General features: G+C 36.1%; 2 protein-coding genes across 2 annotated transcripts; one reads left to right on the forward strand and one right to left on the reverse strand.

Moving 5' to 3' along the window:
• Nucleotides 1–46150: 46150 nt before the first annotated feature.
• LOC110448461 (uncharacterized protein PF11_0213-like) lies at nucleotides 46151–73956 on the reverse strand. Its single transcript, XM_021494725.1, has 2 exons — nucleotides 72713–73956; nucleotides 46151–46181 (listed from the first exon to the last, which is right to left on the reverse strand). Exons 1-2 carry the CDS (start codon nucleotides 73954–73956, stop codon nucleotides 46151–46153), a joined length of 1275 nt encoding a protein of 424 aa, XP_021350400.1.
• LOC110448422 (buccalin-like) lies at nucleotides 61419–120349 on the forward strand. Its single transcript, XM_021494648.1, has 3 exons — nucleotides 61419–61669; nucleotides 112780–113933; nucleotides 118698–120349. Exons 2-3 carry the CDS (start codon nucleotides 112796–112798, stop codon nucleotides 118727–118729), a joined length of 1170 nt encoding a protein of 389 aa, XP_021350323.1. The 5' UTR covers nucleotides 61419–61669; nucleotides 112780–112795; the 3' UTR covers nucleotides 118730–120349.
• Nucleotides 120350–130541: the final 10192 nt, after the last annotated feature.

Genomic DNA, 130541 nt, shown 5'->3' on the forward strand with positions numbered 1-130541 from the left:
TATTTTAAGCTATGAAGTTTTAGTTTGCGTTTCCTGAAAACGCAGCTTTGTCGTCATTAATCTATTGAATCAATTATAAATGTTTAAGAAAGGATGTACCGCACGAACATAATTATCCAATTGACAAAAATGATAGGCCAAATCTTACATGTACAAAGAAATTGGTCCATTTTCATATGTAGTTGTGTTTGTTGATAAAGTTGCTTTGAACTTCTCCCGGCGTCTTTAAATAAATCGTTATGTTGTGTTTACCGTTTCTGTTGGAATATTCTAATATAAATCGTTACCGTTGGAATTCAGGATTTACATCGGCATATCGCCAATGAAAAATATCACCGCGTTCACAGGGTTGAAGTCATAAAACCAACTATACCTGCAGATTCGGTGAAAAATAAACCTGCTGTATCACCCGGCATGCCTAAGAGCCAACTTAGGTGGGCACATCTGACATTGAAGAAACAAAAAATAATCTGATGCACCCATGGTTGACGGGTTTTTCGCCTACATGATTCCACCCATGCTGGTTCCATCTCACCGACGGAAGTCGGTGTTCTATCTGATGCACCCATGGTTGGTTGGTTTGTTGATGGGTTTTTCGCCTATGTGATTCCACCCATGCGGGTTCCATCTTACTGACGGAAGTCGGTGTTCTGTCTGATGCACCCATGGCACATGTAACACTTTATAGTCACATATTTTATGATTGGATACACCGATATAATGTACCGTCTGTGAAAGTTAATGTGATACAGTTTCTGTACAACCCATATATAAGTACACACAGTTGGTCTTTATGATAAGATAGAATATAGTGTACACAATCAATCTGTTTCCTATTGATGTGTTTTACCCCTTTTATTCTGTTTTTTTCGTTAATGACTATTTTACAGTGTTGTTAGCCCTAATACATGTATCTTCTATCGTTGACGGGCTATCAAAAAATACAAAATCAAAGGCAATTGACCATTTTGATTTGCAGTTATGTTGGTCGACAAAAAAAAAAAAACTTCTGAAAACATTAAATCATGTTGTAATTTCGATATTATAATGTTTCTGTTATCGTTTGTGTACAGATTATACGAGTTCTCTCCCATTATACATTGAATTTATTGGTTGGCTTGCTAATGTTCTTCTTCACTACAGCTTGGGTGTTATCACAAGAAAGTCTTGAAAGATAAACCTAAGACACATGGGATTATACAATAGTTGTTACTATTCCCGTCCAAATGTTGTTTTCTGACAGCGAAGTAATTCAAAGCCCTGAGGCAGATGGGTGATTCAAAAATTAAACACCATTTTAGTATTTCTAAAAATCTAAAAAGTGTAATTTTGTGAATAAATATAAACTTTTCATTTCATTCATTAGCAGTAAGTCAATACATGGAGAAAATGTTAAAAAAACGCACCGTTTCCATTACAGTCACAACCTGGCCGTCATTCCCGTAATACTATCAAAACGTTGATTAAAACAATATTCTACAATACATTTGATTGTTTTCTTTCACTATCCGATGAATCAAGATACGATCTACAAACTAATATTTTGTAGATGAAAAAATTGGTGATCATGTGTTCTTCATTTGGAAAAAGTATAGGTCCATCGGCAATTATAAAAAGAGCACTGTATTGTTTCTGGCTATTAAGCTACAAAACCATCAAACTATTATTTTTCTTTAACTTATATCACAGGTTGTATTGATTTGGTGTCATTTTATTATATATTTCATTATTGTTTCGTTTGTGACATCTGTATTGTGACAGGAAAAGGACGTTACGGTAATGACATTGATGTTACGGTAATTACGAAATGTTACGGAAATGACACAAATATCTGCTATTGCTTTTTGACAACCGCTTTAAATGCACCAATTTTAATCAAAAGCACTATTCATTTGACAACAATGTACATGTATATGTCTGAAATAAATTCATCAACACAATTGTATCCACCAATATTCTTAGTAACATGGTCTTAAACCATTCATCAAACAAGAGCACCGCAAAAGGATGCATAATACGCCCGCCTGACCCTATCCAATGATTTTTGTTTGTTTGTTTGATATTTAAAGTACCTGGTACCCAGTGTCATGTCTATGTGATAAAAATACTTGCACCGATGCTTTCGTTACCAAGAGTGATTGTACTCACTGTAATGTTCACATTTATGTAATTGGTTCTTTGCTAATGTACTGTCTATGCATGCCTCTTAATCAGGGCATGCAGTAGACCCTTGAGAGTATGTTTTTGACTCCCCTTAATTTGATTTGACTTGTGGGTTTATAGGGACATGTCTAACAAAATTGGCTACGTATATACAATTTACAAATATAGGAATTATTTTCCCAAATTAAATTCATGTTGTCCTTGTTAAACCCCACGTGAACATCGATGCCAACAATTAGGACAATAACACATGGTTTGACTGAACTGTACATCACTGAAGAAATTTGCATCAAAACTTAAACAGAGAAATTGCGCGAGAAAAATTAAGTCCAAAACAGGTGCAAAAATTTCGAAAAAGAGAATTTCTTTTCCCAAATTAAATCCATATTGTCCTTGTTAGACCCCACATGAACATCCATGCCAAAACTAAGGACAATAACACATGATCTGACAGAACTGTAGACCACCTAAGAAACTTGCACCAAAACTTTAACCGTGTATCGGTATAATAAAACGGTTAAAGTATTGGGTTGAGGGATATAGAAAGTTTCTGGTTTCCCTTGACCACGCCTATTTCCCTCGGCTTTGTCTCGGGACACCAGAAACTTGCTATATCCCTCACGGGACCGTATTTCAAACAGTCTGATACTGTGCAACAGGAATGTACGCCGTCTTTCGTGTAGGCTACACCAGTATGTAAAGAAATTTGCCTCTGAGACGCACCAAAGTGCATGCTCTGTATTTCTGCGGCATATTTACAATTGTAGTTTTCGGAGAAGTCAACTTGCATCATAATCTCATCGTGGGTAAGGTGCTCCCGAAGATACCGAATGGTTTCGTATTGATGACGAATGTTAAAAAACTTGTCTGGTTGATTTCCTGACATCTGTGTTGAATTCCTCAGAGATAATTTTAAGTGTACCAAATTGCCTTTTCTTGACCGTTACGCTTATCATTCACAAGACTACTGCCCATTCATTACTTTCTGTTTTTCAATTCGTCTAGTTTTCCATTCATGCCACCAGGTCTGTTTCCCACTGTTGACGTCCACACATATTGTTATAATTTTGTCTTTGCATCCATCACACTCTCTATACATGCAACACTTGTCATCTATGTTGCACGTGACACTTCCTATAACTTTCTCTATGCCATTTTTTTCGATTACGTTTTCTTGGTAGCACCGATTCATCTTAAAGTGAAGGTTTTGGTGCGTTTTGCATAAGAAGGTTTCCCTGTCCTTTAATTATGTTGAACGGCTTAAAACAACAGAACAAGCTGTATGAAACTTTAGGCTCAGTTTCATCGAGAAACTTGGCATGAAGAGATTTTAAGTCATCACAAAGGAGACGGATTTGCCGCTTTTCGCCTTTCTTGGTGAAGGTCGATTTTTTGCAAGCCTTCACTCTTGAGTTGTCATCTCGTTCCAAGAAGTCGATGACAAATCGCTTCGTTCTTGGCGTCTTGATCTTTCTCATTTTTTTCTTCTTTCATATGGGTGCGCGTGAATCCGAATAACCCGCTTGCATATTTGCCAAGTCGGTACTGTTTTTACACTTTCGACAATGAGATAAGACTTGCTATCTTGTTTTTCATGTCGCTACTTTTTCTAGCATTGTAGCAGTCTTTCATCCGCTCCAGTATTGACTCAAATACTAGGAGAGCTTTCCTGGTTTCATGCTTTTTATGGTGGCATCAACCTTTTTTTTTGAGATTTGTTTTCCATTTCTGTTGCAAGCGATGGCATTTAACTTTGTATTTATTCACTAATTTGTTCTGCCTAAACAGAGCGACCTGTAGTTTACCAATGGTTCTGTATGGTTTGGACCTGTCCCGTCTAAGGCGCTTACGTCATACTTTTCTCATTGCTGCTGTACGGCGTCCCTGTCCCGGGCTCTGGTCTGGCGACATGGTTGACGTTATGTCTTTTATTGGTTTTTCAATTCTGTCTCTGTCCCTTTTGTTTTTTTCGATAGTCCGCCAACTCCTTCTGGCTCCTCTGTGTTCTATTTTTGACAGATCCGCCACGAGTTTTATTTGTCCCCTTACCTTTCTTTTATATTGTTCATGTTTATTAGGATCATCCTTCTGTCTTTGTTTGTCGCTACAACGCAGCTCTCTGTACACCCGACAGAACCATTGTATTTCCTGTTTCCTCCTCAGCAACAATATTTAAAACATTGTTATATTTAATGTTAAGGAAAGAAGATATAATACGAAACTATACAACTTGTATAAAGTTTTACGTGTGGACGGTTCCTTTGAAACTCTTTATGACGAATTTGAATAATATTACGGCTTCGATAACCGTTTCTATTGGCATGTTCTAAAAACTATGACCTCACGATATACGAGTTTTGTCCCTTTCTCCATTGCAATTCTTGCTTTGCTTTTCACTATTAAAGTCATTGTTTATACATGTACACACGTTTTTATTTGTTCTCTTAAGAGTGGAAGACAATGAGTTTTGTCATACCAATGTCTATAGTAGTAATTTCAATGTTTCTTTCCATGATAAACGTTGTTTTCTGGAAGCAAATTTCAAAGCCCTTAGGAACATGACCAACTATCAGAATTTCTTCAATACATTTAAATATTAACATTTTTTTTAGTTTGTAAACCATACCGTATGGTTCCCGTCTTATCTTGATAAATCGTCTTTTTTATTCTTATTATTTTGAAAGATTTCAGGAACAGTTCTTTTAGACGGGGCCAATCAAAATTCAGATTATAACAAAGGAACTACATATTTCAGAATGGCAATAGTACAATACTAGGGCCAAAATGAGGTATCCCATGCAGGCGCTAGGAAACAAAACGGTTGATAGGAAGTAATAGTTGATAAGTAACGGCCAATCAAGCAAAAAGTACTCCAACAAAAGGTAGATGAAACACACAAAAGGAAATGACACAAATAAACAAAAAAAAACTTAAAAAACCCTGCTATGGTTAGACATATATTTTTGAACAAACCAACATGTTTAGTTAAGTTAGAAATGTTATAAAATTACTGTTTGGAAGAGAGATTTGTTATATTGCTTTTTTTCTCGTGTTGGCTTAAGATCAAGGCATATCTAACAACAAGTGTTTTACTGTACATTGTTCATTTTGCACACACGCAAGCACGCTTACACTACACATATGGAGGCACGTTCTTAAATTACCTTAGCTGTTAATAGGACTTTAAACAAAGTTAAACCAAACCAAACAAATGTTAATTTTAAGTTTTGTCCTCGCATTTCAATAAATACGAATGCGTAATGTATGAATGACCCTTCTGGAGAAAGGGATAGACAACCTCGTCTCTGCATTGATTCTTTATTTTAACATAAGAATATAAAATGGTATTGCAAGAAAATGTTGTGGGTGTTTTAACACACCGTCTCTACATGGAGTAGGGACCTGCTCTTTGTCCATGATGAACTGAAAACATGCGCCACTCATTTAAGTCCGCGGAAAAATTGTCCTTTTTAATTTTTAGCTCACCTGGCCCGAATGACCTATGGTGTTTATTTGACCAGAAGAAAACTGGGATGGGATAAATGACCGTCACCCATATTCAAGGTCACAGGGGTCAAATTTGTTAAAAAATTCAAACAACTTCTTCTGAATTACTAAAATACCCAGGGTGATGATATTTGGCCGGTGGCACGCTACCAAGTATGTTCAAATGAATGACCATCACTCATATTCAAGGTCACAGGGGCCAATTGTCTAAAAAATAAATTTAAACAACATCTTCTAAATGACAAAAATGACCAGGATGATGATATTTGGTCAGTAGCATGCTGAGATAAAGGGCTACCAAGTTTGTTCAAATAAATGACCTTCACCCATATTCAATGTCACAGGGGTCAATTATATTAAAAACTTCATCTGAATTACCAAAAGGTGCAGGATAATGATATGTAGCCCACAACATGCTGGGATAAAGGGCTACCAAGTTTAATCAAATGAATGACCTTGACTTTTATTCAAGGTCACAGGGATCAAATATGCTCATCATCTTTAAACGACTTCTTCTGAATAACCAAAAGACCTAGAATTTTGATATTTGGCAATAGCAAGTTTGTTAAAAGGAATGACCTTGAAGTATGTTTAAGGTCACGGGGATGAATTATTTCTTTAAATATTCAAACGACTTCTTCGTCTAGATTGTTGATATTTGTCCAGTGGAATGATTGGATGAAGGGCTATCAAGCTTTTTCATTTGAATGGGTCACATTTAGTCAAATATGTATAAACCTTTAAACGACCTAGCAAGTTGCATGCTGAGATGAAGGGCTATAAAGTTTGTTCAACGTAATGACCTTGCTTGACTTTCAAGGTCACAGGGGTCAACTTTTAGTCATAAATACTGATAGTTTGCCTGTAGCGTTATTTGAAATCAATTTTAAGTATACAAGTGTAAGATTAATACTAGGTGAGCGATGCAGGCCCAATAGGCCTACTGTTTTCTTTAAGATCTCAATTTTTTCCGAGGACACCCCCCTGCAGGGCGGGGATCGAGAAAAGAATACACCTGCTGTTAACCACTGCATGTATCGTAAGAGAGACTAATGTGGGATACCTGCATAATTTGGGATTCGCTTCTGCTGCACCAATTGCAATAGCTGTGATCTATATATTCTCTCTACTTCTAACTATCGTTTATTCCCTAACGCCTTGCTTGGCAACACCTCACTTTTGGCTTTAATGTTGAACGTTCGCCCAGGTGAGTGAGGCAATGGGTTCTGTCCCACGCCCGGGACATACTAAAGAACTTTAAAATGCTTAACGATAACTGCTTCACCCGTTGTCAGTTTAATGTGACCGGGCGAAATATTGTGTTGGGTGGCGTCGGCATCAGACCCGCGCTATCACAAGAAGGCAGGAACACCAACATACCCCGTCTCCAGCACATATACACGCATGCATGCTTACACAACACTCATGAAGGCACATCCTGAAATGACTTTTGCTGTTAATAGAACGTTAAACATTTAAAAACAAAACCAATTTACGAGATAATTAAACCCCGCACAAACAAAGAGTTTCTGCTGATTTTTATATCCTCTGATAGATTTAAGGCTATGAATGTAAGTTATGGATTTATTTTTTAACAAAGGTTTGAGGTTTAAAAACACGATTGGAATATTTGAAGCAATCTTGGCATGATGTACAGAAACAAATTAATAGACTGATTTATTTATTAGGGTGAAGTGAACACGCAACTCCCGGAAAATGTTTCATACTCCATACGGTCATATTACTATATCAATAAAACTAACAAGGAATATATATTCTAACATAGCAACCAAACTGACAAATCCGCAAACATAGACAAAACAACATCCTGGACACGACAGGTAACGTAAAAGTCGTTTGTACTCGGGTCACGCTAAATACATCAGAGCGGAGAGCCTGTCCCATTACCCACAATTACCAATTAACTTCCGCCTCTCCTGGAATCGTGGAATCTTGGACGTGGACGGACGTTCATAAGTGAGATCTTAATACGATTTACAGTGTGGCAATAAGGAATGAACTCCAACAACTGCATTATACTCTTGTTCCTCGTTTGCCTATAACAAAGTCACATCGGTCTCGGATGGAAGGTTTACGGATTTACGCAAACCTCACTTGACATGTGGTGGTCTCAAATCGAATGCAAGTGAAAAGACGCTTTGCTTTTAGTACACAATAACCTGTACATAATCGTCATGGGAAAATCATTTTGGTCTTGCTGCTATGGTAGTGACGGACGTTTCGCACGATTTCATGAGTAGACTATATATAATAAAAAGCATAATTAGATAAATGCAAGGTGCTATTTAAATTGTCACGTAACTGAAATACGTTTAGACGTGTCTTTTAACTCAGTACTACCGTTTCATTATTTGATCAATGATATATTCTTTCCATAACCAAAAAAAATGTGCCATGAACACGCAAATCGGCAATTCAATGTTTATTTCGTGATTGTTCCTTTTTCCTCCAATATGTAGCAGTGCATTGTCATTAATTGTTGATATTTGACCAGAAACATACTTTGATAGATAATATGAAATTTAAGAATCTCCAGTTTTAAATTCAAATACACATTTAGACAATCCGAGGATAACATCTCCATATATTGACAAGTAATAACGTTTACGAGTATATTCCAACTAAACACAAAAACAGCGTATTACAGTGTCTGTTGTCTGAAAAGTCCTGCTTGCATGTATGTAGTTGGTTAAATATGCTCTCAAAACGCTTTGCTTGACTGTTATGACCTTGTAAGTATACTATCTCGTTAATCCCAGCGTCAAAATCTGCTTTCAACCTTAATTTCTAACCGCCTACAGGAAACTGGCATGAAAAAAGGAAACATAAGATATCGATATTAAAATGTGTGATGTATGGTGCACATGTATATATATCGTGCTTTGTATACTGATTTTAGCACAGACATGACATGATCCAGACGTTATTTCCTCGGGTAAAGGTCGTTTTAGCCAAACAAATAATTAAGGGGATTGATTCAAAATTATATATTGAAAGTCACTTTACTTGTGTCACTGCAAATAGGGTGTAATTGATCGTAAGAGGCGACTAAATTTGGGATATTAACTTTTCTCTTTATAAACAACTACTTTTTAATGTCTCCCTTGACAATGCCTCATTTTTGGCCTTTAGTTGAGCGTTCGCCCCTGTGACGAAGGGTTCTGTCCCCTGGCCGAGACATGGTGGGGTGTCCAGCTGGGTGTCTTCGGCGGTATGTTTCAGTGAGGTGGCACTATAAAGTTATGGCATCAGTTCCGCGCTATCACAAACAGAAACATATCGCAGCCTCCCAAAACTCACACGCATACACTACACACATGCATCTTGCACACAGGGGAGGCCGTCCTTAAATGACCATAGCTATTGATAGGACGTTAAACAATACTGAACCAAACCAAACCAATCAGAACTTGTGATTTAAAAATAAAAATATTAAATATATAAAAATTACTGATTGGACTTAGATTTGATAACCACGTAAAGTTTTTTTTTTTTTTTTACCTTGTTGATATTTTTCAATTTGTCATTTGTTGCGTTCGACTAGTTTTACTGATTTTGACGTCCGATTACCGCCAGTGTTGACACTTCGGTAGTCACTATTTTTTTTTATTTTTTTTTTTTATCTCTGAGCGAGTATCGCTGCTGGTAGATAGTGTTGTCCCCTAGGACAGTCTTCACCAGTAGCTTTGCCATTGTGCCTGGATAGAGGAAACCCTGAATTGATATAGTCTGACACGTCTCTGAATATGAAAGAACTTCTTTAGTAGACTCTACAGATATAAGATGCATTTCTGAAATGCTGAGTACCCTCGAAAAGACATGCAGCAGTTCCCTTGTTAAAAACAATTCTACGGCTGTTTGCCCCTGAATTGCAAAACTTTCGATATAGTATGTTCACTATGGCTTGATATATGACGGCAAAACAAAAGAATAATTACGACAAGAAAATGAATTGGCATCTTTCCGCAGTAAATAAAGGGGACAATCAATGTTTATGACAACACTCAACCTTCCAGACCATTCTATGTAGTTTTTGTCTGCCTTTTTTCTGAGAGAAACTTTCTTCCAACAAATAACCCTATAGTTAGCACTCCGAACCGCAGACAATAAGAGGAATATTGCTTAATGTCAATGTGAATTGTGTACCGAATTAAAATAAAGATAAATAACAAAACCGTGCCGAAGTGTTTACAAAATCAGAATTTCAAAATATAATCAATAAAAATATCGCAAAATTTTAACAAAATTTAGATCTATATGGACACCTTTGAAAAGTAAAAGAAGTATCAGAACAAGTGTTTCAGCTGGTTTTAGAGTTTGCTACGGACATCATGACATCCGTTATAAATATTGACTCCTGACGGACAAACAAAAACTTCAGGGTTTAGAGGAATGATTTACATGTTGGCTGCTGTCGGTGGAGCAGGAACCCATTGTCCTTGTGGTTCAAGGGTCTCAATCAAAGTATTCTCTTTGTTCATATTTTTCCTAGTTTAAATGATTATCAGATAGGATTACGGTTTTGTTGACAATCCGGTACATTGTAATGTCTCATTGTTTTTCAATGAAGATAATCAGTCATTCTTTAATTTATGAATGACTGAATTAAATATATGTAATGTTGACATTATTGAATGGAAAATATATTTGGAGAAAAGACACTGCAGTATAGAAAACTGCTACTAACGAGAGCGATGCATTTGTAAAACCCATTAGCTTCATGAACTAAAAACGTGAGCTCCAATATACCAGTTTCATATGTATATAATTATAGTAAGCAAAAATTCAAATCAAATATGTATATACATATTAAACGAAATCGCACATTTTGAAATCAGCATTCCTGTTTTAGATAGATAAAGACTCTAAATGAAGCCATTTATAACTTAACGCTGAAGTACAGCCACAGAATCGCATATATAATTGCCTAGCCATCCTTTTGTTTTTCGTAGTATGAAAAATGCGAAACTGATATGCTAGATGCACGTGTTTAGCCCTTGTGTACTTAATGGTGAGATGGAAAGTGATGACCCGCCTAGTGAGAGCAGCATCGGTAGGAAATCACTACAGACAGACGGATGCATTTTACACGGTTCCCTTCACGTTTTGAGAGCTACTTAATGATTCTCCGTTGATAAATATAGGCTGTTGACTATCTTGGGAATAACAGTGCAATATCCTATGTATAAATCTCTATCATCCGATTCATACCATCTCAGACAGCTTAGCAGAGACTTGGGATTGTACTATAGACACCAGACATGTTTGTTTTGGGAAAGTGCTACAGAATAAATAAACTATATCAAATGAAAAGGCGTACTGACATGGTTTGGTTTGGTTTCACTAAATTTTGTTTAACATCCTATGAAGAGCTAAGGTCGTTTAAGGACTTGCCTCAGTGTGTGTATTGTAAGCGTGCTTGCGTGTGTGTATGCAAGAGACTGGGTATGCTGGTGTGCTTTCCTCCTAGTGATAGCGCGGATCTTTAGTGCTATCTCACTGAAGTATTGACCTGACTGTAGGCACAAACATATTATATCAAATAGTATCTACCATTTACGATGTATTGATCATGATGGCTAGAAATTCAAAGATAACATATGTTCTTGCTATTCTTTTATATAGTGAAAACGTTTTCGTTTCCTAGTGCCTTGCTTGGCAATACTTCACTATTGGCTTTAGTGTGGCAGGCAATTGATGCAAAAAGTCCCTTGCATGCTTAAAATGCTAAACGTTCAGCATTAAGGGTTATCGCAACAATTGGTTTACCTGTGGCCAGTATAATGTGACCTGGTTGAATACTGTGTGCTTGGTGCGTTCAAATGATATCAGGGGGTCTGCAGTATGCATCAGATCCACACTATCGCAACGAGGCTAATACAACAACACACATGTATTTAACAAATGAAGGCACATTCTTAAATAATGTCATTTCTTGTTTTGTTCAATTTTACATAAAGGGAACATATATTGTCTAATGCATATTAGATGTGACGAATCCAATGGTTTTATATATTTTAATTGAGAGCACATACTACAGTTCCATTTATGATTTAGTTTTGTACTTTTATGTGGTAAGAATATATTTCAAAAATCGTATAACAACGGTGGTTGTAATCCAATTAATTGAGTAGCGATTCCATTCAATGTTATAGTTGAGTGTTTTTTTGTTTTGTTTTTTTCAAATCGATATGTATTACCCATTTATGTTTCGTTTGTCCCTGAACACCAAAACTTATCGTTTTTACATTCGTATTTTATCTTATGAATTTTGCATGTGACATCGCCTTCTATTTTATGTCGTTATATTATTTCTTTTAGTTATCGCGTTTTCTCGGGCCTGACCCATTTTCCCTTTAAATGGAAGTGTCCTTTTATGTATATGCTGATTTACGGACTCTTAAACCTTATTGATGCAACTTTCCTGACGCCGAATTAATTTCCGCTGCACCAGCGCAGATAGACTCTTTATATGTATTGTCACTCTAAAATTGTCGATTAACCATCATGGAAGTTTTGTCTACCTGACACGACTGAAGCTGAAGTATTGAATAATTATATTAGCTTATATACTCTAACTCTAAATAACGTTTTAGTTAATTTCTTAAATTATTGTACTAACAAAAGAGACATAATATACATATTAAGAAGAAGGAACTTCTGTTTTCCACTTCATATTGTATATATGTTGACGTCATATGTCTTAGCTGTTAATTTCCGTTGGGATATAGCACAGCATATATTCTTGCCTGTGCTCAAAATGCAATAGGAAGTTAACCTTCTCATAATCGAACGTGTCAAAGTTAATAAAGACTACGATCGCTTATGTCTGTATAGATACATTTATGTAATACCATTTTGGAGTCATATATTCTATATGTAATCTTATTTCGAAACTACATTATTATATAAAACTTAGTTAGATAGTTGAAATAGTCAATTCTTATACAAAATGTTATTCATCAAACAGGAAAAATAATTTAAGTATTCAAAATTTTAACTAAGTCTTTATGATTTAAGTCTTATACACGGATGTGTTGAAGATTTAGAAAAGTAATACGTTAAGTAAAAGACATTAACATCAAGGTGCAAGTATATTTATATCATGGATACATTTCTATTTAAGGCCTATTTCACCATCACGTCACTGTCTACAGTATCAAAATCGAAACAGTCCACGCCTACATTAAACATACGTATAAACATGACCTTAGGTTTTAATAGGAAGCTCAACTCAGTATACAAATTTTGACACCTGGGTACCAAACCATCAAGCAGTTTAATTTGAATGTTTGTTTAGTGTCCCATCAACATATATGTGCCCCACGTGTTGTAATGTACAGGCGCATGTGTCGGAGGCAGGGTATGTTGGGGTAATAACGTCCTCGTGATATTCTTAGTAATATCTCACTAGATTATGGTGTTTAAGGTCAACTATTCAACATTAAAACAAAAAGTGAGGTTTGGCAAAAAAGGCCGCTAGGACAGAAAAAGAATGTTGGGAGTAGAAAATACAAGCATCCCATAATTATGTTGCATGAAGTCAGATTCCAAATTCTGCAAGGAAAGTTTAAAATTTCACCGTAGTTGACTTAGAACAGCAGGTTTGTATATCATTCCCCGTCTGGTCGAGGGTGTTAGACACAGAAACATGGAAATGGAATATCAACGTTTTTATCCAGAAAAAAATGTTTGTAATTTTAAAGAAAGAGCGCAATAGAGTTGACCGTCTTGATACCGTAACACATACTGACAACACCAACAAGACTATTATTGTTTCTATGAAGTGTGAGAACGTCATCAATCTTCATATTTTACAAAAAGTGATATTAGTTTACCAAAGAAATATTTTCGAGATAATATTTCTAAAGTTTGAACGTTTGCATCATTTGAAGATATAATGTTGTATGGGGGAGGATCTCCCGATCATGTTAACTGTAACTGCTATGATATAATATTGTACGGGGGAGGTTCCTCCGATCGTTTTGACTGTAACTGCTATGACATAATGTTGTAAGGGGGCGGTTCCTCCGATCGTGTTAACTGTAACTGCTATGATATAATGTTGTACGGGGGAGCTTCCTCCAGTCATGTTAACTGTAACTGTATGATATAATGTTGAACGGGGGAGGTTCCTTCGATCGTTTAAACGGAAACTGTATGATATAATGTTGAACGGGGGAGGTTCCTCCAATCATGTTAACTGTAACTGCTATGATATAATGTTGTACGGGGTGGTTCCTTCTTTCATATTAACTGTAACTGCTATGATATAATGTTTTACGGGGGAGGTTCCTTCTTTCATATTAACTGTAACTGCTATGATATAATGTTGTAAGGGGGAGGTTCCTCCGACCATGTTTACTTTAACTGCTATGATATAATGGTGTACGGGGGAGGTTCCTCCGATAACGCTAAATGTAACTGCTATGATATAATGTTGTAAGGGGGAGGTTCCTCCGACCATGTTTACTTTAACTGCTATGATATAATGGTGTACGGGGGAGGTTCCTCCGATAACGCTAAATGTAACTGATATGATATAATGTTGTACGGGGGAGGTTCCTCCGATAACGCTAAATGTAACTGCTATGATATAATGTTGTACGAGGAAGGTTCCTTCATTCATATTAACTGTAACTGCTACATTTGTATGATATAATGTTGTACAGGGGAGGTCCTTCATTCATGTTAACTGTAACTGCTATGATATAATGTTTTACGGGGGAGGTTCCTTCATTCATATTAACTGTAACTGATATGATATAATGTTGTACGGGGGAGGTCCTTCATTCAAATTAACTGTAACTGCTATGATATAATGTTGTACGGGGTGGTTCCTTCTTTCATATTAACTGTAACTGCTATGATATAATGTTGTACGGGGGAGGTTCTTCATTCATGTTAACTGTAACTGCTATGATATAATGTTGTACGGGGAAGGTCCTTCATTCATGTTTACTGTAACTGCTATGATATAATGTTGTACGGGGGAGGTACTTCATTCATGTTAACTGTAACTGCTGTGATATAATGTTGTAAGGGGGAGGTTCCTCCGACCATGTTTACTTTAACTGCTATGATATAATGTTGTACGGGGGAGGTTCCTCCGATAACGCTAAATGTAACTGCTATGATATAATGTTGTACGAGGGAGGTTCCTTCATTCATATTAACTGTAACTGCTACATTTGTATGATATAATGTTGTACGGGGGAGGTCCTTCATTCATGTTAACTGTAACTGCTATGATACAATGTTGTACGGGGGAGGTTCCTTCATTCATATTAACTGTAACTGATATGATATAATGTTGTACGTGGGAGGTCCTTCATTAATATTAACTGTAACTGCTATGATATAATGTTGTACGGGGTGGTTCCTTCATTCATATTAACTGTAACTTCTATGATATAATGTTATACGGGGGAGGTCCTTCAATCATGTTAACTTTAACTGCTATGATATAATTTTGTACGGGGAAGGTCCTTCATTCATGTTAACTGTAACTGTTATGATATAATGTTGTACGGGGTAGGTCCTTCATTCATATTAACTGTAACTACTGTGATATAATGTTGTACGGGGTAGGTCCTTCATTCATATAAACTGTAACTGCTATGATATAATGTTGTACGTGGGAGGTTCCTCCGCTCATTTCAACTGTAACTGCTATGATATAATGTTGTACGGGGGAGGTCCTTCATTCATGTTAACTGTAACTGCTATGATATAATGATGTACGGGGGAGGTTCCTTCGATCGTGTTAACTGTAACTGCTATGATATATGTTGTACGGGGGATGTTCCTCCGATCATGTTAACTGTAACTGCTATGATATAATGTTGTACGGGGGAGGTCCTCCGTTCATGTTAACTGTAAATGCTATGATATAATGTTGTACGGGTGAGGTTCCTTCGATGGTGGTAACTGTAATTGTATGATATAATGTTGTACGGGGGAGCTTCCTTCGATCATGGTACCTGTAACTGCTATGATATAATGTTGTACGGGGGAGGTTCCTCCGATCATGTTAACTGTAACTGCTATGATATAATGTTGTACGGGGGAGGTCCTCCGTTCATGTTAACTGTAAATGCTATGATATAATGTTGTACGGGTGAGGTTCCTTCGATGGTGGTTACTGTAATTGTATGATATAATGTTGTACGGGGGAGCTTCCTTCGATCATGGTACCTGTAACTGCTATGATATAATGTTGTCCGGGGGAGGTTCCTCCGATCATGTTAACTGTAACTGCTATGATGTAATGTTGTACGGGGGAGGTTCCTCCGATCATGTTAACTGTAACTGCTATGATGTAATGTTGTACGGGGGAGCTTCCTCCAATCATGTTAACTGTAACTGCTATGATATAATGTTGTACGGGGGAGGTTCCTCCGATCATGTTAATTGTAACTGCTATGATATAATGTTGTACGTGGGAGGTTCCTCCGCTCATGTCAACTGTAACTGCTATGATATAATGTTGTACGGGGGAGGTCCTTCATTCATGTTAACTGTAACTGTATGATATAATGTTGAACGGGGGAGGTTCCTCCGATCATGTTAACTGTAACTGTATGATGTAATGTTGAACGGGGGAGGTTCCTTGGATCGTGTTAACTGTAAATGCTATGATATAATGTTGAACGGGGGAGGTTCCTTCGATCGTGTTAACTGTAGCTGCTATGATATAATGTTGTACGTTTGAGGTCCTCCGATCATGTTAACTGTAACTGCTATGATATATTGTTGTCCGGGGGAGGTTCCTCCGATTATGTTAACTGTAACTGGTATGATATAATGTTAAACGGGGAGGTTCCTTCGATCGTGTTAACTGTAAATGCTATGATATAATGTTGAACGGGGGAGGTTCCTTCGATCGTGTTAACTGTAACTGGTATGATATAATGTTGTACGTTTGAGGTCCTCCGATCATGTTAACTGTAACTGCTATGATATAATGTTGTACGGGGGATGTCCTTCATTCATATTAACTTCAACTGCTATGATATAATGTTGTACAGGGTGGTTCCTTCATTCTTATTAACTGTATCTTCTATGATATAATGTTGTACGGGGGAGGTCCTTCATTCATGTTAACTGTAACTGCTATGATATAATGATGTACGGGGGAGGTTCCTTCGATCGTGTTAACTGTAACTGCTATGATATAATGTTGTACGGGGTAGGTCCTTCATTCATATTAACTGTAACTACTATGATATATACTATTGTACGGGGTAGGTCCTTCATTCATATCATCTGTAACTGCTATGATATAATGTTGTACGTGGGAGGTTCCTCCGCTCATGTTAACTGTAACTGGTATGATATAATGTTGTCCGGGGGAGGTTCCTCCAATCATGATAACTGGTATGATATAAAGTTTGTCGGGGGAGCTTCCTTCGATCTTGGTACCTGTAACTGCTATTATATAATGTTGTATGGGCTATGATATAATGTTGGAAGGGGGAGGTTCCCCCGATCATGTTAACTCTAACTGCTATGATATAAGGTTGTATGGGGGAGGTTCTCCCGATCATGGTAACTGTAACTGTATGATATAATGTTGAACGGGGGAGGTTCCTGTTATGATATAATGTTGTACGGGGAAGCTTCCTTCGATCATGGTACCTGTAACTGCTATGATATAATGTTGTATGGGGGAGGTTCTCCCGATCATGTTAACTGTAACTGCTATGATATAATGTTGTACTGGGGAGCTTCCTTCGATCATGGTACCTGTAACTGCTATGATATAATGGTGTATGGGGGAGGTTCTCCCGATCATGTTAAATGTAACTGCTATGATATAATGTTGTACGGGGGAGCTCCCTCCAATCATGTTAACTGTAACTGCTATGATATAACTGCTATGATATAATGTTGTACGGGGGAGGTCCTTCATTCATGTTAACTGGAACTGCTATGATATAATGATGTACGGGGGAGCTTCCTCCAATCATGTTAACTGTAACCGCTATGATATAATGTTGTACGTTTGAGGTCATTCGTTCATGTTAATTGTAAATGCTATGATATAATGTTGTACGGGGTAGGTCCTTCATTCATATAAACTGTAACTGCTATGATATAATGTTGTACGGGGTAGGTCCTTCATTCATATAAACTGTAACTGCTATGATATAATGTTGTACGGGGTAGGTTCCTCCGATCATGTTAATTGTAACTCCTATGATATAATGTTGTACGTGGGAGGTTCCTCCGCTCATGTCAACTGTAACTGCTATGATATATTGTTGTACGGGGGAGGTCCTTCATTCATGTTAACTGTAACTGTATGATATAATGCTGGGAACTGCTATGATATAATGTTGTACGGGGGAGGTCCTCCGTTCATGTTAACTGTAAATGCTATGATATAATGTTGAACGGGGGAGGTATGTTGAACGGGGGAGGTTCCTTCGATCGTGTTAACTGTAACCGCTATGATATAATGTTGTACGTTTGAGGTCATTCGTTCATGTTAATTGTAAATGCTATGATATAATGTTGTACGGGGGAGGTCCTCCGTTCATGTTAACTGTAAATGCTATGATATAATGTTGTACGGGGTAGGTCCTTCATTCATATAAACTGTAACTGCTATGATATAATGTTGTACAGGGGAGCTTACTCCAATCATGTTAACTGTAACTGTATGACATAATGTTGAACGGGGGAGGTTCCTTCGACCGTGTTAACTGTAACTGCTATGATATAATGTTGAACGGGGGAGGTTCCTCCGATCATGTTAACTGTAACCTCCAATCATGTTAACTGTAACTGCTATGATATATTGTTGTCCCTATGATATAATGTTGTACGGGGGAGGTTCGTTCGATGGTGTTAACTGTAACTGCTATGATATAATGTTGGACGGGGGAGGTTCCTCCGATCATGTTAATTGTAACTCCTATGATATAATGTTGTACGTGGGAGGTTCCCCCGCTCATGTCAACTGTAACTGCTATGATATATTGTTGTACGGGGGAGGTCCTTCATTCATGTTAACTGTAACTGTATGATATAATGTTTAACGGGGGAGGTTCCTTCGATCATGTTAACTGTAACTGCTATGATACAATGTTGTACGGGGGAGGTCCTCCGTTCATGTTAACTGTAAATGCTATGATATAATGTTGTACGGGTGAGGTTCCTTCGATGGTGGTTACTGTAATTGTATGATATAATGTTGTACGGGGGAGCTTCCTCCAATCATGTTAACTGTAACTGCTATGATATAATGTTGTACAGGGGAGCTTTCTCCAATCATGTTAACTGTAACTGTATGATATAATGTTGAACGGGGGAGGTTCCTTCGACCGTGTTAACTGTAACTGCTATGATATAATTTTGTACGTTTGAGGTCCTCCGATCATGTTAACTGTAACTGCTATGATATAATGTTGTCCGGGGGAGGTTCCTCCAATCATGTTAACTGTAACTGTATGATATAATGCTGTACGTTTGAGGTCCTCCGATCATGTTAACTGTAACTGCTATGATATAATGTTGTACGTTTGAGGTCATTCGTTCATGTTAATTGTAAATGCTATGATATAATGTTGTACGGGGGAGGTTCGTTCGATGGTGTTAACTGTAACTGCTATGATATAATGTTGTACGGGGAAAGTTCCTCCGGTCGTGTTAACAGTAACTGCTATGATATAATGTTGTACGGGGGAGGTTCCTCCGATCATGTTAACTGTAACTGCTATGATATAATGTTGTACGTCAGAGGTCCTCCATTTATGTTAATTGTAATTGCTATGATAGCACCACACGTAATGATATCGGTGTGGTACAGAAGACGTTTAAATTTTAATATTGCATTTAGCGTAGACTGAATTCGTAACTCGAACAGTTCTACTCGTTAAGAGGACAATACCATATAAAATTCCATTTTTAATATGCCTGAAACTTTAAACAGAAAAAATAATAATAATGAAAAAAAACACAACACTTTTAAAGATTCTCCTCTCGGGGCAGTTTTGTTTAATCATAGTAATATGCTGATTTGTATGGCCTCAAATTCGACTACCGTTTGCAGATGATTTAATTGTGTCGTGTGTCGAAGTAGTTAAGAGTTTTCAATCATGATTTTTTATGGGTTCAGATTGTAACCGCATGGTTTCAAATACTTTTAGCGACAAAAACGCCGGTGTAATGTTTTATCGTTTTCCGCGGTTTTTCTTCTTTGTTGCTTTAGTTTTTGTTCGAATTTATTTTTTATTGTGCTAGTTGTTAATACAAAATGATGTTATGTATCAAAGATAAACACACCCACGTACGAACATGCATGGATGCGTGTAATTTTGTTATAATTTGTTTTGTGTTTGTGGTAAATAATGCTTTTTAAAGCAAATTGAGGCATTTTTATCCACTAACTCACGTTTGACGCTTCGAATTGCAGTGAGGTAGCACTCCAAAGTCGGCATTAGATCTGCGCTACCGCATGGAAGCCAATACATCAGTATACCCCGACTCAAACACGCATACATTACACACATAGGGGCACGTCCTTAATTGATGTTAGCTGTTAATATGACGTTAAATAAAACAAAAACTAACCCAAACTCACTCACGAATTCCCATGCACAGAGGGTATCGTCAACGAAGCAGGAGACTCTTACCCTTCCGGAATACCTTGTCATATTATCCTTCTCGTTTTTCAATGGTTTCAATGTAAATCCTTCCTTATTTTTTGTTTTACTTTTATTTATTTTGATTTAGAATTAAGGTTTTGATGACACTTCGGTATTCTCGTATTGTTTTTCGGCCAATGCGTGTGGTTTGACACTGAACTGCTGTGTCAATTTAAATAAACTACTCTTTTATTTGGGGTCTTTCGATTATCAATAAGAAAAACACCCATTTCACTCACAATACCACGTTATTGTTTTGATTGTCTGTTTCACTGGATATTTGATCGGGCATCCTAGCGATTTGAATTTACGGTTCCACTATTTTGTCTTATCTGGAAAATATAGTATGAACACGTAAGTAAAATGCAATCAGGCAAAATCACTCATTACATAACGGTTTCATATGGAACACCACACTCGTTGTCAGATACGACCTCGAGTGAGTTTTTAGTGAACTTGCATAATATCATTAGAAACTAGACATCTGTCACTGTAGTCTCTAACGGCTCCAAATCAACGACACACCATCCACTGTAATGAATCTTATAAAGTCCCAGTTGGGATTGATTACCGAGAAATACGAAAGTTGTTTTTGCCTGTTGACAGTTGCTGTCGCCTACAGGATCGAGCACAGTGAGAACTCCAGACCGAATGGCGTGACAATTGGCTATAGGCCGGCTTCGCTTAGTCGTCACAACTGTCAATTAACGGCTAAATTAATATGATATTTGCTTAAAAATGACTGATTTGCATTGAATGAAGATAGATTGTCGTAAACTTTTAATAAATTAATGTTATTTGGAATGAATTCAGAAACCCATATACATTTTAACAGATTACAAGCTGATATGGTTATACACTCCAGATGCAGCTAACACAATGCAAATGATTTTCAACAAATACAGCGTCTTTGCAATCCTATGAAAACGTAATACTGATAACGGAACTACTCATTATAGTACATGTAACTTTAATCTAATATATATGTTGCAATAAATTATTACAAGCATGCAATTGAATGAGCATGTTTTCATTTTAGTGTGAAGTTTGGTATTGACGAATTAGAGTCGGTATTTTTTTTATATTATTGACAAATTTTCATGTTGCTAGTAAACACGGCCCAAAGGGCTTAGTGAGGATATGACGGTGCACGGCGCCCGCCGTTAGTCCGCCCGGAGTCAATATTATTTCTTTAATCAATTTCTTTTCAATAAGGTGAATATAATGTGCCAGTAGCAAGCTAACTGGGCGAAGGGATACTAACGCTGTTCAAATGAATGGTATTTACTAATTTTAAGGTCAGTGGGATCAGATATGTTCAAAGATTTAATCTACAAAGTTTGTTCAAGTTAATAACATTGACTCATATTCAAGGTCAGAGGGTCAAATGCAAAATATCTTTGGACAACTTCTTGTCAATTATCAATCAGGCCCGGGGTGATGATACATGCCCAACAGAATATTGGGATATATGAACTTGACAAACTGTCCAGGTCACACATGCCGAATATGTTAAAAGTCTTAAAACAAGTTCTGATTAACAAAAAGGCCAACAAAGAAAAGATTTGGCCAGTAGTATGCTAAGATAAAGGGCTACAAAGTGTGTTCGAATAAATAACCTTAATCAACTTTCAAGGTCACAGGAATTAAATGTTTAGACAAAAACAATTTCTTCTTAATAACCAAAAGGCCAATGAAGGAGATTTTTGATATGTTGCTAAATTTAGTCCATTTTGATATGTCTAGCCCCTTGGGGAATTTGTCACATTTTGAAAGCGAAATATCGTATATCAGATATTTGACAAAAACTTTATCCTATTTAACGTTCAGCATTTAGGGAAATGCCAACAACTGGTTCACCCGTTGTCAGTAAAATGTGACAGAAGTGAATGCTGTGCTGGGGCGGTGCCTTCGGCATGGTATTTCAGTGACATACCACTATAAAGTCGGCATCAGATCCACACTACCCCAAGAAGGCAAAAAAACATACCCTGCCTCCGTAACACATGCACGCATACACAACACACATGTTGCTACGTCCTTAAATTACCTTAGCCGTTAATAGGACGTTAAACAATATCAAAACAAACCAAACCACATTATATTATTACAAATTTGTATTTTTTCACATATGATGACATAAAATCCTGTTTTGACTAATTAGAACGATAATGATATTCACTCCATTAAAAACCAAAGATTTGCCAGCAAGTGAGTGGGGCAATGGGTTCTGTGCTCAGGCCGGGATATCCGAAAATCTTTAAGAATGGTATTAGTTACTTCCTGCTTTATGTCCAGCATTTAGAGCAATTAAAACAACTGGTTAACTATACTTACGTAAATACTTAAATCAATATAACTGGAAATATTCATCAAGATGCATGGCAAGTTCGAGGTTTTTACTCATTATCACTAATGCTAACAATGTAAGGCACTGATATTTTTACAGAATTGAAATATCTAAATTATGACGTATTTTTTTTATGTACGGCCATTCGACAATTTTGGCCGTTGTTGTTCGAAAAAACCCATTTACATCGTACGATATACATCGATTGATCGCAAATATTAACAAAACAGAGATCGTCACAAAAAAATCTTTCATAGTTTGTACATAATGGAATACTGACTGTAAAAGGTAATATCATTAGTAAAATGCAATACTGTGCAATGTAGTTACAGCTAATGTTCAAAACTTACTCTCGGCGGTCTGCTCTACTAGTTGCACAGGCACGTAAAACAGGTGAAATATCAAATACCAACTTATTTTTTGTTTCTTCATACCAAGTATTATGCTGCTTTTTTTTAAAATTTACCATGGAAGGTTTAATTATGGTTTGGTTTTTGGTTTACATCCTGTTGACAGCTATGGTCATTTAAAGATGAGCCAGATATTGGTGGAAGAGAACCGCAGTACCCGGAGAAAAACCAAAAACTACTGACTTACGGCCAGTACGTGGCACCTAGGCACCTGTGTTGGAGGCTAGTGCTACACTGTAATAACCGGTTAGACGCCATAACAATGATACATCCATGTTTTAAACCAGGAAATAGCCGTTCACTTTCGTCCATAGCTTAAGTGACCTTTATCTCATCTTTACTTCCTCAAAAATAATCTTCGATCCAAATTAAGTTGGAGTGACGGGACATTAAAATGCTTCTGATAAAAGGGACAATGTTCTGTATAAGAATTTGTTTTAAAGTTAAGATTTTGAGTGCCTTGAAGCAGTGACTACGATTCCAGGCAAATTATTGCTCTTTTCATGTGGTTTTAATTTTACCCAAAGTTACATTAATTTTGCAATCACTTCTTCTGTTAAATTAGTCTCATATTTGGTAAACTGCAAAAGGATATTTTTCTTGTTAGCCACACATGTTGCTGCTACTTCTGGACCCTAAAGCTGTTAGTTTGTGAACGAAAATGTCAGATGTACTCTGAAAAGATCTTCATAAACTTTTAGAGTATTGTATGACACTAAATTTCCATCAGACTGCCTACTTGCCCCTAGTGGAATTTTAAAAGTCATTGCCTTTGTTGATGGCTACATCCCCTGTAGTTTTGTTTTGGCATTTTAAAAGATGCAGTGTACAGTTGATATGGAATACTGAGAGAAAGAAGTTTTATTATATATTAATTGTAATAAGAAAAAAAGATGCAGATGTATTTTCGATCAGCAATCACTCGTTGCTTCCAGAAAACAAAATAGGTGTCCCATGCAAATAAGGTTAGCTAGGTGCTGTTAACCTTGCTTAAACTGTACTATATATTCTAACAGATATGCCAACAACCATACACAAGTTATACTAGTATTTTATAAATGATGGTTTAGTAACGAAATCTTTAACCTTTTTGATACATATGATTTGGTCTTATATCATTCTAGAAACAGTTTATTTTTCAATTGAATATATTTTCTTATGATGATATACCGGGCTACTCATCGCAATATCTTCCTTGTGTATTGCAATATATCGTGTGATATACTGCAGGCGTATTGTGACACCCCTAACTGTATAAGCAAGGTTTGGAAGTTTGTTTAAAAAATGCAGCAATCATAAAAATAACGCAATGACATCAATATATGCCGAAGGCATAAGCGTTAAAAAGTCAATGTGCCATTTGCTCGCTATAGTATTGATAGGGTGATAATTATAGACCAATATTTCATAAACCATCGATTTACATTACGCGTGTAGTCTGTGCACTATATAGTTTCACATTCGTATTAATAAATAACTGTGCCGTACTAACATGAATGTTATATATTGGATATTTATATCGAAATAACACAATCCCATTGTATATTACGTTTACATTATTGATGAATTAAGAAGATATCAACTGTATTGCTATATGTCGATACGCCCTACACCCACATAACCTAAAACATGTTTGAATAGCGGAGAAGTAGTTTATTTTTATAGTAATTGGTCTACATTATAAACACAAACCGTATGTAATTAAAAACAATGCCCTATAAACCTGAATAACTGATCGTTATGACAAAAATATCGACTGCCTGTGTTGGACCTCATACAGAATATTTAGTTTTATAAATGTTACCCAGCCTTTGTCAACTGAGATGACGTTGTTTTATTCTGTAATGTGTTTTATTTCAACCCCTTTGTAACGTTCTGATGTGATACACACATTCCTTATGTATCTCCGCTTTGTTATAATAGTCGGGTAACAAGTACAGTATCGTATCACATAAGGACATGCGTAATATGCCATTACAATTCATGTTTGTTAAGTTGTGTCAGGTTAATAATAAACATCATTTAGACTCTTCACTTGTCATGCCACCTCACCCCATTTGCTGGTACCTACCCGCTATGTTTTAACTATACCGCAATTGATGCTTATTGTTGTTTTGTGAAGCGCCCTGCATTAAATATCATAAACACATTTAAGGCGGTTTCGCCATAGTCGTAAGCCTGACGTTATGACACGACATCTTCTGCTGAAAACGTCAATTGGAGTATTATGTTACTACTTTCTAAATGTTGGAACGTCATCACAATGACATTATCTTCGTGTAGCTGCTGGGAAAGAATGGATTTGTGGTATCCGACTGAATGACATAAGAAGTTATCGAAAGATATTACAATAACTTTAAACCCATAACAACCAGCAAACCATTATTGAGTTTATTGGTACGGGGACATACAGATATACATGTAGCTATAATTACATTATCATTAACATTCGTCTTGTCTTACTCTTACTTCGAAATAAACTTATAAACAGAAACATTTTACACGTATAACATTATGTTTCTTCCATTTTTTGTCTCGTTGTTTAACTGTTATTTTGTGAATGGGTTAAGTGTCATGCTTACGCATGTCCAGGTTATATAATTTAATTGAAATGTCATTTTAATGTTGCTCCTTATGTTCTCCCGTATTTCGTGGACATTGTCTTTAAATATTGCGAAGACGTAAAACCTAAAATTGTTATTGATTTAATTGTCAATGGCAAACGTTTCAGGTTTCAGGTATTTTAAGGTTATATTTAGCATTAAAGTTATATATGCTCTCAACCTTAAGAAAATATGAAAGGAGGACGTGTTCGCTGTAGGCGACCTGAAAATAAGGCGAATTACATTATATCGAGATCTTTTCAACTACAATTCAATATATATCGTGAACAAACCGCTGGAATTAATACATAAATTTGACCAAATAAGCATGGTTACTATACGATTAAATGATATTTACAGGCGGATTGGTCGAGTGGTTAATACTCCGGCCTTCCACACAGGCGGCCGGGGTTCGATCCCCAAAGGTGTCGTACGCATGGAATATGCAAAGAAAGTGTTTTTCTCCTGCCCACACAACTCCAACAATCAAGGTGGAGTATAAAATGGTCCGGGGAGGATGTTGCTGTATCTGTGTTGTTGCATTCAAGTGAGGTGGCACTATAAATGATACCGTTGGAAGCACGGTCCCAGTACAAACAGAACACAATACATATCCAGTACACACGCAGGCAAACAAACATAGGGAGATATTAGCCAGGTGGTATAGGACTAGTAGTTAGCCCCTTATAAGGCAGCTCCTGCGAATTCCTCTAATTGTAAAAATTAAAATTGTATATCTATGTACTTTAAAGCGCCATAGAGTGGCATAGGTTAGCTAGATAGGGCGCTATATCAAATACTGTATACTATTATTATAAACCTCAGTCAATATTCAAAATGAAATGTTCTATCATAATTTGTCACAATGAAAAGAATAATATCGATCCTGCTACTAAGAACCCAGCTTTTTTGTCGAAACTCTGATGTTTTTTGTGATTGTGATTAGGACATAATTGAATCTACCATGCCAGCAATTTATAATCTATTTTACAAATGTATCTTAATCATGTTACACATTAACTAGTTTCAGAAATTTGCCATAAATATTCAAGTTCTTTTCTCGCTCGTATTCAGTGCATGAATGTTTTCATAGTAGTCCCTCGTAAATGATGATTTTTTTTCTTCTCAGGAATCCTCTGTCCAACGCAGCACGATTTCATTGTAACCATAGGTTACACTAGAGGACAGCAGGTTTTCGATCTAGGTTTTAGACCTGTCAACATGTTTTCGGCATTATCATAGTAAAAACAAACACTGAAACACAAGAGTACCTAGCCGCCGGTGTTTTGCAAGATTTCCACTAGTGTAAACCCTTGTTTTTATGGTAAAAATAAAATCGATCTTTTGCTTTTGTTTATTCCACTGTAACCGGACTAAAAGATCCACTTTATGAAATTTAATATATATATTCAACGCATTTTTTCTATATTGCCTATTCGGTCACATGTTTATTCTTGCCTATGTAGTTATGCAAAGGTCTTGTCTCTAATATTATTCTATCGGCAACACCAACATACCGCCTCAAGCACAAGCGCATATATTTCACACATGGAGGCGCATACTTAATTAAAATAAGCATTATCTGTTAATATGACTATCAAACAAATCGGTACATATTTTAACAAGAACCGCAATAACTTTTCTAGAGAGCAATTAATTATTTAGTCGGTATCTAATTAACTGACGCCAGACGTACTTTTGTGAATCCAATATCCCCTTTTTATAGCATTTTGTTATTAAGTCATTGAACAGATACTAATTTCGAGGTTGAAGTCCGCTTACTTATTTACTCCAACCACTAAAAATATATGCATGTGTTTACCCAGTTCATGTCGGAACCCCCTACAGAACTTAAGGAACCTCTCTGAGGACACAAAAACTATCTGTTGCACATTTTACAATTGTTTTGAATTCTTGTATTTTTAGTGATATCTGTGCATGATCAGGGAAAAACTCTTGCCGTTTTCACCTGTCAATGTCATAAGAGGCCATAAATGTGTCCCCCACTCCCTACACAGAATAAAGATTCTTCTGTCCAAGCCCGGTCATTTCGAAGTCCTTGGTAGTTGTTGCATGTCTCCCCTACTTAATGCTCCGCATATAAGGTGCATGATGGCAGCAATTTTACCTGTTGTGAGATGTGACTGGGTGGAATACAGTGCTGGGTGCCTTCAGCATAATATTTCAGCACGATAGCATTCTAAAAGTCGGTTAGCTAGTGTATTAATCGGTTAAGTCATTTTTGGACTGACAACAATAATAAGGGATAGGGAGTGAAGTTTGTCTTTCCGAAGTCCTTGGTAGTTGTTACATGTCTCTCCTACTTCCTGGCGATCGCAGTAACTGGTTAGCCTGCTGCCAGTATAAACTGACCGGGTGAAACACTGTGTTTGGTGCCTTCGACATGATATATTAGTGAGGTCAGTTAGTTAGTGTATTAATACACAAAATCCCTGAATAGTAAAATGTTGAAAACTGTACATAATCACATAAATGTACAAATAGGAAGTTGCTATGTATAGGAAACCCCCCCACCCCATTGCATCAGATCCGTGCTATCGCAAAGGCATCTATACCGTGTCCAGCACACCTGCATGTATTAAAGTTTAGGAGGTACGTCCTTAATCGACCTTAACTATTTAAAGGATACTTCACCCATAAACACCCATTAAAATCGGTTCGCGATAGAATTGTATCCGTACCGAGATATAATTTGAGAACGAACTTTTATCCACAGACCCATACTGATATTGTATATACAGAAGAACGCATACTGATTATACTATTGTTAAAAGGCAGAAACGTTTGCATCGATTGTAGATTTTTAGTTTTACTACATACAGGGATATTTTTATCACAAAATATATGCATAATTTCCATTACGAACGGTAATATTGCTTCTGTTTGATTGTTAAAAGCAGTCATGTCTGACTTTTCGTTTACTTATTAACGGAAGTCATTAATTGAGTCTTGAACACGGAAACTTATAAACGTGTGTATTTAATGTTTGTCTGCTTTTGATGTTATAAAACAGTCATCGTTTATGTACAACATATTTCTCTGGTGTATTAACCCCGCGTCATGTCGACACGCCTCCAGTTTGGGATCACGTTATGTATGTATTGCCAGTGCCCACGTGATCTGTCACATGACTGCTGGTGGTACCAAGTAAGTTAATGCTATAACCATTTTGCTATAACGGTTACAACTTATCGAATCGGGGGAAACTATATTAGATGATACTATGTAGCGATTCTCAATTGGTCTACGCGAGATAGAATGGGATTGTTTATATCACTATGACAAACCCTGTCCGGGGCCATCGGGTGTGGTCTCAAGGATTCGCTTACATCAACCAAGCCCCTCAACGTCACCTGGTAGTAGTAGGAGTACCCTCTGTGATCGCCTAGCATGACATGTGAGTCTATGATAGACCGTTACTGCTCGTAGGATGGGCGCTTTAACTCAACTCTTTCGGGAACAACGCTGCCCCAAGGACTTCCAGGAATGAGACTGGCACTAATAAGCTGTACAGCGGATATCGCAACGCTAACGACGTAGCTAGTTAGAGGATACCAAACGATTCTCAGGATGCTAGTCTAACGACGAAAATCAAATGAACGGAGTATTCCCCAGAAGTATTCCTGATCATTAATGTAAACAATATAGTTTATCAGATTGTACTAGTTTTTTTCTGTACATTGTCTCGTTAACATGACATATTCAAACAGATATAGTTTTCCCTAAGGTTCAACTAAAACATGTAGCACATAAACATGATTTAAGGAGAACCTTCTTATCCATTGTCAGCATGATATGGATTTTGTGTATAAAAGTCAAGATGGAAGGTTTCTGATAGCACACACCATTGCATCTGTCATTACGTCCGACCAATCCTGTCAGTGAATTAACAGCAACCAAATCTTACAATCGAAAATCAGCACAAAACACAATTTTCTATTTCAATCCCAAATACAGAAAGAATGATATGAAATTCTGGTTATATAATATCATCATCCAATTTTTCCAGTACGAGTAACATAATTTTAACATTCGCAGTTTCTTTAAATGGGAAGGCATATCCCCAGGTCATACAAAATCTCATGTAACACCCCCTTTTTCTTGATGTTGAATCTAACATAATACTGTTTTGCTTCAGCTTAATTACATCAGGTTCGCAATAAATCAGTAAACCCACGTTACAAATTCCATTAAGAAATAACATTATGTATTAACAGAGTTTTTGAAATAAGAATTGGCATATCTGCAAAACTCATTGATTCTAATTGCTTTTATCAAATGCTCATACAGTCGCCGTTATTATCTACACTTTTGATGATTATTCTATTTACCTCTATTTTGTTATACTTTACCCACCCATAACAAATTCCATATTTTTTGAAGAAAAGCGGTGTAACATGAGTAATACATAATGGGGTATATTGATGTTTATACTTTTAATACTCAATTTATGCCATCATTGTTTATTACATATCTATGTGCATTTGAATATATATATAGTATTATTACATATTTAATTGTTCTCCAACACCGAAGAGATGGTTAGGGCAAGAAAATGGTAAATTAATCATTTTAAATGAATTGACAAAATTGTAAGCCTGGTTATGACTAATAACATGTGGGAAAAACAACAGTGTTTAGGTTGTCTAGAATGTTTTCATTTGAGTTTAAAGGTTAAGATGTAAATATGAAATATTAATGAATATTATCAAATTACACGAAACATTCAGCAACTTTGCTATTGATGTGAAGTTACATACATTTTCAAATGTTGTATAAACTAAAGTGCATTGTACCGAATGAGAAGTGTTGGCTGAATACGGAACGACGCGGGCTTATACAGTGTATTCCGATAACGGAATCATGACGTGGGATCGGTGACAATGTGCGAGTGCTGATATGGTTATGCCCAACACAAGCGTACGTCTACAGTTTGCCACAGGTCAAACTTTTCACATTGTGGCGTGACCCTGCCCAGAGAACTCTTTACAATGGTTGGTCACGACCTATCTTGGCGTAACACAGCGATGCTATCCTGTTGCAATCATTCGGTTGAATGACGTTCACGCAATGTCTCTTCCCACACAATATCTGACACCTTTGTTTACAAGCACTGTGTATATTGTACGAATATGCCATCACGGTACACATTGTCAAAGCTGGTCTATGCGTATTAGACCAATCTATCGAACGAAGCTGAAATGCACAAATACGTATTGTCAAGTGGAAGATGTTTTGACGAATGTCAAATAGACCAAAATATTCCATATTGGCCTGGTTGCCGCCTTGAACATCTGTTAACATATATCTGCAATTGTTCAGTTATATTCCGAGCCATATATTAAGGAGTGTTTTGGTTTTGTAAAAAATAAGAAAACTTTTGGACATTTGTGTTAAGGTAATAGGATTGTGTCACCATTTCTCAGTAGAATTTCTTAAAATTTTATAGTTATATTGCCTTAAAGTAAAGAAAATTTTCTGCCACAAAAAAATATAGGTGGTCAGAATTTTAAGGATTCGAAATGGAAATTTATGTAAAAAGGAGTGAATTTTTAAAAAAATAATGTCAATAAAATTTATACTGACATATATTAGTATTGCATTAATGTATATCAATTTAATAAATGCTGAAATTGACTAAAATTAATTCTCTATACACGATTTAAAAATTGACATTTTATAATAAAACCATATACACATAGTAATTGCAGGTAAGAGTTATCGTTCTTGAGAAACTTCACAGTAGCGAAATAGGTAGCAGGTTTCCTGAAGTACAGAAAAATGGACACATGTGACTCATTGATGAAAACCCCTGATTTAATGCCTGGATTATTTGAAATACTTTAATATTGAGAGAACACACTGTTCTGTCAATAATAAACATACACTATTCATCAGTTTAATATTAAACATTATAATTTGCGGAAATTGTGATACTGTCTCCCTACATTGGATTTTCAACTAGGGATGTACTTCCTGTTTCCGTTTATCAATACACTCCAATGACCTTAACTGTGTTAAGTGGCATGACGATATATCAAAAAGTTGCAAGGAATGACACTGCTGGGTCGTCAAAAACGACACAAATGTGTATATTGTTTAATCCAAAAGGTTATCAATTTGCTGTATCAATTGCAATATTTGGTATTTTGATATGTATTTCTACTTCGAGCTACAGTTTGTATCCTAGCGCCTCTTTTTTGACTTTACTATTGGATGTAAGGTCAAAGTGGCAAACAAATCAATGCGTAGACAATAAATTACACTGTGTCAACTGAAAATCGGTGAACGGTATCCAAGCTAAAGAGAAAACCGCCGAGACGACGTTGTCCTGGCCCGTCTGCGGATTTGTCATTCCTACATAACCCATTTTTATTTATTGGAAAGCGAAGACTAGCCTCAATACATAGCCTGTCACGAACCATTTACAGTGAAACACTTGTTATTACATTACATTGACCTTCAGCTAACAAGAGAGGGTTTTATGATAATATAACATATCTCAAATCACTTTTCGAAAAAGTCAGTATCTCTACACTTCTTAACTATCTAAAAATTATCGTTAAGTTAAAAAAGATACAAATAAACCATAGTCACTTTTACAATATTTTCAAGTTGACGTTTGTCTTTTACCTTTTCGTTCGTTTGATGTTTTTCCTTTAAAATGTTTTGTCTACTTTTATTGGCACTAATGACATCTTATGTGTTCATGGGCCGTTCAGAATATGATAATAGTAATACTAATTAATATTGAACGTTCGCCCGGGTTAGGAAGTCAATGGACTCTGTATGCAGGCTGGGACATACCAAAAGTCAAGCACACCAACAAACCCTGTCTCCGGCACACATACACGCATGGATGCTTACACAACACACATCGAGTCACGTCATTAGATGACCTTTGCTGTTAATAGGGCTTTAAATAAAATATAAACAAACCAAACCAAACACAGCTTCAAGTAGGACATTTCATCAGCATACACTGCTTTTGGCATTCATACACACGCATACACATAACACACCGAGGCACGACTTTAATGACATTAGCTGTTGATAGAACGTTAAACCCTGTACAACCAACCAATACATAATGTTATATACAGTTGAATGCATCATACCTAGTGTTACTCTCAAATAACGAAGTGTAACTGTAAACGATACCGGCCACAACTATTGTAACACTCAGCTCTATCAAACAAACAAGAGTGCTATCCCCTCTTCTCCCTCCCTCCATTCTCTGCAGGTTGGCGTATAGACCAGTAGACCAACTGTGTCTCAGTGTACTAACATAAGAGGCGAACAAAACCAATCCTAACAATATTTGAAATACAATAATTAAGCTAAGTAAAATAACACTGTCGTTATTAAGACGTTCTGATTCATTAATGTATTATCAACTTCCGACACACAAAAATGGACATTTTGTACAATGAATACACTCACTATATATATCAGCTCCTCTTTCATTCTGGCAGTTTGTTTTATCTTTTTAATCAAGTCGGTAATCTATTTCTTCATTCTGACAACGCCTTGTCGTTTGTCATTCAATCATCGATAACCTCTGCCCGTACCCAAACACTTTCCTTTATTTGTTGTTTTCTACATCATTCCCTGATGAATTGTACTGCTGTGGTATATGCAAGTCTTCAATCACACGCGTAGCATCGAAAACTGATGCAGGAATATGCTGATAATGCCACCAACCACTATCTGTTCTCATTCACGCTTGTTTTATCTATTGACAAAGAACGCAGACCCTGGCCCACACAATCAACAGCAAAAAAGGAGACCAATATGTTTGCATGACGTCATATATGTGACAACCCTTTTCTAGTTCCATATATACTGTAATCACAATTTATTGAAAACATAATTTTTATTGTAAAGATAAATCTGTTGCTGCCAACAGAAATAACTTACGTGGTCACATCAAGTACGACTCATTTCCTTTTGCGGTTGGTTTAGTTTTCCTTTCCTTAGTAGTTTCTGAACATGTATTGTACAATTTTAATAACTCGAGGTCATAAAGAAAAAACTGAATTAGCGGATTATTGTGTATGTTACATGCAATAAGGTACAAAGATGACATGCATATATTCCTCCTACTTTATTGGCAATACTGCCTGAACCCTAATTATTGATTCTACTTTCTTTCAGACCAGATTATCGGTTTTACTTCAATTTTCAATATTAATGTTTGCACTCATCTATTTAGCTTACAACACAGTGATACATGTAACATTTACAATCTTTGGTAACAGATTTATTATAAATAAGAATTCATGTAATCTTTCCCAATTTAACGACCCTGCTTGTTACGGATCGAAATTTCATTATAGTAAATAGACGTAGTTGCGTCGTATTTATCAATCAATAGCTATCCATCGTTTTTGATACTAACAGATATAATCTATACTGCACAAGATAGGAAAACCATTATAATATGATTTAAATGAGTAAATATCTCGTTAAAAAGGGTTCGCCCAGGTGTGGAAGGTTATGGGTTCTGTCTCCATGCCGGGATATACCGAAGTCTTAAAAAAATGGTAGTTCTTACTCCCTGCTTAACGTTTAGTATTTAGGGTCATGGCAATAACTGGTTCTCCCGATGTAAGTTTAATGTGACCGGGCCGAATGCTTTGCCGGACACTTATCATTTTTTCTAGAAAATATTTATAAATCCATTACGATTACACGTCCACCATTCATAACAATACTGTAAACATGATAATATAATAGAAATAATCCTTTAACATCACAATCACATATGGATAAGTTTGATACCTTGAATAGAGTTCCTTTAAAAACTCCAAAGCTTTTTGTTTCATTTGTGATTACCATTTAGGCATCCCTGAAGGTTTGGTGACGTTATTTGATAGAAAGACTTGACTACTATGTAACCACTGCAAATTCAAGATATTTCTGTGCACTCCTCCTTGATTGAATCAAACACATGTTTTCCGCCGCCCCCTTACCCACTGGTAATGGCGTCATCAGAATAGTGTGACCGGCTTGAGTGTCTTGCTATCGTGTCCATGTTTTAACATTTCAGCGAGGTTGCAAAATGACCCTTTAGTGGCCCCAGTTGTACGTGGACACTGCTCTTATGAACCTATCTGTTTCATTGAAAGAAAGCCTCAATAAATAAACTGCCCTCAGATGAGTACTTCAAAGTACATTGGATAATATATATTTTACCGCGTGTGTGATGTAACTACCCTTTTATTTGTTTAATAACCATGTTTTATTGTACGATAGATTGAAGGCAGAGAGGCGGGGCCCAATAGGTGAAATAAAGGTAAAACCGTTAAAATCCTTCTTCTACCATAGGGATTAAGGGATTTTATCCTTATTTTGTCTGGAGCATCCTTTGGCCAAGGGGACTCAATTTTGTATAGGGGCATAGGGGTGGGGCTTTGTTTGAAATTATTTTCTCGCTATATCCGCTATATCTCAAGTACTGGATGGACCTTTCTGAAATTTCACATGTACTTACAGTACCTACCATGGAGTGCTATATCTTAACTTCATACCATTTATAAACAACACATTTACACACAAAACAACAAGCATACATTACATTGTTTACAATTCCCTTCACAACGGACACCTCTTTACAAGAGACCAATTATATACTGTATACACATACAGGGGTGGGGGGATTGCAAACCTTTCCTTATATTATAATGATAATTGTTCACGTTATTTTATAAGAGAAGCCATTTTTCCACTTTATTATGTAAGTCTATAGTATTTTTAAGATCTTATGAGATTTAAGTTCAAAAAGTATGTGATTCTTTAAACTCGTTATATTAAGTTCCATTTCTAGACATTTCATTTTAAAAATGTATTGTTTAATCAATAATAGGATAAGATTATCCACTATCAATTCAGCATCCTTAAAACTGAATTGTCCATTATAATTCCTGTTTGTCAAAACTCAAATCAATGTTACTGATTGCAAGCAATTGTTTCAGTTTTCTCAAAATTTCACATACTTTACCACAATCCCAAAATAGATGTTCAATTGTTTCTGGATTTTTTTAACAAAAAAGTACACGTTGAATTTTGTTTTATACCCATTTTATGTAGTAGTGTGTTTGTAGTTATGATTCTATGGTTAACTCGGTATCGAAGCCATCTTAATTTAGTACTATCAGTAATTTTAAAAGGACATGCATAATTCTTTTCCATAATTTGTCCTAAATGTTAAAAACAGTAGACCATTTCCTTTGTGACGTAGGTTTTGTATCATTTTGGCCTAAAACAGCATAAATATCCTATGCCCCTTAACCTCCTTAATATAATATTAAGATTTAAAGGTATATTAAGTAAACAAATACTCTTTTCTAAAGCAAAGAATTCTTGTTTACTATTTATAAACTGTTTTATAGCACTAATTATACTGTGATAAGTTAAAAAAAATGGACCTAATATCATATCTATGTTGAAATTCTACAAAGTTATAAAAAGAACCATGTTCTTTAATAACCTCATAAATGAAAAAGCACTCTTATTCTATACCACTCTTTACAGAAAACAGGCTCATTGTTTATTTGGATATTGTGATTATACCACAAAGGATTTTCACATATTTTTTCACTATATATACTTGACTTAATTTTATCAGTCTTTCCGCACCACAAAAATGTGTATAATATGTTATTTATTGTTTAATAATATTATACCACATTCGCTTTTTCACTAATCAGTATGTTTGTGGTGTATTAAATACGTTTTGTACATGTAATTGTCCCTTATTGTTGTAAAGCATAGTTAATTTTGCATGGCGTTTCGTTTCTTTCGGTGTGTCTCTGATTTTTTTCTGTATTGACTTTGCTTGGCTTTGTTAGGTTTAATGTCCTATAAACAGAGTTCAAAATGCTTAACATTTCATGACCACGTGTAGTGATCTGAATTAGCCTCGTGATTTATTTTAAATGTACAAAATGTTTAGGAACTTTCTGACCGTATAAACCATTAAGTTTATACGGAAACACTTCTTTATAATGAAATAAAATCGAATGTACAGTTAACGATACGTGTACAATTTTTATATTAAAATTTGCTGATTTCAGCGTTTTAGCTACTTTGGAATAGTGTAATTAGTCCTTCAATGACTTAAACATTTAAATGTATCTGCGTAACAACTCGTATCAGTAATAGGTTTGCACCTTTTAAGAGCACGCGTACTCGGTGTTGTGAAAGTTTCTTTGGTCTTTGTTCATCCAACCTTTAAGAAGTAAACGGTATCAATATCATAGAAACAAAAGTAACTAGAACTTAAAGCCAAAGGCTAGCTAATACCCTCGCCCCTATAAAAATAGAACTGTAGGCCAAAGACTAACTATATGTAAGGTAAAGTCTTGCAAAGCAATCCCTATTCTCCAACCAGTAATGATTTCGCTATTGACTGAGCTAAACAGATACGTACTTACTGTACCAGCGTCCCACATCTGATTAGATCAGGAGAACTAGCATAAAATATAAAACCAAAACAAACCATCACATACACAGATATCCAGATTATATTCTGACTATAGGAATTTGCATATGCCTCTTCTGTCAGTTCTATAACATAAATAAAAATTAACTAACAACGTTGACAACCTTAGATATCCCCCAAAAACTTAACTCGAAAATAATAATTAAATGGTATCATTCTCAGACAATAAGTTCCTTAAGGGAGATGGAACAAATAAAATTATAAATAGGAAGTAACAGTGAGTAGTTATCATATCTGTAAACTTTCGCTGAAATCGGCTTAATAGTTTTAGAAGAGTTATCCGGAGAAGGATTTTGCAACAAAAGGGTATAACTCCACAAACAACAGTAGGAATACTAAAATACTACTCATATGCAGATGCACAACGAAAGGGGATAGTTGCAATGACTTTTGTTGAAATCGGTCCAGCAGTTTAGGAGATGTTCGGACAAGGATTTCCCTTTTCTTTTCTTTACTTTCTTTTTGTTTAAGGCGATGTCTCCCTAGCCACCCGACCTCACATGAACCTGGCTGTTGTGTCTCCCTAGCCACCCTACCTCGCATGAACCTGGCTGTTGTGTCTCCCTAGCTACCCTACCTCACATAACCCTGGGTGTTGTGTCTCCCTAGCCACCCTATCTCACATGACCCTGGGTGTTGTGTCTCCCTAGCCCCCCTACCTCACATAACCCTAGGTGTTGTATCTCCCTAGCTACCCTACCTCACATGACCCTAGGTGTTGTGTCTCCCTAGCTACCCTACCTCACATTAACCTGGGTGCTGTGACTCCCTAGCTACCATACCTCACATGACCCTGGGTGTTGTGTCTCCCTAGCCACCCTACCTCACATGACCCTGGGTATTGTGTCTCCCTAGCCATCCTTCCTCACACGACCCTAGGTGTTGTGTCTCCCTAGCCACCCTAGCTCACATGACCCTGGGTGTTGTGTCTCCCTAGCCATCCTACCTCACATGACACTGGGTGTTGTGATTCCCTAGCCATCCTTCCTCACACGACCCTAGGTGTTGTGTCTCCCTAGCTACCCTACCTCACATGACTCTGGGTGTTGTGTCTCCCTAGCCATCCTACCTCACACGGCCCTAGGTGTTGTGTCTCCCTAGCCACCCTACCTCACATGACCCTGGGTGTTGCGTCTCCCTAGCCACCCTACCTCACACAACCCTAGGTTTTGTGTCTCCCTAGCCATCCTATCTCACATGACCCTGGGTGTTGTGTCTCCCTAGCCACCCTACCTCACATGACCCTGGGTGTTGTGTCTCCCTAGCCAACCAACCTCACATGACCCTGGGTGTTGTGTCTCCCTAGCCACCCTAGCTCACATGACCCTGGGTGTTGTGTCTCCCTAGCTACCCTACCTCACATGACCCTGGTCGCTGTGTCTCCCTAGTCACCCTACCTCACATGTCCCTTGGTGTTGCAAGGACGTTAAACGATTTACATTACTGACGCATTAAATACCTTACACAGTGTCGTTTCAACTAAGGATTTCACTAATACGTAACTAAACATCAGTCTTGATAGCAGTAGTTAAATAAAGTGAAATATATGGCTTTCCATCATGGGAATATCTCGCCCAATCGGTGGGAGATAATGCATTGTTTATGACATTCTACAAATGTAGGGGGGGGGGGGGGGCTGAAGTTTTTCAATCACTTAGTGTTTTAATTACTGCCTTTTCTGTAATTGAGTATTTTGCACATCAAGCTTTGTTTAACATTTTGTTTAACATTGACATCATTAAACAACAAGATTGGTTGTGCTTTGTATATCTCTCCTGTACTTTCTATATACGAGTTGGTCTTAACATTTTAGAGTGCTCTATGTCTACAATCGATAAAAAAGAACAATCTGCAGTCGTTAATTTTCCCTGTTCCACTATATTTGAATTCAACCTTTCGTTTTATTACGTCGACGCATTGATTTTTACTTCCTCGATTTTAACGGATTAAATTGTTGCTCTTCGTTTCTAGATATTGCTTTTACGCAGTCATCAATAAATTAACCTGGACAAGGCGACCACTCCATCTGACATGTATGGGTTTCAGTGTATCTACCGTACACGATTGTTTTCCAATTCACTCCTTGTTTAGTTGCGCCATCACATTCCATAGGGCTCGAACATCATTTGTTCAGTACCTCTGGCACATTTGCATTTTTGTGACATCGTGAAGTCTAGCCTCTGAGTGTATAAACAACCTACACTGTCTGAAGTCCACGAAGGTTCGAGTGCGAAATTCATATCGTCTTTCCAATGGATTTAAATAAACCAAACGTGTATTATGATACAATAAAAGCCCTAGCAACATGCTGCTTCTCACAATTTCTAAAGTAAATGTTGTCTTTAAGGCGCAGCACATGTATTGCCTAAGGCATAATGACTCACGAATCGACTACTTATCAATATATATTAATACAAATATTATGTAAGAAGATTGACGTCAGTCCTTAAACATATTGACTTTAATACGTATACGTAGTGTATTTATTAAGAACCTGCTAAGTCTGAATAATGCTATGTAGTTGCTTCGTCAAAATGAATTTCAGGTGTCTTTTTATAAAAAGAAATTAAGCTAAATCAAACCACTAAAACAAAATGTATCATTTAATTTTAAGCCCCTCTTTTTTCTTTACTTCCTACTTTTACTCAATATCTTTATTTCGCATCATTTGACATACGTGGTTTTTAGGACGCAAAACGAACATGCCGCAGGGAAAGCTTAGATCTACGTTAACGGTGCAGCGTTCACATTTTCAATTCCGAGCTAAAAACGAAATGTTTCTCGTGCAAAGGAAATCAGTGCCCTGTACATTTTACGCTAAATTATCAAAATTCTTAACGGAAAAGACATCGATACGCTCCTCATGTCATGCAAACTGGGAGATTATGTAAAAGTCTGACCATTATGATAAAAGTATGACGCATAAAACTGTTGACAACGAGGCACATTTTTCGCCGCGTCACCAATCAGATCAAGTAAGCACTAGCATGGACGGGTCACTTTGCTGTCATGTCACGACAACAAAATAAAAATTGTAATTTCCCAAGATTTACTACAATTATATAATTGGCTGTAGCAAAATGATATTTTGTTTTCTAGTTTGAACGTAGAATTTATTTAAGTGTGCAAGTCTCGTAGTTAAATCCTTGTACCATAATATAATCGCAAGTATAAGCACTAAAACATATTCCCTTAATAAACCAGGGTAGTCGGATGACGCAGTGGATAGCGCATTGGCCTTTCATCAAGTTGGCCGGGGTTAAATTCTTCGATCGGACGAAAAAAAGGAATTTGGTCAAACGCATAACCACGCTTTCTTCATTAATACGGATTCCTCCCACTTTCGAATGATTTATAGAAGTTAAACAAAATTGTGTCTTGTTGTAAAGTAAGTAAGGTTAATACAAATTAATTTTTGACTAAAAAAATAATATGAAATAGGCAATGCCTATAAGCGAGCGCACATTGGCTAGTTCAGTAACCTTTGTGATGATAATGTAGATCCCGGGCGCCACAAGCTAAGAACTTTAGGCCGAGACATGTAAAGTAGTATATAAGTCTCTGGCTTAAAGGGAACAAAACGAACAGAATCCCTCCTTAGTACATACGTGGGCTGAATATTCTTCCATGAATATGAAATTTTGATTAAGAAAGCTGTCAGTAATTCCATGTGGGCCTTTTTGTTGTTACTGATTTACTATTATTTTAACACCCTTGTCAAAATGTCAATATACTGCCTGATCCCATTAGGGCAAAAATTTCTGAAGATAAAATGAAAGAAATAGGATCTACTGTGCATAGAAAATATGTATTAACAAGACAAAGTACTGCAAGGCATTCCATACACCCCCATGTCGACCGGTAAGAATGTCTATACACAAACAGTACACTTATGTCAGGAAGCATATAGGTCACAGGTACACATATGTAGATCATAGTGATCTACTTCACTCTGCCATCCTAAGGATCACCAAATCAGGTTACTCCAGGTGAAATAGCATAGAAGATGTGCCCCATACAAACATTTTCAAAAGTAAAGGCTAAAGGTCAAGTCATACGAATGCAGTACTACTTAAAGAACAAATTAAGAAGGATACATATGAAATACAAAATGTACCAAGTAATGAGAAATGTATGGAGGAGTTATATATAATTAGTTGTTTACATAATTTTAAGTTGTGCTATTATTTCCACCAGGATTTGAACCAAGTGTGATGACACTACACTATAGAAATATATTTAGCACAGCTGACCCTTTCTTTCAAGTTTTATTCTCATTTTTGTCTTTATTTTTATTTTTTACATGTTTTCGCCTTTGCACTTATATTTACATTCTTCTCTGCTTTTCTTATCAAATTGGAAATTGTTATATCATTGTAGCGACACTGGGCTGGGTAAATTGTCTGCGAACAGATAGCTCAATTGGTAGACTTCCGGTTTTGGTTCCATATTGAATAGACGTATTCCCATCCAGGAAATGAAATCGACGGTAATCACTAGTAATTAGGGCATCAGCCTTCTTTGCTAGTTTTACACATAATATTGATATATTTTGTGACATATTGTAAACTTTTAAAATGTGATATTAATTCTCATTCTGCCATATTTTGTTGGGTCATTCCGGGCCGACAGAATGGGGACCCGGGGCGACCAAAATGGCCGTTCACGGAGCTACAGAAAAGATTGTTCCTATTTGGTGAATGTTGGTGACAATAAGGTGATACAGCTAGAGATGCAATTACTGCAATTGAAGATATTTGTGGTGTTGGAACTTTATATGCTTGCGTTCCGAAAGAAAATGACTGTTTTGAAGTCACACGATAAGGCCTCGGGTCTACTGATATCGGACGGACTCGCAATAGGCGTCCGTGCATGTCCGGTATCAGAGATAGTCAAATCCTTTTTGATGGTGTCCTTTTAACATATACCGGCATATATTGACGATGAAGAGATTCTTGCGAAACTCGGACTGCTGGGTGTTACGGTATTGTCGCCCGTGAAGCGTAGATTTTATCCGAACACGACTGTGGCGGACGGGACACGTTTTGTAAGAGTGCGCCTACCCCCGGAATTACCATCTATTCCCTACACGGTAAAGCTGGACAATTCATATTATCGTGTTGCACATGACAATCAAAAAAAGATGTGCAATCTGTGTCACTCTTTAGATCATGTATTTAAAGACTGCCCTGATTTTTAATGCTTTAAGTGTAAGGGGCAGGGTCACTATGCCAGGAATTGCACAACACCACCGTGTAAGCGATGCGGTTCTTTTCGATCGAACTGTCGGTGTGAGGAGGTACTATCCCTATGTGAGAGGTGTGGTGAGTGTAACCCCCGCTGTACATCTACAGATGAGAGTGAGAAGGAAGGAGATAGGGAGTGTTACACCTGTGACACATGTGAACAATTTATTTGTATGTGTACAAATCAAACTCACAATGCGAGTGGTGAAGGTGACGGTGATGACGATATCGAGATTGATGGTGATGATGGTGATGACGATGGTCTTCATGACGATGACGATGAGGAGGAGGAAGATGATATTGGTGATGACCTTGACCTCGATGGACCGGTGAATGGCACCAGTATGACGGGAGACGGGGTGAATTTAACAGATGGTGTGTCCATGGGGGAGGGGACCTCACTTCCGGTTATTTCTCCCATTGAGCGAGGTACACAGGACCCTGATAATGAAATAATAAACAGTAATGTGAGTCATGATGTATGTAAGAATGGGGAGGAGGGATCTCAATGTACAGATATTCCCTCTCCCCCAAGTGATATAGATATGAGTGCTGAGGAGAATGTGGCTGATAGCTGCCCAGACCGAAACGGAAATGTAAATCGGCGCCTTCTCCAAGCGTTTATAAAAAAGGGAAAAGGGATAAGGGAAAGGATTTTTTAGAAGAAAAAAATGAAAAATAATGATGTCTTGTATTATGTACATTTGCCTATTTTTGCTAATGTTCAGGTTATTTTCATTCAACTGTAATAATGGTCTGAAGGATGTAGATAAAGATAACTTTTTAGCGCAGACTAAGAGTAAATGGAATGGTAAGATCCTTTTTTGCAATGATGATAATGGTCGGCAGGGTGTGTCTGTTTTGCTAAGAAATGATATTAAAGACTGTTTTGTTGATAGCAATTCAATTATAGATGGTAGGTTGCTAAGGGTAACAATGAAAGTTGATGGGAAAACTATTAATATATTTAATACATATGCCCCGAATACTAATCGGGAAAGAATCACATATCTTGATACGTTAGCAAAAGAGTTGCAAAAAGGTTATGATAACGTTATTACAGCTGGTGATTTAAATACAACCTTAAGTCAACTTGACAGGTGTCTGCTAACAAGGCATTGTGAGGATAACTGTGTATTGAAACTCAAAAGTGTTATGAATGATTTTAATTTATGCGATATATGGAGGAACAGAAATCGTGATTGTTCTGTGTTTTCCAGAAAACAAGTTAGAAATGAAAGTGTGTCACAGAGTAGAATTTACTATTTTCTGATAGAGAGACATTTATCGGCTACGGAACGTCATGACTATTACAATGATACGTCGTGTAGTAATCATGGCATAGTAACTATGAAAGTTGATTTAAGTCAGGTAGAGAGAGGTCCGGGTATATGGATTTTTAATAATCATTTTTATATGAAACTGAATATATTGATAAGATTAAAGATATTATTTTAAATGCCAAACATGGACAATTGTATATAAATGAACCACTAGTTTGGTGGGATAATTTAAAGTATAGAATTAAAAAAACATCTCAGACATTTGAGAAAAGGCGACAAAAAGAAAAGAACGAACAGTATTTTAAACTTCAGAACAAGTTGCGTGATTTATCTGCTCAAATAGCAGGATCCAGTGATAAATGTCTCTCTCGGAAATTTCAAGAGCTTAAATCTGAGATTGAACGTTTTGAGAAAGAAACATGTAAAGGTGCGTTCTTGCGTTCTAAAGCCAGATGGGCTATTGAGAGTGACCGTAATACTGCACATTTTTTAACACAGACAAAATTTAAAAGTAATCAAAGAATTGCAAAATGACAATGGAGATGTTATAAGTGATACTGTTTCAAAAATTGATGAAATATACATGTTTTATAGAAAGTTGAATTCGTGTGTTAAGGTTAATGATGAGGAAATTGATGATTTTTTAAAATGTATTGATGAAAAGTTATCTCAAAAAGACAAACTGATTTTAGATTAACCTATTACAGAGGAAGAGGTTCAAACTGCTTTAAAGGGAATGGCTCATAATAAAAGTCCCAGACAAGATGGTTTGACGGTGGAATTTTACTGTAAAATTTATGTTTTGAATGATGTTTTTCTTCGTCTTATTTCTGATATTGAGAAGAACGGCGAGTTGTCGAAAACGATGAAACTTGGTGTCTTAAGTCTTGTCTATAAAAACAAAGGTGACAAAAATAAACTTAAGAATTGGAGGCCTATAAGTCTCCTCAATGTTGATTATATAATTTTGGTCAGGATGATGTCAAACAGACTGAAAAATGTTTTACCCAGTATTATCTCCCTTTACCAAAGTTGTGGGATTATGGGGCGGGATATAGCTGATAATATTTCATGTATTCGTGATGTCATTGATCTCGCAGAATTTGATAAACTAGAAGAATATTTACTTAAAATATATCAAGAAAAAGCTTTTGATCGGGTTAGTCATGACTATCTGGTAAAGGTTCTTCAGAAGTTTGGTTTCGGAGATTATTTTATTAATTGGATTAAAACGTTTTATAATGATATTCATAGCAGTGTTAAATGTAACGGGTTTTTAACTCGATGTTTTCAGTAAGACAGGGATGCCCTATATCCGCGATGTTGTATGTTTTAACAGCGGAACTCTTGGTCAATCAATTTAAAAAAAAAAATATTTATGGAATTCAGGTGCCTCTGTCAAATACAGAGGCTAAGGTATTTCAGCATGCCGATGACACAACACTGACTTTATCTAATAAGAATAGCATAAATGTTTTTTTTTTCTGTTTTAGAAAAATACGGAATATCGTCTGGAGCAAAAGTTATTGTTCAGAAATCAGAAGTGTTGTGTATTGGTACAGGTAAACTGACAGAAACAGAAGCACATGCGTTTCATATTAAAATTTTAAAAGAAATAATACTTGTACTTGGTGTATATTTAGGATCAGACATTAGAATGTGCGAGAATCTCAATTGGGAAGGTAAAATTATTTCTCTATGTAAAATTTTCACCGTGTGGTCTCAAAGATATTTGACTATCCAGGGTCGTGCTACTGTTATTTCATCTTTATTACTGTCAAAGTGTTGGCATGTGCTGTCTGTTGCTTCGATATCGGAGAAACACGAAACTCAAATTAAGAATCATTGTTTGAAGTTTCTCTGGAATAATGGTGCACACCTGGTATCTTATAAAAACGATAATAGGTTCAAAAATTAAAGAAGGTTTAAAGTTTCCCGATATTGATACGAAAATGAAATCCTTCAGAATTAAGTTCGCTTTTAGATTACTCAGAAATGATAATATATTATGGAAGGACACAGGAAAATACTTTTTATCTACGATAGCGAATATGAAACTTGGGTTGTCATGTTTGTGTTGTAATTTTAAATGTTCACAATTACAAGGCATTCCCTGTTTTTATCGAGAAATGTTGTTAGCATGGGCGGAAATATTTAAGTTTTTGATATTTGGTGAAAATAGTGATAACGTATATTGTCAGCCTGTATATTTCAATTCTCTTTTTCAAAGCAATGCTAAACTATTATGTAATAATATGTTCATTCAAGCAGGTCTTGTGTATGTGAAAGAGTGTACTTACGAGGTGATCCCAAGTTTACTTCCGGTACACTCTGTCATTGAATTGTCCACGAGTATAATCCAGACATACCAAGAAAAGAAATATAATCACAGTACATCCAAGTTGTAAAGAGCTTCCCTGAAAAGGTAATGGACACTGTATTAAATACAGTTATGATCAAACATGTGTGGTAGATCCCGTTGTAACACTACAAAGAGCAGACGGCGTGCGCGTGTCACCACGTTCTACACGTGATATTTACAACGTATTGGTGGATGTTACTTTTGTCGCGCCGGTAGCGGTAAAGTTTTGGGAAAATAAGTTTCCAGGTGAACGGGTTGAACAAATGTTTAGCATTGTAAATGCACCTAATTATCCTGTTGAAGTCATTGAAGTACATTTTAAAATTGTGCATAATGCTATTTTTACGCGTCAGAAATTATTCAAGATTGGTATATCTAATACGGATACTTGTCCTGTTTGTAAAGTTACAACGGAGGATCCGTGGCACATGTTTTTAGTTTGTCCTGAATTACAAAATTTCAATTGTTTTTTTAGAAATTTACTTAATAAGTTATTTGCTAGTGCGGACACTGGTAATGTAAATAGTATCAATATTGACCGCCTAGTTTTATTGGGATTTTATGAAAAGTGGAAGAGAGTAAACAGTTATACGATTAATTTTACATTGAGTGTTGCGAGGTATTGTGTATATAAGCGGAGAAATCTTGTAATGTGTGAAGAAGGAAATGTTGATATTGAAAAGTTTTTTGAATTCATCTTCAAACGTTTTGTGAAATATATTTTTACATATCATAACAAAGAGTAAAAAAAGGCCAATATTTGCCAAATATTTCACTAAGAACAATGACGTTATTTTGTTGAGAGATGGTGAAGTTCAAATTGTGTTTTAAATTTTGGAGTAAAGGTATGCTTGTATGTTCTTTATAATTGATTTTATGTAGTGTTAATTGTTCTGATATTACTTAAAACAACTAAGTCAAGTGATAAATCTATATTTTAAAAGCATGTACTATCTGTGATAATTTTTTATTGATTGAAAATACAGTTATATGCATTGTGAGGAACCTCGGGGGTCCCAAACCCCGGGGACCTATGACTGGACCAATAAATGCTTGATACATTCTCAAGAAAGAAAAAAAAAGAGTGTCCAACTAAAGTTCGGAAGGACCCGGGTTCGAACCTCGGTCTTGCCGGGGATTTTCCTCTCCCTTTACACCGGTATTAACCAAGTTTATGCTAGGCTCAGAACTATATATGTATACAAATTGCAATGTGCAAAAATGATCCGTTTTTTTTTTATTCTAAAATATATACCAGTAAAATAAGAAGATCCTTAGTTTTCCATTACTATTAATTATGATTCTGCAGTATAATTGTCAAAAATCAATACTTGCATTATAAGATTGCATACATAGACTGGTACATAAAATGCAATTCAAATCTGTACATAAGGTTATTCTTGACAAGTACTCAAGATTCTCCCCAGTTGAATCTCTACATTTACTTGTAGTTGACAGGGGAAAACCCCTTAATTCCCATGATAAGAACCCTCATACAATATGTTTAAATTTTATCTCATATGCCAGTATTTAGTCATCAAATGAGACCACATTGGCATAGGTGCAAGAAATAAGTTATGTAATCAAAAATTTAGCCAGGTGTTTATAGGGGTCTGTTACAGGGATCCATTACACCCAATTTCAGTCTTTATTTTCCCAATTGGATTTAAAAGCATGTTCATACAAGTTTCCAGTCGTTATATCATATGAACACTGTTCATTCAAAACATAAAAAAATAACAAGAATTTGAAATTGAATCAACAAAAACACTGAAAATTGATGTGTTTATTTATTGCTATACATTTTACTGTAAGGAATAAAGATGGTAGGTGGATGCTTTTTTTTTTGCAAATCACATTGTGGGCTTTATTCTATCGAAACTAAAATGTTCCCTTAACGTGGGGACGCTGATGAAATTTCCCAATTTTTGCCAAATGCCGATGATATTTTCCAAATTCCTGCTCAGGGACTCTTTACCCTCCCGTGTTCGAAGTAGTAGAGACTACCGGCGAAGTTGATCTGCTCCGGTCTTTTCAACCAATTAGAATGTGTCAAATTTTGAAACCCGCGACTTTCAAACCGCACCTTTTTTTATTGCTTAACCTGATTTGTCAAAAACGTCGAAAACTTAAATTTTTAAACCCGTTTTAATGAAGAAATGATTCAAGTCATAACGAATACGTTTGCAAAGTTCACGCAAATAAGTTACGATGTGAAACATAATTTCTATTTCCACAGAGATGTCTAAAACGGTGATTTTTAGCCTCTGATCTATTCATAACCAATCAGAGCGTCGCAAATTGTAAAGTCCGTTCTGCACGATGTAAAGAAAAAAGATCGCATAGTATTGTAGTTTCGTTTTGTGTTACTATTTATAGATTTTTGCTTGAACTATATATAATGTATATCACGCATACGATACAAAAAGAGCTTGCTGCGCTCGCTAATAGAATGAAACAAGATCATCAGTTGTGATCAAAACTGGTTGAAGTGTAGAGGGAATGCTGTTAAAAGTACAAGTAAGTCGTTAGTTTATCATTCCCTCAAGGGTTACATGTATACACAAACGTCACACAACAATATACCTGTCTTTTGTCTATTCAAGATTTATTTTACCTTGAATTTAACTATGAATTAAATCAATTATCTATCTACAAATATATCGGTAAATTTGGATCAAACGTGCATTGAGACGTTCCTAACTTAGATCAATTTGGTTTTATTGGGTAAAGCGCCCTATTAACAACATAGGTCATTAAAGGACAAGTTTTCTGTAGCGCGTGTGTGTAAGGAATAGTGGAGGCGGTTTATTTGTGTATTGTGCCTTCTTACAAAAGCGTAGGTCTGATGTTGATTCGATATTGCTACCTCACTAAAATATCATAGCAAACGGCAACCAGCACAGTGGTTTATTCGGTCACGTGATTTTGTAAGACAGGTGCTTTGATAACGATTAAAGCTGAACGGTTTAACAGGGAATGACCACTACTTTTTTAAGGTCTTTTAAGGTATGCCACCGCCTGTGGACAGAACACGTTGCATTCCCTACCGGGACAACTTTTATCACAGCAGTAATAATCTTTTCTCGATTCACAACCCGTAGAATGTGACTTACATATACATTGTACATGTATGTAGAGAAATATACCGGACCCTGGAGGGCTTTTGGAACTCTCTTTTCCCCAGTTGTATGATACCCATCTCAAGACTTTTCAGTTGTTTACTGATGCTCGCTGTGATTCTTCTAGAATGTATATGTGAATGACATTTCATTTTCTTAACTGTACGCATGGAAGATTACACCTATTTCATACCTAAGGGTGTAAGATAGGGAAATGTTAGCAAAGGGATTTGCCAAGGGGTTTGCACCAGTTTGGATAGCCCGATGATGTAATTACCTATTCTTATCCCTTTCAGATGTAACAAGGCATTTGATTGGTCAATCAAAATAATTTGCGACAGTTTCAACACGACATGCAGTCCGCAAATTTTAATTTGCACATGAAGCTAGGATTGCGATTGTTAATGAACTCATTGTCTCCGACTGACCCTGACACGTAATGAAATTGACTATCCATGACGTCACGAACAATAGCATGACCTCGAAAGGTATATGTAATTTCGCCTCACTTTGAATATTCCTGACGTCACCAATCCACGGCAGAGCGACCACGAATTTGAAGAAAAACACTCATATCGTTTCTTTTTGTGGTTTTGGCTTATAGGAAAAATGAGAAAACGGTGCTTTATTATGACATCACATTCAAAAGTCGGTTAAATCGCTATTTGACTGGCTGCGAGTCTTGCTGTCGGCAAGTGACATCAATTCAGGAACGAAAGAATAATCGTACACACCTGTCGTTAAGCTCTTTTCATGGGTCTTCCACGAACATTTTGCACTTAGGTGCAGAATGTGGTTCACGAACTTTGGTAAATCATCAATTTTGACTAAAATTTTACACCTTCGAATAGAATATTCATATCCAAAACACCCACACATAAACACTCTGTTACTCTTTTCTCTCCATGGACAAATTGTGTGTTCACCACATACCAGACAGATGAAATAATTGATTTGCAGCCTTTTCTCCGATTACAAAAGTGCCAGGACAGAAAAACAAATCAACGTGACATCACATTTCCTTTACATTTCATGAACATCGTATCTGGCTTTGTTTGATTTTTGAGTGTTAAGTTTACGTGTTTCTATTAGTTGATAGGACCACTAAGACCTCAATTCCCCATTCAACTGTATGCTGTTGTCTGCATATTGTTTGCTGCTTGTCACTTACTGTAATGATGACTGTTGTGCAATTGTGACGTGTCACGTTGCAAGTTTCTGTTATGGAGCAATAATCAAACAACAGAACCAGACAGCAGAAAGATCACTGATTATCATCATGTACATGCAAGTTACACTATTAAGCTGCTACTGTTGAATTGAATAATACATGGCCATTTTAACAGGATTTTAATGTTCTGTCACCCGATCTTAATTTGAATTGCCGGTCATGTCGGAATAAGTGGAAACGCAACACTTGGCCCACGCTTTACAACGGGAGAATATTGAATTCTCTTTTTTGTTTCAAAGCTTCCTAGCAAATTTAATTAAAACCAATTGAGAGCAAAAATGGTGTGCAGAAGTAAATAATACATTGTTTTCAATTCAAGCTAACGTGGTTAAATGTGCTACAAGAATTTTTGCGCATGTGAAACTGTACGTACCTCACCCGCGCCCAATTCTTTGGGTGAGAGGAATTACATTTCGAAATTTGTGCTAGGCTTTTGAATGATTTTATAAACAAATTTAACGATGTACAGATTATGAACAGTTTGCTAAGTTTCTGTGTCAGTAAGATGTAATTATTTACATTTTGTGCGCATTGTGTTCTTTTTGTTTATCATTATTTAATATTATATCATAGGAGTTTAAGCTTCACGCATTTCTTTTCCGAGTGCTGTTTTGTCCTAAATGACTTAAATTTTCAATGGGCATGTAAGCAAAACGAGCCTTCCCATCGCAAATTTAATCAAAATGAATCAGCCGCATGAATGTTGTTTTCAATTCCACCTAGCGTGCTGTTTTGTGCAACAGTAAAAACAATCTCGTAAATACGAAGGACATAGAAGTTTTTGAGAATGTCGATTTTTAATGCTATGTAGTATTGACAATAAGTCGGAGCAGATAATAGCATTTCAATATGGCTCCTCGCACTAATAGTGACAGTATTTGACACGTCTTGTCAGATAACATTGCAAAATAACCACAAGAAAGAAGATTATTGCCTCAAGTACCCGCAACGATTAAAAATAATAAAAGTAAGCATCCAACCTTTGTTTACGTGATAGGAAAGGTTCTCCCTTTGCAAAACACGAGGCTTAAGAATCATTACACGAGGGATGGGCTATGCCATCTCTCTAAAGGAGTGAAGAATTATTTTGATCATACTCTTTTATCCCTTTTATATTTATGTAATACAATTTTGGCGTTACGCTGTCAATGTAATACTGACATGAAGTTAATGCATTATTGACGTAAGGTCAGTGTATTTTGACTTTACGTCATTCCATTTTCATGACTGGGAATCCTGTCATCTCAACCTTAGTGTTAGACAATGGAGTATTTTACTGGGATACACCTGTCCGTGGGAACAGATAAGTAATCTTGTCATGTGGATGACGGAAATTGTATCCTGAATTTGACAAGAAATACAGTTCTGGCCAAGCATCACCCAGCGGTGCTAATAAATTCGTATAACCTAGAAGTACAATTATTACTCTACTCGTCATGTCGGCTTTTCGTTTATAGCTTTGAAATGATATATGTTGTTACCCCTCATTATCTGTCTGACCTAAACTTCCTTAATTTTTCTTTTTCTTTTTGCTTTCTTCTGGGCAAACTCATTTATTGCTGACCTCAGCGTGTAGGAAGTACTTTAATATCACCATATATGTGTTATGTAATTGTAGAGCCATTTAAACATCACTAATGATACTGTCATACATTGAGTAAATAAGAAATAGGAATCAATTTAATAAGTAAGTTTTTTTCTTGGAAATTGCGAAACAAAAGGAAAAAAACAAAAAACACAATCAGATATAGCTTCGAGTTGCTAATCTGCGGGAACCGTTCAGAGAAACGAGCGGTTTCAGACTCTATACAACCGCTCTCCTTTAGACGTCCCCTGGACACATTAAGGTCATTTTTAGCCTTAAAGGTAAAAACACTAAAAACAAAAGACGTCAAATTTTCATTTTTTCTATCAGTTATGTATGAGAGGTGTAAACGTTATATACTATTATGAAGGCCTATTTATTGTATTACCGTAATGAGAGTTGTCACGGTGACTTATTCGCAAAGTTCTTTTATGTTTCGAAAAACGATGGATGGTATCCAAGCTATAGAGAAAACCGCCGAGACGAGGTTGTCCTTGCCTGTCTCCGGATTGGTAATTCCTACATAACCAATTCTTATTTATTGAAACGCGAAAACCAGCCTCAATGCATAGCACGAACGATTTACAATGAAACACTTTTTTATGATAATATAGCAGACCTCAAATCACTTTTCGAAAAAGTTAGTATCTCTACAATCTCAACGATCTAAAAACTGTCGGTCTGTTCTAAAAGATATAACTACAGCATAGCCACTTTTACAATTAATTCCAGTTGACGTTTGTTTTTTACTTTTGACCTTTTGTTTGATGTTTTATTCTTTAACGTGTTTTATCGGTCCTTATGTTGTGTTGATTGGCTTGTTAATAATGATAATGATTGTACATTGAAATGAATATCACGAACTGTTTCAGATCAGTAAACATGACCATGAAATGTTCAACAATGATGAAGTATTATAAGCGAAACGATAGGGTGGGCCATCCCCTTTTAGCAAGTGTGCATAAGTAATGAATGCATGTGGTGTTCTGTTAGATGATTTTGTGAATATATCACATCTTAATCGATTATTTTTTGATGGCGTCTGACAAAATGTACTGGACGATCTTTTACATTGTAAATGTAAATGTTGTTTTGGACAACAAACTACAAGTATAGTCATTTGAAGCCTGCTACAGATACAAGTTAGAATATAGCTTCTTTCTACTGCATGTGGTAAAAGTCCACTAAAAGAAAGGCAATCTGAACGCCGTGTATTCCCCGCCTAATTCATTCTCTGATAAACGAGGCAAACGAGTTCAGTTTTTGTGACAGAGACAGGATGAAGGGGGGAGGGGGTGTTAATGATACAATTGGTCAACAGTTACTTTCCTTTCTCTTTGCGTCATAGCTTGTTTTTTCTCCGACTCAATATGAAGGGTGGTAACTGCAACTTTCAATAATTAATCGGCGGCTGGTAACGGCAAGTTGTAGTTAATAACTGGATGTCCTGTGCTATTTGTTCTTTTGTCATGTATGAAATAATTTTATCTCCGAAGGTGGTGACATTCGGTTCAATCGGGAAGGTCCTTTCTCTCTGTTCAACTTTACAATCCTTGAAACGTTGGTACTAGTTGTTGGCGATATACGCCATATTATGGACCCCCATGTGGACTCCATGTATATCAGTATCATAATTACATTCACACACACTTCTATATATATCGAGACCAACCTAATTACTTCAAATTGTACCAACTTATATCTGCTTGATAATCTTATTTAAATACGTAGCGGTAAGGCTAGTCCATAGTCAACTTAATGTGTTCGGATGGAAAGTCATGTACTCTCGTGTCCTGGTTATAGCATCGCAGAAAGATGGCGTAATGAAGTGGACCTAGAGTGACCATATTTTCCGTTAACACCACCTTCATATGGCATCAGATGTTTCGAGGACGTTCAACCTGGAACAAACCACGTTACTTTAGTATCTACTAGATTCTAAAATCCGTTATGACCACTAACATAGTGAAAGTGATATTCATGGTAAAAAAAAGCTTATGAAAAGCGTTATATAAACTATTAATTCTTGTGATATTATGTTGTACAATCGATGCGTTTTGCTATTGATACGTTTTGCATTTTTTGAACATTTGTATCTTTTAGATTAAGTTCGATGTATCCCGTTATGTTAACTTCTATTCAAGTGTTGCTTAGCCCTGAATGACTATGGGCCGTAAAACAACACAAAAACAAAGCAAAATAAAGGAAATCTTTAGAAACGTTCATTTTAATACTGAATCCATAAACCGTTTTGTTTCAAACGCAGATATCTGAATAGGCTTACAACTTAGTTTCCATGTGGATCTCGCGTCTAGGTTGGCTACGACATCACAGACAACCAATGGACACGATTCATTATCCTTCCCAAAGATAGCAGAACATTTTTCGTGATATGAATACATTTCATTGCTGAGTTGATACGGATGTACGTCCCCTGACAGTAGTAAACTTCACTTCCACTTTCCTTTATTCATTACGATTCAATAACATTTCTTTACATTTAAAACATTAACGAGATGTAAAACCCATGCGTAAATAGACCTTAAAGCTGGTTGTGTATAGCTGAAGAAATGAATACCGTACTATTAAATCAGAGCACGTGTTGTGTTGACGTGTGTATGCAAGGAGTGGTACATTGCAGTGTCACGCGAAAGCGATTTATGGATATCCAAAGGGTCAATTCAGGTATTAACATATAGTTGATTGCGTAAGAGTATATCTGAATGATTGGTATATTCGTTATTTGTGTATTGAAAAATTTGTGCTGGTGTGTGTGGGATTTTCTCCCGACTCATTACACTGGTAATTTAAAACTTAATGGTCTAATTTTTTTCTGTTTTTCCTTTTAAATCATTTATGTGATTGAGATAGCTTAGGTAAAAAAAGGTCAGTGTCAGTAATAATTGAGTTTCTCGTGTGTTTTTTCGATAGATGTGCCAACACGAAAGCTACGCCGGGACGCGGTAGTGCGTGAAGTCCCACAAAGTGATGATAACCTGGCTTACCAGTCATACCCCAACTCAACTCAGTAACCGATTTCATTTAAACATTAGACTAAGACATATATAGAGACAAGCCAAGCCCATGTTTGTATAAGTCTGACATTATAGTAAGAACAAGGATTAAATTGTCTGGTGTAAGCTTGGAATGGCCACTATTAAAAACGTTTGGAACTGAAGCACCATGCGATGAACAACGAGGAATATTAATTTGTCTGAGGGTTACAATGTAAAAACGAGACAGTTCTCTATGGATCTGTTTATTACAGCTTGGCAAGAGCTTTCACCGACATCCCGTGATTTATTCACAGTGCATACCCTTGCTAATTTGTTTTAAGAAAAATAAATCAAAGCTTAATGTTAATATTAAACACTTTAAAAGATGCAAAAAGAGCCAAGGGCAGGAGTTATTGTTTTTGTTATTGTATCTTTAAACGGCCTATCGACAATTTTAGTCTTTTATGGCCAAACAACAATGTAAAAAATAGACATCCACAAAAAGTGAATACATGAAAACCAGAAACAAAAGGTTAAAATGTGTAAAAAATGTCAAAATATAACAAAAGCATACGAACTGTTTATGAAATATCTCATTTCTTATAAACGCGATAAATTGAATGTGAATAATCATAGGTTTATTACAGAGAAACTGTATCAAATAAACTTTTCATAGAGGGTACATTGTAAAATCTGTCACGTATTTGTTTGAAATCAGCGCATTCAATCATAAAGCATTTGACTGTAAACGGTTGATCACATACATGACAAAAAGGTCGGTCTTCCTTGTGTAAAATGTAACTATATGTTATGTAGGTTTAGCCTATGCGTAGTTGCGAGAGGACAACTTCCTCTCTGCGGCCTGCTCTACCTTTTGCACATGAACCTACGTTAGGTTGAACTGAAAATAATTTATTGCTTGTTTCTTCAGACCATCTTTTTGCCAATTCGTTAGCAAGAGTTAAATGTAAAATGGGATAGGACGCCGTGTTGGAATAGGTGGATATGAGAAAGTACAACCTACAATCGACAAATAAATGGTCCGAAGAAGTAAACAGTAAGTTATTTAAAATTTGTTCCTAAGAAATAAACAATGAGTTATTCAAAAGTAGAGCAGACCGCAGAGAGGAAGTTGTCCTTTGGCTACTGTGCATAGGTAAAACCTACATCGCACATTGCTATATTCTAAGGTCTCATAATGTAATGTTTATAAACAGTTTATTATACCCCCGCAACGAAACCTGAATCACTCTGTCTGTCTGTAGACAAAAAACTGTACCTGCTACTCCTAGGTTTATGCATGGATTTTAATGAAACTGTACACACGTGTTATACTTAAAATGAATTTGCGTCTCCCAGAATGCAATTTTGTTCCCATTATGTTCGTTGAATATTTACCGTGTTATGGCCCTCTGTAGACAGTTCATTACGTTACTGAAATGGCTTAATATCTCGAAAACGATAGGTATTTTGGTTTTTTCATGGCCCTTGCTTATTTAGCCCCTACAGTGGCAACAAGCAGCTGGAATGCGGGCGTATTAGTTAGTCCATATACGACAGTTCTAGTTTGATACAGTTTCTGTGCAAATAACATGATACATTGTTCTCAATTGGTGTTTCCAATACATTATGATATGTTTTATAACTAATTCATTTTTTAGGTCTTTTTACATCTTTAAACCTTTTAGTTTCAGTTTAGTGTATTTTTGTAGACGTCCATGTTGACTGTGTTATTTGGCTCTAAATGACACGCAACGTTGCTGAACCACTAAGCATTACGAAAAAAACTAGAACAGGTCTGCAAGACATCAATGCCCGCGCCGCCATGTGGAATTAGTTTTATTGTTTGATAATGTTCTATAAATATTACAACGACTTTGTTTCTTCGGATAGTAACATGCAGTGACCTTTGAAATCTGAACTCAACAAAGGTATTCTGATATCTAAAATTTGTATAAAATTTGATCAAAATATGTTAAGAAATGAAGTAAGTTGAGTGATGACATTGACTTTCTTTAAACAACACCTTTGACCCTAGCCTTGACCTTTGAACCCTACACAAAGAGATATCAGAAGTATATTCATGCTTGACGTTTGATCAAAGTCCGGAAAAAAAACGAAGTTGCAAGAGAGTTTTGCATTGAATCACGACGAGAAGCCAAAACTACGGTAATCTCTGCACAACTGGGACAAACGCATGAAACTATCATATTAATGTCGTTCAATGAAAACATCCTAATTTTCCTGCTTTCACAAAGTGCTAAAATTTGTTTTTGTTTGACGGTGAGTCAACAGTATACGCCTTTTAATATAAAACAACACTGTACAAATACGCCTTAAGTGGAGGAAATACATGTTTGACGGGACGGGACAGCCATGGCCAACACTATATGCTGCCCCCCCCCCTTTTTTTATGGCAAGGGCATATAAATTAAAAAGTGGAAAAACCATTGGAGGATTGCTTGCTTGTTTGTTCGTATATAAAACGTCTTTGCAACAGCCAGGGTCATATGAGGATCAAGGTATTAGGGAGACACCACAGGAAGATAGAAAACCAAATGTTTGCAGTGGGGACAGCAGATCCATTTTGGTCTCTTCCTAGTCATCTAAGTAGAAGTAGATGACACTGAAGAAATCATCTATCACTTCTTACAATACACAGGCGTTAGCAAACACCAGGTCTATTCTTGGTTTCTTAGACTAAACAGAAGACATGTCCCCTCCCTCGATCAAGCAGGTTGATATACCAAGCTTATTCTTTCCCCAACCCTGCAGGCGTTACCAAATGATAACGCATCCGTTGTATTGTATATTGTGAAGTAGGGTCATTATTGTTTGTCGAAAATGACCTGTAATAAGTATAACAAGGAGACAGCTTTCCCACAGTCGTTTATGAAGGCGCCAACATTACATGGCAACGTGTCGTAAAAGCTATATATGACACCCTTTCAGTAAATAATGAGAATAGAGACAGTAAATTAAGTATGGAAATAGTGTAAGCTATAATACATTTACACGTATTTATTAATGAAGGTTCGTCCTTGGTACAATTCGGTTACCCTGCTTTAACTTGAAATTCAAGATACCAAAGACTCCACTCCTGCAGCTTCATATTGAACCATTGATCTAAAGTATGACAATGATGGACGCTTAACCATTAAACCCAATGACGATTGTGAAAACTCTGATTTACGATTATTACCTTTCATCAAGTAACCTCTGTTTTTTTTACGTATTTTACACTAAGGAATTTAATCCATATTCCAGAACCCTTTTTTGGTATCAGGATTTCTTGATAAATATAAGAAGGACACCGAACTCAATAAACCAAACCATCTCCTGATAAATGTGTCATGTTGACCAACATGCCACTTAGCTATTGCTCTCACATGTGGAAAAGGAACCTCTTATCTTAACAGAACGCATTGTGTTGCTTCCATTTTATAGATAATGTTGCAAGAAAAAACCTGCAGGTTCGGTGATTAAACCTGCTGGGTTTTTTTTTGCATGAACGTAAAAGGCAACTACTAAAAGCCCGCTGAAATTCTGATTAAGGGACATTTAAGAGATCTAAATTGATCTGCTGTACCTGATTCAACACCTTATATATCAGTCTTTTCTCCTCTCCGCTTCCTTCTCATACATGTGTTTTATGGTCACTTCCAAAGTTCTCAGTTTAAGGACATAACATTACTTGGATTTTACCTACATTTACATAACAGGTGTAATCGATTACCTTTCCGGACACCTGATCTTATATTTTTGACTTCACCGAAGTCAGAAGCAACTTTGCAAGTAAGAATATAAGTGTAAAAATCTGTTTTCGCTGCTTTTTAAGAAAATAGAAATGCTTTTGTTCTATGTGGAATTATTGTTTGAACTTAAGTCATTTGGTTCGTATATCATAGAAAATACCTTAAGGATATCCTAATGTGTTTTATTTGTTTGGGTTATTTTTTTTCCAAAATATATTTGTCGATCTCTCATACATATTTTCATAGTAACGAGGATAGCAATCGGAAACTAAGCGTGTATCTATGAATCTGTACTATAAAGTCGGCATCATATCTGCGCTATCACAAGGAGGCAGATACACCAACATACCGTCTCCAGCACACATACATACATGAACGCTAACACAACACACATGTAGGTACGTTATTAAATTACCTTACCTGTTAATAGAACGATCAACAACAACAATATGAACTTGTAGTCGTTTAGCTGTCAGAATATCGATGAAAGAATACAACGCGTGTCAAAATATTAGATAAGTCAGAATATGGACTTTTGCTTGTTTTTATGCGGTTTATTCGACCTCGTTACAGCTTTTGTCGTAACAACAGCTAAGGTCATTTGAAGTCGGTTGCCCAAAGAAACACCGCTGAAAGGACAGAAGAGTGGGAAAGAGAGAAAACAAAATAGTTTGATATCCCAAATGATATGTCTGTCATATTTCTGTTTTATTTTCTTAATTTGGCAGCGCTTCGTAGTACACTTATGAGGCCGGAATAGCCTTTTTGTGCTTTGGAGTGAATTTTAGCGTTGTTTGGTTTGGTTTGTTTAACGTCCTATTAATACCTTAGGTCATTTAAGGACGTGCCTTCATGTATTTTTTGTATGCCTGCTTGCTCGTGTGTGTGCCAGAGACAGGGTATGTTGTTGTGCTTGCCTCCTTGTAATAGCGCGGATCTGATGCCGACTTTATAGTGCTACCTCACTGAAACACCATCCCGAAGTCACCCAGCAAAGCATTCCGCCCAGTCACGTTATACTGACAACGGATGAGCTAGTTGTTGTCATTCACGTAAACGCTGAACTTTAAGCAGGGATTAACAACTACCATTTTTTTAGGACTTTAGAATGTCCCGTCCTGGGGACATTGTATAGAAAGTGTGATGCCCAGCAAGATCAAAGTCACATCGGGCCTTTCCACAATAATAAGGGGAAAAAACGTAATACATTAAAAGGTTACTGAATGGTAAAATATTAAAAAAGTGTTTAAAAATTCAAATTTTGTGGTATAGACACATTTCAAGTAGATGTAGAACACGCACATTTCATGCATGGTTCTATTTAATAGCATATGAGTACGACTAAAATATCAGGAAGTGACAATTGCTGTGTTTTTAGGGGGTTTACGTCATGGCAACAGCCAAAGTTAGATGAAGACTATTTCAGCTGATGATGAGCCTACTTATATTCACTTTAAAGTTCCGTCTCGCAAAAATGCCATTACCTGGGCGCAGTTGCACTACACTCCTCCTGGTTACAATATGCTGACAACGAGTTAATCTGTCCTTACCGCTATACATTCATTGTCAAGCAGAGAGCTGTGACAACCGTTTTAAAGGCCAATATAATGCCTGCATACTTTCGGTTTTTACATATGTTTCAGCTGAATCGAATCGAGTTGACTGAAATGAACTTAAATGAGTATGTGGGTCTCACAGTGCATTATTATAAAGTCTATACATAGACATTGTTTTGATCATGACATGTGTATTCGCTTATGTATGGGGTATATATGAATGTAAATGACCATATTGAAATGTGCTCTTACATAATGCACGTGAAATGTTTATTTTATGAATATTTTATTTTCCTATTATAACATGAGAATTTTATCACCCACATCCTATTCGATCTATTCGAACTTTTTAAAACATCCCTTTATTTTGTGTGACAGCGACACACGAACTATATGTATAAATTAAAAACTAAACGCGTAATAGAGTCATTTCATGTTTTTGCAAGCACAACCTATACATTTTGAAAATAAATTCGGAATATTATATAGTTTGATGCATAGCATATGTGTCGTTACACGCTCGATTTCGGTTCTGTGTATGCTGTAGAATATTGGACAAATTGTTTATCGCGTTAATTCATATATTGTGACATAACAGATATTGTTATGGTCTTACGCTGTATTTAAAGATGTACGTAAGGGTCGTTTTTATTACTGTCTGCTTGCTCAGTAAGTGTGAACCATTAGTGTATTAGCGAAAGTGCTGTTTTGCCATCATAGTTTTGCCTTTAATGTGGCAATGATTTAAAGAGCCAAGTCTATACGGAAACGCCGTTGTACCTTCTACCTATCAAGACATATCCCGGGATAGCAATTACTCTCGTCCTCGGCCTGTCAGTCCGCCTCTCAGGGTACTCATTTATAACGTCCACAGAACAGCCCAAGCGTATCTAATTGGATTCGTCTCAACAATATGACATTAAGATGCTGTGACCCTAGCATGACGATTGGTTCGCCAACACCGCTGATAGGAGCAATCCAGAACCGTCAGATATAGTTGTTAGGATATCGATTTATGACGGACGCCTTCCCACCATCCCACCGACTCCGTTACGGTGTATCTATATATAAGGAGCGCGAGTTGTCGTACAGTGGCTTGCAGAGAGATCAATGAAGTAACTTTACTCATATAGTTATCGAATCAAGGCAATAGTACTCGACAAATTCGTGAACACATTCACGGGTACTTAGTCTCTCACGAACACCGTCTGTTATCCACAAACTGGGAAAACAATTCTGTTGAACAACCAAAGAAAAGGAACTGCGGGACAGGAAAGTTTGTTAATCTGACTTTAAAGGTAGGTCTTGCTTGTAATTTATGTTCTCTCTCCACAAAGGAAGTAACGAGTAGTTATTCTTACATTTCTCTTACTAGAATGACGCAAGCTGCAACTCACTCAATCAACGAATTGCTATAAAACGTTTCTTTCTATTCCGTTTTAAAAGTACACTAAAGAATCACAATTTAATTATTTTCTAAATTTGTAGTAACCAAAACGTGTACTAATACCTTAAGTGCAAATTTTAACAAAAATCGCCTTAGACACTGACTTATCAACGCACAAGTGAAAACATGATGGTTCATCCCATTTAACCACCTACATTTACGCAAGAAAATATGACGCTTTTTTGTACGTTTGTTTTTTAGGTTGTGTTAAAAAAATAATAATGTATCGAATTTTGAAGACACAGATAAGGAAAACAATAGAAACATGCTTTTTGTATGTTCGTTTTAAAACTGTCCAGAAAGCCACCAACAAATGCACGACAATAAGATTAACCTAAAAGTGTTCATGTATGATTGCTAATTAGAGTTAAGAAAGTTGTAATGCATCAACTGTTTCGAAAAAATATAAGAGGAAACTATATAGACTTGGTTAACATGCCCCATCCCGTAGTTTCAATTCAATCAACCATATGCAAATAAAAAAAACTTGTCGAAAGCAGTCAGAACTTTACGCATGTTGCAGCATTTCCGAAATAGAAGATAGTTCTCGGTCATAATGGATTTATTTGTTGTGTTTTCTAATAAAAGCATTGAATATGACCGTTATCATTAGAAAAAACACTTTGTCGTATTTTCAAGTTCATTTTAAGTTTCCTTTTTCAAAAGACATATTTATAAAAACGTATCCTTGTGAGCTTCATAAATTCGTGAAACTCTACCGTAAATGTAACCGGTTGATGCTATAAAACATAGCGGTGATGGCAAATATTGTTCTTTATCTTACAATAGTCGTGTCGGAGGTGTAAATTGCGTCTTCACTGTTGATGAACTAAACACCGTTGCTTTACAATGCTGAAATAGCATTAGTTATATCTAAACATTATGTTAAAACATTCACTTAAAAACAAAATATATCGAATGTCCTGTCGTTAATATACACTTCTTGGAAAATAACTCTTTATGACAACGAATACTTGCTTACATCACAACTTCTAGGGTTTAAACCACCAAAAGTATATGAAATATGTAACATATGTTAACTGAATATTCTAATAACATGTTATCGCGTTGTTTTAGTATAAATGATCTATTGCGTTATCGGTTAAAAATGGTTTCTGTGTTCTTGCTTATTATCAATTAAATATCCTTATGCAATAATGGTGGTGTCTTTAGTAGATAAGGGGAGCTCATGAGTCTTAATTCTAAACCTGAACAAAACAAAATTCTATCTTAGTCTGACAGCATATGTATGACAAATGATTCCCGCTAACGGGAGACAAAGGGTTCAACGTTGTAGCCAAAGAGTGTCATTAAAAGCATTGAAATTGATACTAGAGCAGAATATTGTTAGTAATAGCATAAAATAATAAAAAACCCTATGAAAGTTATAAACCCATATCTATCACTCTTGCATCTTGCTAGCCCGATGCTCGCTCGAATGTAGGTGTCTTAATAATGGAATAACACATGAATACTCTATAGCCAAAGTTTTCCACCCTTCCACCCACAATTCGAGTTGAAATCATAGCGTGCAATGTAACTAAATGATAACGATATGGATTGCGGTGGAGCTTGTCGCAGAACGCATTCAATAAATATAAATATGTAATCGACATAAAAAGCTTAATGGCGCACAAAAAGTATATTCAAACGTGTTTAAACAAAAGATAAATCTCTCGCGGATAAGAGTAATTATGATCAACAAAGAATGATGGTTACCATAAGGAGATTTGCTAATTCCCTTTAGCATTGTATAATATATAATTTATAGTCGCAATTACAGGTGTTTGGTGTATATCTTATTGGACTCTACGGCATACTGCATGCGTGTGGGACGTCTCTATTTACTCATATTGGAAATTAGTTCAGACTGTTTATTATACCTATTTCACATGGGAAATAATTTGTAAGCTTGTTTGCTTAATTAGAACCTATACACCTACCTACGTAGAACATTTATGACAAAGGAATAACATTTCATACATTTTACATGGGCATTCGATTTCTGCGATACAATAAAACATTGTAAATCACTTTTCGACAGTCTTCATAGCACTACACGCATCAGGATAAATGAGAGACGCCCACGTTGAATTTCTATATATTTAATGTATGACATCGTGGATGTTATCGTTCCCTTCTTCTGTATTTGTTGCGTTGTTTTTTCGGTAAAAATGTTTAGTAATTGTTTTGATATTTGAATTAAAAACAATCATTGTTTTAAAACGAATATTATTTAGTGTCACGTGCCAGAATGCTTTCACAATCGCCATTGTTTTATTTGTCTTCCGTGGTCGTGATATTATAAGGCGTTCTCAAACGTCTTGATTAATGTTTGGATACTTGATTATATCAATCACAGCACCGAAGTATTAAACTGCATTTCTACCATTGCCGCTATAGTTTTTCTCTCTTCTGGAACACTAAATAAACAGAGAAGAGTACGTTTCGTGAACATGTTTTCATTAGTCAATGCTTTAATTAATTACGTCACGTAATATTGCTTGTGCGGCCTCTTCAATAGTGACATCATGATTTACAGCAATTGATCCCAGTCGGGGAACTCGAAAAAAAAAACATGTTCTGAGAGAAACATGTTGATATCAAGATATATAAAGTCGTAGTGGAATTTGTGAAAGATGGTTACGAAATTTATCCTGGCCATTCTCATGCCATTTCATATTAAAAGGTTAACTTGATAAACATGGTAACTAACTACCACTCGTTGGGGAACCTCTTTGTGGTTATGGAAAGTATTGCAAACGCATCGAATAATGTGCAGAAACCTTGTACTGTTTCTTGTCATTCTTTCCTGGAGTGCCTATACTACCACTATAATGCAATTTAACGTTTGGAAATCAGCCTATGCTTAAAACGTACATGTATAGGTTTTATAGAGCTTAATATCTATCCTATTAACAGATAATGTCACTTTTTGTTTGTTTAAGTATATTGTACTGCTTCTAAATTCAAGTAAGAGGATTATGCCAATTATAAAAGCTCTCTCCTCAATATAATGTCACTTCAGGTCATATCTCCATGTGCGTAATATATATGTGGATGTGTATGTATGCTAGAGGCAGGGTATTTTGGTATACTGGCATCCTTGCATTAGAGTTGTTCTAATGCCGATTTTATAGTGTTGCCCCACTGAAATACCATACTAAATCACCCAAAACAACATTCCGCCAGGTCACATTATACTGGCAACGGGTCAACCACTTATTGTAATTACCCTTATCGTAAACGTTAAGCTTAGAATAGCAATTACCATTTTTAAGAACATGGTATGATCAACTTGCAGGCAGAACCCATTGCTTTTCTCAGCAATTAGGTATAAATAATCATGTTGACTCGGGATATTTCTGGTATAAATCAAATCTTTATTTGTCTGTCAATTTAAAATTACAATCGCATTTAAACATATTACTTCCATTAGCTCTATTGTGAAATATTTTAAGTAGCTACAGATGAAATCCATATAAAATATTTATGTATATTAACAGTGTTACATTTCATACAAGGTCCAGGGGGTCGATATGAAAGTTGATTACCTGTCAATGGATGTGGTAAAGTGAAATACATATATTTCTTTTTATGTAAGAAAGAATATTTAACTCGAATAAATAGTTCTGCATCGTAATTACTTGTCGTAAAAGTTTCTGAAACGTTAAAAATATCTCTGTTGTTTATAATTACAATATTATTGTTGAAATTGACAAAAGGTTAAACCCGTACCGATACAGGAAACAAATAGCCTTGTTATAGCTCACTGCATGATCGTAAGAGGCGACTGATGCTCCCCTCTTCAGAATCGGGGTTGGTTTCTTCCTTTTCGCCTGTTAAGGTGACATCGAAGAAACCAAGAATAGATATGCCGCTTATTTCCTACCGAAAGCGAAATGAAGTAGATATGGTAAAGTTTGACTTTGAATAAGCAATGTCGTTTTTCGTTTAAGGACGAATGCAAAAGATATTTGCCAAAATAAGTCTGAATTTGCGTTTGTGTTTTTGTTTGTGACTCAAAGGGACAAAAGTAAATCTGCACCCATGGCAATATTGGGTATCTTATATTTCTCTCTACTTTCTATGCTTTCTTTCAATACTTTACTTGAGGTTTTCATCGAACGTTCAGCAAGGTGAGGAAGGCAATAGGTTTCATGCCCGGACATACCAAACAGCTTAAAACATTCTTATTGTTTTTCGCTTCTAAACATTGTGTTTTAGGCTAATGACATACATTCGTTCACCTTTCTGTAGAGTGTTTCAGCGAGATAGCACTTTAAAGTCGGTATCAGATCTGCGCTATCTCAAGCTTAAGGAGGTCGCAATTACACCAACATATCATGCATCCAACACACATGCGTGCATACATATGACACACATGAGGCAGATCCGTAAATGACCATATACTATAAACAGTATAAAACACAATCAAAACCTTTTTGTAGTAACATACCTGACATACCTTAACTCGGTGGAAACCAATATAAAGGTAAGTATAAACTGCGCAGTTTATTTTCTCAAACGATGTAAGTATACACTTCCGTTTCTATGTAAAGGGTGTTTGCTTGTTTACCTCATATTGTGTTTATTAGATTTGTGTTGTGTATATTTCAAATAACAAAGCAACATATTGCGAGTAATGCATAACCCCCGCTCGCTTCCCCAACACAATTGTTTTCCATTATTAACGAACGACCTTGACATTGTATCAATTGGGGCGCGGGAGACGATTTACTCTGTCATTCGAGGAGGTACTCGCATTAACTATCTGTCGGGCAATTGTAAGCGACAAGAATACGTAATACGCCCCTGACAAAAAGCCGCAAAAGTGAACAGATTTATGTTTAAAGTAGGGTATTAGGTTGCAACACCTCTTCATGCCAAATAGTGGTCACTTATAGAACATGGCAACTGTAGATGGACGAGCATATGAGATCAACGCTTGACAAATTACGAATTGTGTACGAGATCAAGTTTCTCGGTACGTGGTCATCCCAAGAGGTAGTCGCATTCAAATAATGACAGAGTATATGCGACTCTCCCTGTGTAACATGAAGCAATGGCTAACTAACGGACATAAAGACAAATATCAAACTATATTCCCTTTGAAAGCACTGGTTATGACTTTTATAATTGTAGCTTAAACTAACTTGACCAATAGAATGTTAGAAATATTAACCGATTTTTTTTATATAAAATACTCGTTTAAACAGTGTTAAAGTATCTTTGCGCTACCTTGGCCGTAGTGAAACCCTCATATTTCACCGGCATAATTGTATAAACTTTAGGTATATGTGTCAAACAGATAGCTTATCTAAAACACTTTTTATTAGATGACATAGGCTTTCAGCCAACATGAGATAACTTCTATCATTATAAACATGGCTTTAATATGATTTTGAACCAGTGAATTTATCTCGACAATTCTACAACACCTTAACAATGTTGGTCTGTTCCGGAAGGGTTAACAAACTATAGCCGTTTTGAGTTATCAAATTGACATCTGCATTTTAGTTTTTCCTTTGGTTGATGTCATTTCTTTGGTTTTATAGACCATTTTTGCCCTCTAGATCCCGCGTGTGTTGATGGGCCGTTCAGAACGAACGTACAGGAATAACATTATTATTAATAAAATGCGGCGGATTTTTAATTTTTTTTTCGCTTTGGGAGCAAATAAAATGGCTTTCCCTTGTGTAATTTACTGTAAAAATGACAATTTCTGTATGAACATTTTTGCATTGTAAACCTATAAATTGATCGCAATGTGGCAATTTTCACAAAAGCAACATTTTTTTTTCTTCTATTTATCCGTTATTTATTTAATGTGTAAATATATCTTCCCGTTTGGATATTTTCGCGCGAAGTTACTCAACGAAAGATAACTCCGAAAAAACCCATAACACAAAAACATACATTTTTACAGTAGTTATTCAAGGTTTTATGCTCTCGTTTAAGGTTAAACAACATTGATTTGTGGACTTGACTGCCTGACACTTCACCATGTTCTCATATTTAAACAGCAAATCATAAACAGATACATATCTGATGAATCGCAATAGGAGCAGCAATTCCTCTAGGAAGAAGATATGTTCAGACGAAAAACCCAAAGTCTGCAGATGAGTCCACATTCGTTGCCTAAAATGATCAAGCGATGTAGTACATTCTGATATGGTGAATGGATGTTGCACCAAACGTAGCTATTTCGCCTTGCGTTGTGCAGAGTTATCTTCTCTTGAGAACAGGTATTGAGTGTTACGTCATTTGTTTGCGAGAGTAGCATCATCAATTTTTGAGAAAATGACGTAATTTTCTCACACAAACCAATGACGTAACAATCAATACCTGCTCTCAAGAGAAGATAACTCTGCAATACGCAAAGACGGAACATGTTTCTGAAAACAATGTTGTAGCCTAATGTTTTATTCATTGTCAGTAAAATGTGAGCGGGAGAATATTGTGCTTATGCCATTTTGTTTCAGTGAGCTAGCACTCTAAAGTCGGCGTCAGTTCCCTTTTTTCAAAGAGTCACATACATGAATGCACATCCCTTAATAACACTTAATGGACGCTACACCCGAATAAAACCCGATGTTATTATGGGAGGCGTTGTATCTTATGTTGTCACTGTTAATAATGTTGAACCGTTGACAGTGAAGTGTTGTTTACGGCAAACACGTATCCCGACGATGTAACGCTGTACACGGTGACATTGCCGTTAATATGTTTCTCGTTTACAGTTTAATTCACACCAATTGCACGCCTATATCTGTCTGCAAGATATTGGCATAAATAAACTGACATCAAATGATTCTAATTTACGCTATAAAAACCAAATATTTTGGATACTTTGCCGTTCATTACGATGTAACCTTTGCAAAAAATAGTAATGACCGCTATTTGAGGAGGTGTTTATTTGCTTTATGATGAAGTTATACGACGCTGAAGGCATTTTTGGATTCCAACTCGAAGCTAATGTACCGTTTGAGCTACATTACGCCTGTCATTTGAATCCTGATACTTGCCATTATGATGGTATCTTATTAGTAACACGTAAAAGGAGGTGGGACTTCCTTTTGTACCATCACAGGTAACTATGTATTCTCGTTTAAGTTGGTTAAATCTTTACGTCCCTTATAAAGAGTACGTCATTTTAGGCAAACTCGAGATAGTCAATGTAATTGTGCATTCAAATGATAAAAAATTATCAAAATTTTTCTCTGAGGACACGACATGTACTGTTTCTATTGTTAGGAGTAACCGATTTTCTATACGATTCAAAGAGTCCAGGACCCGTATTCATACATGGAGTTTGTGCTCAAACATGCTTTCGTGTAACTCACTTAAATCATGTAAAATAATCAAAAAGTCAAAAGTAAACAACGAAAGCATCTTTATTTCATTTTCAAAGTTATTAAAAAAACAAGATATCTTTTTGTTCAATTATAACTGAAACTAGAAATTAATCTTGAACACAAAATCAATCTTTGTGCATATTTAATCAGTAAACAATGTCCATTTTGTTTAGAGTTTCCTCGCAACAACCAAGGCTATTGGAACAATCTTTCCTTGTATCTATAAACTATTGAGCCATTTCTAAAGTGCTTCCTTATTGAAAAGTCATAACCTGGACACGTGAGCGTCGCATTCCACCTGTTCGCATATTTCTGACACAAGCCTTTCCAGTCCTTACCGACAACCATTTATACGTTTAAATGAACGTCAAAAACAGCAGCAATGCATCAAACGCCAAACACGCTAAGATAATTACACAATTGATGGTTCTTCTTATTGTTCCCCTAGCCATGCTTTAGAAAACAGTTGCTGTGGCGAAGATATTGTTTTATTCTGTCAAACACATGATATTTCTTTTGTTCTGTTGGCCTACGACTGACAGTGCAATACGAATACCGGCATTGACGTAACGTCTGATAGTACGGACAAAGTCGACGTTACTTTCCTCGTGGCTAGAGGTGAGAGTACAACTGATACCATTTACTATATGACAGACGATGCAGATACAGCCATCCCATCAAATCACTAATTTTGCGACTTAATTAGCGGATACCATTCACGACTTCTCTCCATTTATACGCATACTTTGCGGGTAAAGTCAACCTTATTGAACTAATAACTGAATAAAGGTACAACCGATGTTACTGACACAACAGATGACCGTTTTAATAATTCGACCTTGCCTTTCATTAAGTCGCTCAGGTAACGAATCCCCGAGCGGACGTGAAAAGGTAAGGGGTCATCTGCCCGACCACGTTGGTTTTTTACGGGTACTCCGATTACCTCCCACATTTAGACCCCTGCGTTCTAACATCCGCGCCAACAATAGTGATTAAGATAAGTTCTAAAAACTTTTTTATAATTGTTGTAAATAAAGTTGATATTTCAAACAACACATTCTACGCCAATACATGTACGATTGATAGTGGATATATCTGACGTTACTGACGTAACAGCTGATGTTTTGGGTACATCCGACGCCCTCTGCTGTACGACAGACAAAGTGAATAAAGTCAACGCGACTTTCTTAATTTACCACAGAAAAAAAGTGGATACAGCCGACGTCACGGACCTCACTGTTAAAAGCACGGGCGGAAACAATTAACGACTGACATCTCACTGTAGCCAACGCCACAGATTTACGACCAATAACGTGGTGCACTGCGTACTTTTGAGGTAGAATATAAAATTAGCTCATAGGTTTTAAATTGTAAAGAATGTATTTTTTGTATAAATTATGATTTTGTTTTGTACAAAAAATATTACTGAACTATTTCACAAGGGGAATATTTATGCAAAACTTTGTAAGTAGATTATTTGAACTTGATTCTTGAAGTCAATGAAATGTGTGTAGACATTGTTATAATCAATAAGCTGTATCGCTTATAATATCGAAGAATTGGAATTAGTGGCTGTATATTGGTCCACTGGTCAAATATTACCTACTAGATTATATAAGAATGTGTTTATCTATTGGTTAACTGTGTGGACTACGTGAACTATATATAGTTGTCCTTTGGCTGAGTAACAACGGTGTGAAAATCTTTAAGGTGTGAGTGGGAGTCATTAAATTCTTCATCTGAGAGAATCAAACCGCAGGCATATTGCGTATATTGTGATGAATACGTGCATATTTTGGTGCAAATGTTTTTTATCGACAAAGTGCGTGCAGGTATGTGCATTTCCGGAAGGGAAAACGATTAATAGGTGTTCCTTCCTTCAGATAGAAGCTAAGGAATCTCCTATCTTAATCTGTGTGTACTGGAAAAAACTTAGAGGCGATTTAGAGTTCAGTATAATTGACACTTCATCGACAATATTAATTTTCACCTATCTTCTAAAATAAAATTAATCAGATAAAAAAAAACATAGAATACGTTTGGTGAGCAAATATGTGTTTTTTAAGTCGCACATAATGGGAGTTCGTCGTTAATGTACTTCAATGTTTCGATTTCTAGGCTCTCGTGTAAAACATGATTTTGTTTAAAGAAGCTTGAGGTTCCATGGCGATGAAGATATGACCGAGTCACCCAGTTAACAAGGTGCGGTTTATATAATGTTAGCGCTTCTGGTTGTTTTCTCTTACATTTGAAACTCTCAAAGGACTGTGTACTGATGACTAACCTCTCCTGTGGCCCGACAGAGGCTGGGGGAGTGTCACACGCAAAATTCCGCTTCAATACTCGGAACAACTGACATGTATGTTAACGAAGTTGCACGATCGCCACAAAAACAGCTAAAGTTAATTCTGCTTAGATGTCAATTGGTATAGAGAGGAAGCAAAGTCTTGTGGAATTAAATCTCATGTATCATGTACTGGAATAAAGGTCAATCGCTTTACACAGAATATATACAATTTTCTCCGCAACATGAAAGCTTGAAAATGGAAGTAATCAATTTCAGTATTACTGGTCTGTCTACAAGAAGAATCATTATTACGAATGATAACAAAAAAATTAAATAATCATTGATATAACCTCGTGTTTAAGAGAAAGATGAAAGTAGTTTCGTGCTATATACACTTTGGCTGCATGATCCGTTGTCGGGCTTACTGACTTTAATTAAGTGACGTTTGTTCGCTTTAAGTAGATTCGAGTCATCCATTGAAAATTCTTTCATTTTACTTAGTAATGATAACGTTTACTTGGATTTTTGTTTGCATAATCTTCTATGTACGATAAGTGCATGCTGTTTTTGAAACGTCCACAACGTAGATTTTAGTATGGTCATAGAAAACTGATATTTCAGATTTGGAACAACTCTTGTTTACGCGCCGCTTTCTACAGTGCATATGCTTACTCTTTGTTATGTTTGGTGATGGACAAATTATTTCGTTGAACAGATTTTGTCGTTGTTGAGATATTTGTTGATGTACAGAACAGTGTTGGTGTTCAGCTATTTGGCGTTGTACATGTGTTTGTTTGTGTACATGTTTGTTTTTGTAAAGATACTTGGTGGTGATCAGCTGTTTGTTGATTTTTATATGTGTGTTGGTGTACAGATGTTTGTGTTTGTGAGTTTAATTGGTGGCGTTCATATGTTTGTCGTTGTACAGATGTTTGTTGATGTACACATGTTTAATGGTGTACGATGTTTAATGTTGTACAGATGTTTATCCTTTGACATATATTTGTTGGAGAACAGATGCTTGTCGTTGTAGAGATGTTTGTTGGTGTACAGGTGTTTAATGTTGTATATATGTTTGTTGGTGTACATGTGTTTAATGTTGTATATATGTTTGTTGGTGTACAGGCGTTTAATGTAGTACATATGTTTGTTGGTGTACAGGTGTGTAATGATGTACAGATGTTTGTTGGTGTACAGGTGTTTAATGGTGTACAGGTGTTTGATGTTGTATATATGTTTGTTGGTGTACCTGTGTTTCATGTTGTAAAGGTTCTCAATGTTGTTCATATGTTTGTTGGTGTACAGGTGTTTAATGTTGTAGAGGTTCTCAATGTTGTACATATGTTTGTTGGTGTACAGGCGTTTAATGGTGTACATGTGTTTGATGTTGTATATATATTTGTTGGTGTACAGGTGTTTAATGTTGCAGAGGTTCTCAATGTTGTTCATATATTTGTTGGTGTACAGGCGTTTAATGTTGTAGAGGTTCTCTATGTTGTACATATATTTGTTGGTGTTCAGGTGTTCAATGTTGTACATATGTTTGTTGGTGAACAAGCGTTTAATGGTGTACATGTGTCTGATGTTGTATATATGTTTGTTGGTGTGCCTGTGTTTAATGCTGTAGAGGTTCTCAATGTTGTTCATACGTTTGTTGGTGTACAGGTGTTTAATGTTGCAGAGGTTCTCAATGTTGTTCATATATTTGTTGGTGTACAGGCGTTTAATGTTGTAGAGGTTCTCTATGTTGTACATATATTTGTTGGTGTTCAGGTGTTCAATGTTGTACATATGTTTGTTGGTGGACAAGCGTTTAATGGTGTACATGTGTCTGATGTTGTATATATGTTTGTTGGTGTGCCTGTGTTTAATGCTGTAGAGGTTCTCAATGTTGTTCATATATTTGTTGGTGTACAGGCGTTTAATGTTGTAGAGGTTCTCTATGTTGTACATATATTTGTTGGTGTACCTGTGTTTAATGTTGTAGAGGTGCTCAATGTTGTACATATATTTGTTGGTATACAGGTGTTTAATGGTGTACATATGTTTGTTGTTGTACAGGTGTCTCATGTTGTACAGATGTTTGTTGGTGTACAGGTGTTTATTGGTGTACAGGTGTTTGATGTTGTATATATGTTTGTTGGTGTACAGGTGTTCAATGTTGTACATATGTTTGTTGGTGTACAGGCGTTTAATGTTGTAGAGGTTCTCAATGTTGTACAGATGTTTGTTGGTGTACAGGTGTTTATTGGTGTACAGGTGTTTGATGTTGTATATATGTTTGTTGGTGTACCTGTGTTTAATGCTGTAGAGGTTCTCAATGTTGTTCATATGTTTGTTGGTGTACAGGTGTTTAATGTTGTAGAGGTTCTCAATGTTGTACATATGTTTGTTGGTGAACAAGCGTTTAATGGTGTACATGTGTTTGATGTTGTATATATGTTTGTTGGTGTACAGGTGTTTAATGTTGCAGAGGTTCTCAATGTTGTTCATATGTTTGTTGGTGTACCTGTGTTTAATGTTGCAGAGGTTTTCAATGTTGTACATATGTTTGTTGGTGTACAGGTGTTCAATGTTGTACATATGTTTGTTGGTGTACCTGTGTTTAATGTTGTATATATGTTTGTTGGTGTACAGGTGTTTAATGTTGTACATATGTTTGTTAGTGTACAGGTGTTTAATGTTGTACATATGTTTGTTGGTGTACAGGTGTTTAATGGTGTACATATGTTTGTTGTTGTACAGGTGTCTCATGTTGTACAGATGTTTGTTGGTGTACAGGTGTTTAATCGTGTATAGATGTTTATCGTTTTACAGATATTTGTTGGTGAACAGATGATTGTCGTTGTACACATTTTTGTTGGTATACATATGCTTTTTGGAGCACAATTATTTATCTCTGTACACATATTTGTTCGTGTACATATGTCAGATGTTGTACAGTTTTGTTTGTCGTACACATGTTTTGTTAGACCAATGCTTGTTTTAATTGTAAGTTGAAGCATGCGTGAATTTTTTCACGTGATGGTTAGATGCTTTTTTTTACAGATGTTTGTTGTATAAATATTGTAAACTGTCAAATACTAATTTGATGCAATGTAAAACGTTAAATCGCAGCTTATGTTTTGACGTCGATGCTTAGAGCCTGACGTCAGTATCTGGTTCAAAGAGGCAACCATATTTTATTTAATTGATTTTTGTTTTTGTTTAATTTGCGTTTGCAACTGTCATTGCATTACACATACACGTGTTTGTCTTTATATTCAAATGTTTTGATGGGTTGGATTTGCAATGCAAATCCTTAAGGTCATATGATTGTTCGATTAACTTGGTTTAGCGTCCTTTTATCACATAACACCATTCAAGGACGTGCCTATAAAATGTGCATGTGCTTGCATTTGTGGCGATATGTTGCAATGTTTGCCAGCAAACAGTTACTTTTACAACAGGGACCAATAGTATAGCGTCTGTCACCGCTAAAATTACGTGCAAGTGTCACCTAAGGCGATGTATATAATTAAGTTCAGGTTTCCACATACACTGGTATTCATTGCTCAAATCAAGATTACCTTATCAAGACTTTCTTTGGTCTTTCTTTCAAATTCTTGATCGATAACAACAAATGACGGCTTGGGTGTTTGCCAATTACACACCGTTGGGAATGGCCCACACTGTTTTATTAGCATTATACAGCGCAAACCCGCGTTCTAGTGTACACTGAACTTAAGAAAAGAACAAATGAACATGCTGTATAAACATATCCCTTTTCAAGAAAAGTCGTTCAACAATAAAAACGATCGATATTGTTTCAGGGACCCTGAGGATCAGTTTCTTGCGAAATAAAATTGAAAATCAGAAATATCATGTTGTTAACTTTGTTGTAGCCGGGTTATTAAAAGTTTGCATACTTCCCCGATATATCGGCGTTTGACAATCGGATTTAAACGGAATCCGTAATTCCTGTACTAGTCTTAACGTTTACGGAAAGCATTGTAAAATATTTTGAAATATGGTTTTAATTTGCTAAGATGTTTTAAGTTGACTATTCAATTTACACTTGTAGATAGAAACTTGTTGTTCCGCGTCTTGTCCGAGTAGGAAGTGCCTGTTTTGGCGAGTCAAGTGTTAGAAAATAATCCTATGTATACCCTCTTCAATAATGGATTTATGTTAGTTGATGTGCATTGGGAAAGTGCTAATCACAAATAATTCGGAGGAAAGAAGAACAATTGGCGCGCTTGTTATTTAGGATAAGTAATACCATTATCGAGTTATACACGAATATAGGTTAAAGTCAGACTAAAGTGGATATTTTCACCACCATCCTTTTTGGTAAATCAGTGAAATAAAGTGCTAAACCGAATAGTTTGAAAAGTCAAAAAAGAAGATATCAATTTGAACAGTAATCCATGCAGTTCCTATCTCAGAACATAGCGGGCTAAGTGCTTATCAAGGAGGACTCTTTTCAACTGTCCGGTAAGCAGTGAACATTCTATATCATCACGGGACTGACCGTTATCAATGCACATCCTATCTCCATCAATACACTCCTTATCTCAAAACCGACCTTTTATTTCGGCTAGTTTGGTTTGTTAGTCTTTTACATCATATTAGCATTATGATCATTTAAGGACGTTTCCGGTTAAGGTGGTGGAGAAAAACCAACGACCAGCGGCCAGTTCCTCACGACCGTCACACGTAGGCCGCGACCCCATGGTGGAGGGCTAGTGATCACAGAAGATCAGACACCTCATCCATTTGGGCACCGCGGCCCCCTGATCCATTGTTTCCCTCATTCCTAGTTCTAAGATTGTCCCCGTCGCCGTCAGTCATACCGGGCCATTGCGGTATTTTAAGGTGCACACTATTCTGTTGCTTCTTCAGGCATAGCAAGTTATTTTTTGTACCTCCTTGGATTTGATGTTATCCGCAATCATGATTAAGCAACGCTTAATACGACGCATTTAATTTATCACATTTCTTCAAAATAATAAACGATATTTTGAATTTACAGATGTGCTAGGTGACAACGGTAACACCAGTAACGGCGAAAATGACATTGAAATGACAGTGAAATATGAAATAGAAAAGTATGGCCAAGCCAATATCTCTAAAAGCCATAACTATACACCAAATATAAAAATAAACACTTATTGTCTATGCAAGAAAAAGTTTTTTTAAACATGCACATTTAGGATCCAAACCAAAAAGGTAATTGTGTCTTTACCCTTACCTCCGCATCGCCCAACAGTTTGGCTATCATCGCACCTGTTTCACTTGTAACTAATTAATTTGAACGTAGTGTTTCTAATCAAACTGAATGTTTTGGTTACATTTTGACACTGAACACAAGACGAAATCTCTTAATAAGAAATTATGAATGCCTTTTTTAATTTGACTTCGTCTACCTTAAAATTGCCAGTGATTATAAGATAAAGACAAAAACATTGTATTGCGACTTTAAAAGCGGGTATTTAATTCAGAATGCCAAAAATGCACCACTAACAGCTGTTTCGTCCTTTAAAGATTCGTTGGTGATGAAAAGTCTCGCCTGTAATCAAAATAATATAGGTCAATACAACAGGTCATTGTGGTCTGATTTATAATCGCAAATAATTATATTATACTAAATTTCGGTAGAGAACATACATTTGTCATATTGTTAGGATAGAGGTAAGGTAAAACTTATAATCCTGGTTGCTTTCCTCTGCATTTTATAGTAAGAGACGCTTTATATGAATTTGTTTCAGCGCTACACTTTCAAACATTTCTTTTGGCGGTGTGTCCATGTATACCCGTCTTAGTATGATCTTATCAGTTGCGAGGACTAATTAACTCCAAATCAACAATCTCAATTTTATATCCCTGAATGTCAAGACGAACATTCGAACAAATAAAATCATTTTTAGATGTCTTTCACGATAAACAGTGTTTTTAGTAGAACACTGCACATTTGTGTTCAGAAACGATGACATTTCAAGAACACTAAGGAAATAGGTAATTTTTCCTCCAAATTTCCGCATCGAAGCATTCCTATAAACCAACGCACTGAAGGACATTTTCACTGAGCAGGATTTCAAAGAAACAAAGGACAAAATTAATTGTCTGTTTGTGTACGATTTTGTATGTATATTGCGCCGAACCATTATTGACTGGTGTTCTTTGATTATTATTTGTTATACTTATCATCGCATATACTTACAAATGTAGCACAAATGTACTGATGCACCCAAAGACAGCTGATCTATAAGAAAACCTGCAGGTTCAATGAAAGAATAGTCCAGCTGTATCCGTTATGTAGTAAAAGGCGACTTATTTTGGCTCTCCTGCGTAATCGGGGGCTTTCTCCGTGACTTTATCTTAGAAGTGTAATTAAAGAAACCAAAACTGATCTGCTGCCCTTATTGTAACATTTTGGGATCTTTACGTTTTCTCTTGTATTGTATTTCAGTTAGTTAGCCCTATACAGGCGGCATCAGTATTGCGCTATCACTAGGAGGCAAATACATCCACTCTGGTTTGGTTATGTTTTTTTTTTTTTTTTTTTTTTTTTCACAAGCCTGTTAAAAGCGAAGGTCATTTAAGAACTTGCTTCCATGTGAGTATTATATGCGTGCCTGCGTGTGTGTATGCGGGAGACATGGTATGTTGGCGTGCTTGCCTCCTTGTGCGGATCTGATGCCGACTTTATAGTACTATCTAAATGAAATACCATGCCGAAGGCACCCCGCTCAGCATTCCGGCCGGTCACATTTTACTGACAACAGGTGAAGGAGTTGTTGCCATTCCTCTCAATGCTGAAGGTTCAGCAGGGAATAACAACTACCATTTTAAGGTCTTTGGTATGTACCAACCTGGGGATAGAACCAATTGCCTTCCTCACCAACATTCCAGCCAAAAGTGAGGTGTTGCAAAGCAAGGCGTTAGGAAGTAGAAGGTAATTAGAAGTAGAAATAAAGATAGTGATCCAAAATATTGCAATAGGTGAAGCAGATCTATTTTGGTCGCTCTTGTGTCCCCAAATATAGGACACCAAAGCAAATCCCCAATTCTGCAGGGGTTCCCACATTAATCGCCTCCTACATGTACAATAAATGCATTTGGTAACATCAGGTGCATTCTTTTCCCGATGCCACACCTGCAGGGATGCGTGCCTATGTGTGTGTGTGTGTGTGTGTGTGTGTGTGTGTGTGTGTTGGAGACATCGACTCTGTCTCCGGTACACACACCCACGCATACACAGCACACATTGAGGACGTTAAACCCTTGACAATCACGAACTAAGGGAAACATATGTTTTATTGTTAGGGTGTGAGTTTGTTAACAGTAGAAATATATTACAGCGTCAACAAAACATAAACTAAATCATAGACTCACTAAATCATAGAATCAACATCTAGCAACAAAGTTTCATAGCATTAAGACAAGAACATATTTTAACACAGCGTTTTCACACATAGAAAAAAGCTATTCCCACATCTCAATCGAAACTTAAGGAAACAAATCAATCAATACAATCGAGACAGCAGACATAGATGGGTCGTCAAACCAAAAAGAATAACAATATGCACCACAACAATACCAGGAAACGAAAGCAAGAGGTCCGATATTGCAAGCATTTCCTCCATTAAATGTGGCATCTGTCATGATGTTTCCTTCAAATTCAGAACAAGATTGATGTCGCTAACGACTTAAGTTTTGATAGACAGGGTGGGACATCTGGTTCATTCGTTGTCACTATCATATGACCGGATGGACTACCGTTTTTAATGACAGCATCTAGTGTTGTAACATTTCATGTTTATGGGTAGTATATTGTTTCCTTGCATGGTAAGATGAAGTGTATTGTATGGCAGGTGTTATGTGACGTAACATGAGTGTTTTCTCATGTGAATGTGCTGTAATTCAATACTTTAATGTAAGATTTTCTGTAATGTAACATTAAGATTTAATTTTTTGACATGGTGTTTTATTGAGGTAGCACTCAAAAGTCGGCATCAGATCCGCGATATCGCAATGCGGCAAATACGCCAACATACCGCTTCAAACAAATAGTGTTTACACATGCATGCAAATATCCTTGAATGACTTTTTTGGTAATAGGACGTTAAACCAAATAATCCAAACTAATAATGTGTTATCATTGTGTTTACAGTATTCAATGCAACTAGATTTTGAGTTGAGAAGCATAAAACTATTTTATATTGCTAGGTTTAACATTCAAGAGAACTTAAAGTTAAATACATACAAGTTGCTAATTACTATTAGGTTTTATGAAATACATGATTATATCTATTAGTCGCGGTTTGATAAGTTTTTAAGTGCTATTTTTGAACACATTTCAATTTTCACTTTCTTGCAATTGAAAACAAAATACCAATTTTTCTTAAAACAATTGAACCGCGAAATATCGACCAATACATTTTCAGTCCATATTGTTAATTGTAAACGGATAACGGATTTGATAAGTTTTTTCCTGTTTGCGGTGTAAATGTGAACAAATCTAATAAGCTTTTCGAAAAAATAAATAAATAAATGTCACAATGGAAATGAAATAGGTACTGTCCGGTGCGAAGAAAAGTGTCAGTTTTTGGAATTGTAACCCGTTTTAATGTAATCAACTGCGTGTGGTTCTAGCGAATGTATCTATCTGTGACGAAGGTTTGGTCTATAACACAATTATTGTAATACCAAACTTTGGTTTGTCACTTCTCCGGCGATAATCGGATCAGTACTGATACTGAAGTATGGCTGTCCCTTTAAGGGTGTGCAAATGTGATACCACGATGGTACTGCAATGAACAATTGAGAATACTGTAAAAAGGTCAAATGACATGAAATAACACATAATCGGATTTTACGACACGTTCCCAAATGGAAAAAAAATTAGTTGCGCAATACGCACAAAATCAAAATTCAAAGCAATGCTGTTAATGGCTAACAAAAGCGTCCATCGGGAATACGTCATCACATCCTATAATTCAGTACCCTTTTGGTTTCAACCAGAAGACGTCGCATATGTCAATGATCATGTGTTCATCTGATGATGACGTCATTCCGGCTCCACCTCTGTTTGTTGCCATCTTAGAAATTCTACAAAATATCAATCATATTTTTACATTGCAACATAAAATCGTAATTCAAATATCATGGTGCTTCATATACAACCATTTTATTAGATAGAATGTCGTTTTATTTGTTTTAAGCTCCATCGACGTTTTAAATCATTATGGTCAAACAGCATTAAATCGGACTTTAACAATAGGGAATTATCAAATTAAACTCAAAGGTTAAAATATTTAAAAGATGCAAAAAATAAAACATCAATATAAAACGAGTTTTGTTGTACTACATGATATCATATCTATGAGTTTATAGAATATGAATAGTCATATATTGATAGCACAAATACTGTTTGAACTACAGTTGTCATTGTTCTTACAATAAAGAATTTCTCGTGCATTGGTTTTATGGATAAAAAATAATTAACACATTAAAAATGAAATAAAAGAATACGTGCCCACAAATTAAAAAAAAAAGATACCAAGATTGAAGAAACCGCTTCGAGAACATCCACTAAAACCTGCTTGAAAAAAGCGGAAGTTTATCAATAGCTTAACTATGAAGGCATTGTCTGTCTAAGAGTTTACTTTTGGAAACCCAGCAGTAGTGTATCAACAGAGTAAGAGTTTACTTTCGGAAACCCAGCAGTAGTGTATTAACATAGTAAGGGTTTACTTTTGGAAACCCAGCAGTAGTTTATTAACATAGTAAGAGTTTACTTTTGGAACCCCAGCAGTAGTGTATTAACATAGTAAGAATTTACTTTTGGAAACCCAGCAGTAGTTTATTAACATAGTAAGAGTTTACTTTTGGAACCCCAGCAGTAGTGTATTATCAGAGTAAGAATTTACTTATGGAAACCCAGCAGTAGTGTCTCAACAGAGTAAGAGTTTACTTTTGGAAACCCAGCATTACTTTATTAACATAGTAAGAATTTACTTTTGGAAACCCAGCAGTAGGTATTAACATAGTAAGAATTTACTTTTGGACACCCAGCAGTAGTGTATTATCAGAGTTAGAATTTACTTTTGGAAACCCAGCAGTAGTGGATTAACATAGTAAGAATTTACTTTTGGACACCCAGCAGTAGTGTATTATCAGAGTAAGAATTTACTTATGGAAACCCAGCAGTAGTGTATTATCAGAGTTAGAATTTACTTTTGGAAACCCAGCAGTAGGTATTAACATAGTAAGAATTTACTTGTGTAAACCCAGCAGTAGTGTATTATCAGAGTTAGAATTTACTTATGGAAACCCAGCAGTAGTGTATCAACAGAATAAGAGTTTACTTTTGGAAACCCAGAAGTAGTGTATTAACATAGTAAGAGTGTACTTATGGAAACCCAGCAGTAGTGTATCAACAGAATAAGAGTTTACTTTTGGAAACCCAGCAGTAGGTATTAACATAGTAAGAATTTACTTGTGTAAACCCAGCAGTAGTGTATTATCAGAGTAAGAATTTACTTATGGAAACCCAGCAGTAGTGTATTATTAGAGTAAGAATCTCTTTTGAAATGAAAAACCACACGTATTTTAGCGTGGGTTGATTGCAATTCTACTATAAAACATTCGAAACGATTTTGAAGTGAAGAAGACATATATTTCTTATTTCAACGACGCTTTCCTCGAAATTTGATATTGATGCAATGACGAAATCGAATTCAAACGTGTCTTTTCAGAAGGCTTAAATGTTCCTTGTTTTGTTTTTTTGGCAAATGCTCTGTAGCGCTTTTGGGTCGTATAACACTGTATTTACGTATTTGTTTCAATTCTTGTCAGCCTTTTTTCATGTAATGTCAGCCAAGACTCAGTATACTTTTTCGTAACATGGACCCTACAATGTACAACCTCGATAAGACTTCACATTAATGTAGCCATTCTCAATCGACGAGCTTACACCTGAAGACTATGCATTACGAATAACGACAGCGGAAACAAAATGATAAAACGAATAAAAACATTTAAACATAAAACCTAAAAACTAATCCAATCTACGTAAGAGAATAGACGTATTCGACAATTGATGATCTTGTGTTGCTTCATTCGATACTATGATAGCTCCTGACGTTGATGTAGTTTAACGATAATACACTCAGGCTTCACCAGTGTCAATTGGCTGAAAGTCGCTGTGGACATTAATTCATCAGAGATATTTAATTCAGTTGGAATGATGAAGGACATCTTTACTTCTGCATTCCAGTGATATTCTATACTGATTTAAGGCATTCGACACAATCAAAGCTGCCGTTCAAGTTTTCTGAAGATCACATAACGCCAAAAGAAAGCTATAGGTTTTTGCAACTCGAAAAAGTATATCCCATTTTTTAGGCATTTAATAGGCAAATTGGCCAAAAGCATTTTTATTGTACAAATGTTAAGCGGCAGTTATTAGACTATGCTATTCTGTATGTTAAATTATAACAAAAGTTTCTCAACGAGTGATAGTAAATTTTCATGTTTATCTAACTCTACCTAGTTAATTGTCAAATTGAATAAAGACACGAGGTTTACCAAGTGGTTTTTTTTACAACTTCGACAAAAAAATAATAAGAAGGGAACATGCTAATCAATTATCATAGTTTAGGAACCTTTTCTCAGACAACGTTCAAATATTATATCTTGCAAAGCATATTTTCTTGGGATACTTTATTTTTGTTCCTGATCAGAGAAGCAATTGTCATGAACTATGTCATCACAATGGAAGATGCATTGTTACTTTACGGCATTATTAGAAGATTGACCAATGAAATCACGTCCAGCGGGTAGCAAAAAAAGGCTTCCAACTCCTAGCATATTTATCCTTTGGTGAGAAAATCTATAGTGTTTGCTGGAGAAATAATATTATAAGTATGTTTATGTTGCATAATGAATTGATGATAACGATAGCGTCAATAAACAATGACCGATTGTGCAGAGAGTTTGCACCAATATCAATTCACATTTTGGGAGTGTCAAAGGCGCAACGGCTGTTAACACTGATGTCTCTCTGACATGTGACGTTGATAGTGTTGATCCGTCGTACTTTCAAGTATTAGTGAATAAAACCTTTGCCAAATATGTATCTTAAAGCTGATTGCCCTCTATTAGCTCATTTCAGTAATAGAAAATGTCTTTTAACTTCTGTCTATGAAAGACTCCTAATGAAACGACCGGAACAGGAAGTCGTTTATGTTTTTATTTGTACGCTCGAAAAGAGATTTCAACATCAAAAAACCGTGTAATAAAACAATCTCTAGAACTGTTTATACAACACAATCCCTTTAACAACCCTGTAGTCATGCTACACTGAACGTTTTCTTTCAGTTTTACTATTAACCTAGCATGTTTTTTCATGACACGCGATGGTAATCGTTCTACAGATGTGAAATTGTCTTCGATCTCAAATGAGGACGATGCTTGGGCGGATTTGTCATCCTACATGTTTCCTCTTCGTGGTATTTCATCGTAAACGGAAGTCCATTAAACAATAAGTCATGCATACAATATGATAACAGCCCCTAACAATTAGTATCAATTTTCAAACGCATCTGTAACCTAATATCTCTTTACCATCCTTAGATTTACTACTAAGTCACCAGGTTGTCGATAGAATTAGACGTATTAAGCGCTTTATAAATTATAAATGCATAATTTTCTCAATGAAGAAAGCGACATTTTTATCGTCAACAGACATGTTTAAACGCCATTTACTTTGAAATAAATGCACGTGTGTTATATCGCCTCCAGTATAACCCTTTCACATACGGGGACATGTTCTTATACATGTCTGACTCTGGTTGTCTCACCAAAGCAAGGTTTTATGCGATATTTTATTGTTGTATTTAAATATAAAAAGTATACAAAATCTGCATTAATATTGACATTTAAGACATGGTCTCCTTTTGTTAGTCTCAGGTGTTTGCGGTTACGCTATTGGCCAAAACCATCACTTTTGAGTAGTGGCCCGGTTCATAATATACACACTTGAACAATTATTAATTTGAAATTAATCAGTACTGATCTAACTTTTGAAATTCATTTAATGTTATGAAGGTTTTCTGGACCTCCTCTTCTGTTTCAACAGTCGTTTAGACCAATTTATATTTTCACCTTTGGCCCCTTGTATTACCGACTTGTCCTAGAAGGAACGAAACATCAGTGTAGTTCAATATTGACATGCTGTATCTATTTTCAAGCTTTTGAGGTGCACTCGCATGCATTTGCCATACATTCATCATATATGTGTGACACAGGACCAGCTTTATATGAACGGTTTTATGTTTATAAGTTCTGGAAGCTCGTGTTTATGTAAAATATATGACATTGATATCATATTCCTGTTTGATTGACGTAAATGACACATAATAGCGTAATGGTTGTCACCACTTTTTCATTAACTCGTATAAGATTACTTTAACCATTCCCAACCAACTGGTGTTCATTTGAAGTTCAATGCATGATTTTATGGTTATTATTCCATAAAAGACCCATCCCCGATTTTATAGTACTTTAAGCATACCTGTTATTTGCATATAAACGCTAAACTGCCATTACTATTATTATAGCCAGATTAATATACCTAGATGGATAGTTCGAACAAGCGTGTTAAAATGAATATTATGATCCAGGTTAAAATATACACGGCTTGTCGACAAGGTAATTAGCTCACATGTAATGCATACTAATACAGTTTTACACTTATTACCGTTACCTTTGTGTTAATGGAATAACACATGACATTTGAGGAATTGCAGTGCTCTAAATGAACTACGGTTTCAAAGGAGTTTCCTCGACAGATTAAATCTGAGTAAACAGTTTAACTCGTTCTTTTGTTTGATATGTATTCAATATTTGCCCCCACACTCTATGTTCAGAGATAATCAATTTCTACTTTTCCTCGAGCAATTTCAATGCTTAAAGGTTGTTAATGAGAGGCTACAGTGAAATTGACATGTGGCGGTGAGCTCACGTAACACGTTCGTAGTATTTATGGACATGCGCATTTATGTAATCTCTTGGAAACGTCCATGGCAGCGCCAATATTTGTCTAATAATTGTCTTCCAGACCAGCGACTTTTTCAGTCGCTGAAAACGATATTTGCAAAAAAAACATACAATTGAAATGCATGGTCATATACATGTATTGTTACCTACGATTCAATTATTTTCAAATCAACTCAATGTGGAGCATTTCATCTTGAACAGAACATCTAAACAATTCAATCCTGTGACATGGTGTGCCAGTTTAAAGATGCTGCATATTCAAAAAATGACATATAAATGTTCCATTATCCTTACTCAAAATCCTGTAGATTTTTGTGAATAACCCGATTTCTTTCTCGTCCAATGTAGTTAACCACCTTATGCAATAACTTAAGTATCGAACAATTTCAACGTTTAAGGGCTACTAAAAAATCCTCACCGCAGAACTTACTGGTTTCATATGTATTTGCTAAGCAGACTTTAGAGAAACCAAAACTATCAAAAGTGGCAATTGTGACTAGGCCGTTATCAGTGTTGGGATTGGGGGTGTTCAACTTGGACATGGTGTGACATTTCGGTGCGATGACGCTTTAAAGTGACTTTTTTATCAACTGTAGATACTACAACTGTTTTCGTGTGATCAAAAACCTAAACAAGTAGTTAGACTTGGTTGAAGAGAATTGGTTGTTTGGTTTTAAATTAACGGTTTTTCAACGTGATGTCTTCTTGTGATTTTGTAAGATGTATGGGTACCTTTGTACGTAATGTATTGTATTATCAGATTAAAGTCTGTACTGTCTTCCCTGATTGACTGTTATTCTAGGCAAACACGTGTGTAAATTTAATTTTAACCTAGTCCAATTGTCTGTGTGTTCAGACAGAGAGAATACTGCTGTTGATGTTATTATTCTCTACCCATAGGAATGTGAACAATCAGGGTTTCTCGTCTTGACAAATTCTTAGTTTAACTTTATACAGGCATTTCTGGTGATGTATCACACGATCCTTTCACTCCACGCCGTACATATCGGTCTACTGCAGAACTGATAACCGATTTCCCAAGACAACCTTCTGGAATACGAAATCAAAAACAAGGAAATCATATGGGCTGTGATGTATCGAAAATATATCTTGGTTAAAAACAATATCTTTGTGAAAGACTTCTCGCAACAAAAAGTATAAGCTCTACTAACTCTGCACGACAAAATCAATGAAAATTACTTAATAAAATATAACAAGTATACTTTTCCTAGGCAACTATAACCTGTTAATAGTATTTTGTACCTCCCTCAAACAAATGCAATACATTAAGCTCAGTACATAAAAAGAAGTAACAATGAATACACGAGGTTCCATGATACCTTAAATCAACACCATTACAGTGGCTTGGTTTGGTTTAGTATTGTTAAACGTCATATTAACACCTTAGGTCATTGCAGGACGTGTCTTCATGTGTGTAGTGTGTGCGTGCTGGCGTGTGCGTATACAGGAGACAGGATATATTGGTGCGCTTGCCTTCTTGTGATAGCGCGGATTTGATGCCGACTTTATGTACCTCACTGAAATACCATGCCGAAGGCATCCAGCACAGCATTCCTCCCTGTCACATTCGACTGCCAACGGGTGAACCAGTTGTTGCCATTCCCCTAAATGCTCAACGTTAAGCAAGGAATAACAACAATCTTTTTTAATGAATGTGGTATGTCCCAGCCTGGGGATAGAACCCATTGCCTTCCTCACCTGGGCGAATGCTCAACATAAGGCCAAAAGTGAGGTGTTGCCAAGAAAGGCGCTAGGAAATAACAGGCAGTTAGAAGTAGAAAGAAAGATAAAGATCCCAAGTATTGTATCGGGTGCAGCAGATGGCAATAGGGAACATTTGTCATGGACATTTTGCGGAATAACCAATAAAGCTTCACAAAGAATGTCTTCGTTATAACGGTATATTACTATAAATAAACCGATTGAAAATGTTAGCTTTAGAAAGCTTTAAAATATTGTAACTGAAAATATTTCTTTGCTTGAAATTGAAATAAAAATTAGCATGATAACAGTCATCTATGATTCAATTATGACGTCACAATGGGGATACGCTATAACCGCTACTCGATCGCGTGGTGTTCCTGTCACTTAAGCACGTGATTGATTGTATCCAATAATCTGCCTTGTTATAGAAAAGGGGTATAATAATTTAGTACAATGAAAGTGCCGTGACAAGTTATTATCTCAAAAGTATATATATCCATATATCTAATTTTAGTTGTCAATATTTCAATACAATGCCATGTAATAAAAACTAATCAATCATGCTTGAATAATTGAAATATTGTTCCAATATTGCTCTAGGCTTTATACTAGAAATACGAAAGGTGCACTAAACACAGGTTACGGCAAATTAGTGTGTTCTGGTGTAATTACTAAATACATCATTACTTTATGTTACATGTATAAATAAAAAAAAGTAAAGCATATTAACGGGACTTAAATTGATCTGCCGCTCCCATTGTAGTCTGTGTGATATTTTACCTACTTGCATTTCCATTTTTTCCTATAGCTACTTACTCTCTTTCCAGTAGGCGGGAAAGTGTTCCTTGTGCATTTGGCAGGGTATTGTATTTCAGTGACGTAGCACTATGAAGTCGGCATCAGATCAGTGCTATAAAAAGGAGGCAAATACCCTAGCATACCCTCCCTTCAGCACCTATACATACAAACCCGTGTTTAAATGACATTATCTGTTAACAGGACGTTCAACAAAATAAACCAAAAACCTCTTTTCTATAGTGCCTCCTTATTCAACCGTCTTCATATGACTGGCTGTTGCGATGAATGTATACCCCGGTCAATAAATATAGTATTTGATATTTGCAGGGGACAAAGTAACTTTACCGAAATATTCCAATATTCAACAAATCTTTGTACTTAAAGGTGAGGCATTTTTTTTTATTATTTTAACTTTCATGTTCACGCAACAGTTAAGATCAGACGGAGAAGGGTGTCTAGAGAGACAACACCTTAAACGGAGAAATTGGAAAAAGAAAATAAAGTGTCGCAATGGGGGAGGGAAGCAGATCAATGTTCGTCCATTCAGTGTCTTCAAGGTGAAACTTTGCGACGGGAGACCCAATTCAGGAGGAAGGGGTCGGGAGGGCCATACGTGGCCTCTTTCGTATGCAGGGGGATGCATCAAGTGTTTTCTTAACAAAACAGTTCAGAGCTGTGTCATTGTAGACCGAATTGTCAAACATAATCTTTATATGTGTGATGAGTAACATTAAGGCTGTCAGGGCCTGACTCGTTTCACGTTTTGATATATATATATATGTGTGTGAAAATTATCCCAAGCGAATGAGAGCACTCCCGGTAAGCGTTCGCACATTTTCTTATTGAATTTAAATTTAAAGTTTAACTGTGCATTAGGGACAAAGCTGACAGAATGTCAAAATTCTCTCTGTCTGATATGTGCCAAGAGTTATTGTCTTACCACCAATGTATACCCACTGTTGACACATTTAATGGTACACTTCTAATCCAATGAATAAATGAATAAAAAAAGAGTACATTGTAATGACAGATACGCCTCGTTGTGAATGTCTCCGAACATTTGAGGATGCAAGATATTCATTGAGTTAGTCACTGAGTCACAACACCAATTGACAACATTGATTGGCGTCATTGGTTTGGAAGAGAGAAAAATTGCCGATATAGAGTAATGGTGTTGGTTTCAATTGATAACCTTCGTTGAATATTATTTTAAAGGTATGTTACAATTTAATGATTTTTGCGGCCGTTAAACGTGCAGAAAAATTGTTATCACGTGAATTTTATTTTTTTAAACACAAAGTTAGTGGACACAGATTTACGGATTTGTGTTATAGTTTGTAATTTGAAGGGTCTTTGAGTGATATGTGGTCAAACTATTACAGTATGAACATACACGAATGTTTTGTTTGTTTGTGGTTTAACGTCTTCGCAACAGTCGGGGTCATATTAGAACGAGAGCCTAAGAAGACATTGTCGAAAAGAAAAGTAGAAAGAAAAAGAGTTAACGAAGACATGAAAGAAAGGAAATAAAAATGTTCCCAATTGCAGCATGTTTTGTCGAAAGTATGTGGTTTTAATGCAAAAATACACGCAAGCCTTTGTGACGATACACGTTGTGTCGGAAAGCTGTGTTGACTAAAAAATAGTGTCGTATGAATGTTTAATTTGTATTAGTCATTAAGGCAAAAACACTAAATTAGACATTAAAAAAAAGTTATTATTATTATCAGTGATTAACGGCACATCAGCACAGGATAGGTCATACGGGCAAACAAATGCTAAATAAAAACATCAAACAAAACTGAAAGGTAAAAGACAAACGTCAAATTAAATATTGAAAATGGCTTTGGTGACTCAAATTTTATTTAAAGACCAACAGCTTTCAGATAGCCTAACAATGATGTGACAGTTATGCTATTATAGAAATTTAAAGTTTATCAAAATAAAAATTAACAGGTGAAAAAGTATAAACGATTTAGGAAAACATCAATAACAAACACATATATCTTATTGTAAAGATCGATAGAGTGTAAATATATCTTATATTATTGTAAAGATCGATAGAGTGTAAATATATCATATATTATTGTAAAGATCGATTGAGTGTAAATATATCTTATATTATTGTAAAGATCGATTGAGTGTAAATAAAACATAGTATATTAACTGAACAGAAATTGTATCAAATAAACTTTTTATTAGACGGCGTACTGTAGAATCTGTCACGTTTTTGTCTGAAAACCGCGCATTCAATCATAAACTGATTGTAAATTATCGTGTGAACAAGCAGGGACATTTGTAGAGCGGTGTGAACATACACATGGTGAAGTGTGAAGGTACGAACATACAAATGTGATCATGACATCACACTTATGACATTGTCAACCTACACATTGTGTCCTGTCGGCAATATTTCATACCCAATAACCTGTCAACCATGGCTGCTTTTTTCCCGGCGCACCAGACCATATGAAGCTTGCGAACGATTTTCATTGAAAATTAGTGCAAAGCCGACATGATTACTGATATACCCGCACAAACTGTCGATCAACATGTTTACCATAATCATATATCCGAGTGCATGCTTTTGTATGCTTGGGTACTGATTATCCCACTCGTGTTCATATGAAGTATGAACCACCAATAGGCATTGTTTGAAATTGTTATATTTTCAATAAAATGTCCACGAGCTGTGATGTCGTGTTTGAGACCTGTCACAGTGATGATGCTCGTGTATCGATTATTCTTCATCTGTGTACGAGCCAGAGATATTTTCCCATCTGAGCGTTTTTGATAATTACACCTTATCGTTCGTAAGCTGAATCAAGCTATCGGAGCTATCACGTCGCTACGAGGGATACCTGGAGAAACGCATTTGAAAAAAACAAATGACCTTTTCTTTGTAATGTTGAATCTTATTAAAAACCATTGGAAAATCATCGCATTTTCCCCCCTTATAATAGACTCCCAGTTTTTGTATACATTAAGGATCCTTGTCCTAATAATTGTGGATTGTCGTGTATGCAGTAATATCCCCTTAATTTCTTTTTGGACATAACTGTAGCACGGTTTGGGGCAAACATTTCCGTTCGTCAGGTTGTTCAGTGGGTTATAATGATAGTAGAACAATCTTCAGTCCAGGTATCTATCCTAAGTCTTGCCATTTGCTAATTCAGGTGACAGTTGAAGAATATATTTTGTCTATTTCGTTTTTAATGTTTCTTCATAAAGGTCATGTAAGGAATAGTTTTCTCTGAAGAAAGAATTAATCAACACTTTAATAATGCCGGGAAATAAGTTTCCAATGCGTAAATACCGTTTGTTTTTGCAGTGGTACGGGGATCTTATATATGGATGTTCAAATTTAAAGGTATTACAGTATTTCATCGAACAGGTAATTCTACCGTGGGTTCATATAGTTCTTTGTTTTTAAGTGTGTTTGCTTTTCGTGATGTTGTTTTCTCTGTTTCAATGAATTGCTTGGTTATAAGGTTTAGCGTCGTATGAACATATTTGGCCATTAAGTGTGACGTGTGCATGTGCGCTGAAAGCCGTATGTTGATGAACCGGCATTTATGCAATATCTCTGATCTAATGCCGACCCCATTGAAATATCCTGCCGAAGGTTTCAAACACAAACAAAACTCAACCCGGTTACATTATACTGACAACATATAAACTAACCGTTGCGATTACCAAAATAGCTGCATGCTCACATATAGACAGGAATAGCAGCAACCATTTAAAGACTTTGATAGCTATATTATTGTCCCCTTTGTATCATTATGCACATGTCAGTTGCCATAATTGCACAAAGGGACATCCCTGGTATAAAAGGGATGGGTGGATTGCTTTCCATCTGTTCCCACATCCACTTCCAGCACCCCCTGCCCTGTCTGGTGAAGCTGAACCTAATATCCAGCAGAGAGCCCTTTGGTTTATTGAACGGAAGCAGCATCAGCAAAAAATGTGGCAATCAAATATAGTAAATATCTATTGCTATTAACATATCGAGAATGTGAGTCATTAAGGTCCAAACCATGCTGAAAAAGCTCACAAAAAATAATGCCTCAAACGAAAAATAAAAAGGTTGAAATATGAAAATAATATATGTCGATGAACCCAAAATTACCATTTTATTTTCTCAATCCTGTTAAATAATGTAATCCATCAAATATCCAAACAGGACTGTTTTGTTTCCGCTGTGTAAGCATATCTGTTCTTTGACATTTTCATCGATGACTAGATATAGAGAGATATCCTCAAGTTAGGGCGTAGACTGTTGCTTTTATTTCACAATTGTCGCATGGTTTAGCATAAAATTTGTTTTATTAATTACAGTAGAATATATTAAAAATAATGTTTATAGTTGCAACCGTAGTTATGGATGCTTTCAAATTCTAGTTTATAGGTATTTGATTTGATTTAATACGACAAAGAGCTGAAAGCACACATGGGACCGAAAAATAAATTGTTTGGCATTTAAGACATGACTTATAAAAATTCATAAATGGTTCATCTCCTTGGTAACATTTTTTCACACGTCTAACGTAGGCGCTTTCAACTCGATAATGTTGTCTGAATTTGCTTTTATTCAAGTATGGTCGTGTTAAAGCGTTTACAGATTATTGCATTAATTTAATTGTTTTAATTGACTTCTTGTACTGCCGCACAGGTAAGGCAAAAACTTTACAATTTGAACTCAGTGGCCATAATAGATATCTTTTCGAATAACTTGTCTCCCAAAATAATGTTCCTGTAGGGCTTCTGTGCTGTTAAAAGGAGTATTTGCTATTGACACGATCGTGGAAAATAATGTTAAAGGTCTAACTACATTAAAAAGCATCGCCATGACAACTATTAACTCTTCATTATTACAGGAAAATATTCTAAACTTATACACTTAGAGGAAAAAACTTTTAGACTGCATTGACCTTCAACCAACACGAGAAAACTTTTATAACAGTATTCTCATTTTTTTCTCTCCAAAAAAGTTAATATCTCCACATTTTTACCTTCGTCTGTCCTCATATGACCATGGCTGTTTCGAAGCCGTTATACACCAAAAAAACTTACTTACCCAAAAAAGTGTCTGTTCAATTAGAAATACAGTAGTGGGACAGCACAACGCACCAAAAATAGCGTGCGAACACCGTGCATACATCGTTCACACACCGTCCGCACATCGTCCACACATGGTGTGACAACTGTGCGATTTAGCAATTGTTCGCCCCGTTGTGCGCTTCTCTCCGCACAACTATGCGATTCGGTATCATTTGTAGATCGAAATTACGGAATGACAAAAATACGGAAGGCTTGTATGCGATAATGTACACTGTGTATATATCTGTAATATCTCATCACAGTAATCAGGATTATACAATTTCACAATGCGTGTTACACAGAATTACAGCGACCGTTAGGCTGTCAAGAAAGGGTTTGGCTCCAAGGTAACAGAACAGGTAAATAACAATTTTATGAGTGTCCGAAGTTTTACCTGACCAGTGTCTGACACACAGAGCTGATATGCGATACCGTTTGACCGTAATGAATAGTATTTGTTATTTGCATTCGTTTGCCTATAGCTCCCCTTCACCTGGATTTGCACACCCCCGGCCTTACCCGACGAGTTACGTAAGTGCCAAAGGCGGGGAGAAAACTATGGTCCAGGTACATGTATAAAGTGGTTATGTATACCTGTATACGGGCAGAGACGTATAATACGTATTATACGTCTCTGATACTGGATTGTGTTGTAATTTTACATGTGTCGATTAAGTTTGTTTAAAAACACAGAAAACATAATTTCTAAATAGAAGAATGTATAGACAGAAAGATAAGTTTACAGATGTTGCTAGAATATAGAAACATACGTAAATACCAAGTTTATATGTTTAAACACGAAACCGTATAAATTGTTAAGGCATTCCTCAATTTACACCAACCAGGATTGTTCGTCCATCGTGCGCACAGATGTGCGCAAGCAATGATCGTCCAGTTTTGTTATCGTTTGCCCATCGTGCACACACCGTTCACACACCGCGCACACATCGTGCGCACACCGCACATCGTGTAACGTTGTGCGATCCCACAACTGTATATACCAATAGCCATTTTAACTACTGTTAGATTACTGTTAAGTTTCGAAAATGTCTGATATTGTAGTTTATGGCGTTAAATATAACAATAACCAATGACTACTCTTTTGGAGGTACTACATGTATCAGTACTGGCCATTCCTTACGTAAACGTAAACGTAAAAAACAAAGCGTTTGATTGAAATTGAAGTATGCGAACCACGACCAGACTGGAAACAGTTTGTTTAGTGGTTTAACGCCTGCGAAACAGCCAATGCCATTTAATGGCAGGGTGTTTAGGGAGACGCAGCAAAAACGAAAAAGGAAGAATAGGAACGTATCGCGGCTTGCTACGTTAAAATCATATATGTGTATTCTACGAGCACAATGTTGATGTCGTTTTATCTCGATTTCACTTAACATCTGATTCCATTGAAACATTCTCATATGAATGTAGTCCATACATTTCAGTAAGTGTCTTATCATATGAATTTAACGCTTAGTGTATGTGAAAGCTGGTATCCGTCGAAAACACAGGCAAGTGTGCACATATGCGTCAAAACGTCTGAACAATTGTGATCAAATTTCGTAAACACTTCAGTACGAGTTCATTCAACTGTTAAGCCTACCGAAAATTTTGTCCTTCTGTGATATTACAATACGCCATTATAAGGATACTCTGTTTTGTTTCGGTTTGTTTCTGTATTATTCTGTAATTAAGGGCCAAACAACATGGTAACAAAAAGACATTCACAAACAATGGCAATGGGATGCTTTATCACATAATGTACTGTGTTATCCAGTGAATATACCCATGTCATATTTGTTTGCGAATTAACCCAGGTACATGTAATATGTCCTATTAGCCCTGTGATTGGTTGTAACTTTCAATTGTTTCAACTGTGATGTCACGCCATGGACAAGTACCTTACGTCACAGACTTACGCACTGAGGTCAAAATGGCGGCTTTTTTATATTTCAAGGATGCATGAAAATTGTCGTTTTACACAAAGAAATGCCTCAAATCTGGATCAAAATGAGAAATTCTTAGACTCGTTTTATAAATCTCATATGAAATGGAAACTCATGTAAGATCCTTTATCTCTTAACCACTGTAGTAGTATACACTGGTTTCCTTTTGTCGCAAATGTTAAAAAGAACTGTTTTTCCTTACTGTTAAATCCTGAAAAATGTTGATATCATTACCATCTCTTTGTTTACGATACAGTTTCGTACAATTAATATAATTTTCTATTATAATTAAACTGAATTTCATATTGTTTCATTTATTGCCGCCAAATATAATCACTTTTATTGTTAAACCACATATATACAAAAACTCTTGATAATGTTACTAAATCAAATAACAGCAAATGGCATAATTAATGATAAATGTAGCTATGATTACACGATGTATAGGAGCAGTTTAACACTTTGCACGTGCATGTAGCCAGATATTCACTATTTCAAAAAGAGAACTTTGATCTGTTATATCATCACAGAATTTATCTGGTGTTATAAATCATTATGGCGTTATCATAACCTATTATGCCAGTTCCGACAACAACAGCCCGTGTATCAGTTTCAGGTCCCCATACATATATGTAATTCTCGGCACGTTGACGGGATGATGCGATCCGTATTTCTGTTAACAATTTCCGATACAATTCCACGACCACTACAGGAACAACCAGCATCAGACTCATTTGTCCAGGGTAACTTGGACTTTGACTTAATCTCGGTGTGTGTAATGCATTTAAAACAAGGCAGAATTCATTTGGTTTAGCTTTATAGGATTTAACGTCCTGTCAACAGCTATGGTTTGCTTTGGTTTGAATTTATTTTGTTTAACGAGCTAATAACAGCACAGATGATTTCGGTAATACCTCAAAGTATATTTGGTATGCGTCCATGTGTATATTATGTGATAATGGTGGTAGGGCTGGTGCTCTTTGCCTTCCTGTAGATAACACCGATGTGATACCGACTTTAAGTGCTATGTAACCAATATAACATGCCGAAGGCACACAGCTCAGTAGTTCAACTGGTGATATTACATTGGCACAGGGTTAACCATTTAGTATGACTACCCTAAATACTGAGCATAAGCAGGAGAAAACAACCACCATTTTCAGTGACTTTGGACAGAATCCATTTTATTCCTCATCTCGGCAAACGTTCAAAACAAACGCCAAATGTGAGGTACTGCCAAGCGAGACGTTGGGAAACAAAAAGTTGTTAGAAAGTAGAGAGACATATCAAGGTTCCAGATATGCCAATGCGTGCAGCAGATTTCTTGTGGTCACAGGGCACAATACGGGGACCTGATCTAGTAGATTGTAAAATATTGCTTCAGCCATCTAATGCATGTACATTACTATTCATGCGTTAAACAAAACACACATATTTAATGGCCTATAAAATTGTATCATTTTAACAGTATGCCTATTAGGCTACTTCTTACATATCAGTAAAACATCGTAAAGCAATATTTTATTTACAAATCAAATATGAGTTTTACCAGCAATTTTTATAATGATAACACGAATCTGCTCTGCCTTATCGCCTCTATTTGGTTTAGAGTCCTAGAATTTCCTGGTGCACAGAATTCCCGCTCTTGTTTTTTTGATCCCTGTTATGAGTGCAAACTTGCTGAAAGCTATAATATAATGATTAAGAAAGTCTGGCTGTGCTGACTACTAATTATTTACTAGTTGAAAGAGTTTTCCCTTCTGGCTAGGTGCTGTCGTGTTCGGTATATGTATAAATAGAACCTTCTTTTGTGGAAACTTCAATCAGACAGGAGCTTGACAAAAATCCTTTACATGCAGGAAGACAGTTTAATAAAAAGTTGATACATCACAAACAGGACGCAAAATTATGTACCCGGCAATGTTGTCCCCTGGGACTATTTTTAAGCAATCGAATGTTATATAGTAAATGCCTGAAAGTGCGACACAACCATTGTACGAAATGTGTCATCAGGCAGCTTAATTTGGTATCTGAGTATGATATTGATTAGTTTACGTTTGGTTCATATAAGTATTTATGGATTAACTTAAGGTTTTTTGTTTATTAAGTTTTCTCACTTAAATCTTAGTGTTTCTCAATAAGTGTTAGTAAGCCTTACCTAAGTTTTATATATCTTTGTTCAGTATATTTCATTTTTAGTATGGTTAAATATATTGAACTCAACTTTATATCCGCCTTTCCTTACACTCTTTAAAGACTGAAACATCTCAGTATATTTAAATGCTATATTGCAATCTCTAATAGTCGGTTGATCTCATAGAAAGATGTTGTCTTTATCTTATGTTTATGCAGTCCATTTTTATTTAAATCCTCTAATCCTTATGCTCATGAAATACCGATTTATTTCAATATTTCCATATCATACTTTGCAATATTCCATACTTTCTTTCTTTTCAGCGGAAGTCGTTGTTTTTATGTATTGCTAATACGGTACATTTTTTATATATTACTTATCTTATACACTCTTGAAATACTTAACTAAAAATGATCTCAAAATCATATTTTACATTTTCTCATAGTTGGTTTAACTCGTGCGAGACTCATTGCAACAACATATATTTTTTCTTTTTTTTTCAGTTTTTATAGAATGAAACGAAGGATAAATAATGATTTTTTTTAAAGAATGGCATATTGCACTTACCTCCATATAAAAATATTAAACTACAATCACTGATGAGCAACAGGCTAACAGATCAATTAAATGGAAGCAAAAAAGGAACAACACTTACTGGAAAAATCGTATCTATTTCCTGAAATGTGTTGCAAGATAAGAGCCGTGCTGCAATTAAAAAAAGGCTCAAGGTGACATAGTGTTCGGACGAGATTCTACGTGTGTGATGACGTGTTCAGTTTAATGGGCTGATAAGCTTGTTTGGTTTGTCTTAGAAATATATCTGGATATCGGCAAACTAGTTTTTAAGCAAAACACATATTTATCATATGTAAAATTTAAAAAAGAAGTGCTATGCTTTTTAAGGATATAAATTCTATTCTATGTTGAAACAGGTTTAGTAGAAAATATGCAACTGATTTTCGACATTGGTCAGAGGCTTAATTGTCATTGGACGCTGCCCATTCCCAACTTCGCACGTTCTAGTACTAGTTGTTCAATGTTTCATACTTATAAAGTTTTAACAGAGCAATAATGCATAACGGAAAAGAATAGGGACGACGTTTGATAAACAGTGCAAATTGCATCATAGTGAAGACACATTTAACAAACACACACAAAAAGAAAAGATTTAGTTTGAAATAAAACTGACAATCGAAATTGAATTGTGTACGTTTGTAATCGGGTTCAGATCAAATAAAGTCTTTCAGCAAACACAAATGTCATTATCACCTCTGTTTATACGACCGTTTTCATTTCATTCATTCAGAAAAAAATAAGCAATTTCCGTCATATTACTACACGAAACCAGAATATCATCAGCGTAAACCACACTAATCCTTGATTTTCTGCAAACACGTCGATTTTCAGTTATAGCATGATCTTTTACTTAACGCCGATCAATACAATGGAAGAAAGAAGTCGTGAATTTCAACCTGGTTATCTCTCAACCCTGCCAGCGAGCCTGTGAAGTTTTTCCTTTATTTGTTGACACTAATTCTTTTATTGAGTCTAGCGGGTAAGTGGTAAGACGTTACGCGCGAGGCCATGCTACTCGTTCATGCATACTTGAGATGGCATCAGAGAGTGTTCGTTGAAGATTGACTTTTCTATTACAGAAGGGTTTTATTGAACGTTGGTATACTGCTCTCTCAAATAATCACAACTATAAACTGACGGTAAGAAATTTGGCGCAATAAATCAAGGCATCTCCTGTGAGTGTGGACGTGATGCAGACTTCCTAGTTCTATTTTGATATAATTTATATGTTTAATATTTGTTCTGAATCGATGTGCTATGCGTTATCATGCAAAACAGCATTGCGAGATTTCCAAAGCATTAGATATATTGAGGCTCGAGTTGTTAGAAAGGTTACATAATTAAAAAACAGCACTTGTGATCATTGACGTTTTGACATTTAAGTATTATCCTAGATTCTAGAATATTTGTTCGGTATGTTTCGAATATATAATTCATCGAATAATAATTCGCTTAAACAAATTATTAATGGTTTTCTTACATATTGATTCTTCATTAGATATTTTAAAATATATCAAACAATTGAAATGAAAATTATGTTTAATTAGATGACCTAAAATACTGTAGGATTCGCAATTATTTTTGCATAACATTTGGAAACCTTGCTAATTTTTTTCCTTGTAAAAATGAAATACGTTCCTATCGAATATCAGCAGCCACCGTAAAAATATAATAGGTAGGTTTAGAAATGCATTTCTATTGGGAAGATATTTTAAAGTTTGCAGTAAAACATCTTCGTATATCAGATTGTATTAAAGTTTAATCGAATACCATAGGTCTTAAATCAGAAATAACATTTGTTTGAAAAATCAGGGATTTAATGAAATTTCAGCCGGTCTCACTTACACAGTTCGGCCAAAAGGATTTCTAACACAAGGAAAGAATATCAATTAGTCTTTATATTGATTATTATTTATTTTACGTACGTAACCGAAAAAACCAAAACTTGACAATTTTGACATTAACATAATTGTTTTATATCTAACATTATTTTAAAGCTTGTTATCGGTGTTTAAGAGAGACAATTTTGATAAAATATTTATTAAAAAGTAATAAGTTTTGTTATTTGTTTAGAATAATAACGTCATTTAACAAGTTTGAATGTTATTTGAAATATTTTTTATTTTTATGAAACACGTGTGTTTGTATTGAAGATGTATCACAATAATGAAACTTGTTTGTTTAATTATAACATGTCCACTGTGGTGTAGAAACAGGCAAACATGCGTAAGGTTCATGTTCAGTCAGTATCTTCTACTGAACTATTGGCCTTTCGCATTTACTTTTTCATTATGAATATTTACAATAACAACGATAATTTTGGGGTCTTATGTTTTAAATATCACAATAAGTATATAAGTCCGGATACACTAACAGTGTGTCATCAGAGAAACACTGTGCTAGGTATCATGCAAATTATCTCGTGGTCAGAAAGGATATTTGAAACAATTTTCTGTGTATTGTATTGTCATATTTAGGAAAGTATGTGCTATACCTAGCTGAAATGGACAACCGAGATCTTAATTATGCCTTCCCTACTCCTTACCGATGGTATTTATATTTGTATTTTGTATTATTTATATAATAAACCTTATCGACATGCTTGCTTATCATTTCATAGAAATATAGTACTCGTGCTTCTATAGAACATACTATTCTAAACAAGCCTTTTATAAACATGAATGACAAACAAGATTTTCCAGAATAATTATCAAGCATGTTCTTTCTAAATATCATCTTCTTTGTGCATTATTTGTTTTGATTAACAATACGGTTTAGACATGTAACATGTTTGTTATCATGAATGACGTGTCACAATACTTTGTTATTCTATATTAAGTTACTCCCTACTGACTGGTTCGTTAGCATCCACTCCACTGAGAATCGGCATTCATAAATTTACTATTCTCTTTTCAAAACCATGGCTGTCAGTATAATATGTAATACATACCATGTGCTTACGGCATAGTACTTATACGATAGCACTCTAAAAACGGCATAAGATCCAAGACGGTAAATACACTACCATACCGCCTCTAGTACACACAAGCATGCACGCACATTTCACTGTTTTTACCTTTTAACGTATAAAGAGGTACGGTATTATGGTTTATCCCCTCTTTAAGATATAACATGAAATCGAACCATGGATTTCTTTCGCGAATTCAATATCACACCTCACCAGAGGTCTAACTCTAGTGAATCGCCTGCTCAACATTTTACTTGGCATCGCGCTTTGCTTTTTGTTACTTGATTGTTACGCACGAGTAGACAATGGTTATACGCGTGCAACATTGAAATCAATGCAGTAGTGGACATTTATCATATGTATGTAAATCACCAGATACTTTTATTTCAACAAGTGAAATTAATACATCTATCGTTATTCAAAAACAATATTTTGTTCATCGAAATACAAGAAATCAGATTTCAGAAAAAAATCACATGATTTTGCTTCGATACTTTCACAGTTGACAATTCCAATAAAGGCACATTTATATAAAAGGCGCATGGTGAGTTAAAGGTTTCTACACGATGGAAGATTTCTCTTGACCTTATACAAATGTTATAGTATAGTTTTCTTGTCAGTCGATAACTATTGTTATTATTTACTTCTTTATGTTATATCATTTACACATGAATGACCATAGACATAGTCTCCTGCGCGTGCCTTCCGTTTCTGTGCCGAGCTGGCTAATTATATACTCTTACAATCAAATCTCATTCAAAAGTATGAATCTAATGAATCTAATGATTCAAATATATTTGTTGTTAAGCAAATATATGGTAATACATCCGCTACAGAGTGAATATGTAACAGAGACTTAGAGATGTACTCTGTAGAACGATCGCTACACTTTCTACGCTATGTATTGTGTGATATGTTTCAATGTATGCCAGGTAATCAAGTGGACATTTTAACTTCTTAGGTTGAAAGTAATATGCCACCTACAAGTTCACGCAGATCCGTGTACAGATTTTCTATTTTGGCTAGCGTCGGAAGCCAAGTACATAATTATGTAGTTTTTAGTAGGAAAAAAACTGGCTTCAGTTAAAGATCTATTGTATTTAACAAAAACATGAGATTAAGGAAATGGGCTTATATCAACGTATATTTTTTATTTTTTAAGCTGGTTTTGAATATAAAACATAAACAAGACGAAATACGTAGATTGCAACATTATGTGTCTTTGTATGTACATTGTAAGCTAAGACATTGTCACATTATGTCCATTCCAACTCTGATACATATGGTGGCATATATGGCCTGGCAGGTGGAATACAATATCTACATCAATAATACAAAATCTGGTTTCTATCATTTTCTTTCTTCTCAAACGTAAATCGTTGGTTTTTCTTTTCGTGAGAGTAGTCGTGCGCAGTCCCTATTCTTTTGATGGAATTACAATAATTATAATTTAGTTATGCAAAACGGATGCCGGGGTAGCATTATGAACCCTTGCACAATGACATGTTCCGGTAGTATTAAGAGCGAGTAGAAAGCCCCACTCAGCTTGTAAATGACTTGCATGGGCCAAAGAAATCATTGCCAGAATGGACAAGGGTTCGTGGTTTAATGTTCCGAAACAATCTCTGTTTTATGATGAAATACGACTTCGTCACATAAGGCATAAACTGAACAAAGCAGCACTTCGGATACATAACTGGTTATTTCCGTGCTTCCAGCGTAAACAGGACGTGACGTCCTCTGTCGAAAAAGTGCATATTTTACTATCATACGGGAATCCTATATACAATATAGCAATAGACAAGCCCTCTGTAATATAATATGTATACCATTACTGGGTTAGTGTCACTCAGAAGTCTCCAAACACATAGCAAGTACAGCGGAACAACAGACAAAATGATATACATAAGAATGTCTAATCGCCTAATAACAAACGTCATACTCCGTAGCAAACATAACTAAAAGTGCACATCCCGTGGCTACGAGGAATGGCACACTAGTTAAGCATTGCCCTTTGTAAAAGGACTTTTATTCTGCTGTAGCGTGACAATCGTAGCAAGCATGTTAACAACGTAAATCACTTTAATGACAAAGTGTCGATTTACCGTAAAAGAATACAAAAATATAAATTAAAAGTATTTTCTTACACTTTTGTTCAGTTTTTAAATTATTAACTGAGTTTGATTATATTTTGTGACAATGATATCGACGCAGATTTTATCAGATTACGTATTAGATAGATATACCTTTTTAAGATATTATTGCTCTATTAAAAATTGCTTCCTGATATAGAGCATGAGGCAAAAGATACGCAATGTAAGGGTGTGTGGTATGGTAAGCAATGTCCATTACAAGGTTATTTACCTGTTCAGAAGAACCAATCATTGGATGTTTGGTTTGGCTTATTGGGCTTAACGTCCTATAAACAGAAACGTTCATTTAAGGACGTACGTCTGAGTGCGCAATGCTTGCGTGTCTGCTAGAGGCGTAGGTACGTTGGTGCATTTGCATGCATTGCATTAGCAAAATTATTATGCCTTCTTCTATAGTTATACTTCAATGAAATACTATTCCATCAGCACCAATCTCAGTCTTTCACCTGGTTATATTTTACTGACAATGGGTAAACCATTTTTTATAGCTACTATCGCTACACATTTAAATCTGAAAGTGTAGCAAAGAGAAACAATAAGTAACTTAAAGGGATTTGGTAAATTTGTCTTTTCTTACGATCATGTATTGGGATACAACAGGTCTATTCATATCCCAGACCTTTTCATGTAATCTTGCGAAATAATGTTTGTTTCGTTTTGCCGTTATCGTTATTATTTAATTGATCGAGTTTAAGAACTGCCACTGTGAATTTTGTTTGAATTTATAAGAATTGACATTTCTGTTATATCTGTCACATATCAAGATAGGGACAGATTTCCACTAATTAGGAGCATGTAGACAACGATGTATCCACTCAGAAAATCAATACAAAACAAACAAATACGATGTTACTGTGTAAAACTAATTCATTTAAATTCTTTATTGGGCGATAAAACAAAGAAGGCGCTTGTTTGTATTGTCTTTTAAGGTGAAATCGATAAATGCCAGTAATATATCAGGAATACAATAGATTAAAATGGTCGTTGCACTGTACTCAAATCTGCCCGCCCATCTGCCAGGTAAAACGGACGGGAGGACGTCGCGTGCTGCCATCGATGACACTGTCTACAGAGGCTGAGCGATGACGAGAGATTGATGGGTGTTTTATGGTCATTATTTCCTTCCGTAAATAACCTCCTCTCTGACATTCGCAAACGGCATCAAAGGGCTGACGTCACGCAGACCATCTTGTAGCGTTCTAGACATACCTACATTTTAGTAGAGTAGCACTCATGAATAAAAGATCTAACGTACACCCGGACGTCTTCCTGTTTCAGGGGAGGGTTTATTTAGCTTTTAAGAAGACGTTTCCGGTTAGAGATGTACAGTAACACGGCGAATGTATTACGCTTTTAATGCAAGGTTCTACGGTGTCACATAATAAACGGGATTGGTTTATTACTCTCGGATGTTTTTAAGTTTACATTGTACATAAAGACCTATAAGTTAGGCCATGTTCATGTCGTATGGAATAGATTCATGTTAAGGCTCACAGACTGCTAAAATCAAATTAACTCATTAGTGCTAGATAAGAGTGGTTATACTGCAAAAGATGACGAGGCCACGAAACGTTATCTTGCATTGTTATGAAACTAACCGTCACATTGCTTTTCGGTTATCTGCCTTTGGTAGAGTTCAAATGTTTGAATACCTTTATATCTTTCTAATTCACGCCTCCCCATTCACAAGTTTTCCATATCCATTTTATTTATTACTTTACGATGTCTTTCAGTTTTCCTCCTCAACACCGTGTTTCGATCCTGTATCTTCTCTAGATCTCCCTTCATTTAAATTCCTCACTTTTCAATATCATTCTTTCCAATACATCTCCATATTCTCACCCTTCCCTATCTGATACAGGTTCAGAAACAGCTTTCTCTTTATTTTGATAAATAAATCCTAATTTAACGACTAATATATAGTTTAAAGAACACCTTATCTTGTTAATATAATCCCATTAAATACCATTCAAGGAAAAAATAATGTTCTGTATTCCTTTCAATTGTAATCTGTCTTATGGTTTACCTTGTGATTCGTGGAGGCCTGCCAACTCACACGATAAATGATATGTAATGTACATGTCACGTTGATATCTACAAGGGAACACGTGCGCGACTAATACGGTGATACAGGGCCTTAACCTGCATGCCAAACAAGGGACAGACTACTTTCGTTTTCCTAATTAAGATATATTATGACAGGGATAGTACAAGATAAATGTCGAAACATCATATTTACGGAATTTTGTTTCGTTTGCAAAGATAACAATTACAAATCACCCTTGGCACGGTAGGAAATCATTACTAAATAAAAACAGAATACTGACACATCAGCCTCATGCGGAAATCTGTTCGTTATATTAGGAATACAGATATGAAAGATGTTTGTTAGTTATTCGGGATTAGATTTAGTTTTTATACAGTTAATAGAACATTAAGCAAATAAAACCAATTACATGTCACTCTTTAAAGTTTTCATTATGTGACATTCTGTATGGCCTTTCTTTGTTTTTAGCTTTCATTATGTACAATACACCACCCTTTATAGTGGTTTTTTTTGACTGAGCAGCCTTCATTTTTGTTAAGTCTGTAAATGATTAGGCTTTTTTTCAGGTAGGTTCTGTACTAAAACTGAAAATAAACATTGTTTGTGTATATAATGGTTATCACATTTAAATAAAAATAATTACATATACTATTTGAAATGTCTGAGCGTAGAATGATTGTTTTTAATCCCTGCAGGTCAGAGATCGATACAAAATACACTTGCTGTTACCCACCGCATGTCAGAGGCGACCAATGGGTGAACCCCCTGCAGTATTGGGGATTTGCTTTTGTGCACTCTACTTTGGAACACAAAAACGACCTTATAACTCTGCTGCACCCATTGCAATATTTGGGATCTTTATCTTTCTTTTTATTTCTAAGTATCTTTTATTTCTTATCACATTGCTTGGCAATACCTCAATTCTGGCTTTAATGTTGAGCGTTTGTCCAGGTGGGGAAGGTAATTGTTCTGTCCCCAGGCCGGGACATGCCAAAGTCCTTCAAGATGGTAGTCGTTATTCCCTGCTTAACGTTGCAGTGCTGGGTTCCTTCGGCATGGTTTTTCAGTGAGATAGCACTATAAAATCTGCATCAGATCCCCGTTATCACAAAGAGGCAAAAACATGAACATAACGTGTCTCCGGCACACATTCACACATGCACAACACACATGGAGGCACCTCCTCAACTGACCTGTTAAAAGGACGTTACACAATATCAAACCAAACCAATAATTGTTTCTAGTAAAGTTACTTACTTGTGTGACAGGAGATTTTGTTCCTAAACATAGAAAAAGAATTATTAAGCAGATAGCATTCAGAACCATTTTCATTTGACTTAGATCGCACAAGGACATATACTATATAATTGAATATATAAAGATGATGCTATCACAGCATTGCTATATATAACAATGAAACTGAAACAATATAGTTCATCTTTACATTATAGATATAATCGAAAAAAGGTTGAGTGTCGTTCGGGAAACATTGTGCTTGTGGTCGTCTTTTAATCATACGCACAGGATACACATAACATTTTAACACATTTAAATAACGGCACCGCGGCATACGTACTGGGATCTTCAATATTAATCCATGTACCGGAATCCGCCTCCAGTTGTATTTCAGAGAGCACTTCAGAAAATCGATGGGAAGGAAACCCGCAATGTGACGGCAATCCATGTTTACGTGTTGTAGAAAAGCACTGCTAGCGAGCTAAACTTCCGAAGTGTTCTCTAACTACACGCGGGTGAATATGGATCAAGTTGTCAATGTAATTCCACCAGTAATTCACGGGCCTATTTGGAATACACCAGCAGATTTATAAAGATATCTAAAATCGAAAGTTCCTAAACCCATTTTACCAAATTGAGGTTCCTTGAGTCATAAATCTGCAGGTTCCAGGAAATAACTGAGTCTAGTTTAACGACATATCCTGAGAGAGGGACAGAGACAGTTTCATACAAATAGCTAAACCTGGGGTCATTTTCGACCTCGGTCCCGCCCATATAATTGACAGTAACAACATGTTGAGACGCCAAAGGGGCAAACTTGTCCTGGCGGAGGCATCGGCAATTACGCCAAATGTCTTCGTAAACAAGGGGTGATCTCGTTGTCATTATTTCAGAACAGAGGACTGTAGCCTATGGAGATAAGACATTTATTATCTACGGTTATCCTCCAATGTATTGTACATATATGTTGTAGCAAGGCAATACCTGCTACAGTGTATTCATCTTACTCTAACATGCCTGCGCAGATTCATGGTGTCATTGACATCCTGTTTTGTCAATGTCCTTGAAAACAAACATGTCATTCAGCGACATTAACACATCAAGACAATAAAAGCAGAATGATAATTTGACGTTATTCGAAAACTGTATACACTATAAAACATATTGTGTATACAAAAGAAAAAAGATATAAACGAGAGCGACCACGCATGTAAGGGTATCAACCATACTAAAGTTCCGTTTTGATTCATCAGAAAAATCACAAGTTGGCTGCAATTGTGACACCGGCCTACCCTCCCTAAGGGACAAGAATGTTTCAGCGTCATGTAAAATTTACGTTTAAGTGGACAAAATCCCAACAGACCTAAAGAAACGAATTTTTGATCAATTTATTTTTTCATTTTACCGAAGTCCTCTTGTCATGTAACCGGTTTAAGGTCTGGCAATTTGTCGTAATGCAATTAATCCCGTCCTATGTTAAACATTGGGAGTGTGGTTTAGCCTCGATAAAACGTCGCTGTATATGGCTGTGACATTTTTTTTTGTTTAAATTCAATGTATCTTATTGCCGGAAGTGAAATAAGAATACACGATTTTTGTTCTCATAAAGGTCGTTAAAAACTCACGAACATGTGTTACGTCTACCAGACTGCTTGTTCCGAACCAGACACTTTTCTAAGCTTGGATCAAAGTCATAATCTTTGAGGTTTAAAGTTGTATCAATTTTGTATCGCCGGAAAATACAATAAGCTAGATGTCTGACAAAGGTTTATCTCTGTAATTAGACTAGAACAGGTCCACAACTTAGTTAGCGCTTTCTCGACATAATTGGTATATCTTATTATTACATTTTCTACATGTAATCATAAAACATAGTACATTGGTGTCGACTCGTAATGTCAAAACTAATCGAAATTAAGCTTTTCTGTGGCAACATATTTTAAACATGCTATTATTTTTTCATATGTTCAACATTGAAAAGTAACTAACATGTTCAGATATTCGAAAGAATATAATAACATATCTAAACTGTTTACGTCCCAAACATGTAAGGGTTTTCCTCCTCAAGTCCTCGTTGTTTCCGCCTGATCTCCTTGTACTTTTTTTCAAGAGTCTTTCCTTTGTTCATATTCTGCCCTACTTTTTATCGATTTTGTTTTTCGATAACGGTTCTGTTTACACTTCTGTATATTTGTTATATTTTCGATTCTGTCTCATACTTTTAACTTTAATGTCCAGCTGATGTTTTCTGTATTAATAGAAACGGTCTGATTAGCATTGCTGCAATAAGCATAATGATCAACAACAGCAATTGTATAGGTCAGGCCATCTTGATCTATTGACTGCTGACCTTTGTAAAGTCCGGTACGTCTATTTTAGCGTGACCTATACCTCAGTTCTATTATACTGTAATTCCACTTTAGGATAATGCTTATTGATGATTTTTGACGAGTTTAGTTATCATCATGTCATCAGCTTTTGGGTTAATGTAAAACAACGCCCGATAATCTACAAATAACATCAAAATGGATCACGTACTTCGCGTTAGTTGCAGCATAAGCTTAATTAATCCGCGATAATTCCCCAATTAGCAGGGCACTTTTAAATTACAATGATAGTACCGGGTCGAACTCCCCTTAGATACCACGTATTTGTACAACATCATAGGCTGTCACCTCTAGACATTAATTAAGCGCGCCTCCGTGTAGTTGATGATGAAATATAACACTGTGATCGATTTCAATGCTGTCGATGAAATGTTTCCTCGACACGCCGATGTGCCTCTGTGGAATACATCGTACTTACGCCCGTTCGGTGTTATATAAGAAAACTTAGACTTGCCTGACCAATTAGCTAATGGGACATATAGTGTTTTACCTGACCATGTGTAGCGTTTCGTTAGTTTACTTTACCGACAGGCTTATCACTGATATCTAATTCCAATATTATCAGTCAAGTTCCGCGTCAATATTTACAAAACGGTGCCGATCAATTCTATCTACGAATACTGTCGATTACATACGTTCAGTATGGCAAACGAAACATCGAAGGTATGCCTGGATATCAACGTATAATTTTACGTTTAGGACATATATGGCTTACAGATGAAAACCCATATCCTGTGTGTGAATAGGAATTATTGCAAAACAGATTTATGTACCTGAGTCAATTTTAACGCGTCAAACTTTTGTTTGTTCAATGAAAATACTTAAATGTTCGTAGGCTCAAATCTTCGTAGCCAAGGCACATTTTGCTTTGATTCAATACAAATGAGATTTATGATGACTGAATGTTTGTGGACAGTCCTTGAAAAGTAGAAATAATGGTTGGACTCATTGCAGCCTTACTACAGTGCCATGGTCGCTGCCAGTATACAGTTGAAAAGGTGTGGTATTGCTATTTATATACACACGCACATTACTTTATTTAAACTAAAGACGGCGACGTTATCAATGTGGTGGTTACGGATACCATCAATGTGTGCCCTATGTCTCCCTCATGTGAGATGATCGGGAACAAGAGACGCTGGGAGGCTAGGGCACCTGGGGGACTACCGGCGACACTTATCGCGTTATGACTATGCATCCGAAACCTCGTAATCCCAGCATTTCAAGTCATATCTGAATGATGCAACCGGATTCTTTTTATGTAAAACTGTCGATCATGTTTTATGAAGTCGTGCTGTGTGTTTGCGAGATATGTGAGGACGTGTTATATTTGTTTTGTTAGTCGAATGGTTTAACGGAATATAAACGCAGGCATAAAATGTTAATAAAATGATTGGTTTTAAAAAAAATCGCTATAATTAAAACTATGATCCTATGTTACCAAACGCGTCATGCAATAAAATATCTTCATATTTCGTAAAATGTCTCATTATTCCAGAAAATAAATACTTGCTTCTCATACTTCCTTACATATATTATAATTATTAAACAATGCTATTCATTTATTGGGTATAATAGACGTCCAATTGAGCGGACTCTCATTTTTCACGTCGTCGTGTGCGATTTTGATATGCGAGCTAACATAGATAACCTTACTAATCATGAGTTAAAATTACGTTTATTTAAACGCGACATACGCAAATAAGTAAACATTTCCATTTTTTTTTTTTTATTTATCTTGTTGTATTGGCATACCATTAGTCACTTTTCCGTCTTTGCGTTCTCTTCTCTTGAGAGCAGGTATTGATTGTTACGTCATTGATTTCTGTGAGAAAATTACGTCGTTTTCTCAAAAATTGATGACGTTACTCTCACAAACAAATGACGTAACAATCAATACCTGCTCACAAGAGAAGATAACTCTGCAATACGAAAAGACGGAATAGTACCCTATAGAACTCAGCCGACTAAAGAATATGGTTTCACCGGATGACACAGATTAAGGCTCTTGATTATTCACAATCTCTATAAAAATCAAATTAAATCAATTCGTTAGTAAAATATTTGTCTTTTCAGTATAGAATCATGCATGGAAACTTTAAGAGTCTGTCAAAGTCTTCGATAGTATATATTTATAAATAAAAATGATATGCATCATTTAATATAGCTAGAATAAGCTAGACTAAGCCACTCTAAATCGCTTTACAGTACATAGGTATTCAATTTATTCAATAAAAAACAATTAAAATATACATTAGATAATACATCAATAAAACTGTGTGTTTGTTGGAGATGTATTGTGTTCTTTTTGTAGCACGGTGCTTAAAAGGCTATAATTTCACTTGACTTGTTTACTACAGCACAAACATAATATATATTCCATCCCAGGTCATTATATTCAACCTTGGTAGTTGGAGTTGAGTGGGCTGGAAAAAACCACTTTGTCTGAATATTCAATGCGTACGACGACTTCGGAGATCGAACTCCGGCCGCGTGCTTTAAAGGCCGGAACGTTAACCACTCTGCCAATCCGTCCATTATCAGTGTCGATGGACGACGTTCCGAGTTCAGTGGGCGACTATCATCGTAAACTTATGTTTCTCTTTTACCGATCAATAATTCAAATTTCGTTTCAAAATTGAAACATCCCTGTAGGTGGGGGATCGGGAAAAGAATACACCTGCTGTTATCCACTGCATATATCGTATGAGGCGACTATTGTGGGAACCCCCTGCAGAAATGGGGATTTTCTTTGGTGTCCACTATTTAGGAACACAAAAGCGACCAAGATAAATTTGCTGCACCCATCGCAATATTTTGGATCTTTATCTTTCCTTCAACTTCTAACTACTTTTTATTTCCTAGCGCCTTGCTAGGCAAAACTATTTTCTACCTGAAAGTTGAGCGTTCGCCTAGGTGAGGAAATCAATGGGTTCTGTCCCAAGGCCGGGACATACCGAAGTCCTTAAAAAATGTTAGTTGCTATTCCCTGCTTAACGTTCAGCATTTAGGGGAATAGCAACAACTGGTTCAACCGTTGTCAGTATCAAGTGACCGGGTGGAATGCTGAGCTTGGTGCCTTTGGCATGGTATTTCAGTGAGCTAGCACTATAAAGTCGGCATCAGATACACGCTATCACAAGGAGGCAAGCAAACCAGCATACCCTGTCTTCTGTATACCCACAAGCAAGCACGCATACACTACACACATGGAAGTATGTCCTTAAAGGACCTTAGCTGTTAATGGGACGTTAAACAAAATTATTATACCTCTACTTTATTTACTCCGTAAAAGTAAATGGTTAAATCGAATATATCCCCACTTTTGCCTGACTGTGTTTTAGTCATGTGTGTTAGTCTTGGAACTAAAACACGCCTTCTGAACTAAAACACACCTACACTCGGGTGTTTCGGCTGAGCCAATCAGGCGAGAGGTGGGCGGAGTTTTTTTTACCGAACTCGGAAGCGACGCGCGATCAAAAGGGTAGTTGGGACGTGAAGCTATACATCTTATGGTTTACAAATATTTTCTAGTAAAAACTATCTCTCCATTGTGTATCGGTATAATAAAACAGTTAAAGTATGGGGTTGAGGGATTTAGTAAGTTTCTGGTTTCCCTTGACCATGCCTATTTTCCTCGGCTTCGCCTCGGGAAATAGACCTGGGCTCGGGACACCAGAAACTTGCTATATCCCTCAACCCCATACTTTAACTGTATACTAAACCAAAATAAACCAATCAAAATTAAAAGTCTTCATCATTTAAACAAAATCCACCACTCAAACACAAAATGCTCAAATTGAAATGTTGCTAATGCTATCAAGGAACTAACCATTTCTTCTTCGCCCACCATCTTTCCGTTATAAATCAGATTTTTAACCATAAAGCATCTAACTTGTTTCGGTACATGTAGCTTTTGAGACCTTCCAAATAAGACTATATAAGCTTATATCTGTCTGTCGACAAATTTGTTTTGCTTTGTTTGGGGTGGGGGGCTACTCAGGGACACTTAAAATAGTAAACCTGCTTTTTATTCTCCAATCAGGTATGTGAATACCTTGTCTTTTATGTTTCCATGCAAAAATCAGTTATATGTGTGTACCTTGGTATTTCTTTGCATACAAATTATCGAAAATATTTGCGAACTTTGCCAGAGGTTTATATGCAAAATTCATAAATGTGTGTTCTTTGTTACAGGTGCAAACACGTTGAGATGACGAATGGACAACACAAATCGCAGCCCCTGACGACCCTATTCGCCTTCTTGTGTCTTGTTATTGCGGTTCACTGCTCAAAGGAGAGCCTCACGTCACGTGACACTAAATTAGTTAATAGTATTCAGAAGCGGGAGGCGGACACAGCTGCCGGAAATGCCGGTTTGGACTACAACACTTTTCACGAAGAACCAGTGAAACGGAGTACAAATGATATGCATATTGACGATTTACTGTTAAGCAATTCTCCTGACAAGAGGGGAAGGGGAGGAAACAGGTATGGGTTTTATGGAGCTCTTGGAAAACGAATGGATTCAGAGGAAATGGAAAAGCGGCGGATGCGGAAAATGTTTTTCGGTTCGCTAGGGAAACGTAGGCCATCATTTTTCGCTGGATTAGGGAAACGTGATGGGGACGAAACCCACGAGGAAACGTTCGGTGATGACCTAGACAAACGAGGAAGAAGAAACAAGTACTTCTTTGGAAGTCTTGGAAAGAGAGATCTCGATGAAGGGGAGGAGGACGACGAGGAAGAGGATGTAGACAAGCGGCGGATGCCTTTCTTTGGATCATTAGGCAAACGAGGCCGTAGTAGAAACTTCCGTTTCTACGGCAATCTGGGAAAACGTGATGGAACCTCCACAGATGACAGCACTGACTTTGACGGAAGTGACGATATGGAAAAAAGGAGATTTAAACAACAGTTTTTTGGAACATTAGGAAAACGTGTGGACGATTTGGATTTAGAAAAACGTCGTAGATATGCTTTTGCTTCATTGGGAAAGAGATTTGATGATGATGATTATGAAGAAAATGATGACATGGAAAAGCGCCGAATGAAATTGCGTCCATCTTTTTATGGATCTCTTGGTAAACGTCGCCCCATGTTCTATGGATCACTTGGTAAAAGGTCAGCGCCCTCTCCAGACAATGAAATGTACAATGAACAGCCTGAGGACATCCACTCTCGCAGGAAGAGGTCCCCTTCATCGTTCAATCTGTCAAGAGCGCTCAGGGATGGATCCTCGTACGGCCGCGCCAGGCGAATCAACAGAATTGCATTGGGGCGGCGTCTCATTCGGAGGACGCAAGACTTCCGATTCTTCCCCATGCTTGGCAAGCGGTCCTTTGACACATGTAAGTATATCAAAGAGAACATTTCAACATCAAATACTATTAATTTTTGTTTAATTTTTGAAGATTAATATTATGGTGATATTCGCCCATGGGTACATAACCCTTAAATGTGCCTTGCTATTACACTTATTACATAATTGGTCACAACTGTTGACTCTCGTAACTTTGTTACCAGATTTTGTAATGACGACGCAAATATTACTGCTATATGTATAAAAGCATTACGAAAATATGAATTACAAGTTAACATGTAGGATTCATTTTTCAATCAATTTCGTTAATTTGAAATTTTAAGCAAGATTCCTGCAAGTTTTTGAATTCTTCAATTAATAAATAGAGTAGTAAATATTAACGTTTGAACACATTAACCTTGTCATTTGCTATAACAACATGTAAATGTTTGTTTCAAAGTTCGCATAAACAAACTGACAAATAACAGGAAATTTGATATCACTTTCAATTTTGTGATCTAAACAACAATAAATCTGTTTCAGGTGAAAAACGTTTGACCTTTTTAAATAATTAATTTACAAAGCCATCGTGCTTAAAACATCAATTAATCACATCGAATTGATACAGTAATAATACCATGGTGCACTTTGACGGTCACTCAATATTCCAGTATTCATATCAAAATAATGTATGTAAACATCGATTGGATCCGAACATATTAATAATAAAGTTGTACGTATGTTCTGTAACATTATTAGCGCCCAATGGGCGCTCGCAAGTATAAATGTAATTGTGTACAATTTCTAAGTTAGTTGCTTTTTCCTATATATAATTCTCGAATATTAACAGGATCCTAAATCAAGATTAAACAATAGCGTTGCAGTACGATGTTCAATTAACAGTTACCCATTGACCAGCAATACAATGATGAAACAAGAATGAAAATCGGTGTATGCATTAAATGACGCCCCTTCGTCATTGTTGTGTATTGTCCGTGTATTACTTCGTTATTATCAACGACAGTAAGTTATGCTGTATATGACATGCTGCGACAAAGACTGAGAGGAACCTTCGATGTAACCTACAAAACATTACTCATAAACATTTTACAGAAATAATAGAGACTTTTTATAACGTCAAATATGGTTATGGAAACCATTCAACAGCCGATTTCCTGCCTTTTTATCGAGGGACTGTCACCAGTACGACTAAATCACCTGACACGGCAACTAACGATTCCAGATTATTTCAATAACAGCCAGTTATTACGAACATATCAGTTACGTTTAATTAGCATAACGGATTGCCTGTACTACTAGCAAACAATGGTATATTATGAGTCCTGGTATAGCAAGTGAATTTATAGACACAAAGGGCATCCTGGTTTGTTTTTCCATGTCGTGTAGGGGCAGACTAAAACGCGGGGTATTGTTTGTATTAATGTCACTTTGGTACATGGCTTAGATCATTTTAAAAATTGCTCTTCATTGATTATTGTAACATCAATAAATTTAAATGTATCGATAAGTATTTTAACGGATTCGAATACCGCATACATATCTAAATGTGTTATCACCTCTGTGTTAAGTTCCTCTGTAAGAATATATATATATATTGTGACATCAATCAGTCTTGCTCTAAGACATCATTTTTAGACACATTTTGCACGCAATACCCTAGATGTGATCAAAGAATAATTATTCTTTGTGACGCCGAATTTTGCCCTTAGGTACTTATTTGAAGCTGGACCCGATAACACCAAACGAGGCCATTACCAACTGAATTAGTATTACAGAGAACATGGCAAATTAACTACACGCCTACATTCTAGACACCCTTTGCATGCCTACATCTTAATCTGTCCTGGAAAATTCTCATATAGGTTTTACAAAGTCCACACAAATGTATACAATTACATAAACCCAACCACTATACACCAAACACTGTAACGTAAAAACGCTCTGCTTCTCTGATCGCCAAATAGTGAATTGTCCGATTAACATGATAAGTGTGCCTTTAGTATATTGTCCTACCGAAAACACTATAACACCATAACACTAAACCTATCGTTTGAATTAACCCCAATTATACTTGGATTTCTTTTTAATACACATCACAGGTAAACTACTATACGTTCAATTTGAGTCGGTCTAAATGATGCTTGCTTTGGTTTCTTACTTGTACTTATCACTAGGGTAGATTTTTAGTTTTTGGTCGAATCAGCCCCAGTGAAGTTTGCAATTCAATCTTCAACAACATTTGCCGTATTTGCTTCGTTTGATTTTAAATCAGTTCTGAAGACGTTTGTGACGTCATGATTGGAATGGGGATGACTGTTGAACCCTGATTACTGATATATTGAACTTACAAACGATAACGCGTTATACCTTTTGTATAGATTTAAGGTCACTTTATACAATATGGAAATACAATAATGGTATTGGTGAAAGAAATGAAAGGTAACATAGATGTGGTTGTCTGCACGCACGAGGAGAAATGAGCAATCAGACAACATTTACCTTAACTCCCATTAACTTTTATAGCACAGGTAAATTGACACCAATAATGTTCTTTTTGTTTTAATTCAGCAGTTGGTTAGGTTATGGGTGGGTGCCACATTTGTCTACAGCTCAATTCCTATAAAAGTATCTCAATTTCTGCTCATGTTGTCGTTTAAGATAAAGGACGAAAACAGAAATAAATAAATAAATTGATCATAGTTCAATTTCAAAAAAGAATACTTTCATTAAAAACGTATGAGACACTGCTACATACAAATCCATTTAGTTCTCTAAACATTCTTTAATACCTATACTATTGACACATGACATGAATTGGGATCAGATCCAAATTACGGTGTACAATATTGATCTCTCTCTATCTTCTTCAATCTTGAAACGGAATGCTTTATAATCCTGGCTGCTACACTGGGAAGACATTGGAACATAACCCTTTTTTCTCAGCAAGATAGGGCTTAAAGAAAAGTCTATGATTTAATCGAAAGTATTCAGGTAAAATCTTCTTAAATACGAAACTAACCGGAAATAAATTTCTTTCGCGTGAGACACTGCTACATACAAACCCATTTCGATCTCTAAATATTATTCAACACATATACAATTGACACATGACATGAAGTCGGAACAGATCAGATCCAAATGACGATGAACACGTGTCACTACCTCTCTCTACTTTCTATAATCTTGCACAACAATTGAAAAAAGAGTTAATGCATGATAATCTAGGCTGTTACACTGGAATGATATTTAAACATAAACCTGTTTCTCACGATAGACAGAGGGCTCCAAGAAAAGTCTATGATTTAATCGAAAAGTATTCCGGAATAAACTTCTGTAATACGGAAAAATGACCGGAAATGGAATTCCTTCATTGTGACAAGTAGGTGTCAAGACATGCAATTGGTCGATACATAGAGGCTAAGTGATGACGTCGTGATGATCGACAACGTGTGTCGGATCACACAACACGTGTAGGTATATATCTGTTTGGGTGAATTGATGGCTGAATGTCGTGATGTTATCGCCAACACTTAAATAAACAGTAGAAAACGAAACTAACACACTCAGTATCACCACTCTGTCAGTAACAACAGCATAAATCTTGTGTATTACACTGCACTAGATTTCTTTTATGGTCTTTCAAGGTTCTAACGTGTAGAAATGTGCTAGATATTACCTTTGTTCGTCAGAATAAATCTAAACGTAAGCAACAACATATTGTATCTTCTTTATGCACGAGTACGGAAACCCCCATATCTTCAATACATATTTGAATCAATTTATTGCTATTATTTACCATATCTAGCAGTAATGTCACAATTAACTGTCATATTAAGATATTCTTTACGCTAGTGTAATCAAAGTTCATTAACGACCCTCTTTACATATAACTGTATGCGACATTTCAATTAAGCATTTCTGTTAAAACACTAAGCATTCAAAGATTCATCTTCAATATTTCTTCAGCATACAATTTTAAATGCAATTAGCAAAAAAGTCAACGTTACACCGTAGTATTCTATAGGTCAAGATGTGACATATTTACATGGCAAAACTGTATACTTATTCCGGTCAATACATTTATAGACTTAAATGAGAACACCTGATATTTTTACACAACAACACAATCAAACTAACATGATAAAGTTTTGTATTTGGTGTGGTGTCTGACTTCATTCGCAATATATATTATTTACTTTGATTAATATCGGGTTAACAGACAAAACAAATGATATTGCATCATCTATGGCAGCACTGAAAGTTTTAAATTCCTATACATTTACATACAGAACACTTATTCCAATTATACGTTGACTCACTGTATGTGATAGTGCATCTTGCGCAAGAATAGGTCCTCGACATCAGCCTCCCTTGTCCGCGATGCTCTCAGCTTAATTGCTGCCTTCGGCAGTCTTTAGCCGAGGGACTATTGGTTTTATATAATAGCTATATTTTCAATTATAGTATATCAGTTCTATCTTCTTGTAATATGATGTATATGTACATGTAACTGTTCTGTTTCACTGTGTCTTGAAAAAGGAGCGGATCGCTCCGAAAATTTTACAACCTAAACTTGTCGACACTGTTGGAATGACTTCTTTGCCCCAACTATATATATATATATATCATTCACCGTAATGTGTACTAGATATTGTCACTTAATGAAACAAAACAGCTGAGAGGACGATACACTCCAAACAAACAAAAATAAACCACATATATATATAATAGCGATTTAAAAACGAATATGATTTAATCGTTGTTTATTATCTTGGTTGTTTTATATTTTCAGCCGATGGTCCCGAGGACAACGGAGAGTACTGAAGACCAAGCAATTCATGCGACCTTACTTGTGATTGGCTGATTTTTTTGTGACCTAACCTGTGATTGGCTGTTTTTTCGCACATTGATCTCCTGCCAGCCATTGCGATACATTTGACAGTGTAGACATATGAAGGATCTTACATCGTTTTCCAAGAAAACTGAACATTTGCACAATGTTGCACAAAGACGCGAAGCAGAAACTCATCTTTATAATCTATTTTCAATTAAATTCTGATATTTTTCATTGAATAGTGTCGTGTTCTGCAAACAATTATGTTTCTTAAGTAGAAGTATATCTTTGTACAGTTTTTTTAACTGTCATTCCTTACGATATCTGTTTTGGAGTTGATCGATGTATATTTTTTTCCTATTTTCGATGCCAATCTGTGGAGACCATAATGACATTTTGTTTTTTTTTGTGTTGAATAAAGTATTTTTCTACTCAACCAAGGTGCTAGCGTTTGGTATCGTAAATCTGCAAACGTTTCAAAGTGTTAACCCTTAGTAACCAAAACATGTTACATATATCTATAAACCATGGAGGAGACACATAACTGTTTATTATATATTCCTTCAATCTTAAGAGGCACTATTTTAGGAGATTTGATGTTAGTATCAAATTTGACATGCAGCAATGCATGCTTGCGAAAACCTTCAGAAAGTGAACAGATTCAAACTAGGAAGATTTTAATCATATAAATGGGTTTTGGTGCATTTAATTGACCTTTAATATGTTAATGATGATGATATGTACGCTGTAATTTCATGATTTGTTAAAAATTACAGGAGCAGTAGGAAAGCCCACACAGTGTATCGGCATAGGGCACGAAATCGTTCCAGTTAAATTTGGTAGTCATAAAATCTGTAAAATGTTTTCTGACACATCTTTGCAAATGTAATCCATGTTGTTAATTCGATCAGGTGATGTTGTGCCATGCCAATCTGCTCAGGTTGGTGACCTTATGAGGAGGTGTTCGGATCATTATAGGCAATTGACGGGTTTCCTTGTTTGTGGAGAAGTAATAATCACATCGAACCCACCCAAAAAGTACGGAAACATGGCTATCCTGTCCGTCATTTACGTTTATTGTCATCCTATCAGTAATTATATACTCCTCTAGAAGAGGCGGCAAATAGGACGCGCGCGCCGTAATGGTCTTGTTCAGCCAGACGTTTGATGTAAGCCGATTTTTGCCAGGAGTGTTGGAGAAGAAAAAAGACTCAGACAATAATGGTGGTCAATATTGCGGATGATGTATGTCTAGCGAAGAAGCCCCAATTTGGACTTAGCCAAATTTCGACACATTTTCGAATGTGGTGATTGCTTCTTAAATCGTATGATTACAGCAAAATGTCCCCTGCAAGAGATGAGATTAGCTGCCGCTAATACACCAACAGCCACTGACTTAAACAGGTGTAAGATATTACATGCGATTGGTTGTTCATCTGGAAGATAATTCCCAAACAACCACGTCAACTTACAAAAAAAGTCATTCGAGGACTAGAGTTGCTGCTTAAAGTTGTATTTGTTTTGTCAATAGAGAAATGTGTAAACATCTCATTGACTGCCATGTGTATGCCTTGTTTACGGAAACTGTTTATTAAAAGGCATACTTTGAACATGGCTTTTTGTTTCTTTGATAATGATGGGCAACCATAATGGTTCCACTGCAAATATATTAAGTTTGGCTGTGTTTAAGTGGGCTTGTCAGGTAAATTTCTTAAATATGCGCAGTATTAATAACGCCGGCACCGAGAGACCTAAAAAGGTTCAACAGGCGATAGCGATATTGACAATGATAGAGATGCAATGGCTACAACCTGCATTAATCCAAATCAATGATATACTTAAATAATACCATAGTTGTTGACACCAAAAACAGCAATATCTGTAAAATCTTCATGAGATATTAACGCAACAAGCAATATTAGACGTGTAGCCACATCACGGTTTACAATGCTGACGACGATTACCGTTATTTCTATATCGGGTATTAACATCACAGACAACTTAAGACGAAATCGCTACAACAAGTACATGCATAAACGCAACAGACACAACATACGTAAAAGCTACATGAGGCGTTACACATCACAAACGTCTATTGACCTAACAGATAGATCAGGTATCGACGCGAGACAAAATAGATGTAATAGCAACTATATACCTGGTATGAAGACTACATGAGGCGATACACATCACAAACGTCTATTGACCTAACAGATAGATCAGGTATCGACGCGAGACAAAATAGATGTAATAACAACTATATACCTGGTATGAAGACTACATGAGGCGATACACATCACAAACGTCTATTGACCTAACAGATAGATCAGGTTGGTTGGTTGCACATTGTTTAACGTGCTAACAACAACTACGGTCATTGAAGGACGTGCCTATATGTGTGCTTTGTATGCGTGTATGTTGCCTCTTTGCGATAGCGCGGGTCTGATGTCGAATTTATAGTGCTATCTTACTGACAACCCATGCCGAACAGCATTCCATCAGGTCACATTATACTAAAAACGAATGAAACAGTTATTGCCGTAATGCTGAACGATTAGCAGGGAATACAAACCACCATTTTTAAGTTATTTGGTATATCCGAGGCCGGGGACAAAACCCTATGCCTTCCTCACTTGGACTTAACGCGGGCAAGCGCTCAATACTCAAGCCAAAAGTGAGGTATTGCCAAGCAAGGCGCTCAGAAATAAAAGGCAGTTCGAGGTAGAGAGAAAGATTAAGAACCAAGTATTGCAATGGGTGCAGCAAACTTAAAATGGTCACTTTTATGTCCCGAAGTGAGGGCACAAAAGCAAATCCCCAATTCTGTAGGGGCTCCCACATACGTCGCATCGAAAAAGATGGACTTGCTTTGTCAAGCATTAACGCCACAGACAATAGACTAACAGATACATCAGGTATTAACGTCACAGTAAGAAAAAGACGCAACATATAAATCCAGCATTACATGTAACGCCACAGACAACTTAAGACGTACTTTTGATAGCTTTATCAGATATTAGCGACAACACCCCCCCCCCCTAAATATTTGTAATATCTACGTCAGGTATTAACGCTGCAGATAACGTAAGAAGTCTTACCCTCACCCGGTCTTAATCCCAGATACGAATGACGGAATATCTTCATCAGGTGTTAACGCCAGACACGACAGACTTTTTCGCTACGTCCATAGGCACAAAAACCGCGAATGCTGGAACTTTTCTGTATCTTTACGACTCCCAATCGGCAGTTTAGGTAATTTAGAGCTAAATCAATAATTAAAAAATTGAAATTCATAAAAAGGAATGGATCATTCTAATATTTTAAAGGATTTAAAGGTAAAAAACGGACAAAAACATCAATTACAGTTATATTGGTCTTATCATATATATATTTTTTTTAAATCAGATATAAATTCATAAGACAGAAAATGGATCAAACATTGATTATTATAGTTGGTCATTCAATTTGTGCGATGCGTTTGTATAAAATAGGTACAATCAGTTGTAAATTAACGCAATGAAAACGATGTATCGCATGCATTGCAATAGGGTTGGTCTTCCTTCCTTTCCTATCCTGTAAGAGTGTGTAATGAAGATTAAGCATCTCTGATGTCGCGAAGGAAACTAAATTCAGATATAATTTTAGAACAGTGTACTGCTGTCGATAAGAAACATAGAAGCTTGATTTTGAAAACGTTGTTTTAGTGTTTATAGTTTTTTGTTTATATACTTTACTTATTTGTTACGGCTTATCGGCAATTTGGGTAATTAAGGATCAAACCACAGTAAAAACAGACGTTCACAAAAAGGAATCCGTCAAACTTAAACTAAAGGGTTATAATGTTAAAAAGGAGCAAAAAACTTAAGCAGGTATTAACAACGCAGACACAGATAGACGTTCAGGTATGATTATTACATCAGGTTTTTGTATACACAGGCAACATTAGACATTTTAGGTTGATTTGGTTCTATTTTGTATAACGTGCCATGAACAGCTAAGAACATCTAAGGGCGTGCGTCCATGCACCTGTTTGTATGTAAATGTTAGTGTACTTGTCTTCTGGTGATAGCGCGGATCTGATGACGACTTTATAGTGCTATCGCACTGAAATACAATGCCGAAGGCATCCAGCACATTCCACCTGGTCACATAACACTGACGTGATAGGTAGATCAGGTGATATACCACGTAATAATATACATTTTCCGAGCCATTGATAAACAATTATTCACAATAAGATATATACAACTAATTCGTTTGCTGTCAATAATCTTTCTTTCATTTTATTTATTTTTTAATTTTAATTTGATGTGGCTTGGTTAGGTTAATTGAGCAGCAAGTACCGAGTTATCACGCCAAGGCAAGAAAGGTTATAGGTTCTGTCCCCAAACCGAATAAAACCAGAGCAAAACGGATCTGATAGATCTGAACAGACAAGAGGTAATTAGGGCTAATAAAAGTTCTATAAAACATATTAAAGGTAATGAAATCAAGCAAGCGAAAAGGTAAAAAAACAAAATGTCACCTTGAACAGTAAACGATGCCATGATTGATTATATTTTTGAACAGACCAACAGTTTTCAGGTTTTATAGAATTATAGAGTCAAAGACTTTTACATTTACTCACTGCATGCGCACGGTGTTTAAGCCATTTAAATGCTCTTCAGTGTGATAATAAAAGTAAATTGGAAAATACATCTTGATGTTTTAATCAAAATTGAGCAAAGCGACATATGGGTTTTTTCATTCGCGTGCAAGATCATGTATAAAAGTATATTTGAGTTGGTTGAAGCGAAAGTGAAACTATTTGAGTATCTGCCACATGGGTATTCAACAGTAAAAACCCACTTGATTCTATTTATTACATTAAAATAAATGCTATTTCTTGAATAAGGAATGTTAAAAAAGATGAAAGTCTTGTGACGTGACATTTAGAAGATCTGAATTGCTTATAGCAATATTTGAAGCTCTCATTGTGCTTTCTTTGAGAGCTTCTTGTTTAAGTTTAAAAAAGAAAATAGTTTTAACTGACATAGGTCGTGTCTGATTTTAGGCTTTTCCAAATAAAACATTTGTCACTACAGTGAAAAAAGACTTATTGAATTCACATACTATTGATTTCACTGCTAAATAGGTGATAATTAAGTACATTGTAGGTTTCATGAAAGGGAACTAAGCGATAAGGGTACAATGAAGCTTTCAGGGAGATTAATGGTTAGCTTAGGCTTACAATAGTACACATATACCCTTTTGACCAAATGTATCTGCGTCACAGTGCCCGAGTGAAGATAATTGACTTTTCTGGGGAGCAATTTGTAACCATGTCTAATATATCAGATTCAGGTCAGAATAACAGGTTTCCTTGCCAATCAGATGTGTACTAGTAATGGTAAAACACAATAAAAAACTAACTAAGTTCGGTAAGTGCGATCCATGCTCAAACTTGATTTGTCCCAGAATCCCTAGGGAAACAGAAAATGTTGCCGTCGGCCATATCTGGGTGAACTGAAGGATTACTTGTGAAATTATCATTATGAGGCTGTTTAGTGTTTAGATGTTTTCACGGTCATTCCAGTATACAAGATACTTACGTCGAGAACAAAAATTATCTTAAAACCTTTTTGCGATAAACTGAAGAGCGAAATTCAGAAAGCACCTTTTCTGCACTAAGATCCAATCTAAAATAGGAATTGAGAGAATTTCTAAAGGAAAAAGATTGAAACACTTTCACAAATAAAATGATACAATTGTCTTAATTTGGGCAAAATAATTTACTGCGGGGCATAGTTTCACCGAAAGCTTCTAAACTCTTTACGATCATGTTAAACCAGCTCCATCGACATCAACGAAAAATCGTATGAATTGGAACCAATTCCAACTCATAGATGTAGACGATATTTTTCGTTAAGGAAATAACCTTATTTTCACCCATCAATACTTGGTTTTCCAATGACGACCAAGTGTGTATCATTTCTATCTTGTCTGCTTTTGTATTTCAGTAATAATGAATTTACTTTCCCAATCATTTAATGTTACATTGACTTATTAAAGATGTTACGTTTCTCGAATTATTTGTATCTAATTGTTCCTATAGAACTTGAAAACTACCCTCCTCTTCTTAGCTTAATATCTTATATTCATATCACTACTAACTTGATGTATATCAAAGGATCGAACTAGTCTTCTTGTTTCATCAACAAGGTGGCGCACATCGAGCCTTCACTTTCGCTATGACATATTCCAGGGGTGTAGAGAGCAAAAGTGAGCGTAAACCATGGATATCGAGGATGACTAAAAACAGTCATGGCTACATGTAACCGTAAACCATGGATATCGAGGATGACTAAAAACAGTCATGGTTACATGTATATACATGGGGAATTGGAATGATTCACAACTGAGATTTATACAAACTTGTTTATCCTGTCTTTCCCTTCATCACAGAAGCAATGTTTTGTATAGGAAATGCATGTACGTACTGTTTTGGAGCTCTTAGTTTAGTTTATGATTTCCTTTTGTTTCGATATGTCCATCCACGTTTTGTTCAGATTTTTATCTTTGTGTATAGATACTTAAGATAAACATCTCTTTTTGATATATATTGAGGCAGTGAACACGATTCCAAACACTGTAGCGGCAGTGGTAAGAAATTTGGCATTCACATATACAGGTATTTGATTTCTAATATGTAATAAGATACAATGTATTTAAATGTAATTTGACAGTTACCATCAGAAGTATAACAAAGCAAAATATATAAATTAACAATTTTATCTTATATATTAATATTCTTATATCTAGCCACCAATCAATTACTCACAAAGAATAAAGTCGCAAAAGACATTTTGTGTTTTTATTGAATCCGACTCAAAAGAGATAAATGAGACGTCGCCTGATCAAACATTTTTTTTTTTTATCATACAGGAAATGAAACTTGCCAAGAACCAAATGGGTTATAAAGGGATTTCATGAGGAAATTTATTGTCAAATGATTTAATACTTTACCTCTTACATTTGATGCTTCCGCCATCAAGTAAAATGTTTCATGTCGTGGGAATTAAGCATTAACTATTAATCAAGTAAAAATAATAAACGAGAAGAAACACCAGTCGTGTGCTGTCTTATACAACTCCAGATCTAATAAGAATGAGCGCTGATATTTTTTTTCTCTCGCTCCAATCGAACTCCCTCTGTAGTCTTGTGACTGTGGATTTTTAAATCAATGTTATTGAAAAAGTCATTGCAAATGTTTCGGGAACAACCTGACTGATACAGTTGAAGAATGCTTTAAATTAAAGAACTCGCGAAGAATTTCACGGTTCTCTGATGTGCAAAAAATACAAACCACATCAGCAACATTAGCCAATTACTGTAACGACATACATGTAAAGCGTCTTCAAATGCGTTTGTATTGCATGTACAGTACTTTTGATGTCTAGGAGACTTTGTGAAAGCTCAGCAATTGCATTCAACGGGTTCTTTTCATTTTGTTCGTGGTCTTGTGTCTTTGCAACAAAATAGTGACAAATGTAAACGGTGCGTTCAGATAAAAGGGATGCTTAATAAAACCTATAGAGTGTCCTACCATTGAAATGACACTCATTCCGGTCATACGAACATAAAACATACGCAGACTATTGTACCTTTAAACTTTGGAAATAGGCATTGTTCGCCTGAAATACACTGCATCTTACAGCTGCCTCGTGCTCGTAAGACTCATCGTTGATGCTAGGGCCCAAATGTTGAAAATCAGCATCGGTATAAACTACTGTAGAAACAGAACGGTAGATGCTTAAAACAACTTCGTTTCATGAACTCCAAACATTAGAGAAACACTGGTACATTTACAAATAAACACTGGGTAAAATGTTTATATCTTGAACAGTGCCACTACTCAAAACAGATTACTGTGGCTATCGCGATTCCGGTAGCCCTCTGGGGCTACGAAAACTGTCTGTTTACCACCTTGTATGTAGAATGATTAACATAGGATACAGACAGGATTGCATATTGTAGTTTAGGCTGCAGTTTAGTTTTTGTTTCTCACATGTCCATTCAGCAAAAGACAGAAGACAACCCTTAATTATGCAAGGATCTCAACATAGAGATACAATTTTTTTTCCGTTTGTCTGTTTTAAATGTTTTTTGAATGATTTCATCATCGCTTTAACTGTAAATTAACGAACACAAATTTCGTTCCACTGATGTTAGTAAGCCATCACGAAGTGCTTCCTTTCCTTAACATACATGGCAATAGTATTATCAGAATGTGTAGGCGGGTCCGTACGTTAGTGTTTGATGAAACATTAAACGCGATAATAATTGAAATTAAAGACTTGTTCAAATCAGAACAGGTAAGGGCAATGAATATACCTGCTGTTTCCCACTACATGATCATAAGACGCGACTAATGTGCCCTTCCCCCTTCAGAAGCAGGGGACATAAACGAAAATAAGAATATACCTGTATCGCACCATACGTGTATCGTAAAAGGTGACTACTGTGGGGGTCACTGCAGAATCTGAGGTTTTCTTCATTGTTGTCTACTACGTGTGAGAAGACATGGAAGAGACCGAAATTGATCTGCTGCCCCCTATGCAATCTATTTATTTCATATCTTTCCGGACTACTTTATTTCCAAGCTACTCTGCACTTTCTCTTTCCGGCAGTGACTACCAAGGATCCCGTCCTTATATGACCTTCGCTGTTGCGATAGCGTAAATCCCCACACAAGAATACGTCAATTGTGTAATTGCTCTTTTTTCAAAGTGTTACTTTTCAAAAGGTTTACAATATAACCATTTCCATATCCTAGCCGTTCCATATTGCGGGCTGAATTTGAGCTGTCGGGCTGATATGATATGGAAAGTGTAATATGATAACCTCCAAATATACGCATATCAATACTACAAGTAAAAGATTACTCTACTTTCCTGTGTAAAAGATGAGTTCTCACTGACTTCCGTTGTTATTAAACATTGTTGATATGGATTTTATTTGTAGTGAAATGCATTAAAACACGTATCTGTCACCCGAAGAGGATTATATTATAAAGCAATCTCATTGGTTTATCAAATAGTTCAAACTCCCATCCCCACTGAGCGTAAGCTAACAACCAGCACACGTTTTCATTGTAATTATACGGGTCTACTTAAAAAAAACAATTATCGACCTTTTCCCTTTTTCTTTAATCAAATGACCTGCATAAAGAGAGCGAATGTTGATTTGGTTAAATGTACATGTATTAACATATCATGGATCCAAACAAAGACTGAAACTATGCCGTTTTATTCTAATGCATATATATAGTTCTCTAGTAAGTTATAATACTTTTGCAATATAATTTCAAGACCTATTTATTGTTATTACATTCTGAACGTAACATCCACACAGAAAAGGTCAGTAGGGCAAAGAAAGGTAAAGGAAGCGACATACAATAAACGAAAACATAAAAAGAAAAACGTCATATTAAAATGTACAATTTAGGGTGCTTGCTTTTTAAATTGCAGAAATATTTACTGTTTCGAAAGGAGATTTGCGATTTGTTAAATTATGATGAAAGTTTGTCGTGTAGTGTTTACTGAAGGTCATTTCAGTTTAATAACACATGCTTTACTGTGAATGGTTAGCAACATGATGTGCATTGAGACTCTAAGCACGTACTACATACAAGTGCCGGTCAAACGTAAGTATTTTACAGATAAGTGTTTTTAATCGTATCTACAGTATATGCTTATTAATAATTTAATTTAATTTTGTAACGTTGCAGAGTTCGAACTTTTTCCAAAATAAATATCACATGGTCATAAATCATCGAGCTGGAATTGTGTCTTCCATTCCCAGATTTCACATGGGAGTTAGACAAAATACAAAACACATTATTTTCTTATCTTGCATAAAACGGTTAATCAGATTGTTTTGCACGGGTAATACTGCACAAAAAATCACTCGCTTAAAACCACTCCAGTGGTTTTTTTGTGTCAATTTTATTCGAAAGAACGTTTCAGTTACATATTAAACAATTCCCAAATAAACAGCAAATAATTTTTACTCTGAGTTACAGTACTGTTACAATATATCACGATATCTTTGTATTGTGGTGGTTAACGGTCTCGTAATAGCCAAGGTCATATGGAGAACGGTGTCCGGGGAGATACCGCCGGAGTAAAGAATATCGTTATAAGGAAAAGAAAAGGTTTAGATCAGATCCCAGGCGTTGCAATTGGGGGCTGATTCAGTTTGGTTACTTCAATGTCCCCTAAGTAGACGACTGTGGTCCATCAAAATGATATACACAACAATTTTGGAAACATGTTTCTGGCTTGTCTCTTCATCGTACTGTACAAAACATCCATCACTCGTGAAATTCAAAACACGTCACTTGATTTGATTTAATTTGAAAAAAACTTCATGGCCCATCAGCAGCCAAGGTCATACAGAGCGGAATATGTATGAAATAAAAAAAACTAATATTGGAAAGTAAATATTGAACTGGATTTCTAATGGAAAGCTGATGAATTTGACAGGCTAATGTTGGCAAACGTGTCATTTCTTTGACCTGATAGTACCTCTTGCGTTTATATTTCAACGCAATACTATGTTTGATTTACTCAGTTCAACAGTAATGGGCTTATAACAGGCTATATGTCAAAGACAGGCGATGGACGCTTCGTCCCATCTGGCGTCTTCAGGGCTCCGTTTACATATCGTCATTTTAATAAGATATATATGTATTATCAAAACAACCTTTTCATTCTATTTGGTGTTTAAAATTAACAAACAATTAAGCTTATAGTGATGTTCCCTTCTTAACCTCAAGAATATAGGTGTAGTGTCTTACCGAGGTGTTACCGAATCTGTCGTCGGGTTCAATAACAACACAAGAGGCCATCTTGTGAATCAACACAGTAATGCCTTTATTTGTATTCAGACACAGAAGAGTTCCACATGGAATGGAACGGAGCACGGAACGGTGCGGATACATGACATCTCCTCCCTGACTAGTATCAAAATGTATATGTTTGTTTCCTGACTATAAACACATTTTTACACTGTCTTTCTACGACTATAAAATTATAATGACTCGACTGGTTAACTTTGTCCATCATGTCGATGACTGTTCATTACGAAAATGTTTCGAATGGTATTAACTCACCTACTAATAAAGTGATAATATTGTTTGGATTTCTATCATTTTTCACATAACACAAATCACAATAGGTTAACAATAAAACTCTAAACTATAATATTAACTCTAATAGAACCTATGTGGTTCTGGTGAAACACACAGGGATTATTATGCCCTTTTAAACACGTGTGATCACTTTAACTGACTAGAACACTATTTACAGTCAATATGCCACATAGTCTTTAAACCTTGGGGGCACGCGTGTTGCTCGTTTTGGAAAACGTGGTTCACAAGCTGGTGTTTGAGTGATAGTCTTTTCAGTCACTATCGGTGCATGAGTCATTGGCTCGACAACAGTCATGGTGGCATCACTCGGTGGACCAGTGGCACTGTCCACATTAATAGGGCCTTGCTGGACACTCGGTAACGAGTTTGATCGCGGAAGGTAGATTGGCGTATCGAAAGTCTGAGCAACTGGTACGTTTGCGTCTCTCATTTGGTCGACGTGACGTCGCCAGATGACGCCTGGTGACACTTGAATGCGGTACGACACTGGGCCAGTTTTCTCCTGAATAGTTCCAGACAACCACTTTCTCTCTCCCCTATAGTCCCTTATCATAACAGTTTGACCTGCCTCGAAATTTCGCGTGTGTGTGTGTCTCCTTTCACTCATT

This window comes from Mizuhopecten yessoensis, unplaced genomic scaffold, assembly GCF_002113885.1.
Source record: "Mizuhopecten yessoensis strain PY_sf001 unplaced genomic scaffold, ASM211388v2 scaffold4033, whole genome shotgun sequence".
NCBI lineage: Eukaryota > Metazoa > Mollusca > Bivalvia > Pectinida > Pectinidae > Mizuhopecten > Mizuhopecten yessoensis.

What these genes read in the sequence shown, in the direction of transcription:
- LOC110448422 (XM_021494648.1), top strand. Translation starts at nt 112,796, where the DNA reads ATGACGAATGGACAACACAAATCGCAGCCCCTGACGACCCTATTCGCC. An exon ending in CAAGCGGTCCTTTGACACAT is followed by an intron (nt 113,934 to 118,697) that starts GTAAGTATATCA and finishes TTATATTTTCAG; the next exon opens with CCGATGGTCCCGAGGACAAC.
- LOC110448461 (XM_021494725.1), bottom strand. Translation starts at nt 73,956, where the DNA reads ATGAACAACATTGAGAACCTCTGCAACATTAAACACCTGTACACCAAC. An exon ending in CTTTACAACATGAAACACAG is followed by an intron (nt 46,182 to 72,712) that starts GTACACCAACAA and finishes TTACCTTTTCAG; the next exon opens with GGAAGCTCTTTACAACTTGG.